Source organism: Maniola jurtina, chromosome 14, assembly GCF_905333055.1.
Source record: "Maniola jurtina chromosome 14, ilManJurt1.1, whole genome shotgun sequence".
NCBI classification, from domain to species: domain Eukaryota; kingdom Metazoa; phylum Arthropoda; class Insecta; order Lepidoptera; family Nymphalidae; genus Maniola; species Maniola jurtina.
This window is the reverse complement of record NC_060042.1, coordinates 13,328,353-13,472,531: the sequence shown is the minus strand read 5'-3', so window position 1 is coordinate 13,472,531 and position 144,179 is coordinate 13,328,353. Positions and strand designations below refer to the sequence as shown.

General features: G+C 36.5%; 1 protein-coding gene and 6 long non-coding RNA genes across 7 annotated transcripts; 5 read left to right on the top strand and 2 right to left on the bottom strand.

Moving 5' to 3' along the window:
- The first annotated feature begins 40,365 nt into the window (after positions 1-40,365).
- LOC123872219 lies at positions 40,366-83,144 on the top strand. Its single transcript, XM_045916405.1, has 6 exons — positions 40,366-40,617; positions 74,596-74,768; positions 79,943-80,129; positions 80,903-81,042; positions 81,954-82,173; positions 82,936-83,144. Exons 1-6 carry the CDS (start codon positions 40,584-40,586, stop codon positions 83,022-83,024), a joined length of 843 nt encoding a protein of 280 aa, XP_045772361.1. The 5' UTR covers positions 40,366-40,583; the 3' UTR covers positions 83,025-83,144.
- A 14,067-nt stretch (positions 83,145-97,211) lies between these two features.
- Positions 97,212-104,603, top strand: LOC123872220. The gene is made up of 2 exons (XR_006797429.1): positions 97,212-97,549; positions 104,445-104,603. It is a non-coding gene; the product is annotated as an uncharacterized LOC123872220 (long non-coding RNA).
- On the bottom strand, positions 98,825-103,090 carry LOC123872224. The gene is made up of 2 exons (XR_006797433.1): positions 102,573-103,090; positions 98,825-101,595 (listed from the first exon to the last, which is right to left on the bottom strand). It is a non-coding gene; the product is annotated as an uncharacterized LOC123872224 (long non-coding RNA).
- A 614-nt stretch (positions 104,604-105,217) lies between the features above and the next one.
- LOC123872221 lies at positions 105,218-108,712 on the top strand. Its single transcript, XR_006797430.1, has 2 exons — positions 105,218-105,301; positions 108,513-108,712. It is a non-coding gene; the product is annotated as an uncharacterized LOC123872221 (long non-coding RNA).
- Positions 108,713-108,966: 254 nt separating this feature from the next.
- LOC123872223 lies at positions 108,967-110,919 on the top strand. Its single transcript, XR_006797432.1, has 2 exons — positions 108,967-109,243; positions 110,733-110,919. It is a non-coding gene; the product is annotated as an uncharacterized LOC123872223 (long non-coding RNA).
- A 6,701-nt stretch (positions 110,920-117,620) lies between these two features.
- On the top strand, positions 117,621-119,893 carry LOC123872222. Its single transcript, XR_006797431.1, has 2 exons — positions 117,621-118,195; positions 119,701-119,893. It is a non-coding gene; the product is annotated as an uncharacterized LOC123872222 (long non-coding RNA).
- A 10,015-nt stretch (positions 119,894-129,908) lies between these two features.
- Positions 129,909-130,623, bottom strand: LOC123871648. Its single transcript, XR_006797309.1, has 2 exons — positions 130,538-130,623; positions 129,909-130,021 (listed from the first exon to the last, which is right to left on the bottom strand). It is a non-coding gene; the product is annotated as an uncharacterized LOC123871648 (long non-coding RNA).
- Between the last annotated feature and the right edge of the window lie 13,556 nt (positions 130,624-144,179).

Here is a 144,179-nt window from a genome sequence, read left to right as displayed (position 1 = left end):
CTATATATATTGCTTCACCACTTAGTTTAGGTACAATCTTATAGTTTGACACTTCGTAGGCTTCCAGAACGCCCTGTTCCAGCAGATGTGGATGCAGGAGTTCGTGCCACCTATGAAGGTTGGTAGGTTTCCGGAACGCCCCGTCCCAGCAGATGTGGATGCAGGGGTTCGTGCCACCTATGTCGTTGGTACTACTGAAACTAGCGTTTAACTCTGTCCCAACAGATGTGGATGCAGAGTTCGTAACTCGTTTGAGTACCGAGCGAAGGAATCCGGAACTGACTCGGAATTCATTAGGAATTGATTGGAATGATTTGATTAGAATTGCTTTTGAATTGATTGGATTGATTTTACAAACATATGCTAGCCGATATATACAACTGACCCGCGGCTCACGGTAACGCGAAGTACCGGGTAACTAGCGCCATCTAGTTCTCGGGTCGAGTACTAAAATCGGTGTTACAATTTTAAATTAAATTATTTTTTAATTTACTCACTGTTGTGACTGTGGCGTCACCCGGGTCACAGCTGAAAATCAGCGTCCTGCATATGATGCAGGACATAATGCTGAGCTGTACACCCATTTGGGGTGGTGTCACAGATGAAAATGTATATTTGTATACTTTGTTTTTATCTGTGACACCAACAACAAATAAATACATTTTCTTTCTTTCTTTCTTTCTATAACAATGTGTATGTGTGCACTCACATAAACATAGCCAAATAGAATACATCTACCGCTAAAGTAAAATAGTCCTTCATCATTATCATCATCAATAGATGGATGCCAATAGCTGAGCATAGGTGTTCCGTACGCCTCGGTCTAGCGCCGCCTAAATCCAACGGCTCCTCTTCCAACGCTGTACATTCCATATTCCATACAAGTTTGTCCAATCTACAGCCAGCGCTCTAAATGCAAACGTTGTAAAATTAAAATTTGTGATGCTGAATTATTGACTGTACAAGTGTAAATTAAAAATTTATAACACCCCCGACGATCCAAAGTATTTGAGTTTTCCAAAACATCATTTTGAAATAAATAATTATGTATTTAGGCAACGTCCATCTTGACAGCTTGACATTTGTCTATTGACATAATATTATGAACCTAACGGTTATCCAACCTCCTTTTCTACAAGAAAACTAGAAAAGAGCTGATAACTCTTAAACGGCTGAACCAATTTTTTTAGATTATAGCTAAGAACACTCTCGATCAAGCCACCTTTCAAACAAAAAAACTAAATTAAAATCGGTTCATTCGTTTAGGCGCTACGATGCCTCAGACAGATACACAGATACACAGATACACAGATACACACGTCAAACTTATAACACCCCTCTTTTTGGGTCGGGGGTTAAAAATAAGAATTTTAATGTATTCATTTTACTTTGACGTTATATTTCGATTTTATGAACGTTAGCGAGATGTAAAATCTCATACTAAGCATACTGATCTGAGTTTAATATGAAACGCCATTTATAGCCAGCTCCGTGTGAAATTAGATTGCCTTACTTTAATTGAAATCTTCACTCGAATGAAACTGAATTTCACTAATTTTATTTATCGACGACCCCTTGTCTTTTATGTCGCCCTTGCGTCCAGTTTTTTTTACAAAAAAAATTGATTAGACATAATGAAGAAAACTAAAATAAATACTAAAAAAAATTAAACACGACCGCCCGGACAAAAAAACGAACTAAATAGTAAAAATTTCACGGTTGAAATTGAAAATCCCAAGGACTAAGACAATTTAAATTCCCACAGAATAAAAACACAATAGAAATTCTATTGTTGACGGTGCCCCAAATTAATTTTACAATTTAATATTTGTTTTCTTTTTAAATTATTGTTCTATTTTTACTAAAATTTCGGACAAAGGCGCAATTGTTACCGAAAATTTGAATATTGTTACGCATTTTTCGAAATTCACAGCTCTACGATACGCTCTAAACGATTGGCTAGGTTTTTTTTAAAAAACGTTTGCTACTCGCCGCACTAGCAAAACACTGTTCATTGTTCTGTTTTTTTTTACAATTTTTTGCTTTTATACTTTTATATAGTAAAATTGCAACCGGCCGAAATTAATCCGTAATCAGTCGATACGCTACTGGACGAATCGGACTGTTTGGCATGCAGATAGCAATTGAGACCTAGACATCCGCAAAGAAAGGATTTTTGAAAATTTCAACCCTAAGGGGGTAAAATAGAGAGTAGTAAATTGTGTAGTCCACGCGGACGAAGTCGTGGTCATAAGCTAGGCAAAGATATTATAAAACTCAAAACTCATACAAATCAATCAACGTATTTATAAAAGTGAAAACAAATTCTTACGCTAGGGTGTATAATACATAAACACACATTCGATATAGATTACATACCTAACAAGTGGAAATTATAAAATAACACCCCCGACAAGTGAAGGTTACAGTAACTAGAAAAGAGCTGATAACTTTCAAACGGCTGAACCGATTTTCTTGGATTATAGCTAAAAACACTCTCGATCAAGCCACCTTACAAACAAGAAAATTAGATTAAAATCGGTTCATTAGTTTAGGAGCTACGATGACACAAACACACGTCAAACTTATAACACCTCTCTTTTTGGGTCGGGGGTTAAAAATGGTGGCGCGTTACCGTAGTTGCTAATAATAAACAAACGAATAACTTTGTATTATATTTGTTTGGCCTTTATATAATAGTCTAAGAGCTAAGACAATGACAGTCCCGTAGGAAAAATTGGGAACAGTAGCTTTTAAGTTGCCTCTAACGTCTCGACTTCTATTTTAAGTGTCCGAAAGTGCAATCTTTTTGGCATGCTCCTTCTGGTACCCGTTTTTTAAAAATCTGTATGTTTAAAAGGAAAAGCGGACTGACTGACTGACTGATCTATCAACGCACATCTCAAACTACTACACTGATCGGGCTGAAATTTGGAATACAGATAGCTAATATGACATAAACATCTGCTAAGAAGGGATTTTTGAAAATTTAATCCCTAAAAGGGTAAAACAGGGGTTTGAAATTTATGTAGTCCACGTATACGAAGTCGCGGGCATAAGCTAGGCTATATAAAACACTTGTCGTAACTGACTGACTGATCTATAAATGCACAGCCTAGACAGAAACTAGAAAATAACACGAGTAATATCAGAGTATTCCATGAGCATTCCTTAATTAATTTTAGACTTGCCTAACGTAAGCTTAAAAATCTATTAAAAGTATGTACTTAAAAAGCGCTTTATAAATTTTCACTTCTCATATTATACTCATAATGAATTCACTCGCTTTACTGGTGGTGGTTCAAACGTCACCCGCTTAGTTGGAGGGCAAAGGGGGAGTATTTCAAAGTCAAAGTCAAAATCATTTATTCAAAGTAGGTACAATTGTACTCCTTGTGATGGTCGAAATTGTTAAATTTGTACTATGGAGTGGTGATAATTAATTACGTAACTTAAAACCAAAGCTACGAGGGTTCCAAACGCGCTCAAGCTGAGAAGAGAGAGAGAGAGAGTATTAATCATGATTAACATGGCTATATTCTTTAAATCAAAATTCTACTGCAGAGGTTTAGTAAAACACCATTGTAAAAACCGTGTTCTACTAATAGACTACAGGCCCATGTTCAAAAATGGATGGGTCATATGAACCACCAGGTGACGTATACAGGACGATATAAGAGCATAAAATAATAAGATTCAGCACTATGCCGTCACTTGTAAGCTGTCCAACAGAGTGCTGGTGAGAATTCAAAAGTGCAGGTAGAGTGAGTACATTTTGGTCATATATTTTTGTACGGCATTTTTACCATCGATAGATCCATGAAAAATAATAAGGAAGCGCGCAGTGCCGTAAAAAAATGGTGCGCCACAAAGTCAGTAAATTTTTTGATTTTCTGACCTTTTCCGGGGTAAATTTGGTCATTTAATTCTGTACGGCACTAGTTTCATACTGTTTCAATACAGCCTCTAATCCATTATTCCGCAACGCCGTACAAAAATCATGTGACAAGGGGAAAAAATTGAGGGTAGCAACCCCCTCTCTTTCCGTGGTCCGGGGGGTGATTTGAAAAAGTACGGCTTTGGTTCCAAAACATTATCTAGCACTCAAAAGTACTATTAAAAATAATGCCGTCAAAAAATTAGTGTTCATTTGAATGTGTATCAATAATTATCTTAATTTCATGGTATACTTGATTTTTAAAGCTGTAAAATCATTTGACTCTGTACGGCAACTTTTTTTTTAACATGATAGTGTAAAATACTATTGTTGTATAGTATTGCCGTTCAAAAGAAACTGTTCTAAAAAAAATTATAGAGAAATACAAAAACTGAAATTTTTCAAATTATTGCAAAAGTTTAAATATTCATAGATTAATAAAATATAGCAATTTTCTACGCTTTTCCCTTGTTTTAAATAGTATTAAGATAAATAAATTAGGAAAAAAATATGCCGTACATTTTAATGCAGACCATATCTTTTAGGCTGATGAAAATGACGCTACCATTTTAAGGGTGTAGTACTTTATGGCCATCTGATACTGTACGGCATTAACATATTTTTGAAGAGAACAATTGATAATATGATAAAATCACTATGCCGTCTAACTGAAGTGAACGGGTGTGTATATAATATCCACATCCCCTACAAACCTTTGGACCAACGAAAATGTACGGCATGTAAAAAAATATTATCTATGCATAAAACACTTTCAAAATAAATTAATTTTATGTTGTTTCAAATCATCCCCCGGACCACGGAAAGAGAGGGGGTTGCTACCCTCAATTTTTTCCCCTTGTCACATGATTTTTGTACGGCGTTGCGGAATAATGGATTAGAGGCTGTATTGAAACAGTATGAAACTAGTGCCGTACAGAATTAAATGACCAAATTTACCCCGGAAATTGTCGGAAAATCAAAAAATTTACTGACTTTGTGGCGCACCATTTTTTTACGGCACTGCGCGCTTTCTTATTATTTTTCATGGATCTATCGATGGTAAAAATGCCGTACAAAAATATATGACCAAAATGTACTCACTCTACCTGCACTTTTGAATTCTCACCAGCACTCTGTTGGACAGTTTACAAGTGACGGCATAGTGCTGAATCTTATTATTTTATGCTCTTATATCGTCCTGTATACGTCACCTGGTGGTTCATATGACCCATCCATTTTTGAACATGGGCCTGTAGTCTATAAACCCATGTAAGAAATTTCAATGAGCGAGTCTTGTGTCAAAGTTACATGGACGTCCGGCGACCGAAACTCAAATAAATTCACAAGACAAAACTTTGTGGTGGTCCCTGAATTCTTTATACAAGAACTCATAAAGAATTCACTCGCTTGACCGTCCACGCGGACGTCCCGGCTCCTGAATATTCAGTGAACGGTGTATTGAAGTTTTATTTGTCGTACACGGGTATTGGTTTTCCGTTACCTTATCATTTATGCTGTAAAGTGTACATTTTTACTATTAAGTTAGTAAAACATAAGGACTTATAAATAGGTATGTTATTTTTTTCGAATGGAATGCAAGATCCATTTGCAGCTAGCCCTAGCTAGCCGTGCTCCTCGTAGCAAAAATACATTCTGTACCTATATAAATAAGATTGTAGGTACTTTAATTCGTTATATACCTACCAGATGCACAATTTTTCTGGGTTATGTTACAGTAAAGACTGTTTATAGAGTATCCGGGACTTTAATTTGCTTTTCACAATAATATTAAATACTAGATGATACTCACGACTTCGTCCGCATGGGTTTATCTGCTTGATTTCCCATTACAAAATGTAGCTTATGTCACCTTCAATTTACTATATCCATAATAAAATTATATCAATTCAATCCATGAATAAAATCAAGTCAATCCGTTTCTCCGTTGTGGCGTTATTGTAATTTAGACCGACAAACAAACACTTTTGCATTTACAATATGAGTACTGGTGGTATATGAATAATATGTAGATACAGTCAGAGTAAACTAGAGTGAGTAAGCTTTTAATTTGATCCTGAATCGACATCTGTCAAATATTAGGCACTACAAGATGCCCGCGACTTCGTCCGCGTTGATTTAGGTTTTTAAAGAACCGGTGGGGCTGTTTGATTTTCCGGGATAAAAAGTTATTTATGTCAATTACAGGGATGCAAGCTTTTTCGGTACCAACTCAAATACAAATCGATTAAGCGGATGGGTTTTTGGGAATCCCGTGGGAACGATTTTCCGCGATAAAAAGTAGCCATGTCCGTCCCCGGAGTATAAGCTGACCCTGTACCCAATTTCATCAGAATCGGTTAAACTGTTGGGCCGTGAAAAGGTAGCAGACAGACTGACAGACAGACACACTTTCGAATTTACAATATTAAGTATGGATTTAAGCACTAGGACCGATGTGAGATCAAAGATTTAAATACTCTTTGTCACGCTGCAGCTGGCTTGATAGCCCACGTCACATACCTAGTCGTTTTATAGCCCACATTTGACACCTGCCAGTGCAAACGAAGCTTTAAGATTTTGTTGTAAGTTTCATATTTGTCGTAGACTGTGGTACAGTGTGGAGTAAATCTAAAGTGATTTTACCGATTCCTCTGTTCAGAACACTTTGCAGTCGCTCGGGCACAATTACAAAATGGGTCCTTTCTTTTACTTATTTAAAAGAGTCCCGAAGAAAAGCTTGCTCAGCTCTGAGAGAAAAATTGAGATTGAAAGATCTCTGTGATGTCTAAAATAAGGCTACTGGTTCTGAGTTGTAGTTAGGAAAACTACAAATGGATTTTCACGCGATTTCAAGAAGGAATAGCATTTTTTTAGGGTTCCGTACCTCAAAAGGAAAAACGGAACCCTTATAGGATCACTTTGTTGTCTGTCTGTTTGTCCGTCAGTCTGTCAATTAAAATGTGTTTCAGTTTTCAAAGTAAGATAACTATACCAAGTGGGGTATCATATTATGAAAGGGCTTTACCTGTATATTCTAAAACAGTTTTTTTTTTTTTGTTTAAAAGTTTTTGATTTATCGTGCAAAATGTCGGAAAAAATACCCGAGGAACCCTCAGCGCGTGAGTCTGACTCGCACTTGGCCAGTTTTTTTGTTATAGAGCAAGATTTCAGGACCGTCTGAGAAACATTTTGTTTCTCAGGATTTTTTAAGAAACAAAATGTGTAGTAGAGTAGTATTAGTCCTAACCACTTTCCTTATCACGGCTCTTTCTTGTAAGTACCTACTAGGTTATCACGGCTTTTATATAGACTAGACTACGATGGAGCGCGGGATGGATGGATTTCTTTGTGTATTATAAATTATAATATTAGTAGAAGTTTCTTTGTTCTTTTAATAAATATAATGAAATAATGTTTTGTTTATTTATGGCTTATCAATTACTAATTACATTATTTACAAAACGAAAATGTCATCGAAACCACTGTAACGAGGCAGGGTGCCCAGAACGCTGGCTGCGTAACCTCGTTGAATGGCCAGACTAATATGCTGACCGTGGTAACTGCAAGACCTCCGGTCACCCGTGGACTCTACGAGATGGGATAACAGGTCCTTAAACAAAGGATCTGGCATACTCGCTCTATTAGTAGAATAGATTCAGAAATAATAGTTTGAATTTTTAGTAAAGTAAAAAAGCTGCGCCATCTAATCGATCTGTGTGTCGGCGAAGCAATTCCAACATTTCTTCATTACACACAATTGTAGCAAGGAGTAGAAAACAATAGTAGCAGATAAAAGTAGCATTTTACTCCCATTGTTGAGCGTTCAGTTGGTTGTTATCGCGAGTGTCCGCATTGTTGTTGCTGAGAACCACTTTGCTGAATAAGGGGGGATGGGCAGGGCACGCGTAAGGACTTTTATACATTTTAACTCGGAAATGTTTCATTGTATTTTGTTTGGACACTTGTATTGTGTGTGATTGTAGTTATTTATGATCAAAGAGTAACATAATATTATGCGATATTGTAAAAACCGGGATATTATTTTGATTGTAATATTATGGCGATTATAATTTTACCAAGTGATATTACAATCGCGTGGATTTTAGCCAAATCGTTTCCATTTCATACAATATCAAGGATCAAATTATCGTCTGTTTCGGTGTGGTATTTTAAATGGGCTACGCAAGAAGGCTCACTCAGTCTCGCCCCTTCATTCAGTTTCACTTACTCGATTTTCGTTTTAATTATAATTATTTAGCCCTTGATTGCAATCTTACCTGGTGTCTATGATGGAAGCGGGTTAACTTGGAATTGGAATGGTAGTTTTTCTTAAAACTGGCAAATTATAGGTAAGTATATGTTTTCAAAATTCAAAAAAATCCAAAGTATTTTTATTCTATTAGACTTTTACAAGTTCTTTCGAATCGTCAAAAGCATCTACCACTGGTTCGGAATGCCTTTCCTACCGAGAAGAACTAACAAGAAACTCGGTGGTTGCTCTTTTCAAAGATTTAATATACAATATTATGCCATGTATAAAATCAATTGAACTCCCGCGCATTGCTGGAGCGAATTGCAGGTCAAATCCACGCTTTTTTATCGTTTCATCATCTCGTTTGGAATCGGACCCCGGATCTTTCAAATAGGAAGCCAAAGTCTTCAACCACTAATATCACAGCTATGATACTATACATATTATACTATACCTATGATATTAGGTACACTGAATATTTGCGTTAACGTCTAATACTTGTATGCTGCATGCGCCTGTTTCACATTTTTCAGTTTTGTTTATTTCTGCCAGGTCGACGTTCGCTGCACGCGTCCTGAATAGATTACCGTAGTAAATCTTCAAGGTAACAACTATCTAGAATACCTAAGTTCACCGTGTAAAGGTTTCTGCATTTTTCTTTTATCTACGAACATTTTAGATGCAGAATTTTTAAGAGCCGTCAGAATATTATGAAAGTAACGTAAAATAACTATTGCATTTTGTCAAAAATAAGTATCATCGTTGTAAAAATCGGTCAAAAGCGATCGAACTTACACACAAAGGGTTTCATACACCATCGTACAATTAATAATTTTTAAACCTTTTTTGTGATGTAACAACAAATTCACAGTAGGATTTTTCCCTATGGCGATCTAAACCAAATTTTATTATTCTAGAATCTAGGTCAATGAGAAGTCCCCTATAAGTATATTACAGACTTACTGATGCCTGCGACTTTGCACGTGGATTACGGTTCTTAAAATCCCGTGGCAGCTCTTTGATTTTCCAGGATAAAAAGAAGCCTATGTCACTCACAGGTCTTTAACTATACCAATGCAAAAATCACATCGATCCGTTTACGACGCGATTTACGGACAAACCGATACAATTTCGCATTTATAATATGGGTAGTGATTGGTTTTTCGATGGGACGCTCTGAAAAAACTCGCTCTGTCGTCCCTTCATTCAGTTTTACCTACTCAACCTATTCCTTCAGCCCGTTGGCATCAAATGGTGGGTCCTAGGCCTAAAATGTTAATTTGACGTATAGTTCGTAACAAGACGTACTAGATAAGTAGCTAATGAGAACAATTGAAAACAATCACACTCTCTGCTAAGCACACAGTAGTGGGTGCAGCCAATTATAGCGCTGGGGGATGTGCGAAAGGAAACAATGGTTTGCTTCGAGTTTATACACAACACGTGTTGATTGCGATTGTGAGCAATGCAAATGGGAAAGACGTGTAGGAAAACGGCGGGATTATAATAAAAAGTTGAGCAACTCTACAAGGAATAGGTACCTTATAACATATTAGTTAGCTTACTTCCCGGGGACGGACATAGACTACTTTTTATCCCGGATAAGCAAAGAGTTCCTACGGGACTCTTAAGGGTCTATCCGTTAAACTGACTTCGCGACCCGGAGTCGCGGGCATCATCTAGTTAGTTATAAATACTGTGAAATTAATTCTAGTTCAAATTCAAATTCAAATTCAAAATGTTTTTATTCAATTAGACTTTTACAAGTTCTTTCGAATCGTCAAAAGCATCTACCACTGGTTCGGAATGCCTTTCCTACCGAGAAGAACCAGCAAGAAACTCGGCGGTTGCTCTTTTCAAAGATTTGATATACAATATTATGCCATGTATAAAAGCAATTGAAGTCCTGCGCATTGCTGGAGCGAATCGAAGTTTAAATCCACGCTTTTTTATCATTTACATAATCTTCGATAGTATAATATGCTTTTCTCAAGAGCATATTTTTAATAGATTTTTTGAACCTGTGTAAAGGCAAGTCCAAAATTGACTGAGGAATTTTGTTATAGAAGATTATACCCATTCCCACAAATGACTTTTGGACCTTCCTGAGTAGTATCTAAATAAAGCTAAGACAAAGAGGAACAATGGCTGCTAAGTTGTAAAGCCGGCACGTGTTGATTGCGATTATGAGCGATGCAAATGAGACAACGTCGCGGGACATGAATATTCACACGCATTACCGCGCCAGTGTGAACGCGGCTTTGGTAACTGATTAACTTGTGAATACAGACACTAGCTACTTACTTGTATTGTGTGGAACTACCTTTATGATGAAGCTACGAGTATATAATGATATTCTGGATTCCGTACTGCAAGTCTGAGACGTGAGAGCGTGAGGCGTAATAACTTGTAACGATGTTACCAGATGGCGCCACAAGTCTCTTCGACATCTTACTATGAAGCCTAAATCACGCTAACGAAGCGTTCATTTTGAACACCTTGGAAAACACGAATATTCACACGCATTACCGCGCCAGTGTGAGACGTGGTTTTGGTAGCTGCTGTTTTCTTAAATAAAATCAACGAATTAGGATTTTTAAATAAACTGAAGCCTACGCTAACAAAGTCGCAAGCAAAGTGCCAAAAATAAAGAAACATGATTAATTTCAATTTTTAATATTATTTTTTCTCTGTAGTAAATGCACTATACAGCATAAGCTAAAAGGTGTTCATTTACAATACGTGATACTGTATTCTACAATTTTCTCAGTCCAGCCTCGTATTTATACAGAGATATAAACTTGTTTTATTAGTGACAGATAGGACATAATGCTAGATATTTATAACTCAAGAACAATGAGCTATTCTGGCTACTTCTCGCTCTAGTGTGAAAATAATGGAAAAAATACCAAAGAGCTATATTTATATACTCGCTGATCCATCTGGCTTTGTTTGGATGGAATATCTGAAAATCAAAGTGTAAAAATCAGTATGAAAGGCATACCTATATATGATAATAACTTAGTTAAGAGGAAATTATTATTAGTACTTACACTACCACCAAACATTTATTACACTATCTTTTACCTTTGAAAGTCGAAAAGAAAAAGCGAGTCAAAAAATTTAAAAAGTCACAAATCAAAAACCATTAGTACCGAATACTTAATAGTTCTTTCCAGGCATTACTCTGCAAATACGTTTGATAAATAGCAACTTTCGTAATGACGCTATAAAGTGCAATTCAATTTGTATAGCACTGCGTCTCTAAAATTTAAATTAACCTCCAAAATGCCTCTCTTTCTATCGCATCACTCTTATCTCTCTCTTTATCTCTCTCAGAAAAGATAAGGGTTTCTCGAATGATTTCGAAAGGGTGTGTTCTCTGGTCACATGACCAAATTAGCAGGGTCTGCCATTAGCCGCTCTAACTTTCGTGTAAAATATCTACGTATTTATACATAACTGCAGATCGTTGCAATGGGCTTGTACGTGCCGAACGACTGCGGTGAATGGACACGTTCTACCCCCTGTACATACATATAACATACCACCCTACCAAACAAATATACACCTTATTACACAAACCATAAAGTATTATGTCCATTGGTAGTGCTAAAAATTTACGATGTAAATCTTTAGGTTGCGGATATCAAATTTACAATTAAAGTATCAATGTATTTTAGACTCAAGTACTTGGTTATAAAGTTCAAGATCAAATTACAGTTATTTGTATATAAGGCTTTATTTTACGAGTTTAAGTAGAAAACGCGGCTGCATCTGTCACCAACGTGCATGCAATAATAAACGGTATTGCGCTCTGTATAGTGGCGATTATTGTGTATATTTTATTTGTTGTTAAAGATATTAATTAAATATAAATAAATACTTTTTTATGAATGGGTTTAATTAAAATTTTCTGCAGCACACGGTCTTTTCCGAACGATTTGTTTTATTTGTTTTGTTTTTCAACTATAATATAGAAAGAAATTTATTAAGTAACTTATTTAGTAGTAAGTAATTTGAAATATTATGTTTCTTTTGCTTTCTCGTGCTACGCTCGTGGTGTTAGGTACAAAAAAAATATATGATGGGAAACATTTTGACTACATAAATACCAGCAAAAAATACAGTGGCTTATACCTACGGACCGACTGACGAGCTGGAACAAACTATAAGGGTTCCATGTTTAATCCATTAAGGAACCCCAAAAAAAGTAACGTAAAATTACTAAGTCAGGAGTTTAGTTAAGGATGGAACCAGTTTATTTGTGAAATTCGAACTGTTGAAACGGTCAAGCGTAAAATATTTTAGTAAAGCTGTAAAAGCAAAACTGTAAACCCAACAAAATTTCAACAACTTTTATTAAATACACTGTGATATATCATAGCCCAGCAATCATGCAGTTCAGAAAATAACTTCCATGTTCCAAGACAAATAGCATGAATAGTTTTTTCCGAACTATATGGTAGTTTCAGGGGCTTTTATAAGTTACTTATATAGTTACAGGCCCCGTTACAAACAACCGTTATTAAATCTAAAACTAAAAAAAACCTGTCACAATTTGAGAAAAACACTAAGGAACCTATACCATTTACTTCATTGCCAATGATCAAATGATCAATGATTTGCTAAAAATACAGTGGAAAATACCAACATTCACAAAGTTTAAATTTAGTTCACTCATTAGTATTTCTCTCAACTGTATGATTGTCAAGCGGTGTTCTACACACGATAAATTTTCAGCAGGGTCCAATTAAACTTCGGCGAAGCGCCACGCGAATAAAAGCGGCGGTAAAAAATGACCGGAGTCGACATACTCTATGGTTGTGACGTCATATCCGCACGCGACGCAGCACAAATAATATTCTTCATCATTATAATCAACTCATCACTGGCCTACTACTGAGCACGGAATCCTCTCAGAATCAGAAGGGCCATAGTCCACCACGCGAGTCAAGTGCGTATTGGTAGACTTCACATACCTTTGAGAACATAGTGGACAACTATCAGACATGCAGGTTTCCTCGCGATGTTTTCCTTCACCGTTAAAGAAAGTGATATTTAAATACATAAAACACTACGAAATGTTAGAGGTGCGTGTCCGGGATCGAACCCCCGACCTTCCGAATAGTACGCCGATGTCCTAATCACTAGGCTATCACTGCTTATCAAGGATAATAACTAATAATAAATCAGTGAGATAAGACGGAGTGGTGTACATAAACAGGGGACTGTCTCGGCCGCTCTCATTTCCTGTGTGGTCCGGCTTGAATCTCCGCCTGTATTTAGACAACATTTACACAACAAATAAGTTTGCTTAAATTGTTACCAACCCATCGCCTGAATATGAGTCTCCTCTTCGAATAAGAATAGTTTGGGCTATAGACTATCACGCTGACCCAATGCTCTGAAAAATTAGAGGTGCGTTTAGAAGTGAACCCCAGACCCCAACAGGAGGCCGAAGTCTTAACTACTACGCTATAAATCAGTGAGATAAGTCAGAATGGTGTACATAAACAGGGGACTGTCTCGGCCGCCCTCATTTCCTGAGCGGTCCGGCTTGAATCTCCGCTTGTGTTTAGACAACATTTCCACAACAAATAAGTTTGCCTAAGTTATTACGCCAAAATGAACCGCCTCGAATTCCCACGGGTGGGCTTAGCTATTCCATAGGTAGTTGAGGATATTACATTATATTACAATACATGTAAACCTTGTAAAGAGTTCTAAATGACAATGAAAGCCGTATAGAACTGCACTGAGACGTTTGAAGGACCTGTGATAGGTCTAATGATTAAACTATTAGGCCTCCTCTAATTTAATCTAACTACCACCGCCTCTAAACTAACCACCACCTCTAAACATTTTGCAGTTTTTAAGCAATTAATATTTTATTGCTTAAAATGCACACAACTCCGAAAAGCCGATTCACACTAAGCACGTACACGTGACACTTCCTTGTGGCGCGCGTGAATCTGTAGACATAACTGCACGCATAACGTCTACGCGAACGTTCACGTCACGCAAGTGGTATGCCATGTCTCATACAGTTCCATACATTACAACGCAATGGTACGCGCTACATCTACGCTTACGCAACCTGTGTGGCCGGCGCTTTAACGGTGAAGGAAACAAAGTGAGGAAAATTGCAGGCCTGAGAATGCTATACAATGTTTTCAGAAGGTGTGTGAAGTCTTTCAATCCGTACTTGATTCTGAGAGGAGATTCGTGGTTAGTGAGGGCGGAGAGGGCCAGCGAACATACACACATACATAGCTGCACACACACACACAGCTACGTCATAACCAACCAGCGAAATAATAAATTCTACATCAATTTTGTCAACCGATATAGACAGGTCTATTTCTTAAAGGTACTTCCAGATAGTGCGCATACAAACAAACAGACAAACTATTATTTATGATAGAGGTGTTTCACTCTTGTTTCGTGTAACAATCAGAGTCATACGGCTGTAATTACCGCAACGTAGCGCCAGGCGTAACGAAGCGCTACGTTCCGTAGCTCTTCGTAGCATGGCTACGATGCCGTAGTCAGCTGCTATTATGAGAATCGCATGACTGTGGATAATTGAAAACAACTGGGAGATTAAATTTCGCGTTGCATTTAATTCGAACAAATAAAGCCTTTTTTATATTGTTACAGTTTACAAGTTTTCATCCGAATATGGAATGCTTATGATTGTTGTGTTTTCTTTTGTTTGTACCTAAGTCTTATATTATGTTACATAGTAACTTTTCAACTTTTTATTAGTACTTAGTAAACGAAGCTGTTTATGAAAACATAATATGGCGAGTGTGAAAAAATATAATTCATAAAGAAAGAAGAAAAAAAATGATTGCAAGAAAATAATTCTTTTATCGTATTAGATAGTAAGATATCATTTAGTTATACCTACTTAAAAGATTGTCTGTTTTACCTAAACTTTTTCTTATATCTAATTTATTCTTCAGAATAGCCACAATTATCATGGCTAAGTAATACCTGGCACCAGAAGTCAAAGTCAAAGGTTTGAAAGTGTTACATTAAAATAAGTTTGTCTGTATTTTTCATATTACATTGGTAAGAAAAAGATGCAAATGTATTTTAAAAATTCATTTTCCATCTGATTTGGTACCATTTTTGGTACATTAAAGTTTTAAAAATAATAATAACCGATACGATCTGACCGAACCGAATTCTACATTTGTCAGTACAATAAATAATCGCTTTTAAATATTATGTCATAAACACACAATACATCCCACTGGCGATTATTATTATTTAATATTTAATTCATACCAAAATAATTGCACAATTGTACTTTACCTCCTATAAAACCGTTTTAAAACCTTTCCGCCTATTAATCTGATACATCGTAGCCAATTAATTACACGGCCAAATTGAAAATCCGCCGTGATCGGTTAAAATGCGGTTTTATTTAATTGCTTATTATATTAATCAATATCGTATTATCCTCCTTCCGCCAATTAATGACGTACTCAAACTCAAATATGAGTTTGAGTAGCTTATTTAAGTTAGAATTAAACTCAAAGTCGTAATATGTGAATTTGTGTATTGAATATACATCAACAAAAACCGGTCAAGTGCGAGTTGGATTCGCATACTTAGGTTCTTCTACTTTTTAAATTATTTTCTTAATTTAAAAATTATCATAAAGTCATAAAATTCTCCATCTTGATTTTTTTATTATTTGTTGTTTTAACTGCAATAGAAACACACTGAAAATTTAAACACTCTATCTATTATGGTTCATGAGATAGAGCAAGCTGATAGACAGCGGAGGATTAGTAATAGGGTCCCGTTGGTACTCTGCGGGTACGGAACCCTAAAGATGATCCCTTTAGTAAACAGAATAATTTTCGTAGGCCTCTGCCTTTTTAACCCCCGACCCAAAAAGAGGGGTGTTATAAGTTTGACCTGTCTGTGGCATCGGGCATACGGGTTTTGTGTTTTACTGGTGTTTTTGCTTTTTATTTTCCGTCATAAAAAATAGGCTTTATTCGTATCCAATAATTTGAATTAAATTAAGAATTTAAAATAAATTAAACGAAGAAGGTGAAACCATAGTAAGCCCTTACCTGTTCATTTCACAATTTTGTTTAGCGCAACCTATAAATCAGTGATATTAACAAAAGCCGTCGCGACGGGACAAAAGCTCGCGACTGCGACACGACAGCGCGACGGGGACAGATGGTGTGACGTCACGCAGCGCGCCCGACGACCGATCAATCACTCTCCGAATTAGGGCCAGGCGTCGGCTGAAATTGGACGGTTTATTAGATTACTCCTCCGTAAAGATCAGCTTTGTCGGACATTTGATCCGAAACATATTATTGGAACTGTTGAATTGGTACAAATCTAAAAAGTTTTCGTACACACGATTTTTGTAACAATCACAACTGCTAGAAAGTGTTTTTTTACATCATCAAATCAGAAATGATTTTGATCAGAAGAAGAACCACAGTAACTGACATAGTATAACGGTTTGTAAACTTGAAGTAACAATGTTTCGTAGAACCGATAATAATTGTTGAGGTCCTAAGGTGCTGGAATGTTGACCTTGCACCGAAAAGCGTAATGTTAGCGAATCCCTCTTTCTTTCTTTTCCTCGGGCTGGTTTCCGCACTTAAATGTTTCCGTCTGTTGTCCGCGTTGCCCCTCCTAGCCGAAGTTTTCACTCCAGTCATCCAAGCTCGCTCCAGAAGTCGAGTAGACCAGCCAGGTTGCCGAAGGCTTTATAGAGTGAGGTTAGGGATCCCAAATGGCACTCTCGTTGTTCTGCTACACCCACTCACTCCAGGAGCACGTGCGTCGGTGTTTCATCGACCTCCATGCAGGCCCTACACAGACTGTCGGTGACACCTACAACGAAAAGGTGTTTGTTTAGTGGTGCCCTATTTTGAGTTGCCCTGTTTTGAGTCCCACCACCTTCCTAAGTTTACCTTTGTCCAGGCGGAGTAGTTAGTTTGTCATTGGTCTTTGTTAGGGAAAACCTCTTTGGCTTGCCTGCAGTCAGTTGTGTTTGCCCATAATTTTGAATGCGTTTTAAGTGTTAGTTCATGCAACCAAGTTTTATGGGTATGCTACTCTCTGAAGGGTATGGGTACGAAAGGTTCTGGTCCTGTAGCAACTCCCCCATTAAGTCCTACCTACGATTCGTTACATGTCATCTGTCAAATCCCCCATTAGGTGGACAGATGACATACAACGAATCGTAGGAAGTCGTTGGATTCAGGTGCAAGACAGTGAAAAGAAAATCTCTACTAGGGACATGCCAATTGCCCACTGGGCAATGCCCAGCAGTGGACGTCTATTAATTGATGACGAAAACGACGACGATAAATGTGTCAAGAAAGTGTTATACTAATAACATTAACTCCTTTATCACCCTTCTTTACTAAAGTTTTAAACGCCATTTATTTACAGCGTAGCCTCTTGTCTTTTCTTCATTAATGTTTAAAGTGTTGAATAATAAGCTTCTTTGTGGCATAAATGTCAGACATAAATGAAATGGAAGTTAAAATTAGATATTTTGGGATTGAAAGATATCGCGTTATTTATTTAACTAAAATATCCTTTCTGATGAAAAAATTAAAGTCATTTATATAGACTAGGCACGCAATTGCAGGCAATGCAATTTCTACATTTTAGGTCTGGTCTGGTGGAGGCTTCGGCCATGGCCCTACCGGCAAAGCCGTGCCGCCAAACAATTTAGCGTTCCTATGCGATAAAGTGTATGGGTTTATTGATAACCGCCATACCCATTCTTGGTTAGCCAGCTTCCATCTAAGACTGCATCATCACTTACCGCCAGGTGAGATTGCAATCAATGGCTAACTTGTATCTCAATAAAAAAAACTTCTAACTTTTCGGAGTTATGTGCGTTTTAGCAATTTAATATCACTTGCTTTAACGGTGAAGGCAAACACCGTGAGGAAACCTGCATCTCTGAGATAGAACAGACCTCGTATAATACATGTATGAGAATAGACCCGTGCAGTAGTGGGCCGGCAACGGGTGATCATGAGATGTGTGGTGGCTTGACGTTCGTCGGTTTTCTCAGCAAATGACAAAAGATATACCTAGTAGCTCGTTCATTATCTAGACGGCAAACTAAATGTTTCATGTCTTGGTCTGGGCTGAAAAATAACGACTTAATGGCTTTGCACTGAAATATACAAGAAACAACGATATAAATGTACCACTAGATCGGGCGCTTCATAGCAACAACATGTTCCAACGAACATCGGTGTCCGCACTCCTGTTAATCGAAACACGATTCAGACGCAGTCTGCTTCTACAAACTAAATAAGTTAGAACAGACTATAGGTACTAAGGCTACACAAATAAAAAGAAAAGGTGAGATTGCGTGACTGATTTATCACCGCACAGGTCAAACTACTGGGCGCAAATTATTTGCCATGCAGATAGCTATTATGTCGTAGGCATGCGCTAAGAAAGGGATTTAGAAATTCACCTTGGTCACGCGGACAAAGTTGCGGGCATAAGCTAGTAACAAGATAACGTGAATAATAATTTTGAGTTACCACGCAAGTTTAATTTTTACAAACGGACTCCGTCTAAAGCCGTTTACGAATGACAGAAGTGCGAACACCGGTGTTCAATGGAAAGTGTTGTTACTTAGTATCAAGTGCCGCATCCAGTGAATTATTTATATCGCTGACAAGAAGTAATGTTACTAGAAGAATGCTGAGTAAAGTTTTGAGAAAACGAAGCTGTATTACGCGACAGAATTCGTAATTTGTTTTGCTTGCTTTAAGAGCATGTTTTGTTTTAATATGAATGTCTGAATACCATAGAAGTAGGTAAGCTACGTGGTTACATTGCAATTAATATGAATAAAAGGTTCTGGATTCAATTCTCGGTTAGATTCATTCATACTAGTATTATAAATGCATAAGTGTGTCCCTCCTTGCCGATGTGTGTGTGTTGTCCTTCAATCATGTCGCAACAGAGCAACAGAACGACCCGGTGCTCAATTGCGGTGGAATGACAGCTACAATGTCACGATCACCATCACCTCTGATTGGTTGGCGCTCGCTCACTATTGGCTACAATGCACTGTTGCAACAAAAATACCATAATTCAGCTAATGACACAATAGCGATGGTATTAATGATTGATGCAGGTTTTCGGGAATCGACCAGCTGGAAATGTGGAGTGACATATATTTTTTATTCTGGAAAATTATTGAGTTCCCAAGAGATTTTTAAAAACCTAAATGCACGCGGACGAATTCGCGGGCAACATCTAGTAACACTATAAATACTAAAATGCATCCATTTGTCGGTCTGTCTGCTAGCTTTTCACAGTCCATCTGTTTAATCTGTTCTGATCTTTGACAAAATGGCTTGCATTCCTAAGATGGACATAGGCAAATTTTTTATCCGGAAATTATCGGAAAATCGGAAAATTCCCTTAGGATTAAAAGAAAAACTATGACGAAGTCGCGGGCATTATCTAGTAATAGTATTTAAAAATAAAGATTAATTAATTAATCTTTTTTTTTTAAATTAATCAATTGAACGATTCATTAACCAGTTGGTTGAAGCTCTGGCTCTGGGCGCTTGGAAGTGAATCCCACAGAAACATTGCACTGGTGAAACACCAACTCATTGAACTGTTGCATAACAAATAAACGTTTCGTGAAATGAACACCCGCCACAGCCTTAGTACCACTTTACACATTATCTCGATATCGTTGATACAGGTTACTTTAGTACTACAGCTCCAATACTGTGTCTAAATCAGTTCGCTTGTATGTACAATACAATCGAATTAATTTAGATACGGTACACAACTTTTCTGGCGCATGGGGAGCGCTGCGATATTATTAACTAGCTGATGCCCGCATGGATTTAGGTTTTTGAAATCCCGTGAAACTCTTTGATTTTCCGGGATAAAAAGTAGCATATGTGCTAATCTAGGATATTATCTATCTCCATTCTGAATTTCAGCCAAATCCGTCCAGTGGTTTTTGCGTGAAGGAGTAACAAACATACGCACACACATACACACAAACTTTCGCCTTTATAACATTAGTGGGAAGTGTGATTATCAATTAGTAAAAAGAGATCATTATTTTTGGGCCTTTTCTGAAAGTGCCGGCCAACGAAAAAAAATGGTACGGATCGTTAGAACTAGCCATTTGGAGTAATAGTTATTATATTTCGTCGCTTCATTCTTCAGATATAATTAACAAAATGGTAGTACCTTTACCTTGCAGGCAACACTTCGCACTTTTAGAAAAGAGAAAGTCAATTTATTTTATCTCTTGTGGGTAGGCTCTGTGACGGTTCGTCATTCTTTTTCCGTGCGAGGCAACAAGCGCACGCTTCAAATTAAAAGAATAAATTAAATATCATAGTGAAAAAATGAAGAATAAATTAAATATCATAGTGAAAAAATTAAGTGGAAAAGTGAGAGAAAACATAGGCGATTAATTGTGTACTCATAGGCGATTATTTGTGTACTCATCGTCGGATTCCGAGGACAAATGTAAGTACTTTAACAATGCGTTACAGTGTGTAATTCCCTGGCGTGCGTAAAGTGTCAGGTAGGCTTTCCTGGCGGTTAACTGAGGGTTAACACGAAGGACAAGCATGACACTAAAAATCAACCCAAGGGTTTAGCGCCGGTCGACTTAACCGGACAAGTGAAGGTATCTGTAGGCTGACCTGGCGGTTAACTGCGGGTTAACACGATGGTTCAGCGGATGCCAATAACACCCTTTGTTCCCGAATGTTTAATTCGGTAGATTCATTGCTAAAATATTATTTCAAACTACCCTAAAAATTTTAACTTTTAATACCGATTTCTCGTTTTTCGTTCCCGAATGTTTAATTCGGTAGATTTATTGCTAAAATATTATTTCAAACTACCGTCAAAATTTTAACTTTTAACACCGTTCTCTCGTTTTAAAAAAAACGGAACACAAGGGTCAAATAAAAACAATAACGCACCGCCCCTGTTATCTTGTTCGCCAACGCCATCGCCGCTGTCACCACAACAGCCAAAGGCTCCGCCTCCGTCAGCTTGCGTAGCTGTGGATGAAATTGTTCCGTCGTCGTCACAAGACGCATGCAGCGAGCCGGTCGGTGCCGGAACTCGAGCCGGAATTATTACATGCTTTGGGGGACGCAGCGGACGATATACCGATTTATAGTCCCAGCATTCATGGTAAATTGGCGCAGCGATGGCTCCCAATTTTAAAGTACGTGACTCCAAAAAATTGCAAACTGTTAAAAGCTCCGAATTTAAATCCAGATATATCTGCCACTGTCGCGGATATTGTAAGGGCCCGAGACAGAAAGCTTCAGTCGAGGCAGGATCAGTTGGGCCTAGGTATAACGGCCATAAATAAAGCGATGACCTTGTTATTGACCGATGGTGACAAGGTACAAGCGTTTAAAATTTTTATCGGATAGCTGCCGAATACTTACCGATCTTCACTTTACTGAGACACAAGTAAGATCGAAACTGATCACCCCGGGACTAGATAAATCCTTTTTATCTGTAATTCGGGACCAATATCTGTAACTCCTTTCGGAAATACACTTAAGTACCTGGAAAAAATAAAAGCCTGAAAGGCCATTGAGAAACAGGGACTCCAAATCAAAAAAGGGAAAACTTCGACATCGAAGTCCGAACCCAGTACCGCCGCGCACGACCGATGACGCCGCCGCCACCGTCAACGCGGAACTCATCTTTATCTCCAAGCGCGACGAACGTCACTAACAGGCACGCCCCAACGCGGCGCTAACACAGGTACACGCTGGCAAACTGCAGCATTACAATAATTGTTGGCTTAGGATTACTAAAAATTCTGTAGTTTTAGATTGGGTTCGCAACGGTTACGGTATACCTACCTACCATTCACTCATAAAGTAGTGCAATATAATATCCCTCATAATACCTTCTCAGTTGGAGAAAAACGGGAAATGGCATTGGCCATTATGAAATTATTAGAATTAGGAGCTATTAGAAAGTGTAAACCTCAAAAAGATCAGTTTATTTCTAACACCTTTTTAGCTTGAAAAATCTAACGGCGGCCATAGGTTTATTCTCAATCTTTGACAGTTAAATTAATACGTTTCCAATTCTCATTTTAAGATGGAAGATCATAGAACGGCATCAAAATGATACCAAAAAACGGCTTCATGGCCACCATAGATCTTAAAGAGTCCTACTTACTGGTCCCAGTAACGTGTGCCCAACATAAATATTTACGATTTCAATTCGAAAACGGAAATGCGCAAATAATACCTAACTTACGAGTTAAATGTGATGCCTTACGTCGTGTCTCCACTGCACAGTGCACACCGCACGGCACGACATAATACTGTGACGACTGCGAGTGCCATACATTTCTATGGACCGTTTACCCACTGAACGACACCGCACCACACGACAAACGAGAACAAAAATGACATTGACACCAGGTCACAAGCAGACGGGAAAAATGTGGTGCCGTGTCTAGTGGGAAAACGGCCTTATGGGTCTATGTTCCGCCCGACGGACGTTTACAAAATTAATAATGAAGGAGGTACTTAGTTATCTAACTAAGGTATGCGGATATATCGCATTTCAATCAGTCGTGTATTTAGACGACATTTTGTGCATCGTGGACAGCTTTGACAAATGTCTTAGAAACGTAACGAAACTGTAAGGTTACTAAATTGTTTAGGTTTCGTAATTAATTACGATAAAAGTAATTTACACCCTCAACAGGTTTTTAGGGTTTATGTACAACACAGTTGATAGGACAATATCGCTTCCCTCAGATAAGCGAAACAATATTTTGAACCTAGTTAAGGGTAAGCTTCCACTAAAACCAAGAAATCTAAGATTTCAAGCTACAAATTTACCATCATAGAAAAGACTTTCACGTAATTGAATACATGTTTAAAATAAATCAATCTTTCGTCTCAACATTTAATGTATCATGTTTACAAAAACTATTTTATTTATTATGTAGTGATCAATCTCCCGTACCTAGTTTTACGAATCATATTAATAACACGATTTGTTGTATTGAATAAAGCATAAGTTCAATCAAAAATTTTTGTGAAAATAAACTAGGTTCTATAACAAATCTATTTGTACAGTTTTGGTAAAAATCCATTTAATAATAAAAAAAAAAAAAAAAAAAAAACAAAAAAAAAAAAAAAAAAAAAAAACATAATAATAAACATCACTTTATATTACAATAAATAGCCACGAAATGCCTTTGTTTGTTTAGTTTGTATGGGATGTTTGTTAAAGTGCAAGCTGGACCTTAACAAATTTTATACCTACCGAATGGTACTATTAGGGATTTCGCTCACCTAATAGGTGTTCTCACCTCAGTCTGCCCAGCTGCAAGATATGGCTGGTTATATACGAAGAAATTAGAAAGACTGAAATGCCTGGTTCTTAATAAGCACAAAAGTTACGATGTAAGATTTAAAATCCAACGTGGATATCTTGCCAGATTTGATGTGGCGGTCGAATAACATTCCTACCACATCAAATACACTTATGAGTCCTAATTTTGACTTGGAAATTTTCAGAGACGCATCCGGGGCAGGCTAGGGAGCTTATTGCGAAAACAGGCACTTGACTTAATCATGGCATCCTTATCTAAAAATACTTTAGATCAATACAGCGGGACCTATAAATTATGGTGGCAGTTCTGTCTCGGTAATAAACTCGACCCCTACAAGTGTTCACTTTCGTCTATAATGATATTTTTAACTAAACAATTTAATAAAGGTGCCGCATACTGCTCCCTGCACCCACCGTTCCGCACGGTCTTTACTTTAGGTACCTAGTGATTTAACTACCAGCGACGGGGAAACGATTACTTAAAGGTGCCTATAAGTTAAGACCAGCCACATCGAAGTATTCATCCACTTGAGACCCACAGTTAGTATTAAATATCGCCAATTGGATACCCAATCTTTCGTTAGAAAAAATCACCGAAAAATTGATATTTGCTCTGTGCACAGCACATCGAGGACAAACTCTTTCGCTAATAAAATTGGATAATATATTGATAAGTACTTAGGTCTCACGGGCGTTAATCGTAATTAATCGTAATTGGGATATCAGACGTAATTAAAACTTCCGCAGCTGGACGTGAGCAGCCGGTATTGTTTTTACCTTATTTTAATGAGAATAGGTCATTTGTCCCGCTACCGTCATAGAGGACTATTTATTCCTCACCAAGAAGATTAGATCAGTAACTTCGAATAACCTGGTATTAACATTCAAACGACCGTTCAGGCCCGCGACCGCCCAAACCATCAGCAGGTGGATTAAACAAGTGTTGGACGAAAGTGGCGTGGATGTGTCGGTGGTCAGCGCGCACAGCATGCGCCACGCTGCCACATCCGCGCCGCGCGCCTCCAGTATTTCGGTGGATACCATTATGAAACCTGTCAGTTGGACAAGCAGCTCCTGTCCTTTGCCAAATTTTACCATCGCAGAGTATTAGATGACGGTATCTTGGCCAAGTCTATTTTATTACCTAGGGAAAGGTAATTAGGTTTTCCTAGTGACAGGAATTGACTACAATATAGAATATGTAATCCCACCAAAAACATTTCATGTAAAAATGTAGCCAAGACTCACAAGTTCATAATGTTTTCACTGTTAAAAAGTTATGAGATCTCTAGTAGAGCCAAGCCCCTAGCTGAGCTTAGATTTGTGCTGGCCATGGGACCTATCCCAAGTCCAAAGTAATATAGCTCTTAAATGTTCTTGACTGTATCAAATTTATAACAATAAATAACAAATCACTCTACTTACAAGCTCTGATTCTACAAACCCTACATCTTGGTAAAAAAAGGACGGCTTGGCCGTTTAGGGTTTGTAGAATCAGAGCTTGTAAGTAGAGTGATTTGTTATTTATTGTTATAAATTTGATACAGTCAAGAACATTTAAGAGCTATATTACTTTGGACTTGGGATAGGTCCCATGGCCAGCACAAATCTAAGCTCAGCTAGGGGCTTGGCTCTACTAGAGATCTCATAACTTTTTAACAGTGAAAACATTATGAACTTGTGAGTCTTGGCTACATTTTTACATGAAATGTTTTTGGTGGGATTTCATTTCTTTTTGGCAGGTGCCCTAGATTTTTTTGGATCTATTTTTTGTAGGTACATCATTTTCATGGCCCACTCCCTAATAAATCTGCCAAGGACATCTTATCCTGAAAATATCAGCATTCTAGCGACAGAATTTACAGATTTGCTTTTCTCATAAGAGGCGTAGAGGGGGGAAATTTCCAAAGTCTTAATTTTCCTGTTGTTTGTATGCAATTTATAGTCTACATACCAAATTTCAGTCTTCTAGGACTTCGGGAAGTGCCCTAGAATTACAGACTAGAAGTTTGACTGTCAATAAATCTGAAACTATAAAAGCTAGGCAATTGATACTCAGTGCGTTTAATAAATCTGCCAAGGACATCTTATCCTGAAAATATCAGCATTCTAGCGACAGAATTTACAGATTTGCTTTTCTCATAAGAGGCGTAGAGGGGGGAAATTTCCAAAGTCTTAATTTTTCTGTAGTTTGTATGCAATTTATAGTCTACATACCAAATTTCAGTCTTCTAGGACTTCGGGAAGTGCCCTAGAATTACAGACTAGAAATTTGACTGTCAATAAATCTGAAACTATAAAAGCTAGGCAATTGATACTCAGTGCGTTTAATGAATCTGCCAAGGACATCTTATCCTGAAAATATCAGCATTCTAGCGACAGAATTTACAGACTTGCTTTTCTCATAAGAGGCGTAGAGGGGGGGAATTTCCAAAGTCTTAATTTTCCTGTAGTTTGTATACAATTTCTAGTCTACATATCAAATTTCAGTCTTCTAGGACTTCGGGAAGTGCTCTAGAATTACAGACTAGAAGTTTGACTGTCAATAAATCTGAAACTATAAAAGCTAGACAATTGATACTCAGTGCGTTTAATAAGTCTGCCAAGGACATCTTATCCTGAAAATCTCAGCATTCTAGCGACAGAATTTACAGATTTGCTTTTCTCATAAGAGGCGTAGAGGGGGGGCATTTCCAAAGTCTTAATTTTCCTGTAGTTTGTATGCAATTTCTAGTCTACATACCAAATTTCAGTCTTCTAGGACTTCGGGAAGTACCTTAGAGGTTTTGAGTAGAGGTTTTGATGATCATCAGTGAGGGACGAAATCGGCGTATTTTAGGTATCAATAAATCTGTAACCATAAAAGCTAGATATTTGATATTTGGTATATTTGGTAAATTTGCTGAGGACACCTTATACTGAAAATTTCAGCTTTCTAGCGTCATCCAGACCGAAGTTATGACGGGTCGAAAATACGGCGAAACACTTCGAGAAAAAGGTACGTAGCGCCCCGGCCGCCGCGTTTGGCTCGTCTTGGCGGGGGCACTGCCGTGCCCCCTGATAAGTAATGACTTATTTACCTAGTTGGTTTAAAAACTTACCTTTCTTTGTATACCTATCAAATAAATGTGTAAGATTTATTTTGTTACCTAATATAAAATGTGATTTGTTTGGCTAAACACTGTTTACTGTTTGGCTGTTTATTTTTCACTTTTAAGTATGCAAAATTTTCCTCTCTAAACATCTACCATTTTGTTAATTATATCTGAAGAATGAAGCGACGAAATATAATATATGATCAAACGAACTTGCAAAGTGAAGTTCGATCGATATTATATGAGTACGCTTCATTCGAAGATATATACACCCTCCCGAACCCAAACCCTTATCAGGAAAATTTTGTTCCTGGTAGTTATTTACTTACTCTAAAAAGAATGACGAACCGTCACAGAGCCTACCCACAAGAGATAAAATAAATTGACTTTCTCTTTTCTAAAAGTGCGAAGTGTTGCCTGCAAGGTAAAGGTACTACCATTTTGTTAATTATATCTTCGAATGAAGCGTACTCATATAATATCGATCGAACTTCACTTTGCAAGTTCGTTTGATCATATAATATAGCAGAAAAGTTGTAGGATTGCTCTGAACCGAGTTATACAAGGTCGAAGATTCGTCATTTTCATACATTTTATTGATTTCTAAAAGTGCTGGGAAACATAAAATAATGTTAGATATTGCTAGAACTAATGATTTGAAGCAATTGTCATTATGACCCGAAGGCTGTGGGGCCATTATATGTCGTGTTATACAAGTTATACAAAAAATTAATATACTTTGTATAATTAATTGCAACCGATTTTATGATTTTGTTACTGTTCTGATTGTTTTATACGAATTTGAATACACGTACAATTATTTTGACTCCCACGAAGTGCTGGATCAGCTGCAATGTGGACAAAATTCGTTTATACATACCTGGATTGTATGCGGCCTTGTAATACTAGGTGATCTCATCCAGCCATCTCCCAAACTTCTGCCACTGGGAATTGGGATATCTCCGGCGAGCTCTGTGATGAATGCACCATTTGGTTATAAGTACTGTTCATCATAGTAACTACGGGCTTGCTTCAGTCGATAGCTGCCCAAAACAACCTGCGTCGATTCTTCTGTGAATCTAGGAAACTCATTGAACGGAGGATGTCGGCTTCCATAGCCTGGAAATGAGCTCTTCTTCTATTATAATTATTGTGTGTGATAACAAGTTCTGCTAAACTGTTTTGCTCACTGGCCGTTCATGGATTACGTCAAGAAAATCACGTGCATGCACGTTGTTGTCTATCAGAACATGATAGCCGTTCAGCAATGCTGACAAAATCCTGAAATAATCGATCATGTTACTTAATGTCCGGTCACTCTGATCAATCCTGAGCAAACGAAAATCTCTTTTAAAGCAATTGTTCATCACTTCCACCATCCAGCGGCAAATGGTAACAAGCTTAGATTTATTGGTTTGGTCAGTAATTAGCTGGGTTTCATTTAAATGTTTTGTTTCTAGCATTTGTGTCACATAACCGCATGCCTCAAGAAAGAAAGGCTATCTATAAAAGGCATGTACAGACACATAAAGGCATGTACATATATCTTCAGAAAAGCACTAATTACTTTTTTCAGTGAAAATCATACCCTAACCACAAGTTCCGAAACCACTAAAAGCCTTTATATTTGTAGCGATGGAACAATAATCTACACGCTGCAGCAACTTACAATGCCTAGATTTTAAATGATACCTTAAATGATATAGAAGATTTTTACTGGATTTTTATCTTAGTCCATGGTTTTAGAGATACCATAAACAATCTCGAGGTAATCTTTCTTTCTTGAGGTGTGAGGTTATGTGGCACAAATGCCAGTAACAAAACATCAGTAAAAACCCAGCTAACTATTGACGAAGCCAATAAATCTAGACTTTTTACCATTTGTTGCTGAATGAATTTGAATGTAAATGATTAACGACCGCTTTGGAAGAGATTTTTGTTTACTCAGGGTTATTCAGGATTTGTAACCGGACATTAAGTAACATGATCGATTATTTCAGGATTTTGTCAGCATTGCTGAACGGCTATCATGTTCTGATAGACAACAACGTGCATGCACGTGATTTTCTTGACGTAATCCATGAACGGCCAGTGAGCAAAACAGTTCAGCAGAACTTGTTATCACAAACAATATGTAATTATAATAGAAGAAGAGCTCATTTCCAAGCTATGGAAGTCAACATCCTCCGTTCAATGACTTTCCTAGATTCCCAAGGTTGCTTTGGGCAGCTATCGACTGAAGCAAGCCCGTAGTTACTATGGTGAACAGTACTTATAACCAAATGGTGCATTCATCACAGAGCTCGCCGGAGATATCCCAATTCCCAGTGGCAGAAGTTTGGGAGATGGCTGGATGAGATCACCTAGTATTACAAGGCCGCATACAATCCAGGTATGTATAAACGAATTTTGTCCACATTGCAGCTGATCCAGCACTTCGTGGGAGTCAAAATAATTGTACGTGTATTCAAATTCGTATAAAACAATCAGAACAGTAACAAAATCATAAAATCGGTTGCAATTAATTATACAAAGTATATTAATTTTTTGTATAACTTGTATAACACGACATATAATGGCCCCACAGCCTTCGGGTCATAATGACAATTGCTTCAAATCATTAGTTCTAGCAATATCTAACATTATTTTATGTTTCCCAGCACTTTTAGAAATCAATAAAATGTATGAAAATGACGAATCTTCGACCTTGTATAACTTGGTTCAGAACAATCCTACAACTTTTCTGCCTTATTAACTACTAGCCGATGCCCGCGACTTCGCCCGCGTGGATTTAGGTTTTTTGAGATCCCGTGGGAACTCTTTGATTTTCCGGGATAAAAAGTAGCCTATGTGCTAATCCAGGATATTATCTATCTCCATTCCAAATTTCAGCCAAATCTGTCCAGTAGTTTTTGCGTGAAGGAGTAACAAACATACACACACACACACACACACACACACACATACAAACTTTCGCCTTTATAATATTAGTGTGATTACTCCAAATGGCTAGTTCTAACGATCCGTACCATTTTTTTTCGTTGGCCGGCACTTTCAGAAAAGGCCCAAAAATGTATGGAGCTAGAATGATCTCTTTTCTCTTGTCGAGTCTGCTGGGAGTCACCCTACCGGCAAAGACATACAGCCCAGCGATTTAGTATTCCGGTACGATGCCGCGTAGAAACCAAAGGTTACCAAAGGGTTTAATAAAACTTCCACACTCCTTCCTTCAAGTCGGCCCGCGTTCATCTTAGATTACATCATCAGTCATCACTTACCACCAGGTGAGATCGCAGTCAAGAGCTAAACTAAAATCGAAGACAGAACCTATTACCAGTTTCTCTTAACGAGTAAACTCTTATTTCTCTCATAAGCAATGGCGACATCGACGCACTTTCGATGCTCGAAATATATCAACGTTTGAGAGATATGCAAACTTGTACTAAGCCTCCGGTGCAGTCGAGTGGTCAATTCCGTTAAACAGGTTTCCCGGAAAGCGGGCGTTTTGCACAAATAATCGCAATAAGCATTTTATAGAGTTTCATTGGTATTGAATGCACTCGACTGTACGCTAACTAGTACCTATATCTTGGTATTAGAAACTTAAAAGTATCTGGGATAAAAGTAACGAGTTTTTCTCACCCTTATTTAATATTTGACTAGCTTATGCCTGCAACTTCATCTGCGTGGATTAAATCAACAAACCCTTATTTAACCCCCTTAGAGGTTGAACTTTCAAAAATCCTTTCTTAGTCGATGTCTACATCATAATAGCTGTCTGCAAGCCTTTCAGCCCGATCTGTATAGTAGTTTGAGCTGTGAGTTGATAGATCAGTCAGTCAGTCAGTTTTTCCTTTTATATATTTAGACTAGACTGACTGATATACTTACTCTCACCGGCTTTGCTCGGGTGGAATTTGGAAATATTTTCTAACGTTCTCATCATCATCAACCAGTCATCAACCTATCGCCAACTTACTACTACCGAAGTGCGAATTGGCAGACTTTACACACTTTCAGAACATGATTGAAAACTTTCAGGCATGCAGATTTTCTCACGACATTTTCCTTCACCGTTGAAGTTAGTGATATTTTTTTCTGCCTAAAACACACATAACTCCCAAAAGTTAAAGGTGTATGACCGGAATCGAATCCTAAACCCCCGAATAGGAGGCCGACATCTTAACCTTTTAGGACTACTGCGATAGCTTAGTGTAAGCTATCGCAATAGTCCTAAAAGGTTAGTGAAACATAATTGGTGCATGTAACAAACAGCTGCTAAACTACAACCACTTTATTATTTTTACTTTTCAAAACAAACTACCCATTTATTTATTCAAAACCAAAAAGCCTTTGAAAGTTTATAAAACACAAATTTCAATTCACCAGACATTTTCATTCGCACTTTAACGAAAAATAAAAAAGGCAAAAAAGAGGCTATTCTGTAAATAAATGACGCGGAAAAAGCGTATTAGGAAAAGGGATTTAAATTTTTATGCGCGGACTGATAGTAGGTACTTTTGCAATGAACGGAATTTGCATGGTTCGGAGTATAAAGTAAGGGCTTATTTTCTTGTCTCCTTTTCGTATGACTCTACGATGTAGATTTAAAAATTCACAAAAATCTCAAAGTATTTATTTTCAAAATACATACATAGATACCTAAGACAGCTAAACTCACGTTTTTTTTTTCAAAAGTAAAAAGTTTAAATTATCGTGAGTGATATTCAGTATAAAGACACGTTTTTAGGAATTCGGACCTCAAAAGGAAAAATGAAACCCTTATAACCTCTGTCTGTCTGTTTGTGGCGTCTGTTAGTTCAAATTGAAACCTATAGGGTTATTTCTGTTGATTTAGATTCTAGAATCATATAATTTGGCGGGTAACAATGTTTTATAGTACAAGTAAAGGAAACCGAAAACAGGGAATTTATGATTCCGTCACAAAAATAAATAAAGATTTGTGTTCCTGAAATATAGTAATAATAATTAGACATGAAGAATGGCACTATCAACACATGAGCACTGCCGGGTTGGGCCAGCTAGTCTCAAAATCTAGATATCAGACACTAACTCAATGGAAAGGTTTATCGTAGATATAACATTCGTCTCATAGCGCTGACTGGATCCTAGAGTACATTGACCTTATATCTACGACTGCAGTCAAATCTTGTAAGCGATTATATTTGCAGTTGAGCTTCTGAGATCTAACAAAAATAGTCAATATCTATAGACTATCAACTGAAATTTGTAACACTAATATATACTATTAATGCAAATGTGTGTCTGTCTGTCTGCTTGCTTTTCACGGTCCATTTATTTACAACCAATTTTGATATTTCCTACTTTGCGCTGACTTTTCTGAGAATATTTATTTCTCTAGCTACTTTCTCTATTTAAAATCTAAATAACTAGTCCATTAAGCGGGGAATAGTCATATATATAAAGTCTAGTCCCGTAGGCCCAAAGTAGAAATTAGTAGGGCACTAAACAATCTAGGTTTAAATGCAATTCGGGACAGTCATTGGAGCTTGACAGTCCCATTGCAGCCGTATTCAGAGATAGCGGTGCGCCGACTACCGTATATTGTTCGCAGTAACACGGTCATTGCACTTTATATACCCAATCCTAACTATATGTAAGTAAATTGTTTAGAACTGCCTCTCTTCATCACAATCGATAGACTTCGTCAACGTTTATTTTATTTTATTAGAATCACCAACAGAATTATACACATAAATATTTTACATATTTTAAGTCTTAGATGTAATTTAAAAACATATGAGCTGGATATATTCAGTTACTTGCAAGAATCATTATTTTTTGCCAATTCCCGTCGACCTTACAAAATATCAACGCCAACCGGCTACAAAATAAATTCATTAACAAAACCGCAAGTCAGAAATAGACGGTACGGGGCAGATCTTACAGGCACAGCGTATTATTTCATGTGTTGATTTACGTTATCCAAGATATGCAGTTAAAGTCAAAAAATTATGCGTGCGTAGCATTTATCGAGACTCCGTAGAGGAAGAAATACCTTCTATCGTCTATCCTTAGTAGAGTCATCTTTTTGGTAAAACAACTTTATTCATGCAGAAAGATAGTCATGCGAGTTAAAATACAGAATTGCTCACGGTAGAGCACGTCGCAGCTTCGCTAAGTACGTTCGCTGTGTGCAGAGTACTTGCAAGGTGGAGTGATTGTTGGTTGGTGTAAGTGATAGGCAGCGCCGCTGGTGTTGATGCCACCACTCGCTTCTCCATGAACTTTTTGGTGACCTCCCTGGCGCAGTGGTAAGCTCTGTGGTCTTATTAGTTGGAGGTCCCAGTTTCGATTCCCGGCAGGGGTTTGGGGTCTAAATCTCAGGTCTGGTCTAGTGGGGGCCTTCGGCTGTGGCTAGTTACCGCCCTATAGGCAAAGCTGTGCCGCCAAGCGATTTTGCGTTCCGGTACGTTCCGTTTAGAAACTGAAGGGGTAAGGGTTTTCATAAAAACTGCCATACTTCTTCCAGGTTAGTTCAATTCCATCTTAGACTGATGATCATTTACCACCAGATGAGATTGCGGTCAAGGGCTAACTTGTATCTGTATATCTAAAGAAAAACAGAATAGCTGCAAAACGCGCCACCCCATGCAATGGACAACGCCTCAAGTCTCCCTGAATCGTGGTCGTGGAATGGTCTTAATAAGGAACCGTGCATCTTTGGTTTTTTTATATCAACGATTCAATGCTAATTAATACTAGCCGGGCCTTAGTCCTGCTGAATAGGCAACCTATTCATGGCATGCCTTTTTCGTTTTCAAATTGAGCGAAAAAGATATACAAGCTATTTTTAGCTAGCTATGAACTTCTTGCCCCAAGGCGATAAGTTAACAGAAGATAAACAAGATAAACTCAAACAGCACAAAAATCCAACTACTACCCGCGAACTGCCGATAAATAGCGATAAAAATAGTATAGCAAAATTGTTTTTCAGTCTATTGCGCTATATTTATTAATCCCCGACCCAAAAAGAGGGGTGTTATATATAAGTTTGACGTGTGTATCTGTCTGTGGTACCGTAGCTCCTAAACTAATGAACCGATTTAAATTTAGTCTGTTTTTGTTTGAAAGGTGGCTTGATCGAGAGTGTTCTTAGCTATAATCCAAAAAAATCGGTTCAATCGTTTGAAAGTAATCAGCTCTTTTTTAGTTAATGTAACCTTCACTTGTCGGGGCTGTTATAATTTTAATTTACACTTGTTTATGACCTCAATTTTTTTCCTCTTTCATTTGATATCCCACTCGATACAATAGCCAAAAAAAAGTTTTGAAGACCCCCACTTTTTTGACTGTAACATCCGTCAGATCATTTTTTTCGTATAAAATATAGCCTATGATATCAGCGGACCATGATAACGAATCGATTGACACCTCATTCATCACAATCGGCTCTGTAGTTTAGGCGCTACGGTGGAACACACATAAATACAATCTTACATACATACATAGACTGCTAAAATCAACCCTTCCTTTTGGCTTTGCCCTAGTCGGGTAAAAATCTGACTACTGTGTCTCTCTTCATTCTGTGTTTATACGCCGTATTTATTTTGTATGTAATATTAATATGTATTTGCTCGTCATATTGGCCGGGTAAGTCAGAGCAAACATAGTGTTTGTGGATCGAGGAGTAGCGTCTTCATTTCCGTCTGTCTGTCCCGCGCGCTGACAGCCCGATATTAATATTATCTTATGAGATTTTATTTCCTCTATATGCCTTCTTATCTACGACAGGTTACCGAAGATGCTTCTAAGATGAGATCTTAAACTTACGCATATTATCACTGCCCATATTATGCATTATTATGAATGCGAAAGTGTATTTGTTTGTTGGTTAGTTAACTTGTTGGTTTGTCCTCCAATCACGTCACAACGGAGCAACGGATCGATGCGATTTTTCGCAAGGGTATAGTTAAAGACCTGGAAAGTAACATTGCGTTAGGTTTTTAACCTCAAACTAAGGCGTAATGTATAAAAGCAAACTGATCACTGAGGTGCGGCATCTTTCTTGATCACAAATTAAACTAAACTTTATTTACCTTGACATAATACCAGAGGCACGGTCATCTTCTTCTCCCTCACTTACTTCTACATCTGTTTGCATTGTCTCTTACTCAGGGCTCAGGCGAGATCGTATTTGACACCAATACACAAAAGTTTCAGGATCTATAAAAAAAATCCCCATTTCGCGCATAGTATTTTCATTTATCAGATTCGTGATATAATTTATCATATAACTAAATCACAGAACACTGGCTTAACAAGGAGACATCAGTTTTCATAAATATATAATCCAATTTATTGCCCCCTTAAGTGGTTTTTTATGATAATCCCCATCGCTGCGTGAGATAATTTCTCATTCATGGTCCAAATCGAGATTTAGCCGAGAAAATACATTGATATAAAACACTAACGATACACATATCCCTTAAAGAACTCTTCTAGTGCCATCTCCTATCGGAGGTAGGCAATCATTAGGGCTAACTTGATTTTGCTCACCGCTGCCCGAAAGAGTGACCTTGTACTCATATTGAACCACTGGCGAAGGTGCTTAAGTTAGGATGTTCGTCTACGGTCTAGTCTACGTTTTTTTATCTTGCCCTGTATTATAAGCTGTTGCAGGTCATATTTTTAATAAAAGAATAATCATACGCAACTTGAAAGAACGATGAATATTGCGGTTCTTAGGACCTCTTACTTAAATAAGACCACAGCGTTCACTAATCCACCAGGGAGGTTGGCAAAAATATTGGTAGACCTCAATTCAGTGATTAGACGACATCAAATAATGAAACCCATGGCGCTTCCAGCCAAAGCGGAACAAGACCATTTAGTGTGGGAATCCATGTCCAGCCGTGGACTTATCGGTAGTGACGACAGCTATCAAAAATATTGGCTTTTCAACAAGATAGAATACATTATTTCGTATTTTCGCTTCAGGCGCTTATTTTTGAACATTTCTTGTCCTATTAGAAGTATATCAATGGGGTAATCAATAAATCTGTACATTTTATGTCTTTACTTTATTTTGTTGTTCTTTCGGCCCTATCAACTGTTTGGATTGTCTGCCAAAAATGTAATTATTTTTACCCCTTCTAATGAAAACTCACCAAAGCTTATTATTATAACAAAAGTAACAGATTTGAGTCTTGGTCAACTCACTAAAATACGTATGAACAAAACTTATTTCACTTTTAAACTTCGAGTAAGTACCTCAATCAGGGTCAACCTCAATGAGCTTCTAGATGTCTTCTCGTCCGAAATTCCTTAGTGCTTGAAGACCAAAGTCTTTAAACAGTGCCTGTTGTCAGTGATGACATAATCACACTAATATTATAAAGGTGAAAGTTTGTGTGTATGTGTATGTTTGTTACTCTTTCATGCAAAAACCACTGGACGGATTTGGAATTTGAAATTCAGAATGGAGATAGATAATATCCTGAATTAGCACATAGGCTACTTTTTATCCCGGAAAATCAAAGAGTTCCCCCGGGATTTTGAAAAACCTAAATCCACGCGGATGAAGTCGTGGGCGTCAGCTAGTGAATCATAAGAAAGCTCAGAACCACTGGGTGGAACCACAGGTGCTGGAGAGAACTACGCTTGGAATTTCTCGATGTGTTCAAATCAGAAATGACGATAATTAAGTATAAGTAGAAGAACCAGGGTAACCAACATACCACAGCGGGTTGCTAAGATGTAGTGGTAATATCCAGCATCACTAAATGAAAGATTATTTTTATTTATCCATTATACATAATATAAAATAAAACACCTAATCAAAAATGTATGCCTAATTTTGAAATTACTAAAGTTAACGCGTAATTGCACCAAAAATATCAATTTCACACAACAATCCCTTTTGATTTACGACTCACTGTATTATTTGGAGGCAAAATATAACCTAGTTTCGTTCATTGTCCCATAAAACCGAGAATTGTGTCGGAATTCTGACTAAAATAGCCATAATTCGAGGCATGGAATTCATAATCGAATTCTATCCCAATATCGGAGCGAACTGTGCATGATTATAAATATGACGCGTTTTTAAAATAAATTACTTATCGTCCTTTTGTAAGTTATGCTATCCTATACAAGAGATACTAAGCTTCCAAGCAATCCAATCCAATCCATCCTACTTCAACCTATAATATGGTCCAGTGCTGGATATAACGCCTTTTTTAGAGCGCGCCACCACACACGGTCCTATCTGCCTTCCACATCCACTTCCTTCCCGCCACCTTCTTCAGATCATCGGTTCAAGAGGCTGGTGGTTTTAGTATTTAAGGTTAATTTTCCATTCCAAATATTAGTTTATTATTAGTTTTTTTTTAATTCAGATACAAACAACCCCCTTGACTGCAATTTCACCTGGTGGTAATTGATGATTCAGTCTAAGATGGCAGCGGACTATGCTCGATGGGTATCGCAGTTTTTGTTAAACCCATACCCCTTTGGTTTCTACACGGCATCGTACCGGAACGCTAAAACGCTTGGCGGTACCCGCTTTGCGGGTAGGGTGGTAACTAGCCACGGACGAAGCCTCCCACCAGACCAGACCAGAAATTTAGAATTCCAAACCCCTGCCAGGAATCGAACCCGGGACCTCCCTCTAATAAGACCACAACACCAGGGAGATCGTCAAATGACGTGACCTTCGCTTCGTAGTGACTGGTCGCGCAGGCTTGGATGATGCTTCGATGCTAAGCCTCATAGCATATGCTAGGCATGCACTGTCTCCACACAATGCCTCCTCTGACAATTGCCTTTGATTACGCATTGACTGATCCAATCGAGCCATGCATTTGAAACTGTCTGAATGAAGACGTGTCAAATGTTTAAAACAGTCAACCTTATGTTTCATCATCGCTGGCTCACTAATGAGCACGGGTCTCCTCAGAATGAGAAGAGTTTGGCACTAGACCATCACCCAAATGTAATAAAAACAAAATAAAAGCTGCGTTCACACTAGTTAAAATTTGCATATGGAGCCTAGCCTACCTACATGGCCGCCATTTTCTTTTTTCAAAACAACGGCCATGCATAAAACCTGCATTAATCAATAGCTGGCATCAATACAAACGTGTATTGTATGAGACAAAATCTTCCAAAGTGTTCTCAAAAGTCTACACAAAGTAAGAAACAAAGTAACACGTTGAACATCAGGCGTACTTTAATTGCGGCGAATCGAGCCCCCTGTATAATGAATGGCGGCAGATAGCAGGAGCTGGCGTGAAATTTGAAATATGGCAATTTCACGTGGATTCACATTTCAAATGGATGGGTACTGCTTTTGAGTAGTTTTTTTTAAATCTACAAACTAGCACTGGGCTGCAATCCGACCTGCTGGCAAGTCATGATGCAGCCTAAGATGGTGCACGCTTGTCTGGAAAATGCCCTAGACTTGAAGGTAGCCATATATTAAAATTGGAGGTGAAAACTGATGAACATTACAATATTTCCATAGTGTGCAAAATTAAAAGAAAATTAAAGCTGCGTTCACATTAATGAGAATTTGTGTTCGACGTTCGCGTTGCGTTGCGAACGAGTCACTCAGACAGACTTCGTAAAGTCTACGCAAAAAAGTAATATAAAGTAAGAAACAAAGTGACACGTTGAACATCAGGCGTACTTTAATTGCGGCGAATCGAGCAGCCTGTATAACGAATGGCGGCAGATAGCAGGAGCTGGCGTGAAATTTGAAATATGGCTAATTCACGTGCAAGTGCGAAAGCCCGGTAACAATGTGACATCTAGTTATTTATGCATTATAAACGTTTTCTAGTACTAAAATTTATCCATCTAACGTCGATCACTGAGACCAAAAGTGTTTTTGGCTAACAAATTATTCTGTAATGATGCATTTATAAGTCGACCTCTTTCATTCAGATAAAACTTAGCCCTATGACGGCAATCTTACCTGGTGGTAAGTTATGATGCAGTCTAAGACGGTAGCGGGCTAATCTAGAAGGGGTATGGCAGTTTTTTAGGGTTTCGTACTTTGAAAGGGCTTTACATGTACATTATAAAACAGATTTTTATTTATTTTTATGTTTTTCATTCATCGTGCAAAATGTTGGAAAAATACCCGAGTACGGAACCCTCCGTGTGCGAGTCTCACTCGCTCTTGGCCGGTTTTTATTAAACCCATACCCCTTGTTGGTTTCTACACGGCATCGTACCGGAACGGTATACCACTTGGCGGTACGGATTTTGCCGGTAGGATGGTAACTAGCCACGATCAAAGCCTCCCACCAAACCAAACCAGAGAAAATTTTGAAATTATAAAATCCCTAATTTCCCCTGCCGGGAAGCGATCGCGGGACCTTCCCCTAATGAGACCACAGCGCTAACCACTGCGCCAGGGAGATTATTAAAAAGGATTTTTATACATTAACTAAATTTTTCTACGGAAAAGATAGGCTCCCCGTCCGAAGTCGCGACGGATCAACAAGTGAGAAATAAGTTTATAAAGAAGCCACATCCAATTTTTTCTTCGCCATCAGAACAGATTCGTATGAACACAATGAAGTGGGCATTGTATCCACAGTTATCGCTTTTTGGCATCCTATTTGGTTTGAGCTTTTTTTGACTGAAAATAAAACAAAATATGGCTTATACAGTTGTGCTGTTTTAAAATATTATACATCGACTCTGCTTTCAGGTAAAATACCCAAATTTATTGTTGCAATTTATACAATTTCAACAAATCAGTTGGCCGGCTAAAGCTGTTTTTATTGCAAAAGCGAAAAATTTAAAATTGTGTTTAGTCAGATAACGGAATATAAAATTAAAATACGAGTAGAAACAATGTTTTGAAATAAACAAGTTATAAGTGCACTTTGTGAAGGATAACTTCAATAAAAACCTTGGAAAGGATTTGTTATAAAGTTTTGATGCCGCAACTTCGTTCGCGTGCATTGAGTTTTTGAAAATCCCACGGAACTCTTTAATTTTTGATATAAAGTATCACTTTCCTTTGAAATCCATCTAAAAATCACATCAATCCATTGCCCCGTTGCGAAGTCATTGAAATACAAACCGACAAACCATTTAACTACCAAACAAAACGCACTTTCCTCTTTATAATATAGCTGGTGATTTATGTGTAGAGACTAGAGATAGTGGCATTGTGGAAGAGAATTAATTTGTTAAGTACTTTTTCTAAGAATAGGGCGCGATTGTTCTTCCTTCTGGGTCCATCCTTCTCTGAAGATATAGAACCCTAAAAATCGAGTAGAATACCAAATACTCGAGTAGAATATAACTCGCTTATAAAAACTGCTAAAGCGAAACAATTACAAAACAAAAACAAACACCCGATTAAAAATGGCGGAAAAGACAGCATCCTGAAAACAAGAGATAATCTCGTAAACCACCAGTTCCGCCGATATTTTTTCTTTCCGGGACCCCTAACACGCACTCGGGGTCGATTATACCCGCACGGGGCAAATAAACAGTCACAAATGACTCCACTAAGGTCTATTACGACGAACGAAAACTCCGTGGAAAAGCAAAAAACACAGACAACAGCAATGACATTTATCTAATTACGGGATCGTGATAAGGGGTGGAAAGGGGATAGAGGAAAGGGAGGGGGTAAGGATGCTGTCCCGCAGTCGGGAAGCAGCATCTGCGCGAGACAGACGTGTGTTCCACTGCGTTACATCGCGCTAAAACAATTTTTTTCGAAACTTCGTAAAGGATCTCCGTTGAAGTAGATGGCTTAGTGTATGAATGGAGTTTTTTTGGTGAATCATACGAGTGATGGGTGGCGATCTATGAATTTATAATGTGAAATGATAAGTGACCGTTGTCAAGTGTTTGAGATAATTTAGTTTCTTCCAAGATGACTGTACTTCTGGTTTTCGGACTCTTTATCGGTGAGTGTTTTTTTGGTGCACTAATGATGCAAAAAAAACTAAAAGCTTGGATTTTACTTCAGTTCTGTTTAATCTTTGTTCTAGTAGTATGAAGACGTATTTTTTAATATTAGTTTTTGCGTATCTACCTACATTTTTAAGATATAAAAATTGACGCAAATGATTATCTTTTATGTTATTCACGTACTAGTAAATACTGGTAAGGTAAGAATATTTGCAAAAATGTTGCAATATTGCGCAAGTTAAGCCACTTTAACTTTAGTCAGTAATTGGATGGATGATCGCAATTTGCTGATCTTTGTCACACATCAAAGGATGAAAAATGGACCTGAACAGTTGCTTTTTTTCAGTGGGTGGGTTGCAATTCACCTTAGAAAATGTCTAAGGAAATGAAGATATTGTAAAAGGATCTTCGGACTATTTGGACAGACTCATTTCTACAAGAACTGAAGCATATTTTCAAAAACATAACATAACCTACTTGCATTTCGTATTAATTGCAAATCCTTTGTTTGTAGCACAAAGGAAGTGCAATATTAAAATTCTAACAGGAGCAAAAGTTTTTTAGAATTGTCTATGAAAAACCGGCCAAGCGTGAGTCGGACTCACACACGAAGGGTTTCGTACCATCGTACAAGCAATACCACTTTTTTTTGTAATGTTACCACAACTGCACGGTTTTCGGATTCGGATTTTGTATTTACTTTTGCCAGGGTGAACTAGAGTGAGGGAACTCTCGATTTGATCCTGAATCAATATGTCACATATTAGGCTTGGTGACGTGAAATCATACAAAAGTAGGACTACCTTAGGGCTGCCTGCGTCAAATGTACTAACGTTTGACGCCTGCCAGTGAATATTGGATAGAATCAGGCGTTACTTTGCGGAAGTTCATGTTTAGCAAGAAACAGTTAAAAATTATTTTGCTATAATCCGCCAACAGAAAAAATCTGTATGGTCAAACATGCAGTTATAAGCTAAGCACCGCTTACCTCCCCAACCAAGCAATAAAGCCAAGCTCATTGTAAAGTCGAAATCTCCTGAGGATGCTCCGGTGTCGGGGCGAAACGTGCGTCGAGAGTAGTGGAAAAGTCTTGTGTGGTGTTGCATGTGAATGGTGGTGGCAGTGCTTGCTTGGGAACTTGGCTTTATTGCTTGGTTGGGGAGGTAAGCGGTGCTTAGCTTGTAACTGCATGTTTGACCATACAGATTTTTTCTGTTGGCGGATTATAGCAAAATAATTTTTAACTGTTTCTTGCCTGCCAGTGACTTCAAAGCCTCGACGTTTTGTTAGAGTTCCCTAACTGTCGTGAACTGTACTTTTGCTATAAGACATGCTACCTGTCTTTCATGATTCCAGTTCAACGGAAAGAAGGGTTTTGATCGGAGAGTTTTGATTGGATCGGGGTGGGGCAGACAACGAAGTGATCTTATAAGGATTCCTGTTTTTCTCTTGAGATAGGTAACCCTAAAAATGCTTGAATCTTCCGCTTTACAGATCCTTGAAAGTTCAAAAGTAAAAGAGGGTAACTGAATTGTTCGAAGATTCGAACTTTGTCTGTAGACTATACCTTCCTATTCGAACTTAACTTAAGCAAGTTTAACGGTTAGTTTGAGGGGAAGTGGGGGTAGTTATTGGTTAAAACATTCTTTTAACTATCTTAGAAGGAACATGTACTATGTTATATTAAACTTAGGTATATACTATTATTTTACGCCATCTTGTGATACGGTAAGTTAGGTAATATCCATCACTAGAATCACTGCATTGTCTATAGAGATATAGACCATTTCACAGATACCTAGCATATGAAAAATCATATGAAAGCCATTTCATAATTCTAGGTCAACGAAACCCTATAGGTTTTTTTGACAGACACGACAGACAGACGGAGATACGGACAGACAGACAAATAACAAAGTGATCCTATAAGGGGTTCGTTTTTTCCTTTTGAGTTACAGAACCCTAAAAATATAAATTATCTCAGTTATTGATATAAAATCAATACAGAATTTCTTATTAAACGAGATACCTACCTACACGCATAGGGAGTTCTCGCGATATTACATTCGTTCAGTAATGAACGCCTGATGAATTGTAAACATTAATTAACTCTGTAACTGATGAATACGTAGAATCATGTCTTTTTCAATAACCTATATTTATCAAAGGAAAATCTGACTGATTGATAATTTCAATACGTTTATATATTATACAAACGTGCAGCTCAAACTACTGGGACAAAAATTTAATACTTAGTGTCCTAATTAAAGACTCTTTTTTGCAACCACAGTCAAAAATTCAACCGGAGTTTTCCGAAAATTTTCAGTGTTCCCGCAAAAAGGCCTTTGCTTATCGGTAAACGACCCAACCATTGCTCGGTATTTTATGCTTTTTGCCAACCAGGCATTCTTATCTAAAGTATGGAGGCAAAAATTCTGGAGCGTTTAGACAGAATAGTTTTCGAAAGATTTGAAAGGGGTATATAAATCTATACATATAATAAAATTGTAGAAAAGTGGTGTCTGTACAATGGAAATATATAAAAAAAATGTAGCAGGGGTTGTTATTATATCGATGCCGAACCCGAAATTGTAATTAATTTTTTTTGTCTGTTTGTCTGTTTGTCTGTTTGTCTGTTTGTCTGTGTGTTAGTGCACGCTAATCTCAGAAACGGCTTATTCGATTTAGATACGGTTTTCACTAATATATTGTAGTAAGCTTCACTTAGGATTTAGTGTTTATTTCATGTCAATCGGTTCATAAATAAAAAAGTTATGTCAATTTAAAGAATCACGGCGCCTCGCGCCTGAGCGTCCGTGGTTATATAAAGCGCGAAAAGTCACTATTCCACGCGAACGAAGTCGCGGGCACAGCTAGTAACTAATAAGTATAAGTAGGTAACCAATGTGAACTTCATTTTTTTAATCGTTCATGTATTATATTTATTATGTGGTTCGGTATAAGAATAGTATGTGGTTTATGTATTTGCGAATTTCTGATCAACAAACTAAAAAAACGAAAAATCGCAGTGAAAGCTACATTTCGTAGACAATTGGAGCGCTCAGTCGAAAATCAATCGTCAATGTCAAAACGCAGCCTTTGTTCCAGGAAAGGATTGGAACTTTCGTCTGTGTGGAAGGTTTTGCTACTAGGAGTTATTGAAGAATGTAGCTGAAAAAAATATTTATCTCATTTCAGTTTTATTTTTGTTGAAAATGATACATTGACTCGTAATCACACACGTTTATTTTCTCGTAAAAACACTATTTATAATTCACGTATTATTTGTACAAGTATTTCGTTTCACATCTCGTTTGACTATTGTTGTATTTGTAACTATTTTTATATACACATATCGCTTTAAACACTAAGACACTGTAATATTAATTTGGAAAACATGTTACTTAAGTGATCTTGTTAGTAAGAACAAAGGAATTGTACTGTGACAGAACTATCTAATATTTTTAGGCTCGGTAGGCGGTACCCGCTTTCTTAATTTAATGAATCGCGCGAAGTAAACTTAAATCAACGACATCTATCTTACGGTAGGGAAACTACATTTTCCCTGAGATGCTGAACTATTTTTAACATTCCGCCCATCAAGAACTTCGTTCTTCAACGTAATCACAAAAAATAGTTCAAGGTACTAAAAAGTAATAAACAATACAAGTAATTATTATATCATCCAATGTACAATGTAAAACATTGAGCCGCCCACCGTGATATAACGACAGTTACAATCCACGTAAAAAGTAAGGTAAAACACAAAGTTATTGTAAAAGTAAATCCAAAAAATTCTAGTAAGTTACACACTGCTAAGCTAAATCAAAGTTCATGTAAATGGTAACTCAAAGCAAAAGTTTAGAAGTAACTATAAAATGAAACGTTTTTTTTTTCTAGTATTCCGTAGTAATGTAAAAGTAAGATAATTACATTCTCGTAAACCACATCAAAATTAAAGAAACTGTATACTTAATTAACTCAAAAATCGTTTGGCACAACCGCCCACCGTGATAATGTGTATCGAGCTACTAAGACTCAGTTAATAAAGACAAAGTTTAGTAACTAAACGTTTGTTAAAAAAAAACTTCTTTTAGATGTAAATTCTCGCATCACATCATCAGGTGAAGCACTATTGTCTACAACTTTGCATAAAATCCATTTTACAAGTAAAATATTGGTTTCTATTAATACCACATTTCGTATTCAAATTCTAAGACACCGTTTAGTCATGTGAATTAAGTTGTTCAAAACTCTGTAAACAATTAAAAACAAAAACAATTAAATAATTGATCAGTTTCTCTCTATCTAAACTTACGTTTTGATCCAAGTAGTTTGTATCAGTAATATCTAATAACAATTCACTTATACTAAAATGACCAGGTGTTAATGGGAGAGGGTCATCTGGGTTGTGTTTGAACTACTAAAAGTATCGCGTAAATAAATGCATGCCCTAATTCGTGTACAATCCCCGACGACTCTTCTCACCTGAACGTTACCTCTTCGAACACCTGCTTCTTTCTTACGTACTCTCAATATCTTGTATTTGTATCTCGTAGAACTCGTTACTTTTCGAGGACCATAATTTAGAATGTTCGTGTGAGTGCCAATAATTAGCTGACTAAGATTACCCTTAACTGACTCAGACATTTACCAACTCTTGAAATTCCATTTTCTTTGAACAAGGGACGAAGAATGCGTATAGCGCTCTGTTTGACACGATAATAATAGTATGTCCTCGTTGTAATTGTGTTTTTGATCTTGATTAGCGTAAAGCTGTAAGGGTTGATTCAACTCGTCTGGTGGGGATTTTCACTCTTTCTTCTTTGTGTATAATCTTCTTTAAATTAATCTCTCGTTTAAATTGAAAATCAGGTCCACTCTTCCAAAGTTCATAATTCTCCAACGTGGTATGTTCGTCAGCGAGTGTAGTATTATTTCTCAGGTTTCTCTCTAACGAATATACTTTTCTCGTATCAATGTCACATGATTTACCATCTTGACATTGCAGCTCAGTAGTTTTAAACGGTAAACTCATTATTGGGTTTCCATCTTCTCGTATTGTATTTTTCTTGTGTTTCTCTTCTCTAAGTTTCTCTTCTCTAGTTGTTTTTCTCTCAGTAGTGTTAATCTCGTTATCTATTTCCCAATTTCTTCGTAACTTGTCTTCCTTTATTTGTACATGTAAACTAGTAATGGTTTCACTATGGAAATCTTTCGACATTTTTCCAGATACAATCCATCCAAATATAGTGTTCTGCGCTATAAGATTTCCATACGGGCTCTTCTTAAATCCTTTCTGTAATATTTCTCCATACACGTCTGCACCGAGTAGTAGATCAACTTTTCCAGGCGATGCGAATCCAGGATCAGCGAGAGGTAAGTTTTTCAGCTCCAGCCAATCGGGGATATGTACTTCGTGTGACGGTAATAAAGAGGTAAGTGATTTTATAACGTAAGCATTAACAGTCATATTCTTTCCAGGTTCGTAACGTGACTCAACTTTAATACTAACCGCATGTTTGATACTTAACTGACCGTCTCCCAAACTTGACACCTTTTCATTAACATTAGTACGCTTAAGACCTAGTAATTGTACAGTATCTTCACTAACAAAAGAGGCTTGAGAGCCTTGATCTATCAACGCTCTAAGAGCATGCGATCCGGTTGTGGGTGTAGTTTTTACAATAGCAGTAGGTAACAACACATTGTAAGTCCTCAAATCGCCTCTAGAAAAATTAGCAACCACAGTTGTCTCATCGTTGGTAGGTTGTTCTGCCTGTTTCTCGTTTAGTTTCGATGTACTGTGCTCTTGCTTATCCTCTTTCTCGAAATGGAGCACCGTGTGGTGCTTTCGACGGCATCGGCGACAAGAAGTTCTCTGGTGACACCTAACTACAGGATGCGTAGGCGCCATGCAATTGAAACATAGCTTCTTCGTTTCTGCTATCTTCTGTCTCTCAATTACAGGTAACTTCTTAAATTCAGCACAGTAATAAATGAAGTGTGAACCATCACACATCGCGCAGGTCGGTTCAGTAGTGCTCACTTTCTCTTCTATTGCAGAATGAAATGCCTTAGTTTTTACCTCTTGATGTATGTTCTTCTTTTGTGTTGGTTTAGTGCTGCTCGTCTGTTTACTATCAATCATTTCCAAGCTTCTAAATCTTGTTTCTAAAAATGTTTCCAATTGTGACCAAGTAGGTAGCTCTTCTGAAGTCTTACTTACTTCTTGTTCCCACTGTCGATGAGACTGATGATCCAACTTTGAAACTACTAAGTGAATGATTATAGCGTTCCACTGATCAGTCTTGATGCTAAGATTATTGAGTGCTTTCAAACAAGAAGTTGTAGTGTCTAGCAAAAGTCTGATGGCACTGGCAGATTCATTCTGTATAGTTTTCTGTCCAAATAAAGTCTTCATGATTGAATTACAGTTATACCTCTTGTTGTTGTAGCGTTTAGTTAATTGTTCCCAGGCTTCAATGTAATTAGCAGCTGTTGTAGGAAAGTTTCTCAATAACATTTCTGGTTCTCCTGATAAGTTTGATTTTAAGTAGTGTAATTTTTGTACTGGCGCAAGTGTGGTATTCTCGTGTATAAGTGAGACAAACATGTCAAAAAAGGATTGCCACTCGGTATATTTCCCAGAAAATTTAGGAAGCTCAATCCTAGGTAGTTTAACCTCTAAGCTGTTCACATTTGTCACTGTACTCGTGCTACTCGTAGCCGTCTTTGTAGTCATGGTGGTTGGATTTGTAAGTGTTATATATTCCTTTAGAAGAGCTTTATATTGTAAGTAAAATTCCTGAAAGTTGTCCTGCATATCATCTTTAAAATATGGTAACTGTAGTGTCTGCTCTGTTGAGGCTTTTGCAACAATCTCCAAGTGATTTTGACTAAAAGCATCTTCTAACTTATCCAACGCTTCCATTCTAGCAGTCAAATAACTATATTTTGACCGCATCTCTTGGTTGGCTTTCCTAAGATTACGCTCAGCTTTTCTTAACTGCTCAAACAACTCTTGTTGACCTTTTATTAGGCTTGTTAACTCCATGGTTAATTTCAAAAAGTATAATTGTATGCGTTAAAAAGTAAAGGTATCTTCCAAAAAAGTTCACTAAATGTTTGTAAAATCTTCCCGTAAAATAGCAAAAAGTTAAGCTTCAAAGTCCAAAAAACACATCCAATAAACTTCCAAACTTGTTTAAAAAGTTCACAAAAAAGTGCAAAAGGATAATCTTTAAAGTTCAAAATCACTATCGAAAAGGGTTCCAAAGTTGTTTTTTTTGAAAGTTCACAAAAAATGTAAAAGTCAATTTTGAATGCCTAATTTGACCGGACTATTTTTATTAATCTTCACATTTGAACGTCTACTTTGGCCGGACTATATGTAATAATCTTCACAAAATATTCATGTTAAAATGCATATGGTATTTTTCTAGGTTCACTATAATTTATGTCCAAAAAAAGTTCCCAAGTTTAAAAGTTCACTTTTCAAGTTTCAAAATGTTAGGTGTCATAGGTTATAAAAATGTTCGATTATTACTCACTGTTTTTAAAGTTCATCAAACCTTGTGAAATTGTTTGTCTTCTAGTTTCCTTAACACTGTATTTCTGTCTAACCTAACATTTGAATAATATTCTCCGTAACACATTAATATTCTTCATAACATATACAATAATTTCCCGGGTTTCGGCACCATGTTGAAAATGATACATTGACTCGTAATCACACACGTTTATTTTCTCGTAAAAACACTATTTATAATTCACGTATTATTTGTACAAGTATTTCGTTTCACATCTCGTTTGACTATTGTTGTATTTGTAACTATTTTTATATACACATATCGCTTTAAACACTAAGACACTGTAATATTAATTTGGAAAACATGTTACTTAAGTGATCTTGTTAGTAAGAACAAAGGAATTGTACTGTGACAGAACTATCTAATATTTTTAGGCTCGGTAGGCGGTACCCGCTTTCTTAATTTAATGAATCGCGCGAAGTAAACTTAAATCAACGACATCTATCTTACGGTAGGGAAACTACATTTTCCCTGAGATGCTGAACTATTTTTAACAATTTTATTTATTTGATACGGCAGCGATAAATTGTGACAACATTAATATTGAGTTAAAATAAGCTTAAGTTTGGTTCTATTACATTTACCAATTGGCATACCAATTTTATTATTGGCAGTATTGTAAAGGCGTCTCTGGTAATAATAAGAAGAAAACATTACGTCTAGTCTATAAACTACCTACAGCTAAGTCAGCTCAAGTCTGTCTGATGTGGTATGTGTATTTGCGAACTTCTGATCTACAAACTAAAAAAATAAAATAAAAATCGCAGTGAATCCAAGCGAATTTACGTAGACAATCGGAGCGCTCAGACGGAAATCAATCGTCAATGTCAAAACGGAGCCTTTGTTCCAGGAAACTGTTGGAACTCTCGTCTTTGTGGAAGTTTTTGCGTCTAGGAGTTTTGCTGACGGTATTGTCTAAACGTCGAAAGGGATAATTGCTTTTTTTGTTGTCGGTGAAATTTGCGGGCGCTTTGATAGGCTTATAACTTCTCAAGAACGATTTATTGTGTTTTTATTAAATTTGAACCCTTGTGAAAACCTAGTTCGTAACCTCTAAGTTACCGTCGCAGTTTCAAATATAAAACACAAGCAATGTCCGTGACTTCGTCTGCGTGGATTTAGGTTTTTAAATATCCGTGGGAAGCTCTTTAATTTTCTGGGATGGAAAATATGTCCTTCCCAGGGATGCAAGCTATCTTTGTACCAAAATTTGTCAAAATCAATTAAACAGATGGGTCGTGAAAAGCTCGCAGACAGATAGACAGACAGACACACTTTTGCATTTGTAATATTGATTAAAGCCAATTTCCTTAACAGGGCTCTCTCCGTCACTTACTCCATACAATCGTAGTCCCAATTTTATTTGAATATTAAGCAACCAAAGTCCATGAAATTTTGCAGACAATTCTAGAAACTAATATCTGTGCCTGTGGTGTTTTCGATTTTTCTAAAAATATGTAGTTTATGAATTTTTAAGATCGGCGTAACTTTGAAACCGAATATTTTATCGGAAATCTGGAAAACCACAGGCATAGGTATTAGTTCCCGGAACGTTTCTACAAAATTCCATTGAATATAGTTAGTGGTTAGTATAGTAGTGGTTAGTATTCCAATGAGAGACGAACTACGTTTGTATGGAGCGTGTGACGGAGAAACCCCTCTTAAGAACAGTTGCCAATACATAAACACCGCAATATGGCACTTCCTAACCCAATATTATTTATTTCGGTGTCAATTTCCCGGTAAAATTAGAAACGGCAACCTGCGCACGTCCGTGCCACGAATACCGGTAAATTGTGGCGTGTGTGCCACCATTACACGTACGTGAGATAATATATCCCTGGCTTTGGTTCAGTCACTCCCAGTCTCGTACTACAGGGATACATTAACTCGCTGCAATGTATATTCATTGCTTGATGGGATTTACAGCTAACGTTCAAAACGTCTTCCATGAATATCTAATCCATACTAATATCATAAATGCGAAAGTGTCTCTCTCTCAATCTGTTAGTTTTCACGACTCATCCGTTTAACCCAATTGGACGAAATTGGATTCGGATATAGCTTGCGTCTTGCAGAAGGATATAGGCTACTTTTTATCCTGACTAATGAAAGAGTTCCCACGGAATTTCAAAAAACCCTAATCCACGCGGATGAAGTTGTGAGCCTAGTAGGTATTATATAAAAAAGTCAAACTATGCATCATTAGTGTCGTAGATACCGGTAAATTATGGCGTGTGTGCCAACATTACATGTTCGTGAGATAATATATCCCTAGCTTTAAATTGACCTACTCGCAGTCTTATAGGTACTACAGGGGTTTATAAACTCGCCGCAATGGTTTGCTTGATGGGATTTCCTCAAATTAACGTTAACCTACGGATAATGTTCCAAATATCTTCCGTTTGGATCTAATCTATATTTATTTATTTTATTTATTTATTAATAATCTTGTAGAATGTACATGGCATTATTTTTGTTATTCAAAAAACCGACAAAATATGTTATATATTATATATTACTTATTCAACTAATCAAGAATCTCATTAATATTATACATCCAATAGTAGTAATCAAATAGATACGTACCCAACCCAGTTTCTGCCAAGCCCATATCAAGTCATACCAATTTCCAAGATGGCTCCATCTCTCTGGCTCGGATTCAAGGAAATTTTCTTACATAATTTATTTAACAAGAAAATGATTAAATGGCGTATTCCGATCGAGATATCAAATATCAGCGCTAATACAGTTTTATTAAACTTTTCTCCTCGCTATATTTGGAATATTGTGACCTATTAAAATCAAAGCAATAAAGGGGTTTATGACTTACTAGCCGATGCCCGCGACTTCGTTCGCGTGGATGTAGGTTTTTTAAAATTCCCGTGGGAACTCTTTGATTTTCCGGGATAAAAAGTAGCCTATGTGCTAATCCAGGGTATAATCTATCTCCATTCTAAATTTCAGCCCAATCCGTCCATTAGTTTTTGCGTGAAGGAGTAACAAACATACACACACACACACACACACATACAAACTTTCGCCTTTATAATATTAGTGTGAAGTGTGATGTTTTACTAGCTTTTACCCTCAACTCTGTCCGCGTGCTATATATTATAGTTTATACTTTATAGTCATCGTTATCAATATTGATGTACGAGGGACCTACCCTCTACGATTACCATTATCATTTCAGCTTGTGCACGTCCACTGCTCTTTGTAGGCCTCTTTCCCAGAGCGCTACTACACCCGTTCCTCCGCCTTCCTCATTCGACCACTTCCCGCCACCTTCTTTAATCAATTCTTGTACCGGTAACAGATTTTTATAATTTCAGCTCTGTTGCAGCTCTTACGATCTTACCACGAAAATTTAAAATGATCTTTAAACGCGTGTTTATTTTACAGATACCCCCTGTATAAACTGTCAAAACATCACTTTATGTTGGTCATCAATAAATACTTCCTATTCCTACTGCTAAGCCCATTATAGCGTATTTTTAAAATGGCCGTGACAGATAGACAAAAAAACTGGGCGAATCTATAAGGGCTTCTGGTTTTTCTGCGAACTCAAAACATTGTGACTTCAGATAAAGTTAAAAAGTCCTATTAGCAATTATGCAAGATACCCATTGAATAGTTTACCTAGAATTTATACCTGCTATGAATTTACTAGAGCCATACTAGAATTGGTAGGCAAAAGTACCCAATTTACTCTGTATAGAGTAACGAAATTTCACAATACAAAGTGAGATTGCTTCTTAACTGTGTAGCTGGAACGCATCTCTAATACTTTGCGGTTGAATTCGGCAAGACGTTGGAAGCTGGCCAGGTGCTTTCCTCATCGAATCCTGAACAACTTATTGTGTCAATGCTTGTCATTTCTTCGTAAATGGGAGCGATAATAATTGCTGTTTTCTTCTTCGTCACACTCTTGGCAGGGTTTCCGTGCTCAGCACGAAGTGAGGTCTTTGAGGCAGATGTTATACACCTCAGTAGCATTTGCCATTTCTCCCTAAGTAGTGACCACTGGGTGACTCGTGCAAGGGACCGCATTTTGGTCTGTTCATCGCATGTGCGACCTTCTTGCCTCTCGTAAAGCATGACAAGGCACTCGATAGAGTCACTCTCGTGACGTACTCAGTTTCAAACAACTTTAATATACGACTCTGTATAATACACACCAAAATTGGCCTTAGTCTATGTCAGTAGTGACATAAGGATCTGAAAAATTTGGAGCCTCATAAGAAAGCCCTGAGTCACTCAGCGGGTGATAAAGAGAGTATGCTTGGAGTTTCTCTACGTGATCAAATCAGAAATGAGGAGATCTGTAGTAGAACCAGAATAACTGACATAACTCAACGGGTTGCGAAGTTGAAGTGCTGGGCAGGGCATATAGTTCGAAAAACCGATAAACGTTGAGGTCCCAAGATACTAGAATGGCAGTCTCACGCAGAGCATTGGAATACCCTCACCCTGGACAGATGGCACCAAACGAGTCACAGCGAGCCGCTGGATTCAGGCGGCGCAAAACCGTAGCGTGTGGGAAGTCCCTACAGACCTATCGTCGAATGATGATGAGTTTCGATTTTAGTGACGCGTTTTCATAATTTAATTGGTTCGAGAGTACCAGGGCAGCATAACTAAAGAGGTACATTAACCACAATACTCCACAATCGTTACGAACAAACCGCTGCCTGTTACACTTGACTTGCTCGGCGTTAATCAAACGGTCGCCGCTAATCCAGGCTTATTCCAGATGTATTCTGAGAGCACGCCCCCGCCTTAAGCGGGCTTTGCATAACAAATATACCTGCAAGTTTAAGTAATAAGACACGCTTGATACTGTTTTAAGATGTTCGGAATTAAGTTTTGCTGCACGATGTTTAAATGAAAAGTGCTCAGCGCTTTAGGTAAGTAGATTGTATATAAAAATCGCTTTTGCCCTAAATATTGCGAAGAAATAAAAATCGGTGAATTCTCACTGAGATAGATTACACTTGCTAGCTTTTAACGGTTATGATTTGAGTTATGAAGCGATGTAGTCTTGTGGTTAAGACCTCCTCGTCTCCTCTTGCCTTCTCTTCCTCTCTGTGTGCCCCATTATTCTGGGAAAGGTGGTCTCTTATTCTGGAAACTGGAGTTTAAACCCGGGAACGAAACCAACTTATCGCAGTAATGTGCGTACTAAGCAACTGAACATAACTTGCTTGCACGGTAAAGGAACATCGTGAGGAACCCTGCATGCCTGAAAGTTCTCCATAATGTTCTCAAAGGTGCACTTGACCAGCTTGGTGGACTAAAGTAATTAAACCCTTCTCATTCTGAGAGGAGGTGCATCATCAGATTAGCTTTATTTAGTTAATAATTACTTTTCCATATCTACAAGTCAGAGCACTTTATTTTAAAGTTCAAATTAATTAGGTACATATTTTTATTTCAATAAAATTTTAGGCAAATTGTTGATTAATTTTAAATGTTTTCGCCATATAATAGGCAATATAATAGGGACTCGACCTCGACGCGACATTGAATGTCGTTTTAAATCTAAACTAAACTCATACTACAAATTATGTTTATGATTAGTGTAAATCCAAAGAAAACCGTTTAGGGAATTCGCTTTGAAGATCACGAATTAATTTGGAGTTTTGTGTTCGCCGGCTAAAATATGTTTTCCTTTTATTTTTCTCGGACTTCTAAACTTTAGCTTTCATCTTGAGAAGACGAAGCGTTTTGCAGAAATATGATTTATATTTCACGGGGAATTACTTACCCTTATAATTAGAACTTTATTTAAATTAATAGGAAATGTATTATAAATAATAATATTATTATTACAGTACAGTGAGCCGGTGGTGATGAGTTGATGATGATGATAATGATATGAGTACAATACAAGACGTGTCAATTTTGACGTTCAATTTTGTATGATGAGTTGAGACGGCTATTTGACCAGTCGGTCATTTAACCGCCCACCCGTAAGTATAGCCTTATAATGCTGGAGAATTTCTTTTAAAAATACTTTTAACTAGATACTCAAACACAACTCTGTGTATAGGCGTCGATAAACGAAAAAAACTGGAAAATCACTTTAATATACGGCCATAGCAAAATACTCAGGTTCGGTTCAGGAATCCGATACGAGTGACCTTTCACAGAAATTGGCTTTTAGCTCCGCTCGTGAGAGGAATACTAAGGTATCTGCTTCTAATGATACTTGTTCTTACTTCTTAGCGAAGATTGCTATTTTGATCTTATTTTATTTCTTCTAACGCTTTTCTTTCCCACCTCAAGAGAGTACATAGTCTCTTGAGGTACGGGGGGTGTAATATTGCAAACTTTTTAATTTGGCTTTGAAAATTTTTCGACTCTCGTCTCGGTTTTAGGACACAAACCTGGGACCTCATTATTTGGACACCAATGTGACGAATTCAGGTAATGACGGCTACAACAATAGCCAGTGAATAATAGCGAATATGATCGAATTATTCGTCCGAATCCATTGGCAATCATCAAATAATATTAAATTTACTGATTACCAAGCAATCAACGCTGATCGATTTATTTTGATTATAATAATTTAAACGATTTTAATAGCATAAATAATCAACACCAATTTACATCAATAGGTACTTCTACATATTATAAAGAGGTAAATAAGTAAGTATGGATGTAGGGTAATCTCCGGGGCTAGTGATACGATTCTGAAATCTTTCGGATAGATTATTATACCTACAATGAATTATATCACGTGGATGAAGTTTATTAATTGAGCTTTTGATTGGAAATTCCTTCCAAGCGAAGCCGGGGGCATGTCAGTTAATTATGATACAAATGCAGGATAGAAACAATATAACTTTTAAGAGTAGAAGATGTTGATGAATTTTCCATTCACTTCTATTCCGAGGCTAATAGGCAATACCAAAATTGCAAATAAAGGGTTCGCAAAAACAACTCAAACGTTTTATTTTATGTATTTATTTATTTATTTAAACACTTTTTTGCTTAAAACTATGACAAATAATAAAATACAGGAAAGATTTGCAAACAAAGGGTGGCCTTATCACTGTAGTGATCTCTTCCAGGCAACCCATACATAACTAAAAATATGAAACTAAAGTTTTAATCTAAAAATATTTTAAATTTAAAGAAAATAGAGGTGCCATAGTTTGCAGTTTTTCCATCTACCCTTGATACCGCGGCGCGAACCGAACGAACCGCAACAAACTCGCTGTCAGACAAAAAGAGCCAAAAAATTCCGTTAAAACAAATCCACTGCAGTACATTTCGAGTAAGTTTAAGAATAATACAAATTTATTCTACTATAAATGCAAAAAAGGTCAGCACATACAGATGGAGTGGAGTTTAGAGTCGTCTTTTTGATGACATTTTGAGGTTTGAGACGTTAACCAGCGTTGCCAGATATTTGTTTAAAAGCGTAAAAAAGCAGGATTCTTTCGTCGAAAGCGAGAAATATTAAAACGTATGTATTCAGTACTTTTCTTCAATTACTTAGCCTTTTATTTCTCACATTATTAGGTTTATTTATACTAGAGCCCCAAAATATTTGCCAAAACAACCACAGAAAATGTGTTTTAATGAAAATAAGTTACTTTACTAAACTAATTACAATGAATAACTAACTTTCTGGTCCCTGAAATTACGCAGAATGAGTCTTCAGAGGAATAAAATAATTATAAATCATGCTATAATATAATTAAGTAAGAATTACTTATTCATATTTCGCCTGTAACTTGACAGGATTTTTTTTTGATTAAAATGAGTTCCTAATTATTCCTCTTTCATTAATTTTCTCTTAAATTATCATGCCGATGAATAGGCCTGATTTCTGCCAAAGTTACACAATGAGGCCATTTTGTTCGGCAAAGTTGAGACATTTCGAGATGAGACAAAAACTGCGGGACGGTCGATCTAAAGACGAATTTATTTGGATCGGTTATATTCTTGTTAAGATTATTGCACATTCAAGACAGGGACAAGGTCTCTCTGGTCTGGTCTGGTGAGAGGCTTCGGCCGTGGCTAGTTACCACCCCTAGATTGCATCATCACTTACCACCAGGTGATATTACATACAAGGGCTTACTTGTATTTGAATAAAATAATATGAACATTTCAACTCTCTACCTTGTATCTGTTACGGTAAACGAGATACAGCCCGCTGACGGACGCACGAAAACGGACGGACGGACGGAAAACGGTGGCTCAGTAATACCGTAGTATAGTAGTAGTAGGTCCCGTTCACACCCTTCGTCTCAGGAACCCCTAAAAATACATTTTCGTTTATAATTAAAAATCAGAATTAGGTACTTGTCAGAAATGTGCGCAAAGATTTTATTCAGCGATAAAAATAAATTGAAGCATCAAAACCTCTGTAAGGGTCGAAAGATATAATATACCTATTGTACAATTGTACATAGTAACAAATGACCCTGCGAATGATGTACTTGACTTTATATCACTATGTTCTGAGGACTACGCTTTTGGAAAAAATATCTTAGATACTAGATATTTATGTTATTTCTATGACCTATGACTTTCCCAATACATTTATTTGGAACACTTCTTTTTATCGAACTTTGAACTTCTGTTTTCTAATTTCAAAGTTATTATAACTTTACAAATGTCAGAGGGTAGTCGGGAACCGTGAAGCAGGAAGTAAGTTTGAACAAAACCGACCAAGTGCGAGTCAAACTCGCGCACCGAGGGTTCCGTACTCGGGTATTTTTTCTACATTTTGCACGAAAAATAAAAACCATTATGTATAAGAATAAACAAAAATCTGTTTCAGAATGTACAGGTAAAGCCCTTTCATATTATGATAGGCACCCCACTCGGTAAGTACAGTTATCTTACTTTGAAAATTGAAAATACTAATTAGTTGTTCATAAACCCTTTTTTTTGTGATGTTACTTACATCCAAAAATTCACGGATTTTGGTTTTATAATTACTTGTGCTTCCAAATTTCATGATTCTAGGTCAACCGAAAGTACCCTATAGGTTTTCTTGACAGACACGACAGACGGACTGACAGACAGACAACGAAGTGACCCTATAAGGATTTCTTTTTCCTTTTGAGTTACGGAACCCTAAAACCTGTAACTCACATACTATCTCTCTCTCATCTCACACACAAAATTAGTTGTTTACGAGTGGTTACCTCAAACTATTGAATAAACCATGGCACGAGTTAAGGTGTACTCTACATTCAGCTTTTCCGAATTTGCAGACTTACTGAAATTTACCAAAACACTTAAAATTTTGCGTCCAAATTCAAATTTCGTACCGAGTTTCAACAGTTTTGCCAAACTACGTGTGAAACTTTTTGTTTTTTTTTTTAAACTTTAACGTCAAAAAAGCGTTGTAAGCTTAATGAATTTACGTATGTGTGTGGCAAGTTTTTGATTCAATTATTTGGTGATTCATACTTTTAAAAAAACTGTAAATTTTATTTAAGACGAGTTTATTAGTACTCCAAGCAAACGTAATTTGGCTTTCATTATTTTTTATTTTTATTTTATTTAATAGGAAGCCAACGGTATACAAAGAAAAGTAATTATGACGACTTATATAAACTTCAATGTATACTCACTTACAGGCTAACTCAACATGCTTAATCTAAAACTTCTAAATAGAAAAACTTAACCAAGACATTCCTTGCATAAAATCTATAATAATTAAATTAATTACTCAATAAGCCAAAAGTACAATAATTCTTAAAACTAACAATAAAAACTACAATTAAGACTAACAATAGTACCCTTCAATTTCAAAATGAATCTTTAAGTATTTTATAGTAGACTTACTACTTACTTTACAATAGAATACTAACTAATCAAACTCAATGATTGTTAATACGTAGTAGGAACTAATATATTATGTCTGTGGTTTCCAGATTTCCGTTAAAATATTCAGTTTTAAAGTCACACGGTCTCCAGAAACCTTTAAACCCGTGTAACTTTAAAACTAGTAATTTTTACGAAAATCTGGCAAATCACAGACATAGACATTACTTTCTAGAACGTGTCTAGAAAATTAGATCGAGTTTGATTGGTTAATATACAAATGAGAACTAAACTACATGTCTGTGGAGCTAGTGACGGATAGACTGCCGTAAAAGCCTTTTAAGCGTCCATTATATGAACTTTCGTTAGACAAACTTCTGTGCAGAAGTCTGCATATGTGTTTTTGATTGGTCAGTAGTGAAAAATCTTCCATATCAATTCGCGATTTGTGCAATTTGTTTCAGAGAAGCTCCGTGGCAAAAAATTAAGGCGGTAATTTTAAGCCCGGGCCGTAGGCGTGTAATGTTACACGCAAATAAATTAAGTAAAATTCTTAGGAGCAAAATTCCTAATACATATTGAAGAAATATTACCAAATAGATGATAGCCCACGTCAATTTAAGTTTTTCGTCAAAAGATCGGTTTTATTAAGGTCGTGGAAATATAATGATTATATAAATGCGAAAGTGTGTTTGTTTGTTGGTTTATTGGTTTGTTTATTGATTTGAACTTCAATCACGCCATAACGAGCAACAAATCGGCGTGAATTTTTGCATGGATATAATAGGTGAGTGGAGAGTGACATATGCTACTTTTTATCTCGGATTATAATAAAAGATTTTAGTTAGTCAGTATTTAGTTCACTATAGAAATAGTATACGTAAGATGATTAAATCCATACTAATATTATAAATGCGAAAGTGTGTCTGTTTGTCTGTCTGTCTGCTACCTTTTTATGGCCCAACAGTTTAACCGATTCTGACGAAATTTGGTACAGGGTTAGCTTATATCCCGGGGACGGACATAGATATTTTTTATCCCGGAAAATCAAAGAGTTCCCACGGGATTCCTAAAAACCCATCCGCTTAACCGATGAAATTTGTTACCGAGGTAGCTTGCGTCCCTGTAATTGACATAGGCATTTTATCCCGGAAAATCAAACAGTTCCCACGGGATCTTTAAAAACCTAAATCCACGCAGACGAAGTCGTGGGCATCCTCTATCGGTTTATAAAAAGTAAATAAACTATAACTAAAACTAACTCAAAATATTGAAGATAAGTGAGACCAAACAATCCCAAATATTTTATTCACGTTAAATATACGAAAAATACTAAAAAAGAAATCATAATACACGAATTCTTTATTAAGAATGCAGGATACGTAGGAGTGAAACGTCAAATACGGGGAAAGCAAGGCGGGACAACGGCCCCGACAAAACGCGATATGAGAAAGCAAAATCATTTTGCATTTTTCCAGTTTTTTTTACGGACTTCCACGAATTTGAATATAGCTACGAGTAAATATAGAGATATCGTATTGTTACATACAGTTTTATGTGCTTTATTTTGTTTTTTCTTTTCATGTTATTTAAAATTTTTCGAACACAAGCTGCATCCATTTTAAATTTAAGATAGTAGGTGCCTAGAAGCTGATAGGCTCACATAATATGAGCAAGTGGAGGGATGAAAATGATGGATGGGTTGCGTGAAAGAGGATATTATGTACCAATGTAAAAGGGGTGGGTAATGCGTTGACGGATGACAGAAGTGAGTGGAAGAGGAAGACATATTGTGCCGACCCTTCAAACTACGGAAAGTGAACAGTGACATTTAAAAGTAGGGTGAGCGATATTTATATATTATATTCCGTAGTTTGAAATCAGCTTTAGCGTGGGATAAGGACAAGAATAAGAAGAAGATACCTAGTAGGGACTACGTCTGTGTTGGCGGGCGTGCTCTGCCTTTTTGGAGTGTTTTTTTTTTTTTTGTTAACACTGTTTGGAAAACACTCTAAAAGGGGTGCCGTGCGTCTGTCGGCGAGCGCCGACACCACGCCGACACAGACGAAGTCCATACTTGTATAGTTTCCCTAACTTGTTACAAATAACTACAAACTTGACATTGGCCAATCTTTGAAAAGCCAGACGAGAGAGAAAAAAAAGATACCTAGTAGATGATGCCCACGACTTTTTTTTCTTAATTTGATTTTTAAAATACTCTTTGATGATAATATTTTTGTATTGCGATGTTTCTAAGGATATTTTTTTAAACGTAAATAATTTCTCAAGAATTTTTTCTTGATACACGCTTTATTTTTGGTAAAACGGAATATTTAGGCGGTTCTACTCGCGCAGGCTTTTAACGTATTTTGTGCGTAAAGAATTCATAAAGCATCATGGGCACTCATTTCTCGTAAAATTGCGATATTTGGACGAGTTATGAAATTTGTTCGCCAGTTCGTTACTAAGAATGAATTTTGTAAAAATGAAGTAAGAAATACGTCTTGATTTAGGAATTTTTTCCGCCGTATACTAATGAACTAGCTGACGCCCGTGACTTCGTTCGCGTGGATACAAGTTTCTGAAATCCTGTGGGAACTCTTTAATTTTCCGAGATAAAGAGTAGTCTATGCATTCTCGTTTTCTCTAACTACATAATATAGGTATTCATGCAAAAATCACGCCGATCTGTTGCTTCGTTGAGGCATGATTGAAGGATATTCTAAAACAGGATTTTATTTATTTGTATGCAAAATAGTTTTTAATTTATCGTACACAATGTCGGGAAAAAATACTCGAGTACGGAACCCTTTGTGCGTGAGTCAATCTCGCACTTGGCCGGTTTTTTCAAATCGGCACCACGATTCTTTAGAACCAACTCTTCCATCTCTAATTACAATAAATTACAACTTGTTTATTCCTGGACATTAAAACAGAGACATAAAAAGAACAGGTCCTATTCAATTGAATGAAAGGGACATTTACATTGTACAATGCTCGCCTTTTTGTCATCTGTCAGTGCGCATTTAATCGTCATTGCTCGTGTTAAACGATGTAATCCCGGCGGCATTCCGAGTGCTAACCGGACTTGTTAGGTAATTACCTACTGGGCAAGGCTTTATTAGGCTTTACTGTGATCGCGACAACCACGCCACTTGCCCATATCCCAGATTAAGAGTACGCTTCTTACGCGCTTCTCCATACAAACGTATTATGTCTACTATTCTATTTTTTATTCTCAGATCTATAATTAAGCTACATATCGATTTATCTCTCCATGATGTATCCATCCATCCATCAGCCTGTAAGCGTCCACTGCTGGACATAGGCCTGTCCAAGAGCGTGCCACCAAACACCGTCCTCCACCATCCTCATCCACCTGCTCCCCTCCATTATCTATACCCTTAACAATATTACTGCACCTCTCTCGGGGTGAGGTGCAGTTAGAGGGAAAGGGTGATATGCACAAATAACGTCGTTTCCGTCATCCGTGGAAACCATCCACCAACGAGTTACCGAAGAAGCGGGCTCTCAAGGATAGATAAATACGGAGGTTCCGTCTGGTGACAGCAGTTCAGAATACAGTCGTCCACCCCCCTCCTCTTCCCACGGGTGTCGTACGAGGCGACTTAAGGGACTAATGGATAACGGGCTACAGCGTTCTCTGTGCTACTACCATATACTATACCATATACTACGATCACCAACCGGTCCGCCCAGCGTGGTTATTATGGGCAAATCCTCCCGTTCGGAGAGACTTTTAGTGCAGCTGAGGACTGTTAAAGGCTCTTGATAATACAGAGGTTTGATGAAGCCATCTAGACCCGAACTGGCCTTTTTTTACGTCGGGAAATCCTCATAGTTACCATCGAGATCGGGGAGGCGCGGTGGTTATGTCGGACTCTTGCCGACTAAAACCTCACGGCTTTCCGTCTCATTCGTTGTTGCTGGGCACAAGACACTAACGTATTCAACTGCAACCCAGCCAACGGCACCCGCCAAAGCAGGTCTAGCTCTGGGACAGCGCACACTTTAGACCTGAACTGACCTAACCTAATCTCATCAACCGATAGACATAGGTTACTTGCACGGACATCCACACGCCACGGTCTTGCGCCTGAATCCAACTTTCTTCGACTATTACTTTCATGTCTTCAGTTGTGTACCTTTGACTTAGGGGTCTACCAATGCTGCGCTTTCTGGTGCTAGGTCGTCATTCTAGCACCTTGGGCCCCCAACTAGTATAAAGCGTAATCTGAGCGTACTCGGCCCGTTAGATAGATAATAACGGCGAAGCTTTAATTCCGACTGAATTATTATAATTCAGTTTCCAATTTATTTTGAATATAATATTTCTAGGTCAGTGATTTAGATTTGTGATTAATTTCAATTTAAATATAATTTCAAACAGTCAAATTTTAATAACAAATTTAAATTATATAATATAATAATTATTTATTAATTTACCACTACCCACTACACTTACCATTACCCACAGTCGACATCAAACGAGTCGCAGGGAGCCGCTGGATTGAGGCGGCGCAAAACCGTGGTGTGTGGAAGTCCCTTCAAGAGACCTATGTCCAGCAGTGGACGATTATCGGTTGATAATGATGATGATGATGAATTTACCACGTAGGTACCTAATCTAACACGTTTATACCGTCATCGCCATCATTATCCTAAAGCCGGCTCACTACTAAGCACATGTCTCCTCTCAGAATGAGAAGGGCTTAGGCCATAGTCTGCCACGCTGGCCAAGTGCGGAATGGTAAACTTCACATGCCTTTGAAAATTTTATGGAAAACCCTCAGGCGTGCAGGTTTCCTCATGATCCTTTAAAAAAAATATTGGTTAAAAGCTCCAGCCTTAAAGAAATCATGGAGTCTTAAAATGTATATTTAAAATATTCATTAACAAATTACGACAAGAATATACCTACCTACAAATAAATAAATTAAGAAAAAATGCTCGAGGAATAATCCTTATGAATATCAACTACAGTATTTTCAATGTAATAATCTAAAAAGCTTTTATCCAAATGTTCAAAGTGAAATTGTAATTAGCGAAATTCACAGACTGTTGAAAAATGAAAATAGAGGAAAAAAATAATACTCATGCAGGGCATTATACAAAATGTTAACAAAATTGCTTTACACAAAAGTAATGCACGTCCTTTATACGCGAGCTGAAAATTCTGGGAGTAAAACATCAACTTACTTGGTAGAAAAAAAAGCAAGGCGAATGATATTGATTTAGGGACACCAAAGATACACACCATCATCAAAATTATTAACCGATAGATGCTCGCTGTTGGACATGGTTTCTTGTAGAAACTTCCACAATCCACACGCCACGGACTTGCCCCGCCGCGCTGTCATACAGTGGAGATAAAAATTTGAAAGTTAAGTAAAAGTTGCATACCTACCTAGAAAGTGTCTAGACGGCCACAAAATAGTCGTACCCACTTTCCACAGAAAGTCAGGGTGTTTCCTACTTCTTCATTTTTTGTAGCTGATCCTGCGATTTCGTTTAATCGATTTTTTTAATCCCGTCACATTTTTAAAAAATCGCAGAGCGAGAGATTTATAAAATTCAAAATTCAATTCAAAATTCAAATTATTTTTATTCAATTAAACTTTTACAAGTGCTTTTGAATCGTCAAAATAATCTACCACTGGTTCGGAATGCTGTTCCTACCGAGAAGAACCAGCAAGAAACTCGGCGGTTGCTCTTTTCAAATGTACAATTTACAATAATATGCCATACTGTATACAAGCAATTGCAGCGCCGTGTATTGCTGGAGCGCATCAAATCCAAGCTTTTTTGTCATTTACATAATCTTCGATTGTATAATAAGCTTTTTTCAGGAGCATACTTTTAATAGATTTTTTAAACTTGTGTAAAGGCAAGTCCAAAATTGATTGTGGAATTTTATTATAAAATATTACACTCATTCCCACAAACGATTTTCCAACTTTCCTGAGGCGGAGCGTAGGATATGCGAGCCTATCACGGTTTCTAGTTTGCCGGTCGTGGAAATCACCGATTTTTTTGTGACCGATATTTTGTGATGTGTCACCGATTTATAAAATCTATATCCACGCGCATGAAATCCCAGTCATCATCATAGCTTAGGTCTTTAAATATGTATATTGTATACCCATGCGAAAAATCATGTCAATAAGTTCTTCCGTTACGACGTAATTGAAGAACAAACCAACAAAGCAAATATACCAGTATACACATTCACATATACACATTCGCTTTTAAAAATTATGAGTTGAGTGGTGATTTTAGGGATTTCTAAATAACTGTGTATCTTTGGGTTATGTATATCAGTGACTTACAACGACAAAATCCGATATGAGAAAACGAAACCATTCAGAGTTTCTCCCGTTTCCAGTTTTTACGAACTTTTCTCAGGGATGTAAAGTAGGTACGGGGACATTTCAAGGGTATTGTTATGCTAATTCATGAATACGTATTCAATTTTATATGCAGATTAAAGTTTCTTTTTTGTTTTTCTTTACTTTTGTTTTTTATTATAAGTATCTACGTAATACTGAAAACTTTTATATTTATCTTTTGAATCTATTAAAAGTCCTGACTCCCACTCACTGGCTGACTCAATAACGTCCAGCCCAAACCTTTGGACCTAGAAAGCTGAAATTTCCCTGAAGTTTCCCTTCATAATGCAGACAAGAAATGTTTCTTCGTGTTCATGCTAGCGAACCAATGTTATAGTCAATTTTTAAAATAAAACGGTTAAAATGTATTCTTTATATGAATGTATGAAAAAATACAAAATCACTAAGTATTTTCCTAAATTTTTGGTTGTTCTAAACAGAATAACGAATAAAATGTACAAAGATATTGTTACAAATAGATTCCTGGGGAAATACATTCAAATCCTTTGTTAAAATCTTCCTATAGAAAATATTTTTTTTGTGGTTTACAATGTACGACTTCGTTCTTTCATTTTATCTTTTTAGACGTTCGTAAAATTTCCTTTGTTTTTCATTTGATAGGATATATTATTTTCTGAAACGAATTCAACTGTTAGTACATAATTATAGCACAGGGACTTTTCGATCTTGTCCCCCTCCTTCACCATTTTACCACCAAACCACAATTCCAGCCTTATGTCGTCGACATTCTATCTACACCCACGAAACGTTTTGCGTCATCATTCCTCATAATATGCATGGCTACGATTTGAACTTTGGAGTATTCTTCCGCGATCTGTGTTTCCTACCAATTACAATCCGGGTATCTTTAAAACAAGAGTGGATACTGAACCTTCTAAGTCGTCCCATCTTAGGCCACATCATCACTTTCCATCAGGTGGGATTGTGGTCAAGCGCTTGGCTATAATGAATAAAAAAATAGCATATTTTTGGTGTGGCGACAGCCTATGGGGCCTACTTAGGTGCTCTTCTATTCGGGAGTTCGGGGGTTCAAACCTGGAGCACTCACCTCTAACTTTTCGGAGCTATGTGTGTTTTAATCAATGAATATATTACTTACCTTTACGACGAAGGGAAACATCACGATGAAACTTCTATGCCTGATGGTTCTTCATAATGTCCTTAAAAATTGGGCTTGACGTGATTTTTCTAATGGATATATCTAATTAAATATATAGGGACTGATATAGGCTACTTTTTATCGCGGGAAATCACAATTCCTCACTAAATCCACGTGGACGAAGTCGCGGGAATTATCTTGTAGGTAAATGGATAAATTGTAGATTTTATTCGCAAAGTAAAATTAAAGCACTAGTCAGAAACAGCAATTTCACACGGCATGCCTTTGACAGAAAACTTTATTTGAATATAAAAGTTTCTATTTTATTTTATTTTTAACGGATTTAAAACAGGAGATTCTCAATTTGCTGCGTATTTTTTAGCTTTCATTTAACTTGTTAGTTTCGAATGTTGTGTTTCGGTTGAAATTGGTAACTAATTTTTTAAGCCATTTCCTAGTTTTCGTAGTTTGATGATAATTGTAACAATATAACAGATATAACGATATATTTTTAGTATACAGTATGCATTGTATTTCCTAGGCCTGTAGGTTTTCCAAAATGTGTTAAATTGCTTCGTTTAAAACAACGAGCACAAAGTTGGGCCTTTTTTGATAGAAAAATACAAATCTTTGAGCCCGTGTAATTTTAAAACTATATATTTTTAGAGAAATCTAGGAAATCACTGGTACAGATATTAGGTTCTAGAATGTGTTTGCAAAATTTCATAGTCTATGGTTGCTTAATATTCAACTGAGAAACAAACATTGAATGACGAGCGATAATAAAATGTAATATCATTTAGCCCAGCCAGGGTATAATCCAAACTATTTTAGGCAAGAGACCAAAATTAACTGATACCTCAGACCACCATAACCAAATTAGTTTGAAAATTCTATCCTTATTTTTTTCCCTGTATCGTCATCATCATTAGCCCATCGCTGGTTGACACTTTCGCTCAGAGGAGAGGGGTTTGGCCATATGGCCAAACTCCACCACCACCACGCTCCTTCGACCACGCTGACCAAGTGTGAATTGGCAGACTGTTATAGTTGATATGTTGCAGCCTGGTGGTGATTCCAATTTTGTTTTTTTTTCATGGAAATTGTATTTTTTGTAATGTTAATAAGATTTTTAAACAGCGTTACGTATCTTGGGTTCGTATATCAACGGAGGCGCTTTATGAATTCTTTATGTACAAATGAGCGTTAAAAGCCTCGGCCCGAAGAAATAGCCCGCGGCCTCCTGAATATTACATCAAGTAAAACATAAGGTCTTCTTCAAGGAAATTTCGCAAGAAACAGGTTAACTTCAGGTAAAATTTTATGCGGAATTTTAAATTTTATGAAAATTTTTCCTATATAAACGCGCTAAATAGGTGAAAACAGAAAAATTAAATGGAGTATACGCATCAATATTACTTATTCATCAACAAGTGTAAATTAAAAATTTATAACACCCCCGACGATCCAAAGTATTTGAGTTTTCCAAAACATCATTTTCAAATAAATAATTATGTATTTAGGCAACGTCCATCTTGACAGCTTGACATTTGTCAATTGACATAATATTATGAACCTAACGGTTATCTAACCTTATTTTCTACAAGAAAACTAGAAATGAGCTGATAACTCTTAAACGGCTGAACCAATTTTTTTAGATTATAGCTAAGAACACTCTCGATCAAGCCACCTTTCAAACAAAAAAAACTAAATTAAAATCGGTTTATTCGTTTGGGCGCTACGATGCCACAGACAGATACACAGATACACAGACACACAGATACACACGTCAAACTTATAACACCCCTCTTTTTGGGTCGGGGGTTAAAAATATGGAAGTTTTAGCAAAGTGGAGATAAATTTTTTGAACTGATTAGGGACTAGGGAGCCATGTAAGGCTCGTCCTTACCCTAAACCGACGAACTCGCCCTTAAAACCCTAAAGAATCATCTAAAGTTATTATTTTTGCAGTCTTTTTTTTTATTCGATGATATTTAGCTATAATTTAGCTTTTGACTGGGATCTCACCGGATTATGATTAGCTATGACGTTGGAGTCTATGAACAAAAGAAATATTGCGGAATTAAATTATAACGGAGTATTGAGTTATGGTCTTGAGTATAATAGGCGCTATAATATTTAATAAATAATAAAAAACCAAGATGGCAACCATTCAAACTTAAACATTAAAAAGTAAGTGCATAATGTTATACGATGATGGTACCTACATAGTGTAGGTACGGTGGTACGGAACCGTTTGTATGCGAGTGTGCTTCGCACTTGACCATTTTTTATGCATAACCATTCCATACAATATTGTAAATGCGAAAGTGTGTCTGTCTATCTGTCTGCTAGTTTTTTTAGGGTTCAACAGTTTAACCGATTTGTATGAAATTTGGTATAGAGGTAGTTTTGCATCCTGGAAATTGTCAAGCAACTTTTTATCTCGGAAAATCAAAGTTCCCACGGGATATTTATTAAACCTAAATCTACGCGGATGAAGTCGCGGGCATCATCTAATATATATTCCATCAACTTGCAACCCCATAAACATAAACTTCGACCCACATAATATCGCTTCGTCTCGGCTTTTAACAAATTTCTTATCTGGGTTAAGCCCGGGCTTACACTGGTAATTACTTTCGCATGCACCCGAGCGAAACTTAAACTCCTTCTGTACGCGGCTTAATTTCTCGGCTTTAGAATCTGTGTACAGTCAGTCAAGTTGATAATATTTAAATATTATCATAATTATGTTTTGCTTCGTCGACTTCGTCTGCGTGGATTTAGTTTTAATAAATATCTCGTGGGAACTTTGATTTTCCGAGATAAAAAGTTGCTTATGTCAATTTCCGGGACGCAAGCTACCTCTGTACAAACATATAAATGGGTTAAACGGATGGACCTTTAAGAATACCGTGGGAACTCTTTGATTTTCCGGGATAAAAAGTAGCTTGTGTCCTCCCCGGGATGTAAGCTAACTATGTACCTTTCATCAAATTCGGTTAAATGGTTGGGCCGGGTAAAGCTAGCAGACAGACAGACATACACTCTTGCGCATTTTTATTATGGTGGATAGTATGGATGAATGGAAAACCCTTTCATATTATTACAAAGCAATTAGTACATTTTCCGTCCTCAAAAGAGCGATCTACCAAACAACTACAAAACTAAAATTATAAACACGCACACAAACAGATACTTAATTGACGCGGTAAAGGAAATTTGTGAAAAGCAAAAATAATATTTTATGTACTAAAACATTATGAAAAGCTTTCAGTGAAATTCGTTACACGTGCGACAGTATATTAATGTGTCAACTTTAACTTCAATGTTTTTGCTTGTTATGTTCGCATGTTGGTAAAACAAGTAGTAACTTGTTTGAAACAAATTTCATTAATGATTCAGTTCTCAACAAAAATGTTTGCTAAATTTTGATAGTTTTAATACATTTTGGTTGTTCAATAGATATTTGTGTCACAAGGGGCCTTTTGATCCTCGGGACGTTAAATTGTATTCAGAGCGAAGCGAAGGATTCTAAAGTAGAATTCCTGAGTTCTAGGAATTCAAATTACACACTATTTTTATCACTACCGTATGGATAGACATTATATTGAAAGTTTAAATAAAACACAAATAATTATGAAAAAATTACACATTTATATTGTATGGGATACATTTCGAGAATTCGTGAACTAGAGCAGAAGAGAAAGCTCTTACTCTCTTAAGAACAAAGTTAAATTTTGTTCTCGCCTAGTTTTCACTATTTCCTATTGCCAATTTGCATTTTTTGAATAGATACGAGTATGGCGAAAAAAATTGACAGGCAGTAAAGATTGCCAACTGACGCGGACTTAAAAACTATATCATTGTATTATAGTATCTACTAATAAAAATTAAAATTTCATAATTTGTAAACTAAACACATTATGTAGTTTAGTTTTTTAACCCCCGACCCAAAAAGAGGGGTGTTATAAGTTTGACGTGTGTATCTGTGTATCTGTGTATCTGTGTATCTGTGTATCTGTGTATCTGTGTATCTGTGTATCTGTGTATCTGTGTATCTGTGTATCTGTGTATCTGTGTATCTGTCTGTGGCCTCGTAGCGCCTAAACGAATGGACCGATTTTAATTTAGTTTTTTTTGTTTGAAAGGTGGCTTGATCGAGAGTGTTCTTAGCTATAATCCAAAAAAATTGGTTCAGCCGTTTGGAAGTTATCAGCTCTTTTCTGGTTTTCTTATTACTTTTATCCCAGGACCACCAGAGATTACGTATTTTTTGACACAGGAAATATATACGATTGAGTACTGTTAGTAAGTACTAAGAAAGCATGCCTAGCCTACGTGCTAGCTTGCTTAGACGGCCAATTTTCAGGTATCTGATAATCAAGGCACATAAAAACATTACTTACCTCACGTAAATTCGCCAAACTGATTTTTACGTATATTTTAGGCAATATCCTTAAAAATATGTCGCCAATACTCCCAGACACTTCCCGCGTCGGCCGTATTGCTTTGCAGACGCTTTAAAGCTCCCAAAATAAGTAATTACTTAACTGCACGTAAATTCTGATGCTCCATTTTTATATATGTCCACCAGACAACTATTTTAAAACCTTTTACAAGAAGACAGACCGATCCAGAGGGCCAATCATCCCCTAAATTCAATTTTAATGCCTCTGTGGGTTTGAGCGCGAGGGCATCATTATCTACGCGCATGAGAATGAGTAAGACATGTATTAGGATATATTGACGTCTCTCACTCTCTTATAGTTTATTTATGTCAATTAATTATTAATATTAAAAAAAAACTGCTAAAAATTAAAAAAATTGGGGAATTTACGTGAGGTAAGTAATGTTTTTATGTACCTTGATTACCTGATACCTGAAAATTGGCCGTCTAAGCAAGCTAGCAGGTCTGTAGGCATGCGTTCTTAGTACATAGTAACACTACTCAATCGTCCACATTTCGTTCGTCAGAAAATACGTGACGGCTGGTGGCCCTGGGATCTTTCACTATTGTAACAGAGGTTCCAATTGGCAAATGTCAAGTTGTCAAGATGGACGTTGCCTAGATACATAATTATTTATTTGAAAATAATGTTTTGGAAAACTCCGATACTTTGGATCGTAGGCGCGGAGTTTCTAATTTATAAAATATTATAATCACAGTTAAACGAGAAAACATCAATTCAATTATAATATCCAACAGTCAACCAAAGGCCACGAACAATCAACCCAAACCCAAACCATAGTCAAATTATTTTTAGGGTTCAGTAGGTATCTGTAGAAAAAAAAAAGATGTTGTAGGTAGCCTCGACTGTTGTAGTCGCGTAGGTGTGCATGACACCATTAAATATCGTAGGAGGCGATGACCCTCCGCGCGGCTGAGGTTCCCGCATCGTAGTCGCTTTGTCGCGCAGGTTTGGATGATGCATTAGGCGCACCTTCTTTTTATTTTATCTGCTTGAACTCAGCTTATTTACTTTGACAAAATACGTTTAAAATTCATCATCATCAGGATCAACCCATCGCCGGCTCACTACTGAGCACAAGTCTCCTCTCAGAATGAGAAGCTACCACACTGGCCAAGCACGTATTGGCACACCTCACGCACCTTTGAGTTGAGAGATGCTTGAGAGTTGGCATTATGGCCAACTCTCAAGCATGCAGGTTTCCTGACGGTGTTTTCCTTCACCACTTCGTTGTCTGTCTGTGTGTCATCTTTCAAGAGAATCAAAACTTATAAATTGGGTACTTCCCGTTTACGTAGAATCATGAAAGGCAGGTAGCAATATCTTATAGCCCAAGCACTCTACTCCTGTGGCCCAAGTAAAGAGAAAAATCCGACAACTGAATTGTCAATACATAAAAAAAAACTTGTACGGAACTCTTCATGTGTGAGGCAGACTCGCACTTGACCGGTTTTTGAAAGTTATGTCAAATAAAAATTTGACATGCAATAACAAACAAAATGAAATACAAGCCACTTTTTTCCTTATTTCATCGGGTGAAAGTCGATTTCAATTTAATCGTAGGTATATCTTGAAAAGCGAACTATTATACGACTACGTAAAATGGGTACATTTTTAAAGCAACGACATGTTAGAAACAGATATTTCGTTTTGGTCATGTTAAACTATGTGAGTCATTCAGATAATTCTTGATTTAGTGATGTTCGGTCAAAAATATTTCATGGAACGTATAATTAACATAACATTGATGTTACTTTTGAAGAGATATTAGCTGCCTTATTGGATTTATATTATTATAGAAATTGGGTTTTAGAATGGCACAAATAAACGGTAATTTATGAATAAAGTTTAAAAAGCGTGAAATAAAAATTAAATTAAAAATTTAAAAAACCCCCGACACATAAACCTCTAAAAAGTAAAAAAATAATAGGTAAATATGTATGGGCCCTTTAAGAATAGTATAAATAGTAAAGTTTTATCCAAGCTTTCGTTGCGTCGGGGGACCGCTAAAGACTATTCTTTCTACAACAGATGACTTTCATAGTTTATCATAGGTAGCGGTCCCCTGGCGCAACGAGCGCTTGGATAAAACTTTACTATTTATACTATTCTTAAAGGGCCCATACATATTTACCTATTATTTTTTTACTTTTTAGAGGTTTATGTGTCGGGGGTTTTTTAAATTTTTAATTTAATTTTTATTTCACGCTTTTTAAACTTTATTCATAAATTACCGTTTATTTGTGCCATTCTAAAACCCAATTTCTATAATAATATAAATCCAATAAGGCAGCTAATATCTCTTCAAAAGTAACATCAATGTTATGTTAATTATACGTTCCATGAAATATTTTTGACCGAACATCACTAAATCAAGAATTATCTGAATGACTCACATAGTTTAACATGACCAAAACGAAATATCTGTTTCTAACATGTCGTTGCTTTAAAAATGTACCCATTTTACGTAGTCGTATAATAGTTCGCTTTTCAAGATATACCTACGATTAAATTGAAATCGACTTTCACCCGATGAAATAAGGAAAAAAGTGGCTTGTATTTCATTTTGTTTGTTATTGCATGTCAAATTTTTATTTGACATAACTTTCAAAAACCGGTCAAGTGCGAGTCTGCCTCACACATGAAGAGTTCCGTACAAGTTTTTTTTTATGTATTGACAATTCAGTTGTCGGATTTTTCTCTTTACTTGGGCCACAGGAGTAGAGTGCTTGGGCTATAAGATATTGCTACCTGCCTTTCATGATTCTACGTAAACGGGAAGTACCCAATTTATAAGTTTTGATTCTCTTGAAAGATGACACACAGACAGACAACGAAGTGGTGAAGGAAAACACCGTCAGGAAACCTGCATGCTTGAGAGTTGGCCATAATGCCAACTCTCAAGCATCTCTCAACTCAAAGGTGCGTGAGGTGTGCCAATACGTGCTTGGCCAGTGTGGTAGCTTCTCATTCTGAGAGGAGACTTGTGCTCAGTAGTGAGCCGGCGATGGGTTGATCCTGATGATGATGAATTTTAAACGTATTTTGTCAAAGTAAATAAGCTGAGTTCAAGCAGATAAAATAAAAAGAAGGTGCGCCTAATGCATCATCCAAACCTGCGCGACAAAGCGACTACGATGCGGGAACCTCAGCCGCGCGGAGGGTCATCGCCTCCTACGATATTTAATGGTGTCATGCACACCTACGCGACTACAACAGTCGAGGCTACCTACAACATCTTTTTTTTTTCTACAGATACCTACTGAACCCTAAAAATAATTTGACTATGGTTTGGGTTTGGGTTGATTGTTCGTGGCCTTTGGTTGACTGTTGGATATTATAATTGAATTGATGTTTTCTCGTTTAACTGTGATTATAATATTTTATAAATTAGAAACTCCGCGCCTACGATCCAAAGTATCGGAGTTTTCCAAAACATTATTTTCAAATAAATAATTATGTATCTAGGCAACGTCCATCTTGACAACTTGACATTTGCCAATTGGAACCTCTGTTACAATAGTGAAAGATCCCAGGGCCACCAGCCGTCACGTATTTTCTGACGAACGAAATGTGGACGATTGAGTAGTGTTACTATGTACTAAGAACGCATGCCTACAGACCTGCTAGCTTGCTTAGACGGCCAATTTTCAGGTATCAGGTAATCAAGGTACATAAAAACATTACTTACCTCACGTAAATTCCCCAATTTTTTTAATTTTTAGCAGTTTTTTTTTAATATTAATAATTAATTGACATAAATAAACTATAAGAGAGTGAGAGACGTCAATATATCCTAATACATGTCTTACTCATTCTCATGCGCGTAGATAATGATGCCCTCGCGCTCAAACCCACAGAGGCATTAAAATTGAATTTAGGGGATGATTGGCCCTCTGGATCGGTCTGTCTTCTTGTAAAAGGTTTTAAAATAGTTGTCTGGTGGACATATATAAAAATGGAGCATCAGAATTTACGTGCAGTTAAGTAATTACTTATTTTGGGAGCTTTAAAATATATTGGTTATAAAACTAAAATATAAAAATATATCGCTTGGATAAAACTTTACTATTTATACTATTCTTAAAGGGCCCATACATATTTACCTATTATTTTTTTACTTTTTAGAGGTTTATGTGTCGGGGGTTTTTTAAATTTTTAATTTAATTTTTATACATCTATCGGTACTCCGACCTCAATTAACATTATCATGTCGGATTACAAATCAAAATAATCATGTAAACCACTATAATGACTAATGAGGCTTACACTGGCTACGTTAACCTCGTTGATTGGCCAGACTAAAGGTCGCTGCATATTGTAAGGTTAATAAAAGGTGTAATAATATGTAACGTGTTTTTTCACGTCCCGGACGGGACGGGAGGATTTCTCGAACTACTATGATGGATAACTTGAAAAAAGACGGGGCGGGACGTTCCAGTTGTCCATTAGTAGTTCAAGAAATTCTCCCGTCCCGTCCGGGACGTGAAAGAACACGTTACGTATGCAGCGACCTTAATTTGCTGACCGAGGTATGGATGAATCATAATAAAATTGTTTATTTTTCTTTGTCCAGTGATAGTGACAGCGCACAACATCACGTACCTAGAGGTGCCGCAGTATGGCGACCCGCGGCGCGACGGCGACCTCGTCTGCCACTACGTGAGCGAGAAGGGCGACCCGCCGCTCCACTCCGTCAAGTGGTACCGCGACAACAACGAGATCTTCCGGTTCACGCCTGGACAACAGGTAAACTAACCGACCAATCCCCTATGTTTCTTCTTCAAGCTACTCGACATTGGCGAAGTGCATTGTGCTGGGTAGGCGCTATAGCCACTAATCAAGGAAATCGTCAACAGGTAAGGTAGTCTTCCTAGAAGTTCTACTTTCTAATCCCATCAATCACACAATCAGATTGTTTGCGTCCACTGCTGGACCATAGGTCGTCCCGAGAGTGTGGGACGACCTCCGACCCGTTGGACTGACGACCTTAAGAGGATACCGCGAAGTGGATGAGGAAGGCGGAGGATCGTGTGTGGTGGGCGGTGGCGCGCTCTCGGGAAGGCCTAATTCCTATGGAAGAGGCATATAGACATTTTTGTCATACATTTGAAGTGCATATCATGCATGCATGAAGTGAATCATGTGTGTGTATTTTTTATTAGTAGGGTCAGCCATAGCACGAACTTTTCAAGCAAAGTACGTGACAGGTCAAGATGGCAATCGGCACACCCGCACAGGCCCCTCCCGCCCTCGCTAACCACGTGCGGGATAGCGCGTTGATTTCCCTATTCTATAAAAGTCTTCTTTGATCCAATGAATTCGTTCTGACATGACACAACGGATGTAACATAAACTTATTACCGTGGATGTAACAATATATTTTCCATTTTCCCTGAAATCATTAATTAAACCACAGATGCTTCACCTCAAAATTCATATCCAAACAAACATTTATAGCTCTCCCTATCGATATAATTTATTATATTATTTGTGGTGCACACACAATAAATCAAAATGTCGAATAAATTAATTGTTATTCATATATTCTTAAACAAATCGCCCACCTGTTGTGCCGGGGCGCATGAAATGGCGTGAAGCGTTATGTTTAACGTGTATCTTAACTTTTAACGACCCATTGGGGAAAATATTTATGTTTTATGCCCATTGTTGGCTATAATATAAGTGAGCGAGATAGTACACGATTTTATAATATTGTAAATAAGAAGCTTTCGCTTTTAACGGATATTGCATGCACCTCTCAGCTTTTCTTGTTTAGATATTGCATATAGGTTCTCTCGGTGTATTCCTCTACTAAGAAAGGATAGGTCCAGAACTAAGCATAAAACGTGAGAGAGATAGATTTATTCAATTTAAGAGGGCTCTCTCCGTCACTCGTTTCATACAATCGTAGTTCCAATTTCATTTGAATATTAAGCAACCAAAGTCCATGAAATTTTGCAGACATATTCTAGAAACTAATATCTATGTCTATGGTTTTCCAGATTTCTGTTAAAATATTCGGTTTCAAAGTTACGCGGTCTTAAAAAATTTCATACAAATCTTTGAGCCCCTGTAATTTTAAAACTACATATTTTTAGAAAAATCTAAAACACCACAGACAGTTTCTAGAATAGGTCTGCATTTCATGGACTTTGGTTGCTTAATATTCAAATGAAATTGGAACTACGATTGAATGAAACGAGTGACGGAGAGAGCCCTGTTAATGCGCCGAAAAAGAAAGAAAGAAACAAAATAATTTTTATTCTCTTTACAAAGTGAATATAATTATTTTGTTTCTTTCTCATTACATCATGTACAACATGAGATAGGTAAGTATATACATCAGGATCAGTCGTTTTAAAAATAAACTGTTTAGCCAAAACCAATTAGGTATATACTAAATATTTTTGAAAATTGTAATGATATAAGTACGTAATAAAAAACTACAGAAAAATTAATTACCGCTTCCAGTTAAAACTAAAAAATCTAATTTCGAGCAGTTTTCGGTTTTTTTTGCTATCGAGGAAATGGATCCAATGAGTTTAGATTAAATACCCAAAAACTCATATTGAAACGTTAAAGCTATTTGAATTTATAGTTTTGAAATGAAAAGCTTTCAAAAGTCGCAAAATTTTGTATATGGACCGGACCAATAGCAGAGTGAACTAGAGTGAGACAACTCTCGGTTTGATCCTAAATCGACGATATGTCAAAAATATTTGGCTATGGGTGACGTGAAATCCAAGAAAAATAGGCGATTCACAGGCTACCTAGCGTCAACTGTAGGAACATTTGACGCCTGCCACTGACGTCCAACCCTCGATGTTTTGTTACTAGTTCTCTAAGCCCTAATTCATACGAGCGTTATAAAAGCGTTGCGTTAAAACCCGGTGTTGGCGGGTATTAACGTTCCTCGTATGAATGAGGCGTAACTGTCCTAAGCTGCGCTAAAGGGCCGTTAAAAATCCATCTGAGTGAAGGCGGACGTATAAGTTATACTCTATCCGCGGAAAGAAGTTAGTATAGCGCTCTCTCTGTTACGTAATTCCATACAAATGATAGAGAGAAAAATCTCAGTGGGCGCCAACCATTTTGTGTCAGCAACCAATCACAAATCTCTATGTTTTCTAATTGAATTTCGAATGTTTTTTGAAAACATGTTTGTGATAATGTGTGACTCAAAATGGTTACATCCAACTGAGATTTTTCTCTCTATCATTTGTATGGGATTACATAACAAAGAGAGCGCTATACTAACTTCTTACTGCTGGTAGAGTATAGTTATAGTTATTATATAAAAGCACTGAAATCCCTGTATTTATAATGTTCTTTTGAACATGTCCGAGTAACTACTACAAATACCTCCATAATGTAAAGTAAACTTTGCCTGAGGCCTGAGGGTAGAAATCATAAAAACTACGAATAAGTACAGAAACCAAAAAATATGTATGGAGGAGAGAAAATAAGTGAAAATATGCTACTGAAACATATTCTCGAGTGAGTGTTGGTTTTTCTACAAGCGGGCAAAAGCCTTTGGTAATTTTTAATTTTAAAATTGCTCCCCTCTCAATTTATAATAGTTGAAGAGACGTTGGCAAATTCTTAAAAGATGCTTAATAAAAAAATATTTTGTAAATTCCAAGTTTGTGGTAAGAATGATGTTTTAGAGTATTTAATAGCATAGTGGTTAAGATGTTAGCCTACTATTCGAGGAGCCGGGGGTTCAATACCGGGCACGCTACTCTAACTTTTCGGAGCTAAGTACATTTTAAGCAATTAAATATCGTGAGAAAACTGCAGACAGCATCATCACTTATCACCCGGTGAAATCGTAGTCAAGGGCTAATTTGTAATGGAATAAAAAGACAGAGAAGGACGAGATTCTGGCCATTCTAGTTTTCCAAGGTCAGAGGAAGAAGGAGGAAACGATACTTAAATCTTATATCAAGCACCTACTTAAAAGTTTCACCATCTCTTGGGCATTAGCTATTTACACTCGCCAGGGTATTTCTCGATGTTTTCAGAAAACTGTGTTCACTCACTGGCCGATTGAAAGCGATAATTAATTGGAAGACTTTGCTTGATTAATTGTATGGATCTGAAGCGAAGGAAATGTTTGATTTACTAAAATATTGCAGCTTTTACAAATTTATTTTTTGGCTTTAAAAAAACGGAGTGGATCGTTATGTAGCAATTTTATTATAACATGATTTGTTAAATATTTAAACCTTCTAATTGAAATGTATTTTTCATGATAAAACTGCATTAATAATTTACTTTTTATTTGAATCCTATTTATTATTGGTTATCAGCATAACTGAAATCTAGGGTGTAGGGATACGAGTTAAAAAGTAGGCAGGAGCCAGAAACAACATCGTAATTCATAGTAAAAACAACAAAGGTCAAACTTTGTAAAAATTAAGTTAATTACTTTACATAAGTAACGAAGTTATTCGGGGCCCTGTCCCTTCATAAATTATTACTTAAACAATTTGGGTAATGCCGCGACGGGTATTTCATAAACTAAGGAGAATATTTTGAGGAAGATAAATTATTAAAGCACTACCTCTTCTTATCCGATTCGCCCAGCCTATGAGGTGAAGCGTAAAGCTACGGGTACACCTGCGCATCATGAACGCGGGATGTGGGACGGGATTTTGGTATCAGGATTACATGACCTATTTGAAGAATCCGCAATATGGCGGCGCGCGACCTCATCTAAATCTGCGTCACCCGCCACTCCACTCCGTCAAGCAGATAACAATGAGATGCGGGATACAGTCGCGAAGTGACGACAGGATTCTATATGTGCACACGTCCACGAGTGTTGTAGTCGCGTAGGCATGGCACGAAACACCTGCCCTGTCATATTGTTTTTTTTTTTTTTTTTTTTTTTTTTAATTAAGTATAGCTAGTGTCACTCGGGACAATGTAAGGATTTTAACAACATCTCATACAAGCAAATATGTTCAGGCATATTACGTTAGAAGTTATGGTAGAATAAAGACTTTTTCGGGCGGTTGTGTAATTTTTAAACTGAACATGAAGCTGCAAGCTAAAATGAGTTCCAGCTTGCAATTTTTTTGTTCGGAATGACTTGTCTACAATAATATTTACAGTAATCATATTATATAAACAATTATACAATTATAATATTTACACAGTGGTGTCCTCCACACACAGTTCCACAGTTGGTTTTATATCCCAAAAAAAAAACATTTACGAAAAATTGCTCTTGAGTGAAACCAGGGTGGATCAATTAGTATTCTCATACATCAACGTCAGCGTTCCATCAACAAAAACACATAAGCTTTTTTAGAGCTTTTTTATGCAGATAACAACCACAGAGCGAAGCGAAATATTTTATCAGCCGGCAGTTCTAAAAACGCTACGCTCGGGTGATAAAAAAGAAGTAATCCTCTTGTTATTTATAGAAATAGGACATGCAGACGATTTTTCGCCCGTTTTCAACGTATATTCATAATTATTCAGATACCTCCCTGGCGCAATAAATATAGAAAGATTTTTGTTGGATTTTTCTAAGATGGAAGCGGGCTAACCTGGAAGGGTTATGACAGTTTTCATTAAATCCATACTCCTTTGGTTTCTACACGGCATTGTACTGGAACGATAAAGCGCTTGACGGCACGGGTTTGCCAGTAAGGTGGTATCTAGCCACGGCCGAAGCCTTCCACCAGACCAGACCAGAAATTTAGAAATTATAAAATTCCTAACCCCTACCGGGAATCGAACCCGGGACTCCCACTGAGAAGACTACAGCGCTTACCACTGCGCCAGGGAGGCCGTTATTTTAGATCTTTATCTTTTTAACCGACTCCGAAAAAAGGGGGAGGTTCTCAATTCGTCGGAATCTTTTTTTGTTTAATATCTGCCATGTTTGAATTGTACTTTTTGTACAGCCTCCAACAAGGACCTTCAACACCACAGCCGGCGGGGTCTCTCGCGGCGCCTGCAACATGCACAGCTGCTCCATCAGCGTAGTTCTGCCCAAGAAGTACAACACCAGGATCTCGTTCACGTGTGAGGTGTCCACTGAAGGGCCGCGGTTCGCTGTCGTCAACCAGACCAAGTACTTGACTGTTGCTGGTAAGTTCGAAGTTATTTAATTTAGTTTCACAAACCCCAATACTTAAACTATCTACACTATTATACAAAGAGGTAAAGTTTGTAAGTTTGATTGTAGGGGTAATCTCTGGAACTACTAAACCAATTTTGAAAATTCTTTCACAAGTAAAAAGCTACATTATTCTTGAGTAAAATGAGCTATATTTTATTTTTCAAAAATTTGAGATCCCTACGAAAATTTTGATAAGCTACCTGTTCGAAAACGGAGCTAGTCAATAGTTTTAAATAATTTAATACTAAAAGAAGTATGATGATAGCATAGCGGTTAAAGCTACGGCCACACCTGCGCGTCATGAATGCGTGATGCGGGAGCGTTCACGATGCGAATCTATACGTGCACTTATACGTGACTTTTATAGTCGCATAGGTAAGCATGGCACCACACAGCATTAAAATCGTAGAAAGTGACCGCCGCGCGGCTGGCGCTCCCACTTCTCGCTTTGGCGCGCAGGTTTGGATGATGCTTATGACTTTAGTCTCCTGTTTGGGAGTCTACGGTTCAATTCGATCCCGCATCTCTAACTTTTCGGAAATCACTTGCTTTAAAGGTGAAAGAAAACACCGAGAGGAAACCTGCATACCTGTGAGTTCTCCAAAGCATTTTCAAACATGTTTGAAGTCTACTAATCCGTACTTAACAAGCATGGTTTCAATGGACAAGCCCTTCTCATTCTAAGAGGAGACCTGATATTAAGATGATGATGATCAAAAACAGTTTATTTCTCTTCAAACAGTAACGCTGAAAGAAGACCCAGTGATAACAGGAGCATCAGGCACCGTGCAGCTTGGAGAGGACGTGCTCCTCAACTGCTCCACCAAGCCAGCCATGCCGCCTGCCAACATCGTGTGGTACGTCGATGGGAAACCAGAGAGGGTAATTATCTTTAAACCCTATCTGTGTACCGTCGTCGTCTTTAAGGTCCCGTGCCCGAAGGTTGCCAATGGGACCCATGTATATACGTATATAATCTTCTTGAAGTAAAACCTCCTTCACGGCCCGACTTGTACCCTATTAATATAGAAACTACTTGTTGAAACCTCCACGGTACTGGCGCCTCTTGCATCAAGCATCTAGCGTTTTCCTCGCTGTAGTGAAATGAAAAGTTGTGTGTTTCGCACGGCTGCTTTATTTGCGCTCGAGCCTTTGAATAATTCCGCGCTACGCTCAGGATTCTATTTTTGACTTGCTTCACTCGTGGTTCAACCTTAGAATCCTTCGTTGGCTGGAAATTCAACAAAACTCTCGACAAAATAACAACTTTGCAGGCATGCACTACAAATAACTATTACTAGCTTTAAAGACAGGAATTTAATGTTTGGGGTGGTTAAAAAGCGGAAGCTATTCAAACAATGAGGGGGTTTTATGACTCAAGAGTCACAGTTTATCTCACCTTGAAAAAGTGCGTAACCTTTTTTATCTTCGCACTAAAACCTTTAGGCCTCTAAAACTTTTCGGTTCTCCTTTAGAGGCATCGGAATCTATTAAGAACAGACCAAAGTGAATTTCTTATCCTATACCTGGTCAGTTATATTGTAATTATTTATGTATAACTTTTTCTTCTAAAAATTTCAAGAAACTTCATTCGTAGTTGTAATCTCCTTAGGTAAATTATTTGATAAAGTACTGGTGAATACCCCGCGCGGGCTAAAACCCTACTCTAAGACCATCTTCGCATTATTGCCTTTCTAATGAAACTGGTTTGGAGAGGCTCTTTGAGAAGAGAGAACTTTGTGTTCTATTGCAATGCTCAAACAGGTTTATTTTGATCGTCTTTTTTCTCATAGACGGAACCCTGGTTGAACGACAACACAGAAGTATCACAAGCAGACGAATACGGACTCCGTTCTAGTTGGCGCCCACTCCGAGTTAGAGTAGCTACCGGTCGAGGGTTCATGGCCATCCGGTGTGAGGCTACGCAACCCAGCAGGCCACCTTACACCAGGTCTACAAACGCCAGCCTCGTGGTCGCCCGGTCACCTAACTTGTCTATGTACACTGCGTCTGGTATGTACCACATTTCCTCAATGATATTGCTAATGATTTGTTGCCGTCTCGGCAAGTCGCCTGACTTGACAACGGTAGAGAATGCATGGCACGCAAACCAGTAAATCACATTACACCAGATATACAAACGCCAGCATGATCGCTCGGTTATATCATTGTCTATGTACCTACTACATTGCGTCTGGAATGTAGGTACCAATTTAATCCATGAGCTAAGTAGGCGTCTCCTGCTGGACATAGGCTTAATGAGAGCGCGCCTCCAAACTCCTTCATTAGTTCAGCGAGTTGGAGATCGTCCTACACTGTGCTTACCTCCAGTGCGCAGTCTCCACTTCAGGAGTACTTGCTCCATAAATCGTCGGTTCTGCAACAAACATGACCTACTGGTTGTTACCCTATATTGCCGAAATATAGCTCTTGGTAAAATAGCTCTTATTTTTACTTTATCCGCTGTTCCTGTTTTGCCCTTTATGTAAGAACTGCATCCCTTTCTTTAAGGGAATAAACTATAAACGGAGATTCGAACGTTCTGAGAAGAAATGAGACTGTATTTTTGCCTATCTTTACTAAGAACTTTCTATTTGTTTGATAGCCACAATTTGGCAAAATAAACATGATTTGATTTGATTTATTTCCGATTTTTACCGAAAGTATGTTTTGTCTTGTGCATGTGAGCTATTGTCAGGATTTTTTTGAAATCTAACCGAAATTTTGTAGTGATTTTAACTTACTTTGATTTTTACATCTATTCCTTGTCCACAGGCTCAAGTTCCACTAAAACGGCGGTGGTGTTGGCGACGTGTTTTGCAGTACATATATTTTCTAAATACAGTGCCTTGAGTAAACTCTAAGCGTGGGCGGATAGAGTTTGATAATTGTATAAACGATAGTACATAGGTAGTTAAAACTTTCCACCCACCTTTCTCTAATTGTAGCACTATTTTAAGTTATTTATGAGAAGCAGCGATAGCCTAGTGTTGAAACTATCGTGAGTGATTTCAATTACGAGAATAGGATGGGTTGTTACGGCTATACTCACATAATATTTAGTCGATAACTGAACCGCGAGGCGCAGCGAGCTGAGTCCGTATGAAAAAGGACCCCGGCTGAGTTCGAAACTAGTCGGGCTTACATCGACTAAATACGCGAGTAAAGCCGCAACAACCTATACAATAGGCTATTATAAGTATGCTTAAGATGACGGCCTCCTATATTCAGGGGGTCCAGGTTTTGATTTCGGTCATGCACTAACTTTTCGGAATTACATGCGTTTTAAGCACTTCAATATCACCATGAGGAAACTTGCATGTCTGAGAGTTCTCAAAGGTGTGTGAAGTCTGCCATTCCACACTTGGCCAGCGTGGTGGACTAAGGCCAAAACCTTTCTATTCTGAGTGAAGACCCGTGCACATATAATATGTCAGCAAATATTTGCATTAATTCGATTGATAAGTCCATCTCTAAACTAGAATGATTGACTGACAAGTGTAAATTAAAAATTTATAACACCCCCGACAAGTGAAGGTTACAGTAACTAGAAAAGAGCCGATAACTTCCAAACGGCTGAACCGATTTTCTTGAATTATAGCTAAGAACACTCTCGATCAAGCCACTTTTCAAACAAAAAAAAAACTAAATTAAAATCGGTTCATTAGTTTAGGAGCTACGATGCCACAGACAGATACACACGTCAAACTTATAACACCCCTCTCTTTGGGTCGGAGGTTAATAAGTCAAGAGCAATGCCACAATCTATCTCTACACAGTATATTGTCAAAGGAATTGTAGGTATATTTTTTAAATCCCGTCAGTTAGATTGGATTGAAAATATGTAAATTCATAAAGCTAACAAAAATTAATGTTTTTAAATAGCTTTAAAAATATTCAGTTTCTTGAATGAATCACAAAAATTTTCATTTTATCTAGTGCTTTTAGTTGAAAGCATTCTTCGAAAAAAAAATAACAACTAGGCACTTTTAACAGAAGCATCTGGTTATTCAAAACGTAATTAAATGGCAGTCTTGGACTCCCTCTTTGTTATTATTTTGCTACTTTTATTAACTTGAAAGGCTTTCCCGGAAGCCTACCGCTGTTTAAGACAAAGAAATACGGTATTAACTCGTTTCGAATTATATACTTTTCGGCAGCCATCTTTAGATGCTTCTCAAATAACAAAGGCCGTTTTTGCCAAATTACGGAGATTATTATAATGACTTAGGGACTCGCCCTGGCTTGCCTCGTGTTGAATTTCTAAAAGTGTCCTTTCTCAGTGGGGGTCTTCAAAAATCTAGACACTATACTCATAATCATTATCATCAACCGATAGACGTCCACTATCAAAGAGCCACAGCTGGACATAGGTCTTTTACTGAAGATCTAAACGCCACGGTCTTGCGCCGCCGCCATTCAGCGGCTGCATGCGACTCGTTTGATGTCATCTGTCAGGTGGACAGTTGGGGGCTTCCAACGCTGTGCTTTCGCCGCGTGCGAGGTCGTCATTCCAGCACCGCGGGACCTCAACGTCTATTCCTTTTTCAAACTATGTGCCCTGTCCATTGTCATTTCAGCTTCACAACCCATTGAGCTCTGTCGGTTACTCTGGTTCTTTAACGGATCTCCTCATTTCTGATTTAATTACGTAGAGAAACTCCAAGCATGCACTACACTTCAGTTACACAACATATTTTTTAACCCCCGACCCAAAAAGAGGGGTGTTATAAGTTTGACGTGTGTATCTGTGTATCTGTTTGTGGCATCGTAGCTCCTAAACGAATCAATCAATTATAATTTAGATTATTTTTGTTTGAAAGGTGGCTTGATCGAGAGTGTTCTTAGCTATATCTAATCGAAGAAAATCGGTTCAGCTGTTTGAAAGTTAAGCTCTTTTCTAGTTTTCTTAAAGAGGTTTTTGTGTCGGGGGTTTTTAAAATTTTGAGTTATATGTTTCTACTATATCCAGTGGCCTAAGCTGTATATATTGATATGTCAATCAGTCAGTTTATAATAGTTAGTCCGACAAAAGTTGGCAGAACACAACATGTCAATTTAGTTGACAGAATAGTGTACTTCCAAACATTTTAGCAAACAAAAAATTGGACGTGAAATCAGACAATGTTTTTCAATCGAAAATCGGCTGTGGTTTTATGGTTAAAAATGGTTTTATTATTGTACCTTAGCTTATTGTTGTACTTAAATATTTTTCTCGACTTTTAATCATTTCTTTTCGTTTGTTTTTGTAAATAACAGCTATTGTTTTTCATTATTAATTTTGCTTATGTTTCGTAGATAGTTCTATTAATACTGGTAAAAAGTGATAAGCGTGGGTGGAAATATAAAAGTCGTATAAAATATTAATATATTATATTATGTAATTGAGGAAATAAATTCTATAAATATAGCCAGCACTGAATTTCGATGTTTTCTTACACGTAAAATTTGTAATTATATTTACATGTGTTGTGAAGGGAGCCAGAGTTGACAAAATTAAATAATATCTGTAAAATAAATTATTACCCGTAAATATGAATGTTGTTTAATATAAAGGAGATCATTATTTTTGGGCCTTTTCTGAAAGTGCCGGCCAACGAAAAAAAATGGTACGGATCGTTAGAACTAGCCATTTGGAGTAATAGTTAATATGGCAGAAAAGTTGTAGGATTGCTCTGAACCAAGTTATACAAGGTCGAAGATTCGTCATTTTCATACATTTTATTGATTTCTAAAAGTGCTGGGAAACATAAAATAATGTTAGATATTGCTAGAACTAATGATTTGAAGCAATTGTCATTATGACCCAAAGGCTGTGGGGCCATTATATGTCGTGTTATACAAGTTATACAAAAAATTAATATACTTTGTATAATTAATTGTAACCGATTTTATGATTTTGTTACTGTTCTGATTGTTTTATACGAATTTGAATACACGTACAATTATTTTGACTCCCACGAAGAGCTGGATCAGCTGCAATGTGGACAAAATTCGTTTATCCAGATAGGATTGTATGCGGCCTTGGTGAATTCATCCAGCCATCTCCCAAACTTCTGCCACTGGGATATCTCCGGCGAGCTCTGTGATGAATGCACCATTTGGTTATAAGTACTGTTCACCATAGTAACTACGGGCTTGCTTCAGTCGATAGCTGCCCAAAGCAACCTGCGTCGATTCTTCTGTGAATCTAGGAAAGTCATTGAACGGAGGATGTCGGCTTCCATAGCCTGGAAATGAGCTCTTCTTCTATTATAATTATTGTGTGTGATAACAAGTTCTGCTTAACTGTTTTGCGCATTGACCAGTTCATGGATTTTGTCAAGGAAATCACGTCTGTAGTACACGTTATTGTCTATCAGAACATGATAGCTGTTTAGCGATGTTACCGCGATCCTGAAATAATCGATCACGTTACTTAATGCCCGGTCACTCTGATCAATTCTGAGCAAACGAAAATCTCTTTTAAAGCAATTGTTCATCACTTCCACCATCCAGTGGCAAATGGTAACAAGCTTAGATTTATTGGTTTGGTCAGTAATTAACTGGGTTTCATTTAAATGTTTTGTTTCTAGCATTTGTGTCACATAACCGCATGCCTCAAGAAAGAAAGGCTATCTATATAGGGCATGTACAGACAGATACAGGCATGTACATATATCTTCAGAAAAGCACTAATTACTTTTTTCAGTGAAAATCATACCCTAACCACAAGTTCTGAAACCACTAAAAGCCTTTATATTTGTTGCGATGGAACAATAATGTACACGCTGCAGCAACTTACAATGCCTAGATTTTAAATGATACCTTAAATGATATAGAAGATTTTTACTGGATTTTTATCTTAGTCCATGGTTTTAGAGATACCATAAACAATCTTGAGGTAATCTTTCTTTCTTGAGGTGTGCGGTTATGTGGCACAAATGCTAGTAACAAAACATCAGTAAAAACCCAGCTAACTACTGACGAAGCCAATAAATCTAGACTTTTTACTATTTGCTGCTGGATAATGTAAATGGTTATCGACCGCTTTGGAAGAGATTTTTGTTTACTCAGGGTTATTCAGGATTTGTAACCGGACATTAAGTAACATGATCGATTATTTCAGGATTTTGTCAGCATTGCTGAACGGCTATCATGTTCTGATAGACGTGCATGCACGTGATTTTCTTGACGTAATCCATGAACGGCCAGTGAGAAAAACAGTTCAGCAGAACTTGTTATCACAAACAATATGTAATTATAATAGAAAGAGGGCTCATTTCCAGGCTATGGAAGCCAACATCCTCCGTTCAATGACTTTCCTAGATTCACAGAAGAATTGACGCAGGTTGCTTTGGGCAGCATTCGACTGAAGCAAGCCCGTAGTTACTATGGTGAACAGTACGTATAACCAAATGGTGTATTCATCACAGACCTCGCCGGAGATATTCCAATTCGCAGTGGCAGAAGTTTGGGAGATGGCTGGATGAGATCACCAAAGCCGCATACAATCCAGGTATGTATAACGAATTTTGTCCACATTGCAGCTGATCCAGCTCTTCGTGGGAGTCAAAATGATTGTACTTGTATTCAAATTCGTATAAAACAATCAGAACAGTAACAAAATCATAAAATCGGTTGCCATTAATTATACAAAGTATATTAATTTTTTGTATAACTTGTATAACACGACATATAATGGCCCCACAGCCTTCGGGACATAACGACAATTGCTTCAAATCATTAGTTCTAGCAATATCTAACATTATTTTATGTTTCCCAGCACTTTTAGAAATCAATAAAATGTATGAAAATGACGAATCTTCGACCTTGTATAACTTGGTTCAGAGTAATCCTACAACTTTTCTGCCATATTAACTATTACTCCAAATGGCTAGTTCTAACGATCCGTACCATTTTTTTTCGTTGGCCGGCACTTTCAGAAAAGGCCCAAAAATGTATGGAGCTAGAATGATCTCCTTTAATATGTTAACGTGTATTGTCACTTACACTTTAATGTATTACTAAAGCAAATATCGGCTATACACACGTCATGTCCAATTTTTGTCGGTGTATGCCCGACTGATATCGGATACGTCCGGGTCTTTAGCCGCTTTCACAGTGCACTCAGCGGTCAGTTGCTGCAGTTTACCTGGTGCCGTACGGATGCAAAACCTGTTGGACGTACACCGACCAAAACTAGAGCATAATAACTAGCCGATTTCTTATTCAAACTCACATAAAAATATAAAACAAGTCTAAGAATTACTTGTGACAATTCACCTTAATTCTTTAATTAAATTTTTACTTTGCAACGAAACGTAAATCGATTTTCATGGCCTCTACTTGTAGGTAATAAATGTATTTCGTAGCTTATTTAATTTATTTTTAATCTGTCTTGAATCATATGAGTTTATGTTGAATTTGGAGTTAAGCTGTTAATAAATAAATAATTTGTATGAATGTCGTAGTCAATAAACGAAGCTTCGGCGTTCCTTGGTTTAACCAGTTAAACAACAATTTTCTTGTAAATATGTAACCGAGTAACGTAAATCGACCAAAATTCAAAAACTCAACTCAATCGGTCCCTCTATCAGTCGCTCTATACAAACGTAGTTTGGTTCTCGTTTGAATATCCAATCAAACTCTATGTACTTTTATAGGCACGTTCTAGAAACGAATACCTATAGTATGCGACAGGTCGAGATGGCAATCGGTGTGGGGCTGTGGGGACTCCCGCATACCTGCACAATGCGGGATAGCGTGGGTGGCGGGTGTACGGGGCATCCCCCCGCCTCATTAATTGCCATCTCGACCTGTCGTGTACTATATGTCTGTGGTTTGCCTCGTAAAAATAACTAGTTTTAAAGTTACACGTTAACAATGGATGTAAATTTTTGAATCAATGTAACTTTGAAACTGGATATTTTAAGTACAAACCCCCTTCTTAATGCCAGATTTAACCCCCTCTTAATGGCCCGGGTAAAATAACTCGAAATCAAAGACTGATGTCTGACAAACCGCAAGAGGTCTTAGTGAAAGGCTAAACCTTCGAGCTTTGTGTAACTAGTTTTCAGTTAACCCTAGGAGATATCGAGTAATCAAAGGGTGAAAATCGATATTTGATACTCAATACAAGCCCTGAAAGCTTTTAGGCTGGGCGCAAATTGGCTTAACAACTTTATCAACTTTTTTTCAGCACTGTGTAAACTAAACTGATTGTTCTCGATGGTTGCTTCAAGTCGAGCGCAAGAGCATGCTATTGCAATCAACTTTGACGGGCTGTACTTATTCACGAGTGAGATGAGTGTTGTATGTGACAACGCGAATTAATGTTTAGTATCACGTATTTTTTTCTTTAAATTTAAAATTAATTAGTGTTTTGTAACAAACCAAAGGCATTTGAAATTATTATTTACTAAAGTTTGCCATATAGCGAATAGTTTAGTAATTTTGTAGTTTATAAAATATGCACGGAATTGTCTCAAAATGTGGCTCAAAGTAGACATATTTCAAGGGTCATTATTTTAAAATAAATATGACTCTACCAGAGAGAGAAGTGGTGTCGATGATAGAATGGTAGTCAATGTGCGCCCAGCCTTAGAAAAATCTAAATTGATGATTATATTATGTTAGCCAAGATTATGTTTAGCCAATTAAGACCTCTAAGTCTGAAAATGATCTAGTTAAACCAAGGATCAGTAGAAATGTTTTGACTATAAGAGCCACTACATACTAGTGTTTTATCAGCGTAGGCGTTCGTAGAAGATATGCGCAGCGCTGATACCGTAACTGTGTTAAAATAAAACCTGAACCGTGCGTTAGCGTCATAATAATATATAATCATGAACTTTTGAGATCGGTTTTCACTAGCTGATGTCGGCGACTTCGTTCGCTTAGATTTAGGATTTTAAAAATCACGGGGAATTTAGTGGATAAAAAGTAGCTTATTTTATTTCTCTGGGTTTTTAATTATATCCATACAAAAATTCACGTCGATCCTTCGATGCGGAGTGATTGAAAATAAACCAATAAACAAATCCATATGGGTAGTGATATTAGACATAAAAGTTAATTTCAAAATTTATGTTCGCGATTGTACATGATACGTGTGATTTGCAAACGTTTTACGAACGCCTACGCTGTAAAAACGCTAGTGTGTAAGAGCTCTTACTTAGATATAACACAATTAATCTTATTCGGCCAACGAATATTAAGCTAAATTAAATTGAAGCTAATTTTAGTCTTATAACAAAGGATCTCTGGGTATCATTTCGCATAAGTACTGCCAATTATTTTAAGTGTCGTACAATTACTATCTTGACTATTTTATTATTCTAACCTATAAAATCTTCATCTTAGAATTAAAATTTGGTATGCTCGGTCCATGTTTTACGGCTCTCGAACATTTTAATATACACTTTATTATATTATTCATACATTAATCTCGATTTTTCCGTCCGCAACTTTTTTTTGCACAGTGAATGGATTTTTTATGGTAAAAGTTTGGGTTTGAATTTTTTGAGTTTGAAACAGCAATCTTGTTTGATTAATGTGGTGTTTATGTAATTTTATGATGCCTAAAATGCAGATCATGAAATAATGCTTCTTGTTATTAAAATATATTTTAGCATTAAATAAAAAAGAAACCCGAATACGTAACTTAGTGCGCGAAAGGTCGAGATAGGAATCGGGAGTAAATGAGCATCTTCTAGGCAAACCGCCTTAGGCTACCATCATTTCCCTTAGTGTGATAATGGCCAAGCGTGTGTCTATCCATATAATATAATATTAATAATGCGTAAGTGTGTCCATCTGTCTGTCTGCTACCTTATCACGGCCCAACAGTTAAACCGATTTTGATGAAAGGTACAGAGTTAGCTTACATCCCGGGGAAGAACATAGGCTACTTTTTATCCCGGGAAAATCAAAGAGTTCCGGGGAATCCGTTTAACCAATTTACATGAAATTTGATACAGAGGTAGCTTGCGTTCCGGAAATTAACGTAGGCAACTTTTCTTCCGGAAATCCGGAAGAGTTCCCACGGAATTAAAAAAAAAACCAAAATCATGGATGAAGAAGCGGGCATCATTTAGTAGTGAATAAAAAAATCAAAGAGCGACCATGACGTTACGATTACTTACTACAAAAATAATTCAACCCAAAATACGAAACATAACATACGGCTATCGGTTTACTTGATACAGTGAGCATTTTCTTTATGGTATAACGATTTTAAACTAAGTCGATTCGGTTCGGTTCGTGAGTTTGTACGTTTGTTATTTCACAGTTGGTACGTGGAAGCGAATTCTGTGTGACATTTCTGACAACAAAATAACTAGGAGCCGTGTTCGTATACGGTTTATTCAAAGCGTCACTGTTTTTGAAGTCCACCCTGTATGTACACTGCGGTGGGCATGTATTAGCAAACAAAGTTTGGGACATGATTTTTATTTGATTATAATAATCTGATCATTATTTATGGATATTTATTCATCGCTATCATTTATTTCAATATTGTTTTTTTGGAAATAATTTAGATAGGCACCTCCTACAACTAATTTGTATAATGATTTTAACACTATTAAACAAAAAAAATTGCAACAGATTTTTCAGCTACTTCCACTTGTCCGATACGTCAGAGTTGGTATTAGCTTTTAATTGTTGGATTATTTTAAAATTTGTAAATATTTTTATGTAGGTACATGAGTATCTTATTTTATTTATTTATTTATTTATTTATTTATTTATTATGAGGTACGCCCACAGCATGTTCACAAAACACTTAAAAAATACAATAGTATAGTCTTATTCAGTGTGACACACCACTTACGGGCACACACAACTTATGCGGGTAACACAATGTAATATACATGACCGATCGCAAAATATTAGTATATAATAAATATGGAAAAATTATATAGCTCCGAAGGATAATATTTCTAAATATTTATTATCAGTTTTTAATTACCTAAAATGAAGGCACATTTGTTACATTTTTTAAATTTCGTTTTGTACATGCATTGATATCAGTCATATTGCTAACATCAGATGATATTTGTTAATCATATAGTTCAGAAAAGTAGTCTCCAATCAAATAGCATATTAGATAAGAAAACTGGTAAAATATAATAGCTGGTTAGTCTTTTGTTAGCATGATGAAGAAATTTTTAATCTCTTCTAATTCTATTTATTAGGATCGTCCGGGAAACAAGGGAAGAGTTGGCGTTATTATTCAAAACTGTACCAAGTAATTGCTTACTCAGAAGAAAATCTGCTGTAAACGCTTTGTACAGCATGTTGCAGTTATTGTCCGCGTATAGAACAATGGTTTTTGAATATTTTTAGTTTTAAAATGTGTTTTGGCGTATTTGTGGTTATCGTATAGTTCACATTGGACTCTGCAAAGCGTGAGTTTAGTTTTAATCAATCTATACCCATCACTAAAACGTGAAATTTCACGATAATAACTAACATGATTTAGACGGTAGAAAATTTGGATTTTTTAAGTTACTGTACACTTAGCTGTTACAAGAAGTTTATCTAGAGTCCTCTCAGTTCTATTCATATAAATGAAGTTTGGTTCTCTTCTAAATATTAAACAATCAAACTCTTTTGTAGGTCCACGTTCTAGAAACAAATAAGAATGTGACTGTATTTTCCATAATTCTGTTAAAATGTGTTTTAAAATTACCTATACTTGCTCAAAAATTTACATATGTAGGTACCTAAATGTTTTCGTGGCGTAACTTTGAAAGTATACATTTTTACGGAAATCTGAAAAACCACAGACAGATATTATATGTTTTTAACCCCCGACCCAAAAAGAGGGGTGTTATAAGTTTGACGTGTGTATCTGTGTATCTGTGTATCTGTGTATCTGTCTGTGGCATCGTAGCGCCTAAACGAATGAACCGATTTTAATTTAGTTTTTTTTGTTTGAAAGGTGGCTTGATCGAGAGTGTTCTTAGCTATAATCTAAAAAAATTGGTTCAGCCGTTTAAGAGTTATCAGCTCTTTTCTAGTTTTCTTGTAGAAAAGAAGGTTAGATAACCGTTAGGTTCATAATATTATGTCAATAGACAATAATGTCAAGCTGTCAAGATGGACGTTGCCTAAATACATAATTATTTATTTGAAAATGATGTTTTGGAAAACTCAAATACTTTGGATCGTCGGGGGTGTTATAAATTTTTAATTTACACTTGTTAAATGTGACTACAAAATTTCATTAAGTTTGATTGGTTAGTATTCAAAAGAGAACGCAACTACGTGTGTATCGAGTAAGCGCGCTAGGGTTATTATTCTTATATATTTTTTAAAACATGGGCCGAGCTACTCAATAAATTGTGCCAAAATCTACAAGTAAAAAAATGTCACGCTAATGTAATTTATAACCGACCGTGTAAATATATTATGTAAACTTAATAAAAAATATAGTAACTAATTTTAAGGATAAAATCTATAGTCTGTTTGTTTAATTTAGTTTTATGCAAAATGGAGATAAATTACTAAAACCTTATATAAATTAAATAAAGATAAATCACTTATAACTATAACTCAATAATAATTTCACGTTGGCTTTCGTATATTGTGGAAATATGATATTATACGTTTGAACGTTTTAATTATGGAAGAAATGCTATTCATAGTTTGAACGCATTATACCTCTTTTGCGGCAAATCGCGGCGTTTTAAATTAAATTTTAATTGTGTTATTTATTTTTAATATAAAAAGATCATTATAACTCTCATTTATTTATTTTGCACATTTTACCCTATTTTTAAAAATTGTTCAAAAATAACAGAAATAACAAAAAATTAAATAACAGAAACAACAGAAAACTAAAGTAATGGAAGAAAGAAAAAAAAAAAGATTATTATTGGTGTTCCGGCACGGTGCCGCGTAAAAACCGAATAATCGATAACATCACACCAGGTGAGATTGCAGTGAAGGTTGTAATGAAATATTAAAATTAGGTTAAAATATTAACAGATAAGCAAATCTGATGGCAGATTATTTATTTGAACTGACCCTGGTTTGACTGACAAAGGTATAGTTTAGAGGTCAGCACATGCACTGAGAAAAGCACTATAGAGATGAAGAAGTGACAACACTCGATGCTACATAATATTGTACAGCATAAGTTTTCCTAGGAAACCCTGGCTTTATACAGCTAGAACTTGATTTGAGATTTCAAGAATAATTTCTATTGTCGCTATTCCTGAGGCAATATTTCTGTAGCTAAGCAATATTTAACAATATTAAATATTGGTGAGAATATAATACGGAATATGTCGTGATAATATTGACAGTTTGCTCTGAGGTTGTTTTAGGACTTGACCCGCCAGGGTAAATGTTTGCCCGAGTACACAAATATTTGTTTTGGCCTCGTATAGGTACGCCCTGGGCGACATTGCATTCTTATCCTAGATCTTTTAATGGAATGATATTTTAATGGTCCAGTCACTAGGGAGTTCACCTCGGTATGAAACGGAAGGTGCTGAATATTTGTATGAGCATTTATCATAGAATTCTGAATTAATCTCAAAAATGAAATATCACGTTTCCTTTGCTTCAAATCGTATTACAGTGGACCTATGTCCACTGCTGGGGATAGGCTTGTAGTAACTGCCACATACCACAGTCTTAAGCCGCTATCATATAAGTAGCGGTTACCTGCGAATATCGATGCCTGCGACTCGTTTGATGTCGTCTTTGCACCTAGTGGAGTATCTTCCAGAGGTCTCCATTTTAACACCTTGGGCTAGGGTCCCAAGGTGCTAAAATGGTGACCTCGTACACATCTTTTAGTAATTTATCTCCACCATAAATGTGTTGATGTTGAATATGTTTTTGTGTACTGTCTCATTTCTTTTTCAAAATATTGTGATCGTCCACCTTTTGAAGAGTATGGTCAATTTCTAGCACTATCAAATTGTTCTGTGATACATGTGTTTATTAGTTTGTATATTATAATTATGTGCATTGAACAGACGACCCAATTTAGTTGGCACCAAACATGTCCAAAAATATATTTCTGTCGTATTGTTGTTGGTAACAACATTGGTACAACCATTGTTGGTAATTCAATAGTCGGCACCAACCATCCATCCTATTCCTGTCAAACTAAATAAATGTTGGATAAGGTAGAGCAGATAAATTTAAGGTAGCGGTTATTTGGTGCATATAAAAACGCAAACATAAGTAGTACAGTGGTCAAAACATAAAGTTGCAACATGGCTGACTACAGACTAGGACACAAAGTCTGGGCTGATATTTGTATACTTCGTAGTTATACGCGTCGTATTTAGGTTATTTTTCGATTACTTTGACGTTACATAGTGCATTTCTGGGCACTTATAACCCGGCATGCGCAAATCCACTCGAATTTTCCATTTGTAAGTTGCGTGCAAGCGCTGCGTGCATGCTCATGCACCAAGCAACCCCAACCTTCAGACCGGTGATTGGCACCAACTAAGTTGGCCCGTCTGTTGATAGCGTTAACGATTATGTATTATATTATAACATTGTCATTGGGTGTCACGTTCTTAATGGCGGCAAATAAACGTAAATACAAAAAATGGTTTTTTATTTCAAACGAAAATTTTCTTTCCATACCTAAAAAATTTAATTTCAATTTTTTCCACGAAATCCATGAAAATATTAAATGAATTAAATGTAACACATATTTTGTTTGTTGGTTTGTTGGTTTATTGGTCTCTTGCTTTGTCCTTCAATGACGTTACAACGGAGCAACGGATCGACATAATTTTTTGCATGGGTATAGTTAAAGTTCTGGAGAATGACATAGGTTGGTAGGTGATTTTCCGGCATAAGACGTAGTAATATCCGTTTCCAGGATGCAAGCTATCACTGTGGCAGCTTTGGCCAAGATAGTTCAGTGATTGGCCGCGAAACGATAAGAGACAGACACATTTTTCGCATTAATAATATATTAATTACTACCTGATGTCCGCGACTTTGTCCGATTGAATTTAGGTTTCTAAAAATCCAGTGGGAACTATTTGATTTTCCGGAATAAAATTGCCTATGTCATTCTCCTGGCCTTTAATTACGTACGTACATCCATCACCATCAAAAATCAGATAGATAGATGTTGCAGCGTGATTGAAGGACAAACCATCAAACAAGCATACTTTCGCATTTATTACGATGACCACCTTAGTGCAGTGGTGAGCGCTGTGGTCCTATAAGTGGGAGGTCCATAGTTCGCTTCTCGGCAGGGGAAACTTGGGAATTCTTAATTTCTAAATTGTCTCTGGTAAGTATGGTGTGGTAGGAGGTGGCTGGTTACCATCCTACCGGCGATTAAGCGTTCTGGTACGTTGCCGTGTAGGAACCGACAAGGATTTGATATTACTTCCATACCTCTGCCAAGTTCCGCTTCCATCTTAGACTGGATCATCACTTATCAATCGAAAATAACAGAGTAAGTGATAATTATGTACAATATAGTATTAATTAAGTTTGCCAGCTATTTCGTGTGTTATTTTTTAATAATTTATAGACTAGCACTGGGCTGCATTCAGACCTGCTGGCAAGAGGCAGACGCGCTTGCCTAGAAGTTGCCTATTCACTCTTCACTTGAAGGTACCCATATTATAGGTGGAAGGGAAAACTGATACTGGAAGGGCGTTCCACATCCTGGCGGTTCGGATTAGAAAAGAGGAAGTGAATCGCATTGTACGTGTTCGAGGAATTTTGACTACGTCTGCGTCGCATGTGTCTGCGCCGCAGCGCACGTAGTTCAATGACGGTCCATGCTTTACAAAATCTGCTCTGCTCTGCCCTGCGTGGACCTGCGTCGCCTGCGTCTCAGCATACGCCTAGACTTATGACGTCACATCTGTGAACTCCACCCAAGCTCCTTTACTAAGCGAGCGTTTTGATCTTTGATAAAAGTCACTGATTTAACTAGTAGTCATCATCCCTATTTATAGTAGATGTATCGCGTAAGTCTGCCCAACCCTGATGTAGACTCTAGTAATGCATTATCTATGCATATGGTATTTGTTAGCTAATTCGTGTGCCTTCACACTGGAGTATAACTAATAAAAACATTTTTTTACTAATCAACTCCTATGAAGTTGGATAATATAAAAAATAATGAGCATATAATTAAATTTTCTACATTAAGTTAATCAATATACTTACAACTATAAAAATAACCATTTCCTGCTGCACTTTATTGTTGACTCCAAACCATAACAGTGTGAGGTTCCAAAAACAGTTCCATCTAGAAACCTACCTACTCATAATGTTGGTAGTACTATTGCTAGTATCCCTCCTGGGATTCGTCGCGCAAGAAGCAACAGGCACGCCAGTAGTTCACCCAATCTGGATAGGAGATAGAGAAGCTCCTTATGAAGTACGCATTAGTCCGGTATGTAAATACTTATAAAAAACTGTAACTGAATGATTTATGTGCATCTAGACATTAAATATAATTATTTTGAAAATTTTAATTTGAGGAAACATAATTTAATAAGAGCCCAAAACTGATTTTTTAAAATACTAACATCCATACTAATATAATGAATGCGAAAGTCTGTCTGTCTGTCTATCTGCTAGCTTTTCACGGCCCAACAGTTTAACCGATTTTGATGAAATTTGGTACAGAGTTAGTTATATCCCAGGGACATAGGCTACTCTTTATCCTGGAAAATCAAAGAATTCCCATAGGATTCTTAAAGATCCATCCGTTTAACCGATTTAAAATATGTGGTTCAGAGGTAGCTTGCGTCCCGGAAATTGACATAGACAAATTTTAATTCCGGAAAATTGAAGAGTTTCCACGGTATTTCAAAAAAAAAAAAACCTAAATTAACGCGGACGGACGTAGTTAGGCGCGTGCACCATCTAGTAAATTTATAATAATGGTTATGGTCAACTCATCAATAGCTGTTTGGTAGTGACCAAAGACTGGTCTCCTCTCACAATAACAACGGTTTAGTCCATAGTCATCTTTGAGAACATGGACAAATCTCAGGCATAGTACAGGTTTCCTCGCGATGTTTTCCTTCATCGTTAAAGCAAGTGATATCTAATTGCTTACACATATAAGTTTGAAAAGCGAGAGGTGCATGGGACCGAACCTCTGACCTCCCGAACAGGAGGCGGGCATCCTAACCAATAGGCTATAACGTCTATAGCATTCTTTTTAAAGATTCCAATATATCTCACCAACGTCAGTTTATTTTAAAACTAGCTGATGCCCGCAGCTTCGCCCGCGTGGATTGGTCAGATCCCCTGCAGCATCAGGATTAAGGAGTTAGACTCCAAATTTTTTATGAAACAATGTCGCAAAGTTCCTCTATCGATTAAAAAAGAAATGACGCAAATCGGTTCAGAAATCTCGGAGATTTCGGTGTACATAGGTTGAAAAACACAACTCCCTTTTTGAAAGTCGATTAAAAAAGTAGCTTATGTTACTCCCTGGTCAATTCTCTACTTGTCTGTGAAAATCCCGTCAAAATCGGTTCAGCCGTTCCCAAGATTAGCCTTTTCAAACAGACAGACAGACAGACAGACAGACAAAAATTTTAAAAACGTGTGATTCAGTTATAGTATCGTTCAAATAACCATATGAGCTTAATATGCGGTTGTTATTTCGAAATTACAGACAGACACTCCAATTTTATTTATTAGTATAGATAGTATAGATAAAAATAGCGAGCAAACAAGTAGGCAGGTCACATGATGTTAAGTGATTACCGCTGCTCATGAACATTTGAAGCACCAGAGTAACCAGCGATGCGTTGCGGGCCTATCAGAAATTTGTTGGTCCATCCCTTGAATAACCCCCTATTGTAATCTAGTGGGAACACCGCCGATGGGAGTTGATTCTACAATTTGTATTGCGTGGAAAAACGGATTAAACCAATTTGGCCAAGGCAGAACAAGTTTGACCTAAAATTGGGTAAATCTGGCCCAAATTGAGTAATTCCATTAACTCCATTTCTAAATTTTTAACAGTAATGTTTTAAAACAGCGTCATATAGTTGTAGTTTTAATCGTAATTTCAATATTATAGAGATTTTTTCCGCAAACGACAGCCACTGGCCATATATTGCCTAGGAATAAATAAATTATCAGTTAGCCGGTAACATAGACGGAACGATGTTTGTAATACTTAAATATAAAATCAATAACAACATTATCAATCCAGTTACATAAGGACGACTGTCCAGAGCTGGTAGAGAAAGTAGAAATCCTTTTGGTGGTGAAAATGGTTTAATTAATCGGTTTACATGAAATTGTACATAATAAGTATAATTAAAATAAGTGTGTACGTCCGTTTCGCACCGATGCTAGGTAACGAAGGCTTCGAGTGTAGTCTGCATTCTGTATATGGTGTTATTTGACTCTCTCGGCACGTTTTGCTGATGAAGGAAGTCGTCCAGCGTAACACCTCCCCCATTGGATGCGCAATTATTCGGTGATGCTGAAAGTGAAGCCGAATATTGCGGCATACTGGTAGTATTAAAGAAGTTCTTGATTCATGGAGTAATGGTTGAGTTGCTCTCTCTGAGGGTTTCATCTATCTGCTGTAACGGCATGATTTTAGTAGATGTGTTCTCCGGATGAGTTGGTTCTTCAGTCAGTGATATCTTCTGCTCGCATAATTTTGAAGAATTGACCTTCGGGCATTCAGCCTCTATGTAAATGAAAGCCTTAGAATTGGTTGATATAAGAATGTGCAGGTGGTACTATAGTATTACGTTACTTGAAATAAGCTAAACTGATAAAAATGCTAAATGTAACCAGATACCTTAGGACTACGTTGGCTCAGTTCTGTAATTGATGCGTTGCGCTAAATTTCTAATTAAAAAGCATTAATTGGATAAAATAATATTATACTTATAGTGTAGTCCTATCAGTAGGATGAAATTCGATCGTGGGAATGTCGCGAGGGCTTGGAAGTTAGATTAGATACCTAACGGCTTAAAACGTAATATGAAAATACATTTTATTTGACCTGTTTAAATCGGGATTTTGGAAAGGGTTTTTTGCGGTTTTTTCTCGAAGTATATATGTGTATAGCTTGGTTGTGAATAATTGAACTTTGGATAGGGATTTCGGAATTTTTGGGTAAGTTAGTGCAAGTGGTGTCAGCATGAAATGAATTTTTGACTGTTGATTTTGAAAATTTAACAGATTTTGATATTTTAGAGCGATTAATTTTTACTGGTATAGTTTCTTTCAACTGATCGTCTGCAGTATGCTTTACTTTCTTAACAATCCTAAAATTGTATTCTGCTAATTTTAAATTCCAACGCGTAATACGAGGACTTAGGTCTTTTAAATTCGATAAATCAGGAAAATCGGAAATGATTTTGAACTTTCTGCTGAAAAGATATGGCCTAAAGTACTTAGTAGCCCAGACTACTGCGAGAAAGTCTTTTTCTGTCTTGGAATATTTAATCTCGCTATCATTTAAGGTTCGGGATGCATATGCAATAGGTACATCGGTGCTAATAGAGCCTTGGGACCATATTGCATTTAAACTCATATCAGAGGCAAAGGTTGTCAAGTTAAATTCCTGTTTAAAATCGGGATGAGCTAAAACTGGGATACTTATAAGTATATACTTACAAGGATTTTACAATTTTCGAAAGAATTAATGAAATCTGAATCATGATTAAGTTTTGCTCCTTTTTTCAAGCAACATGCTAAATAAAGGCTTAGTCGTTTTTGCAAAATCTGGTATAAATCTTCTGTAAAAGCCAAGGATACTTAAAAATTCTTTAATTTCTTTGCGACTGTTAGGTAATGGAAAATTTAAAACATGTGAAATATAATCTGGGCTTGCTTGTATGCCATGCGGAGAATAGATATGGCACAGAGGCGTTTCGTGTTTAAAGAATTCCGATTTATCAATTTTAATTTTAAAATTCGAACTCCTTAATCTTTCTAAAATAGCACGTAAATTCATTATATGTTCCTGTAACGATGTAGAGAAAACTAAAATTTTGCCTAAGTAAGCTATGGAATTTGGCAGGCCTTGAAGATAATTGTCAGTAAAATTTTGAAAAGTCTCATTATTTAAATTAAGACCTAGGGTAGTAAAGTACAAGCACCTTCCTAATTTGTCTAAAACGTCGGTTAAATTTGAAATCGGATACGAATTTTCCATCGTACAGAAGTTGACTTGTCGAAATTCTTGAGTTAAATTTTCATTTTTTAAATAAAATACATCGGAATATTCTTTGGCTAAATTAATTAAATTAGTAGCCTCTTCTTCATTTAACTGATCTATGGGCAAACGTGATAATAAGAACTCGTAATTCTGCTTATATCGTCAGCAGCGGTGTCAATTTCATTTTCGCACCGGGTCGACATGTTTTCTTGGGAGTTATAATATTGGTCAGATTTATAATAATTTACAGGAATTTTGGTTTCTGGAACTTCCAGTAGATTTAATTCCACCTGTGGGCAATTTTGTGGAACAGGGTAAGCTTAACATGGGATATAAGTACTTGATGGGTATTGAGGTTCTGAAGGAACGTGTTTTTGGGACATTGAATATCTTCGTGATCTAGAAGGGAATTTTGTGTCACTGAAATAATTTCGCTGTGAATAAAAAGAATAAGGTCTACGAGCATGCTTATAATGATTTTGGAAAAACTTAGTTCTATTCTGCAGATGTATTATATTTAATTCTTCTTTGGCAAATGCGAGAGCAGTTTGTAATGTGGGGGGTCTCATAAACCTTACTCTTGACCCTAAAGGTTCTCTTAAACCTTTTAAGAAGGTTTTGAGGGCTAATTTTTGGTAAAGCGTTCTTTTTACATCGACAGTAGTTTTGACACTTTCGTGTAGCTCTACGTACGTAATAAGTGTGCAGAGTAAATTTTGAACCTTTTCGTAAAAGATTTGAACTGTATCAGGACCTTGAATTAAATATGATAAGTCTGTAAGTAAAGCTATTTCGTCTCGGTAATCGGAAAAACTGTTCATTAATGTTGCTTTAATTTTATTCCAATCATCGGAAATTCCGTTGGCTGATATGGTTCTTGCTGCAGATCCAGTAATTTTATTAAGAATACCACTAATCAAGGAAAGGTTTGAAAGGTCATATTCTTGAGCGGGATTTAAAAATGAGCGCACTAATTGGTCGGCTAAATTTATAAATCTAGTTAGTGTGTGAGAATTTCCATCAAAATTCGGTAAAAACTTAAGAGACTTATATATTCTATCTAACAATTCTACTTGACTAAGTTCCGGCATTTTTTTTTTTGATAACAAAGTAAAAACTATCTATCGAATAATTAATTAACAAAAACTTATTAAATTAAAATAGTATCTGTAATTAAACTACGCGGGTGAGCAAAAATCGTAATATATTATAGTACCCTGCGCAAAAGTTAATATAACAACCAATAAAAAGGATTTCATCTACTTACAAAACCAAAGTCGCTGGCGAGCTTCGATCCATCGATTTCCAGTATGACTCGAAGTCTTCAACGGCAGCTCCTATGACAGTAGCTCCTGGTAGGTTCTCTAGTCCTGACAAGGAAGTTGAAGGCGTTGACCTGATTTTTAGGGGATGCACCACGACGACCTTGAACATCCAGGACTATCCTTTAAGACTGCGCCAGTTACATAAGGACGGCTGTCCAGAGCTGGTAGAGAAAGTAGAAATCCTTTTGGTGGTGAAAATGGTTTAATTAATCGGTTTACATGAAATTGTACATAATAAGTATAATTAAAATAAGTGTGTACGTCCGTTTCGCACCGATGCTAGGTAACGAAGGCTTCGAGTGTAGTCTGCATTCTGAATATGGTGTTATTTGACTCTCTCGGCACGTTTTGCTGATGAAGGAAGTCATCCAGCGTAACAATCCTTGAAAACTTTTGCCATTTCTCTGCACATGCATGCTGGTCACCTAGCTACTTATATGATAACTGTGTTTTGAATATTACTTTCAGGTAAATTCATTATCTTTTAGACAAGAATGGAATCCAAATATCACCTGTGAGCCTGTGTGACTAGCGCTGAGTCGATCACCCTACCACTATTATCCGTTCACCTATATATTCAGCATAGAGATAGGCAAAAAACTGAAATAAATTTTTGTCAAAGTACATTTTTTTCCTTTATATACGTCTCCTATGATCTACACTAATATTATACAAGATAAAGTGAAACAGCACTATAGAACCCGACTACTACCCGCTGACTGCCGGGAGGACTTGCCGATAGATAGCGATAGATATCGCAAAATTGTTTTTCGGTCGCTCGCTGTATTTTAAGATGTACTTACAATATTTATATTTATGAACTGAGAATTTTTTCTCTTTCATTTGATATCCCACTCGATACAATAGCAAAAAAATTTTTTAGAGACCCTTACTTTTTTGGTCGATTTCTATCGTATAAAATGTAGCCTATGTCACGCGGGCCATGATAACGAATGATTGACACCTCATTCATCAAAATCGGCCCAACAATTTAGGCACTATGGTGGAACACACAGAATTTGATACAAACATACATAAATATACGTACATAGACTGCTAAATCATAACTCTTCCTCTTGGCTTTACCGTAGATGGGTAATTTATACCACGTTATGAAACGTTCAGAAACGCGGTTTATCCTCATAGTATTTACTTATACAGCATAGGTTTTAGAGCCCGTAGGAATACTTAACATTTTTTTTAACTATTTAATTACTCCATTTCAGCTTTATTTAATAAACCATATAGTAAAGTTCATTAAATCATAAAAATACAAAAATCATATAATTACATTAAAATAAACAAATCTAAATCTAAATCATAGATTCCAATCTAAATCTAACATTAATTTATTAATCGTATTTATTTATTATTTATAAAATATACAACAAGAATAAATTAATTTTAATTTAAGCGACAAAGTTACTAAATTGTATACTTTGTCATATCTTCTGCTTCTTTTTTTTTACTTGACTGCGGCAAAGCCGCAATCAAAAGCCGGAAGGGTTATGATTTTATTTCACTCAGCTATACAAGTTAGCCCTTGACTGCAATCTCACCTGGTGATAAGTGGTGATGCAGTCTTACTCTTGGGAAGCGGGCTAACCTGGAAGGGGTATGGCTGTTTTTTTTAATTAAACCCTTGCCCTTTTGGTTTCTACACGGCATCGGAACGCCAAATCACTTGGCGGCACTGCGTTGCCGGTAGGGTAGGAACTAGCCACGGCAGAAGCCTCCACCAGACATATTTCTGTTATCTATACTGATTTATGTGGTGTACAATAAACGTTTATTCATTCATTCTTTCATTTCAGATTGGCAGACAAGGATACCCTGATGGTATCGACAAAAATCCCAATAACGTTTTGCCCTTTTAATACCCTTCTGACTGCTCTGAATACTGATAGACTTCTTAAAACTTGTAACATACAAGTTTTAAAAATATAGTAATAAAGTTGAAAACTAAAACCCGACTTCGATCGTCCTAATAAACGCTGAAATAATGGAATAAAATTGTTTTTCTGTTGTTTTGTATATTTTAAGAGAAAAAAAAAGATTTTATTCATTTAAAAAAAAGTGTTGTGTGTGTGTGTGTGTGTTGACCCCCACTTTTGTTGATGAAACATCCGTTAGGTCAATTTTTGTTCGTATACTTTACTTTTATAGTTTATATCACCCGGACCTTTACAACGAATCGATTGACACCTCATTCATCAAAATCGGCCAAGTAGTTTAGGCATTACGGTGAAAAACAGAGAATTTGGATTCAAACATACATACATACATAGACTGCTAAAATCATAACCCTTCCTTTTGGATTTGCCGTAGTCAAATATTCAGATATTTAATTTACAATGAGTATAATCATTTTGCCATGTATAAGTTAACTGCTTATAACATAAAATACCGGAGCATAAAACTTAATTTTATGCGCATTTGTTTTATCAAGCAAGCAAATAGTATATAAGTTGAGACAATTCCATTTACTACATTTCTAAATTAAACCTAACAGTGAATGTTTAAAACAGCTCCGTATAGTTAGCTTTTGCTTATGATGTTGGTAGCATTATTGATGATTTCCCTGTTAGGGAGTTTTGCTTCGGAAGTAACAGTTACTGGTCGTCTAATTCCCTCTCCTCAACTGCCATATAATAGACAACTCAATAATGATGTAAGTGTTCGACTTGATGTAATATTTTTTCGCGCAAAAATGATAATGCTTACTTATTTTATATTATAATTAACTTATGAAGAAAAGAAAACTGTAGAAAAACTGTTTATTTGGTGCCACAAAAATAAGATGTCATATACAGGGTGTTTGGTAATTAGTATATAATGACGACACGTACCCATGCTACTTTGATCTGATAAACACAATGCTGAAGTATAATGACGAAATAAAATTATAAAAAATTCCATACAAAACTAAAAAAAAATTATGTCAAAGTTTTCATGACCCTAACGTGCCGTAACTCACTGAGATCGTTGGCCATCTTTAGATAGGCCGAGGCCAACATTAGGGCCATGATAACTTGGTCAAAAAAAAATTTAAAATTTGTATGGAAATTTTTATAATTTTATTTCGTCATTTTACTTCAGCATTGTATTTATTAGATCAAAGTAGCATGGTTACGTGTCGTCATTATATATACTAATAACCAAACACCCTGTATAAACTCGAAATAAGACGAGATGCGTGGTGTCTGGTTCCAAAATGGACTCCACTCACGATTTTCTGCGCCTGTGTCGGGAACGCAGGCACAGCGCTGGTCTTCCGTGAAGCCAGATATTTCCGACAATATAAAATATAAAATAAATATAACTAAGTACAACGAATGTGGTTAATTATGGGATAGTATAACAATTTTAATAATAAAGTCGGTAAAAATGGAGTAGAATAAAGAAGATAAGGGAGGACGTGAACACTGGCGTGAGTTACACGCCTTGGTCACCCTTTTGCTGACGCAACAATAATTTTTTTGTTTTAAACCAAGTTTAGATATTATGCCATATTTGCGATATTTGCTTATATTATGCGACCAAGTGACCAATATTGTATTTCTAAATCAATATCTATATAATCCGACTAATATTATAAACGCGAAAGTATGTACATAATTATGTATGGACGGATGTTTGTTACTCTTTCACGCAAAACTACTGGACGGATTTGGCTGAAATTTGGAATGGAGATAGATTATACCAAATATTAACACATGCTTCTTTTTATCCCGGAAAATTAATGAGTTCCCACGGGATTTTTAAAAACCTATATCCACGGGAACGAAGTCACGGGCATCAGCTAGTTCACTTATAATGTTGTGAGAATTATTACTGGTAGTTTCCGTATTAAGTAGAGTTGTAAATGTAGTATAGAAGCAGGCGTTATTTTGCGGAAGTGCATGATACATCACCACCATGGAAGTGCACCATACAGATTTCTTTGTTTTGGCGGATTATAGCAAATTAAGCTTTTGGTTCCTTGTAAGTAGAGTTTTTCTCCGGAAGTAAAGTAGGTAGGTACTAGCCATTGTTTTTTAGTGGCATATAAGGATCATATTTTTTGATAAAGAGCAAAAAACCGTATTTTTTCAATATTGACATCCATACTAATATTATAAATGCAAAAGTGTGTGTGAAAAAAGGATTAACCAATTTGGCCAAGGCAGAACAGGTTTGGCCTAAAATTGGGTACATCTGGCCTAAATTGAGTAATTCCATTTACTCCATTTCTAAATTTTTAACAGTAAAGGTTTAAAGCAACTTCACATAGTTGTAGTTTTACTGGTAAATTCAATATTAGGGAGTTTTTCTCCGTAAATGACAGCCTTTGGCCATGTATTTCCTAGGAATAAATTTATCAGTTAGCCGGTAACGTAGAAAGACGAAACGATAAAAACATTATCAATCCTTGAAACTTTTGCCATTTTTCTGCACATGCATACTGGTCACCTAGCTACTTATAAAATAACTGTGTTTTGAATATTACTTTCAGGTAAATTCATTATCTTTTAGACAAATGCAAACGGAATGCCCACCTGGACAACGATGGATTCCAAATATCGGCTGTGTGCCTTGGTAGTACTAGCGCTGAGTCGATCACCCTACCACTATTATCCGTTCACCTATATATTCAGCATAGGGATAGGCAAAAAACTGAAATAAATTTTTGTCAAAGTGCATTTTTTTCCTTTATATACGTCTCCTATGATCTACACTAATATTATACAAGATAAAGTGAAACACTAAAACAGCACTATAGAACCCGACTACTACCCGCCGACTGCCGCGCCGGAAGGAATTGCCGACAGATAGCGATAGATATCTCAAAATTGTTTTTCAGTCGTTCGCTGTATTTTAAGATGTACTTACAATATTTATATTTATGAACTCAGAATTTTTTCTCTTTCATTTGATATCCCACTCGATACAATAGCAAAAAAACAATTTTTAGAGATCGTCACTTTTTTGGTCAATTTCTATCGTATAAAATGTAGCCTATGTCACCCGGACCATAATAACGAATTGATTGACACCTCATTCATCAAAATCGGCCCAGCAATTTAGGCACTATGGTGGAACACACAGAATTTGATACAAGTATACATAAATATACGTACATAGACTGCTAAATCATAACTCTTCCTCTTGGCTTTACCGTAGATGGGTAATTTATACCACGTAATGAAACGTTCAGAAACGCGGTTTATCCTCATAGTATTTACTTATACAGCATAGGTTTTAGAGCCCGTAGGAATACTTAACATTTTTTTTAACTATTTAATTACTCCATTTCAGCTTTATTTAATAAACCATATAGTAAAGTTCATTAAATCATAAAAATACAAAAATCATATAATTACATTAAAATAAACAAATCTAAATCTAAATCATAGATTCCAATCTAAATCTAACATTAATTTATTAATCGTATTTATTTATTATTTATAAAATATACAACAAGAATAAATTAATTTTAATTTAAGCGACAAGGTTACTAAATTGTATACTTTGTTATATCTTCTGCTTCTTTTTTTTTACTTGACTGCGGCAAAGCCGCAATCAAAAGCCGGAAGGGTTATGATTTTATTTTACTCAGATACAAGTTAGCCCTTGACTGCAATCTCACCTGGTGATAAGTGGTGATGCAGTCTTAGTTGGAAGTGGGCTAACCTGGAAGGGGTATGGCAGTTTTTTTTTTATTAAACCCTTGCCCTTTTGGTTTCTACACGGCATCGGAACGCCAAATCACTTGGCGGCACTGCGTTGCCGGTAGGGTAGGAACTAGCCACGGCAGAAGCCTCCACCAGACATATTTCTGTTATCTATACTGATTTAAGTGGTGTACAATAAACGTTTACTCATTCATTCTTTCATTTCAGATAAAAACAGTGTTTGGCAGACAAGGATACCCTGATGGCATCGACAAAAATCCCAATAACGTTTTGCCCTTTCAATACCCTTCTGACTGCTCTGAATACTGATAGACTTCTTAAAACTTGTAACATACAAATTATAAAAAAGTTGAAAACTAAAACCCGACTACGATCATCCTAATAAACGCTGAAATAATGGAATAAAATTGTTTTTCTGTTGTTTTGTATATTTTAAGAGAAAAAAAAAGATTTTATTCATTTAAAAAAAAGTGTTGTTTGTGTGTGTGTGTGTTGACCCCCACTTTTTTTGATGTAACATCCGTTAGGTAAATTTTTGTTCGTATACTTACTTAAAATGTAGCCTATATCACCCGGACCTTTACAACGAATCGATTGACACCTCAATCATCAAAATTGGCCAAGTAGTTTAGGCATTACGGTGGAACACAGAGAATTTGGATACAAACAAACATACATACATAGACTGCTAAAATCATAACCCTTCCTTTTGGATTTGCCGTAGTCAAATATTCAGATATTTAATTTACAATGAGTATAATCATTTTGCCATGTATAAGTCAACTGCTTATAACATAAAATACCGGAGCATAAAACTTAATTTGATGCGCATTTGTTTTATCAAGCAAGCAAATAGTATATAAGTTGAGACATTACTCCATTAACTCTAACTAATTCCCTCTCTTCAACTGCCATATAATAGACAACTCAATAATAATGTAAGTGCTCTTGATGTTATATTTTTTCGCGCAAAAATGATAATGCTTTCGTGAACTTATGAAGAAAAGAAAACTGAAGAAAAACTGTTCATTTGGTGCCACAAAAATAAGATGTCATATATAAACTCGAAATAAGACGAAATGCGTGGTGTCTGGTACCAAAATGGACCCCACTCACGATTTGCTGCGCCTGTGTCGGGAACGCAGGCACAGCGCTGGTCTTCCGTGAAGCCAGATATTTCCGACAGTATAAAAGATAAGATAAATATAAGTAAATACATACAAAGAATGTGGTTAATTATGGGATAGTATAACTATAGTAATTTTAATAATAAAGTAAGTAAAAATGGAGTAGAATAAAGAAGATATGGGAGGACGTGACCTCTGGCGTGAGTTACACGCCTTGGTCACCCTTTTGCTGACGCAACAATAAAATTCTTAAATTTGTTTTAAACCAAGTATAGATATTATGCCATATTTGCGATATTTGTTTATATTATGCAGCCAAGGTGACCAATATTGTATTTCTAAATCTATATCTATATATTCCTACTAATATTATAAACGCGAAAGTTTGTACACAATATGTATGGACGGATGTTTGTTACTCTTTCACGCAAAAATACTGGACGGATTTGGCTGAAATTTGCAATGGAGATAGGTAGGAAATATTAACACATGCTACTTTTTATCCGGGAAAATTAATGAGTTCCCACGGGATTTTTAAAAACCTATATCCACGGGAACGAAGTCACGGGCATCAGCTAGTTCACTTATAATGTTGTGAGAATTATTACTGGTAATTTCCGTATTAAGTAGAGTTGTAAATGTAGTATAGAAGCAGGCGTTATTTTGTGGAAGTGCATGATACACCACCACCATGGAAGTGCACCATACAGATTTCTTTGGTTTGGTGGATTATAGCAAATTAAGTTTTTGGTTCCTTGTAAGTAGAGTTTTTCTCCGGAAGTAAAGTAGGTAGGTACTAGCCATTGTTTTTTAGTGGCATATAAGGATCATATTTTTTGATAAAGAGCCCAAGACCGTATTTTTTCAATATTGACATCCATACTAATATTATAAATGCAAAAGTGTCTGTGAAAAAAGGATTAACCAATTTGGCCAAGGCAGAATAGGTTTGGCCTAAAATTGGGTAGGTACATCTGGCCCAAATTGAGTAATTCCATTTATTCCATTTCTAAATTTTTAACAGTAAAGGTTTAAAGCAACTACACATAGTTGTAGTTTTACTGGTAAATTCAATGTTAGGGAGTTTTTCTCCGCAAATGATAGCCTTTGGCCATATATTTCCTAGGAATAAATTTATCAGTTAGCCGGTAACGTAGAAAGACGAAACGATGTTTTTAATACTTAAATATAAAATCAATAAAAACACTATCAATCCTTGAAACTTTTGCCATTTTTCTGCACATGCATACTGGTCACCTAGCTACTTATATAATAACTGTGTTTTGAATATTGCTTTCAGGTAAATTCCTTATCTTTTAGACAAATGCAAACGGAATGCCCACCTGGACAACGATGGATTCCAAATATCGGCTGTGAGCCTTGGTAGTACCAGCGCTGAGTCGATCACCCTAGCACTATTATCCGTTCACCTATATATTCAGCATAGGGATAGGCAAAAAACTGAAATAAATTTTTGTCAAAGTGCATTTTTTTCTTTTATATACGTCTCCTATGATCTACACTAATATTATACAAGATAAAGTGAAACACTAAACACAAAAAATATTATACAAGATAAAGTGAAACACTAAAACAGCACTATAGAACCCGACTACTACCCGCCGACTGCCGCGCCGGAAGGAATTGCCGACGGATAGCGATAGATATCTCAAAATTGTTTTTCAGTCGTTCGCTGTATTTTAAGATGTACTTACAATATTTATATTTATGAACTCAGAATTTTTTCTCTTTCATTTAATATCCCACTCGATACAATAGCAAAAAAACAATTTTTAGAGATCGTCACTTTTTTGGTCAATTTCTATCGTATAAAATGTAGCCTATGTCACGCGGGCCATGATAACGAATGATTGACACCTCATTCATCAAAATCGGCCCAACAATTTAGGCACTATGGTGGAACACACAGAATTTGATACAAACATACATAAATATACGTACATAGACTGCTAAATCATAACTCTTCCTCTTGGCTTTACCGTAGATGGGTAATTTATACCACGTTATGAAACGTTCAGAAACGCGGTTTATCCTCATAGTATTTACTTATACAGCATAGGTTTTAGAGCCCGTAGGAATACTTAACATTTTTTTTAACTATTTAATTACTCCATTTCAGCTTTATTTAATAAACCATATAGTAAAGTTCATTAAATCATAAAAATACAAAAATCATATAATTACATTAAAATAAACAAATCTAAATCTAAATCATAGATTCCAATCTAAATCTAACATTAATTTATTAATCGTATTTATTTATTATTTATAAAATATACAACAAGAATAAATTAATTTTAATTTAAGCGACAAAGTTACTAAATTGTATACTTTGTCATATCTTCTGCTTCTTTTTTTTTACTTGACTGCGGCAAAGCCGCAATCAAAAGCCGGAAGGGTTATGATTTTATTTCACTCAGCTATACAAGTTAGCCCTTGACTGCAATCTCACCTGGTGATAAGTGGTGATGCAGTCTTACTCTTGGGAAGCGGGCTAACCTGGAAGGGGTATGGCAGTTTTTTTTAAATAAACCCTTGCCCTTTTGGTTTCTACACGGCATCGGAACGCCAAATCACTTGGCGGCACTGCGTTGCCGGTAGGGTAGGAACTAGCCACGGCAGAAGCCTCCACCAGACATATTTCTGTTATCTATACTGATTTAAGTGGTGTACAATAAACGTTTATTCATTCATTCTTTCATTTCAGATTGGCAGACAAGGATACCCTGATGGCATCGACAAAAATCCCAATAGCGTTTTGCCCTTTTAATACCCTTCTGACTGCTCTGAATACTGATAGACTTCTTAACAGGGCTCTCTCCGTCACTCGTTTCATACAATCGTAGTTCCAATTTCATTTGAATATTAAGCAACCAAAGTCCATGAAATTTTGCAGACATATTCTAGAAACTAATATTTGTGTCTGTGGTGTTTTAGATTTTTCTAAAAATATGTAGTTTTAAAAATACAGGGCTCAAAGATTTGTATGAATATTTTTAAGACCGCGTAACTTTGAAACCGAATATTTTAACAGAAATCTGGAAAACCACGAACATAGATATTAGTTTCTAGAATATTTCTGCAAAATTTCATGGACTTTGGTTGCTTAATATTCAAATGAAATTGGAACTACGATTGTATGAAACGAGTGACGGAGAGAGCCCTCTTAAATCCATCGATCGGAGAGAGCCATCTTAAATTTTAAAAATATAGTAAAAAAGTTGAAAACTAAAACCCGACTACGATCGTCCTAATAAACGCTGAAATAATGGAATAAAATTGTTTTTCTGTTGTTTTGTATATTTTAAGAGAAAAAAAAAGATTTTATTCATTTAAAAAAAAGTGTTGTTTGTGTGTGTGTGTTGACCCCCACTTTTTTTGATGTAACATCCGTTAGGTCAATTTTTGTTCGTATACTTACTTAAAATATAGCCTATGTCACCCGGACCTTTACAACGAATCGATTGACACCTCATTCATCAAAATCGGCCAAGTAGTTTAGGCATTACGGTGGAACACAGAGAATTTGGATACAAACATACATACATACATACATACATACATAGACTGCTAAAATCATAACCCTTCCTTTTGGATTTGCCGCAGTCAAATATTCAGATATTTAATTTACAATGAGTATAATTATTTTGCCATGTATAAGTTAACATAAAATACCGGAGCATAAAACTTAATTTGATGCGCATTTGTTTTATCAAGCAAGCAAATAGTATATAAGTTGAGACAATTCCATTTACTACATTTCTAAACTAAACCTAACAGTGAATGTTTAAAACAGCTTTTGCTTATGATGTTGGTAGCATTATTGGTGGTTTCCCTGTTAGGGAGTTTTGCTTCGGAAGTAACAGTTACTGGTCGTCTAATTCCCTCTCTTCAACTGCCATATAATAGACAACTCAATAATAATGTAAGTGCTCTTGATGTTATATTTTTTCGCGCAAAAATGATAATGCTTTCGTGAACTTATGAAGAAAAGAAAACTGAAGAAAAACTGTTCATTTGGTGCCACAAAAATAAGATGTCATATATAAACTCGAAATAAGACGAAATGCGTGGTGTCTGGTACCAAAATGGACTCCACTCACGATTTTCTGCGCCTGTGTCGGGAACGCAGGCACAGCGCTGGTCTTCCGTGAAGCCAGATATTCCCGAGAATATAAAAGATAAGATAAATATAAGTAAGTACAAAGAATGTGGTTCATTATGGGATAGTATAACAATTTTAATAACAAGTGTAAATTAAAAATTTTCAACACCCCCGACAAATCATTTTCAAATAAATAATTAGGTATATCTAGGCAACGTCCATCTTGACAGCTTGACATTTGTCAATCGACACTTGAATATTATGAACCTGAGGGTTATCTAACCTTCTTTTCTACAAGAAATCTAGAAAATAGCTGATAACTTTCAAACGGCTGAACCAATTTTTTTGGATTATAGCTAAGAACACTCTCGATCAAGCCACCTTTCAAACAAAAAAAAGTAAATTAAAATCGGTTCATTCGTTTAGGCGCTACGATGCCACAGACAGATACACAGATACACAGATACACAGATACACAGATGCACAGATACACAGACACACAGATACACAGATACACACGTCAAACTTATAACACCCCTCTTTTTGGGTGGGGGGTTAATAAAGTAGGTAAAAATGGAGTAGAATAAAGAAGATATGGGAGAACGTGAACTCTGGCGTGAGTTACACGCCTTGGTCACCCTTTTGCTGACGCAACAATAAATTTTTTAAATTTGTTTTAAATCAAGTATAGATATTATGCCATATTTGCGATATTTGTTTATATTATGCGGCCCAGGCGACCGATATTGTATTTCTAAATCTATATCTATATAATCGACTTATGTAGTGTACAATAACCGTTTATTCAACTATTCATTCATTTCAGGTATATCGAGTGCGACGCCAAGAATGCCCTCCTGGGATGGCCTGGAATGCAGAGCTTTATAAGTGTACGCGCTAAGCCGTTTAAATATCAACCCCCTGCCTTTAAAGTTTTAAACTTTAAGAGCGGCTGGCAGGGGGTTGCCACGACACTAAGGCTGAAATCTATAAAGCGCACTTTGATTTTGCTCTGACTTAAGATTGAGTTAAAACGAGACAGATTTATGTGAGAGATATAGCTCTGTCTCGTTTTAACTCTGTCTTAAGTCTAAGCAAAGGCAGAGCGCGCTCTACAGATCTCACCCTATGTGTCTGGCAATGCGTGACGTGATTTCTAATACTATTCTGAAGAAAATATAAAAAAATAGACTTTATACCTACTAATAGACGAAGTTTATTTATTAACCGGGCTTAATAAATTATATGCCTTCATTAAGATTACGATGATTTTTAATATGATCCTCAAATATCCTCCCATCCTCCTCCCATCTTTAAATTTATTGGGAGAAATGAGATTAATAACAATAAGTGTAAATTAAAAATGTATAACACCCCCGACAAGTGAAGGTTACAGTAACTAGAAAAGAGCTGATAACTTTCAAACGGCTGAACCGATTTTTTTTTGGATTATAGCTAAGAACATTCTCGATCAAGCAGCCAACTTTCAAACAAAAAAAAAACTAAGTTAAAATCGGCTCATTAGTCTAGGAGCTACGATGTCACAGACAGATACACAGATACACACGTCAAACTTATAACACCCCTCTTTTTGGATCGGGGGTTAATTAATAGATTAATTAGATGGTTAATCATAATTATATTAATAGTAGCCTCGTTTTAACGTAAGACTTTTTTATGACGTAAGACGTAAGATTTTTTATGGTGTGCTATGGATGGGAGTTGCGAACGGGTGCTACAATGGGCGAGTGGAGTAGATATTATGTGTCGCCGCACCCTATGCTCTTCTTACCATCAATGCATCGCTTAGCTCGAGTCGCGTGTATACCTCGCACAGCTACCTCACGCAGGCGCGGATCCAGACCACAAGAAAGGCTGTGGGCGCAGCCACCCGAAAATCGGAATTGTTTTTATAAAAAATTGGATTCTAACTCCTCAATCATAATGCTGCAGGGGACCTGACCACAAAGATGATAGGACTTTGTCGTTGACCACGAGGACCCAAGTTGTCAACCCTGATATTGTAAGGCATTGCACTCCTAAATCCTGGTGATCCCACAATATTTTTAAAGGATCATCCCAGGGACGGGCTATTACGGATAGGCTACTTCTGTCCTGGAAAATCAAGAGTTCCCATGGGATTTTTAAAAACCTAAGTCCATAAATCCACACGGTGAAGCTGCGGGCATCATCTAGTCTACCATAATATATTCAGAATGCCTTACCTACTGAGAAGAACTGAGGCTTTCATCATACTTAGTTGATAGATATTCATATGTAGTTGTTAAAGGTCATTCTTCCCAACTATACAGAGTGACGTCGGGTGTTCCCCAGGGATCCATCCTGGGACCACTCTTATTCAACATCTTTATAAACGACATCACTAACTGTATTTTTAATTCCAAGTGTTCAATTTTCGCGGATGATTTAAAACTTGCTAAGGAAATACTGACAGATGACGACGCTTTAGCCTTACAAGGTGACATAGATAGAATTGCCGATTGGTGCAAATTAAATGGCATGGATTTAAATCCAACTAAAATATGTTCCTACATTAGCTTTATGCGTCGTCGTACTTTAATTGAAGGCAAATATACGATTAACAATTGCTTACTTCAAAAACTTGAAGCCGTTCGCGATCTGGGGATTACCATTGACGCCAAATTACGGTTCAATGTGCATATCGAAAACATTTGTAGATCGGCTCGTAAAATGTTGGGCTTTTTGTTTAGAAATGCTAAGCCATTTAAAAGTCTTAAAACTAAAAAAATACATTTTAATACAGTTGCTCAAAAAGTGGCGTATTGCAGGGACGTATAGCGTTCGGGATGTGGGCTATTACATACTCGTGCTTTTTTTTACCTTTCCCGCACTCGTGCTTTTTCTTTCCCAGCTGTCAAAATAATGTCTATTAAAAAGAAAAACAAACCATGAAGTTTTTACTAAAAAAAATTTTATGATTCATGCAAATACGTATATTTCTAAAAAGAAGCTACTAATTTGTTTCAATATCAGATTTAATGATTTGATTGAATGAGTTTGGTTAGGTTTCATTTCATTTCATCTCATTAAATTTCATTTTCATTTCATATCAATAAAAAACTTCTACTGAAGACTTGGCTGTATGGCATAGTTCCCTTTGCCTACCAGAATGGGTGAAGAAAAAAAAAACTCTGCTTATATTCTACGGTTGGCGCCATTTTTCAGAAATTTTCTTTGCGAGTTTAGTTGTTGGTTGCACAAAATGAGTGATTTCGACCCTAGTTTTTTATATCTATTAACAATAAAGTTGTTTTAAATTAAATTAAGTTAGTAGAGTTTATTGTGTTCTTATTATTATATTAAACTGCTTCATTGTTTCGCAACTGTATTAAAAATAGTCGTTCAGTACACGTGCGGAACCGTCATTGCAACTCGTTCCGACTGTCAACCCTCGCCTTCAGCTACGCCTCGGCTCGGGTAGACATTTGTCGGAACTCTTTGCAATGACAGCCTTTCCGCACTTGTAATGAAATATACTATTTCGCTACACTTGTCAGTAGCAAACTAAAATATGGCTCGGTAATATGGAACCCTAGCTACCAAGTATATAAGGATCGTCTAGAAAGCATACAGAGACGATTCACCAAGTTTTATTCTATTGGACAAGACAAAAGATTATCATATACCTTAAACTTTTCAAATTAAATTCATTATCGGACAGACGCAAAGTTCATAACATGGTATTTTTCCACAAACTTGAAAACGGAACCATGGATAACTCGGAACTGTTGAGCCAAATATCCTTCAAAGTTCCCTCCCGTACATCGCGGTATCCTATTCCTCTGTTAACTCACCGAAGCAGTAGAACTAATCTAGGTCGTCATTCGCTAATACCAAGGTTTAGTGGTACATACAAGGAATTTTTAGTCAAGGACAAGGCTAAATTTAAACTCAAGTTGCTCAAATCACTTGATCCTTCAGTAGGATAATGATAATAGTATTAGACTCTGGTTGTAAATATATTTATTTTAATCTTTATTTTTAGATAATTTAACTTAAGTAGGTATTCATTTTATTGTAATTACTTTAAGATCTATAAGCTTCGGTATTTTTTATATTCTTTAGGTTTATTGTATCTTATTATTGTACGACTATTGTTATCAGTGCACGCTGTAACTGCCGGTAAATTGAGTTACGCGAGAGCTGTGAAATTTAAAGAATAACTTTTATAATTTGATTGTGTAATTCTGTGGGTGGTACTTGTAATAATTAATAAAATAAAATAAAGAACCGCAAGAAACTCAGCTGTTGCTCTTTTCAGATATTTAATTTACTATGAGTATAATTATTTTGCCATGTATAAGTTAATTGCTGGAAATTCTAACATAAAATACCGGACCATAAAACTTAATTTTATGCTCATTTGTTTTATCAAGCAAGCAAATAGTATATAAGTTGACTCAATTCCATTTACTACATTTCTAAATTAAACCTAACAGTGAATGTTTAAAACAGCTCCGTATAGTTAGCTTTTGCTTATGATGTTGATAGCATTATTGATGATTTCCCTGTTAGGGAGTTTTGCTTCGGAAGTAACAGTTACTGGTCATCTAATTCCCGGTGTTCATGTGCCATATCGACGACTCAATAATGATGTAAGTGCTCTTGATGTATTGTTTTTAAGAGGTCTCTCTCCGTCACTCGTTTCATACAATCGTAGTTCCAATTTCATTTGAATATTAAGCGACCAAAGTCCATGAAATTTTGCAGACATATTCTAGAATCTAATATCTATGTCTGTGGTTTTCCAGATTTCTGTTAAAATATTCGGTTTCAAAGTTACGCGGTCTTAAAAATTTCCATACAAATCTTTGAGCCCCTGTAATTTTATAACTACATATTTTAAAAAAAATCTAAAACACCACAGACACAGATATTAGTTTCTAGAATATGTCTGCGAAATTTCATGGACTTTGGTTGCTTAATATTGAATTGCATATGAATTGGAACTACGATTGTATGAAACGAGTGACGGAGAGAGCCCTGTTAAATATTTATTGTTCAAAAATGATAATGCTTTCGTCAATTTATCAAATCTAGCAGTGACAGCTATACGGCTTTGTCTATATAATCCTACTAATATTATAAACGTGAAAGTATATAAGTATGGATGGATGGATGTTTGTTACTCGTTCACGCAAAGACTACTGGACGGATTTGGCTGTTTGGAATGTTCGTACATCAATATTGAAACCTAAGTTTCGAAATGCGTTGTCATTTGGAGGCCGATTCGCTATACTTATCCAGCTAGATCCATTGTAAGTGCTCTTGATGTATTATTTATTTTAGGGTTAATATTATATTTTGATCCTAATAATATACTAATTGGTCTAAATTGTAAATGAGCACTTCTTAAAAATAAAATATGATCTTTTTTATGACCTGACGAGCCATTTGTCCAGCCAAAATCTTAGGTTAGGTTAGGTCAGAACACAACTATACATAATAATGCCCGGCCGCAAGTTGTTCACTTAAGCGGAATTCACATTACGAAATTAGTGGCATGAAATTAATTTCATTATCAAGTGCATTTGTAAAGGTCTAATTTCACAATGCGTGCATTATAACACACACAAAATTTACACATGCAATTGATAATGAAACAAATGTCGTGAAACTAGTTTAGCGAATAGTGAATTCCGTTTTAGGTGCTGTTGGGTTAATAGAACATGATTTACGGCCATTAATTCACGCCCAAAATCTTAGGTTAGATTAGGTTAGAACATAAACAGGGCCGGGCACTAAGGTTCTTTTGGGTACTAATATACCTATACAAAAAAAAACATGTAAAAATACATTTTAAAAAATTCAAAAAAAGGGGCTCAATCATTGAAAAAGAGCATCAATCATTAAAAAGCTGATCGTTTTGCAAAAATAAAAAGATCATTCTTTATTTGATCGTGTGAAAATAATAAAGTGTTCCTGAACTATGCGGCCATGGTGAAACAGAATTCCCATTTTTGAATTAAAAACCATTTTATTCCTTATTTTATTCTACCTATATTAAATCTAAACTTTTGTTATGCTTTCTGTGTTTCTGCCAGCAACTTATATTGATTTATGTACAAAAACCGTTTATTCAACTTTTCATTCATTTCAGGTTTATCCAGTACTACCACGCCAAGGAGAATGCCCTGGTGGGACGTGGAATCCAGTGCTTCACGAGTGTGGTCGTTAAGCCGTTTAAATACCAAGCCCCTGCCAGACGCCTTTAAACTTTTAAACTTTAAGAGCGTCTGGCATGTGGTTGCCATAATACTAAGTGTCTGCCAATGCATGATGTGATTTCTAATACCATTCAGAGGAAAATATTAATTAAAATATTTTTGAGGATGATATCAATAACATAGTTTAATATTTTGTCACTTTGTTTTGTCTCTTTCTATTGTAATATCTATAATTAATGAAAATTGAAATAATGCACTTGACTCCTAATTCTGTTTGACATTAATTTAAATTTATTTTCATATCTTAAATATTTGCACACTAATAATTTAGTAGAAAGTTAAGGACTCTAATCATGAATTTCCATCTTATTGTACCAACTTTCTCGCAAATAAATTATCTTATCTTATCTTATCTTATCTTAAAAAACCAGCCAAGTGCTAGTCAGACTCGCGCACCGAGGGTTCCGTATTTTCCCAACATTTTGCATGATGAACCAAAATCTATTATGCATAAAAAGAAATAAAAATCTGTTTTAGAATGTACAGGTAATTCCGTCATAATATGATACCCCACCCACCCACTTGGTATAGTTATCTTACTTTGAAAATTGAAAATACTAATTTTTTGTTCTTGATCACATTTTTTTTATGATATAACCACAAATTCACATTTTTCGGATTTATTCCTTTACTTGTGCTATAAGACCTACCTACCTGCCAGATTTCATGATTCTAGGTCAACGGTAAGTACCGTAAAGGTTTTCAAGACAGACACGACAGACAGACAGACAACAAAGTGATCCTATAAGGGTCCCATTTTTCATTTTGAGGTACGGAACTCTTAAAAAAATTAGGCTTTATACCTACTTTGACGTAAATTTTTTTATGGCGTGCTATGGATGGGAGCTGCGAATGGGTGCTCAGTGCACGAGTGGAGTAGGTATTATGTGTCGCCGCACCCTATACCGTACCTCGCACAGCTACCTCACGCAGGCGCGGATCCAGACCTCAACAAGATTGAAGTTGAAAACTGAAACCCGTAAACTCTGAAATATTATAGTAAAAGTGATTTTCTTTGCTTGGTATTATTTTAATGTTGTAGTATGTTCATGAACTCAGAATCTTCTCCTCTTTCATTTGACACCCCACATACAATAGGGAAAAATAAATTTTTTGGACACCCCCGCTTTTTTTGATGTAACATCCTTTAGGTCAATTTTTTCGTATAAAACCTAGCCTGTCACCTGGACCTTTACAACTGACACCTTATTTATTTATTTATTTATTTATTTATTTATTCAAAGGTACACACAACAGGTGTCTTATTCATCAAAATCGGCCCCGTAGTTTAGGCGCTACGGTGGAACACATAGAATCTGGATACAAACCTACATACATACATAGACTGCTATAAACATAACCCTTCCTTTTGGCTTTGCCATAGTCGGGTAAAAAAGGTTGTAGGCGCAGCCACCCGAAAATCGGCCAAGTGCCAGTCGGAGTATGAACTAACAGTCGGAATGTGGGTAGCACGCGGTCATCAACCCGTGCTAAGAGCGCGCGAGCGAGATAGGTAGTATTATTAGTTATATATTTTGTGTTCTTGGACTTATATTGTTATAAGGTATTTTTAAGGATCAGCCAATTAAAACAATCATGTGTTGCTCTGAATTAAGAGAAACGACATTAAAGTTTTTATTTTCACTAAGTTAATTGCTTATTAAAGAATTTTTACTGTTTCAATTTAATCTTTTCACGTCAGTCCTCTCATGTTGTCACCACAGAATACTTCTATTCGTTCTAACCTCCAATCTTGTCAAATGCTTTCTAACTTCCAAAACACAGACAAGATACAACTCGCTGACAAATGACAGTCTTATTTTGGAGCGCGGTAAAATTTAAATTCAAAGATTACTAAGAAAATGGGAATGTATTTTCTTTACATCTCCCCTCCCGGTGGAGAAAATTTAAAATTTTCTCTCAAATACAGCAATTCCTTAAACATCTAACGTAGGGACTGGTATTAATTTTGTAATATGGAAAAGGTTCGATTCTGTTTTTCTGTGCCCTGTATCAATTTTGTAAATTGAGTTTGATAATTTTTGTATTATTTCATAAGGTCCAATTTTTAGTTCATCTAATTTCTTCCTGTTTAGCTTGTTTCCATTTTCCACATAAACCATGTCTCCCACATTAAATTCATGGTGTATCCGATTCCTATCAAATAGTGTTTTGTTGTAGTTGTGTGACTTTATTGTGTTTTCTAGTGCTGTTTTTCTGTCCTCTATCCAATCACTATTGGATATCTCTTGCTTTAATTCGTTTGGTAAAATATTGACATCTGTTCCATATAAAAGATATCTTGGTGAAAAGCCAGTGACTGAATGTATAGTATTGTTGTATATATTTACACATTCTTGGGCTATTGTTGTCCATGCTCTCTTTTTCCCTTCTTCATTTATTTTACATCTGATTTTGTTCACTAGTGTTTGATTGAGCCTTTCATTTAAGCCATTTGAGAATGGGGCATTTACTGCAGTGAAGACCATTGGGATTCTCTTGTCATTTAAGAATTTCTTGAATTCTTTCGAATTAATTCCTGGGTACTGGTCGGTGAGAAGCATGCCAATATCCTCCACCTCTGATATGTTCATGACTAATTTTACAAAATCGTCTGCTGTCTGCGTTTTCAATGTTACAATAAATGCATATCTTGTAAAGTGATCTACTAAGAGATGAAGATATTTCTTTGTTGATCTTGAGCCCCCAAAGCCACCAATTGTGTCTATAGAGATTATTTCGAAAGGCTTTTTGGCCGGGCCCAGATGAGACATAAGTCCAAATTTGTCATGTCCTCTTGATTTATTTTTAATACAAATTTCACAATTACTACAAACTTTTTTAATGTTTTTCATCAAATTTTTGGCAGCATAGTGTGGACTAATTGTTTTCTGCATTTGTCCAATTCCAATATGGCACAGGTTTTTATGTATATTTTCCAATAATTTAATGCTGAATTGTTCTGATAGAATTATTTTTTCTTTTTTCCCCCTCTTTTTTAAGTAGACCATGTTTTTTTCAATCAACTTGCTTTTTTGGTTTTGTATTTCTTCATTGTTTTTCTGATCTGTTAAAATATCTTCAAGTTTAACCAAGTTAACAACTTTCAATTGTTCATCTGTATTTTCTTCAGACTCTAACACTGGGTTCCTACTTAAGCAGTCTGCTTCCAAATTTTGTTTTCCTGGAGCGTATTTTATTTTAAAATCGTATTGGGAAACATAATACATTAAATCGCCCAGCTCTTCATCCGTTCTAGATTTCAAATTCATGTTTTCTAGTGGTTTGTGATCTGAATAAACTGTAAATGATTTACCTATTAGCCAGTACTGCCAGTATCTCAGTGCTTCCTTGATAGCTAAACATTCTAAGTATATTGCCTTCTTTTTCTTCTGGGCTTCATTTAGTTTTTTTGAAAAGTATGCAACTGGTTTCTCTTTTCCATTAGGCTGGGTTTGCTTTAAAATTGCTCCAATACCTTCTATAGAAGCATCAGTGTAAATGTTGATTGGCAAATGTTGGTCAAATATTTCTAGAACTGGTTGTGAGCAAAGCAAGCTTTTTATCTTGTCAAATGCTTTCTGGCATTTGTCTGACCAAAAAAATTTTTGATTTTTCCTGAGTAAATTATGCAATGGTTCGAGTATTATTGCCCTATTTTGTATATACTCATGGTAAAAGTTTATTTTGCCCAGAAATTGTCTTACATTTTTTTGTGTTCGTGGAACTGGAAAATCCTTTATAGAAATCAGGTTATCTTTTAATGGTTTTACAGAATTATTCTGTATGATGTGGCCCAGGTATTTGACAGAGTTCGATGCGAATGTGCATTTGGTAAATTTTAACCTGAAACCTTCTGTTTTGATTGCCTCTAACAACATTGTTAAATGATTAATATGCTCATCGAATGTTTCAGAATAAATGAGTATATCATCAATGAAATTAACTGTAAAATCCGTAAGTTTATATTTTCTCAATATGTTACTTAATATTCTCTGAAAAATTGCTGGCGATGTTTTCAGTCCGAATGGTAGGCATGTCCACTGAAAGTGGCCATCTTGTGTTACGAATCCCGTCTTTTTTCTATCTTCGATTCGTAAAGGAATGGACCAAAATGCTGAGTTTATATCTAATGTAGAAAAAAATTTGCAATTTCTAGTTTTTATTACCAGGTCTTCAATTAACGGAAATGGTTGAGCTTGAGGCACTACTATCTTGTTCAAGTCTCTGAAGTCTATGCATAGCCTGGATTTTCTGTTATCCTCTTTTTTAAATGCCAATGTAACAGGTGCCGCAAATGGACTGTATGATTCTTCTATAAGTTTATGATCCAGTAATTTTGCTATTTGGTTCTCTATTTCTTTTTTATCTTCTATAGTGCATCTATAGGGCCTCTTACTGCAATATTTGTCTACCAATAAATCTATTCTCGCTTCATATCCCTTAACAGTACCAACATCATACTTATCTTTTGCAAAAACTGATTTATATTTGCAAATCAGTGTATCTATTTTGTTTTGTTGATACTGATTTAAGTGATCTATCTTTATTTCAAAATCTTCTTCTTTAACATGTTCATTGAAATTTATTTTGTATTCTCTTGAAATGTTATTATTGTATTGTATATTTACCAATCCAATATCTGTTTGCGTATTTTTTAAAACTTCTTCCATTTTTTTTGTTTCACTCAAACATTGTTTCTGTGTTATTGTCAAGTCTTCATTTTGAATAAGTTTAAACATTTTTATCATGTCTAATCCAATCAAAAAATCATACTTAAAGTTTTGTTCATCAATTATGTATACATCCACATTTTTTTCTAATTCAAAAATTTTTATTTTCAAATTTGTCAAACCAGTTGTCTTTTTAACACCATTAATTGTTACTAAATTAGCTTTATTCAAATTGTTTCCTTTTCCTTTAAGTTTCAGCAATCTTGAATTAATCAAAGAAACATTTGAACCCGAATCGTAAACTCCAAAAATTTGTAATTTATCATTTATTAGTAGTTTGACATTTATTAATGGTGTTACTAATCGTTTTTTTGATCAGTTTCATTTAATTCAGCTTCGATCACTGAATTGTTTACATGTTTGATTACATTTTTCTTTAACTTATCATCCTCTTTTGTTCTAAACCAACAAGAAGTTTCAGCGTGGTACCGAGTGCCTTTATTTAATTGTTCACAAATCTTGCATGGGTATTTATCTTCATTTTTAGCATTAATTTTGGAATTTCCATATCTTTTCTTATTCAAAAAAACCCTTTTATTTACCATATGTTCATACTTGCTTACTTCATTGAACAGATCAACTGTGTCTTGCAATACTTCCCTATCAATCTTATTAAGAATAAATTCTGGTAAACCAGCTGCAATAAGATCCACCAAAGTACCTGTATCGATTGTTCTTCTCATTTCTAGTAAAAGTTTCTCTTTCCTCATAGCGTAATCCAATAATGAACCTTCTTTGTATTTAAATAATAATGCGTATGTGACTGGGTTCCATCCCTTGTTTGCGAATGTCTCACAGAATTTGTTTTTCCACGTCAACCATTCAGAGTTCATGGTTAATTTTATGATCATTGAACTATACCAATCTACGCAACTTTTATCCAAAAACAATCGGAGTATTTCTATTTTTTTTTCATCTGTTGTTATATCAAACCGCATGCATTCTTTTTCAAATAATTCCATCCATTGGTTCGCATTGGAATGTTTGCTTGTGAATTTATCGATCACAAACTTTTCTGCTATATGTTTTAGGCTTTTACTCGCCTGTGAACTTTCTACTAGTTTTTCAAACAATCTTTCTAACGTACCTGTTTCTGTTTTCTGAGTAGCAAGTTTTTCTTGGTTGATTTCTTCAAGAAATTGATCCCCAAATTGTAAATTACCATCCTCATCCATGTAGGTCTTTTCAAGGTCTTTTGTCAATGTTATCCATATTCTTCTTACCTGGTACCTTTTTTTTAAACTGTTTTTTACTTTAGTATAAGCAGGTGTTTTCACAATTTCCTTATGAAGACTGGCTGACTGTAAATCTTCCGGTATTGCATACACTTTACTATCACTCGTAGCTATTGAGGTTATAGAAGTAATGTTTGATTTTCCATCACTTCCAGGCAATAGTGTAAATTCAAAACGTAGTTTCTCCATTTTCAATTGACTTTTACAAACAAAAATGTCGTTTTATAAGGTATTTTTAAGGATCAGCCAATTAAAACAATCATGTGTTGCTCTGAATTAAGAGAAACGACATTAAAGTTTTTATTTTCACTAAGTTAATTGCTTATTAAAGAATTTTTACTGTTTCAATTTAATCTTTTCACGTCAGTCCTCTCATGTTGTCACCACAGAATACTTCTATTCGTTCTAACCTCCAATCTTGTCAAATGCTTTCTAACTTCCAAAACACAGACAAGATACAACTCGCTGACAAATGACAGTCTTATTTTGGAGCGCGGTAAAATTTAAATTCAAAGATTACTAAGAAAATGGGAATGTATTTTCTTTACATTGTGATCAATAATAGTAGTTAGTAATTTCCATCTTACAAAAATAAAGTCATACTTCCTAGTATCTAAATATTTTCATTGCATTTTTATTTCGAACATAATATTATTATATCTATCTGGATAGATACGTCTTGGTGGTTCACAAGCAAAGGTATAAAAATAAAATCAAACTTTATTCTGGGCATCACTCTATTTCAATCTCTATGGATATATTATATCAGGTACACCAGTTGGATGAACCCACTTATAACATTCGTCACAGTTGCCGCCGAGTACGCAATCATAACACTGTAAAATTAAATAAGTAGGTAAGTAAGTATACAAGTTATACAAAAAATCTAAATTCAAATTATTTTTATTGATTTAAGTTTTACAAAGTACTTTTGAATCGTCAAGTCCATCTACCACTGGTTTGGAATGCCTTTCCTACTGAGAAGAACCAGCAAGATACTCGGCGTACATATCGAAAACATTTGTAGATCGGATGCTCAAATCATTTGATTCTGCAGTAGGATAATGATAATAGTATTAGACTCTGGTTGTAAATATATTTATTTTAATCTTTCTTTTTAGATAATTTAACTTAAGTAGGTATTCATTTTATTGTAATTACTTTAAGATCTATAAACTTAGGTATTTTTTATATTCTTTAGGTTTATTGTATCTTATTATTGTACGACTATTGTTATCGGTGCACGCTGTAACTGCCCGTAAATTGAGTTACGCGAGAGCTGTGAAATTTAAAGAATAACTTTTATAATTTGATTCTGTAATTCTGTGGGTGGTTCTTGTAATTAATAAAATAAAGAACCGCAAGAAACTCAGCTGTTGCTCTTTTCAGATATTTAATTTACTATGAGTATAATTATTTTGCTATGTATAAGTTAATTGCTGGAAATTCTAACATAAAATACCGGACCATAAAACTTAATTTTATGCTCATTTGTTTTATCAAGCAAGCAAATAGTATATAAGTTGACACAATTCCATTTACTACATTTCCAAATTAAACCTAACAGTGAATGTTTAAAACAGCTTTTTCTTATGATGTTGGTAGCATTATTGGTGATTTCCCTGTTAGGGAGTTTTGCTTCGGAAGTAACAGTTACTGGTCATCTAATTCCCGGTGTTCAACTGCCATATCGACAACTCAATAATGATGTAAGTGCTCTTGATGTATTGTTTTTTTCGCGCAAAACTGATAATGCTTTCGTGTATCAAACCTAGCAGTGACAGCTTAATACGGCTTTATCTATATAATCCTACTAATATTATAAACGTGAAAGTATATAAGTATGTATGGATGGATGTTTGTTACTCTTTCACGCAAAAACTACTGGACGGATTTGCCTGGGAATGTTCGTACATCAATATTGAAACCTAAGTTTCGAAATGCGTTGTCATTTGGGGGCCCAATCGCTATACTTATCCGGCTAGATCCATTGTAAGTGCTCTTGATGTATTATTTATTTTAGGGTTAATATTATATTTTGATCCTAATAATATACTAATTGGTCTAAATTGTAAATGAGCACTTCTTAAAAATAAAATATGATCTTTTTTATGACCTGACGAGCCATTTGTCCAGCCAAAATCTTAGGTTAGGTTAGGTTAGAACACAACTATACATAATAATGCCCGGCCGCAAGTTGTTCACTTAAGCGGAATTCACATTACGAAATTAGTGGCACGAAATTAATTTCATTATCAAGTGCGTAAAGGTCGAACTTCGCAATGCGTGCATTATAACACACACAACATTTACACATGCAATTGATAATGAAATAAATGTCGTGAAACTAGTTTAGCGAATAGTGAATTCCGTTTTAGGTGCTGTTGGGTTAATAGAACATGATTTACGGCCATTAATTTACGCCCAAAATCTTAGGTTAGATTAGGTTAGAACATAAACAGGGCCGGGCACTAAGGTTCTTTTGGGTACTAATATACCTATACAAAAAAAATAACATGTAAAAATACATTTTAAAAAATTCAAAAAAAGGGGCTCAATCATTGAAAAAGAGCATCAATCATTAAAAAGTTGATCGTTTTGCAAAAATAAAAAGATCATTCTTTATTTGATCGTGTGAAAATAATAAAGTGTTCCTGAACTATGCGGCCATGGTGAAACAGAATTCCCATTTTTGAATTAAAAACCATTTTATTCCTTATTTTATTCTACCTATATTAAATCTAAACTTTTGTTATGCTTTCTGTGTTTCTGCCAGCTACTTATATTTATTTATGTACAATAACCGTTTATTCAACTTTTCATTCATTTCAGATTTATCCAGTACTACTACGCCAAGGAGAATGCCCTGATGGGACGTTCTGGAATCCAGTGCTTCATGAGTGTGACCGTTAAGCCATTTAAATACCAAGCGCCTGCCAGACGCCTTTAAATTTTTAAACTTTAAGAGCGTCTGGCACGTGGTTGCCATAACACTAAGTGTCTGCCAATGCATGATGTGATTTCTAATACCATTCAGAGGAAAATATTAAAAAAACCGGCCAAGTGCTAGTCAGACTCGCGCACCGAGGGTTCCGTATTTACCCAACATCTTGCATAATGAATCAAAATCTATTTTCCATAAAAAGAAATAAAAATCTGTTTTAGAATGTACAGGTAATTCCGTCATAATATGATACCCCACCCAGCCACTTGGTATAGTTATCTTACTTTGAAAATTGAAAATACTAATTATTTGTTCATGATCACATTTTTTTTAATGATATAACTACAAATTTACATTTTTCGGATTTATTCCTTTACTTGTGCTATAAGACCTACCTACCTGCCAGATTTCATGATTCTAGGTCAACGGGAAGTACCCTAAAGGTTTTCAAGACAGGCACGACAGATGGACAGATGGACTGACAAACAGACATACAGACAGACAACAAAGTGATCCTATAAGGGTCCCATTTTTGCTTTTGAGGTACGGAACTCTTAAAAAAATTTGGCTTTATACCTACTTTGACGTAAATTTTTTTATGGCGTGCTATGGATGGGAGCTGCGAATGGGTGCTCAGTGCACGAGTGGAGTAGGTATTATGTGTCGCCGCACCCTATACCGTACCTCGCACAGCTACCTCACGCAGGCGAGGCAGTTGAAAACTGTAGTTTAGGCGCTACGGTGGAACACATAGAATCTGGATACAAACCTACATACATACATAGACTGCTATAATCATAACCCTTCCTTTTGGCTTTGCCATAGTCGGGTAAAAAAAGTTGTAGGCGCAGCCACCCGAAAATCGGCCAAGTGCCAATTGGAGTATGAACTAACAGTCGGAATGTGGGTAGCACGCGGTCATCAACCCGTGCTAAGAGCGCGCGAGCGAGATAGGTAGTATTATTAGTTATATATTTTGTGTTCTTGGACTTATATTGTGATCAATAATAGTAGTTAGTAGTTTCCATCTTACAAAAATAAAGTCATACTTCCTAGTATCTAAATATTTTCATTGCATTTTTATTTTAAACATAATATTATTACATCTATCTGGATAGATACGTCTTGGTGGTTCACAAGCAAAGGTATAAAAATAAAATCAAGCTTTATTCTGGGCATCACTCTATTTCAATCTCTATGGATACATTATATCAGGTACACCAGTTGGATGAACCCACTTATAACATTCGTCACAGTTGCCGCCGAGTACGCAATCATAACACTGTAAAATTAAATAAGTAGGTAAGTAAGTACTAAGTATACAAGTTATACAAAAATTCTAAATTCAAATTATTTTTATTGATTTAAGTTTTACAAGTACTTTTGAATCGTCAAGTCCATCTACCACTGGTTTGGGATGCCTTTCCTACTGAGAAGAACCAGCAAGATACTCGACAGTTGCTCTTTTCAAAAATTTGATAATACGATGTTACCTTGTATAAAAGTAATTGAAGTAGGTATAGGTATATTAACAAAACCTTTGGCAAATAAAAACCTAACTTTTAAAGACAAACAATAGGAATGATACATTCATACATAAATACCTTTCATATGTGCTGTGGTCTTTTATGTGGGAGATCCCGAGTTCGATTCCAAGCTGGGGCAATTTGAGAGTTTCTAAATGTCAACTCTGGTCCTTACCAGAAATCGAACCCAGTGTCCTTTACGCATGTAGAATCTTCGAGCTCACCAATATGCGAAAGGGGCACCTAGTTACTTAAAAAATTAAACTGCTTACCGGTTCAAACCGCCTGCCAACAGGAAGGTCTGCAGATTGTGTGGAGGGTTCTGTCGGTAGTATCATACTATTATCCCAGGGATAGGCCCCACGGGGCGCCAGCCAGGTAACCTCCCAGTGTGCCTGGATGCTGCTGGTCCCTTTTGGATGCGTCCGAGGGGAAGAGCAGTGTACGGGGCGGTGCGCCCCGGTGACATAGCTAATAATTTATCTTCGGAGATATTGTTGGCTATGGCTAATGACCTGGCAGGGGGGGAGGTTTCTCCGCGTGTCCCTCTGACTAGCAGAGTAGCAGAGGGCACAGTGGACGAAGCGTAGGATGGGACGCGGGCGACGTGCGCGTCCCAGGGTCAGGGGACGCACTTCGTTGGTGCGTCCCGGAGGTGCGGTGGTGGGGACCAAGCAGGTCCCCGGTGGAGGGTCTGCCTCGGCAGACGTCGCTGGCTGGGTCGCGGTTGTTTGCTTCGGCGTTCCCGTGACCCAGTCGCCAGGCGACGCGCAGTAGCGCCGCTGAGGTTTAGTGGGTATTCCGGTCGCCTCTCGGCCGGCGAGTCCCACATACCCTCCCTCAGCTGGCTGGCTGCCTCACACGGCTGGCTGGCTAGCTTCCGGGGGGATGCGTAAATGCATTCCCCAGCGTGAAAAAAAAAAAGGGATAGGCCCACACGCCCCTAATAGGGAAACTAACAACACCATACACATCAACATAATAAAATTATTATGTTACTATCCAAAAACACTTTCTGTAAACCTCCAAGTTATAGATTTGCGTCTAGCGAAAAGCCTTTATATTTATATTATTTACTTGATTGAATTATCAAGCATAAAATGTGATTTCATGTTGCAATTTTTTTTATATTAGGGACACAATTGCATGGGAATTGATTATGGAATTATTCTGTACACATATTTTAGGTAGGTCTCACAAGCAGTGGCGTGCTTGAAGCCAGGATAGACATTAGTTAGACAGGTACAGGTACCTGTCTACCCTGGCTTGTTTTATTTACTTTATTTTTATTTTATTTATTAGGTTCACTTACAGATACTTAGACTTATACCTACATTAACAAGTGTAAATTAAAAATTTATAACACCCCCGACAAGTGAAGGTTACAGTAACTAGAAAAGAGCTGATAACTTTCAAACGGCTGAACCGATTTTTTTGGATTATTTTTATTTTTTTACTAACTGACGCCCGCGACTTCGTCCGCGTGGATTTAGGTTTTTCGAAATCCCGTGGGAACTCTTTGATTTTCCGGGATAAAAAGTAGCCTATGTGCTAATCCAGGGTATAATCTATCTGCATTCTAAATTTCAGCCCAATCCGTCCAGTAGTTTATGCGTGAAGGAGTAACAAACATACACACACACACACACACACACACATACAAACTTTCGCCTTTATAATATTAAGTGTGATTTTATTTAATAGGAAGCCAACGGTATACAAAGAAAAGTAATTATGACGACTTATATAAACTTAGGACTATCAATGTATACTCACTTACAGGCTTACTCAACATGCTTAATCTAAAACTTCTAAATAGTAAAACTTAACCTAAGACATTCTTTGCATAAGATCTATAATAATTAAATTAAAGCCAAAAGTACAACAATTTTTAAAACTAACAATAAAAACTACAAAAAGACTAAAAATAGCACCCTACAATTTCAAAATGAATCTTTAAATATTTTATATTAGACTTACTATGGAATATTTAAAGACTCATTAGGTGGTTTTTAATTTTGTTTTTAAATAACGAAGCGGAGTGTTGAAAAATATCTAGGTTAGCTTTTCTGAACACATTATTATAGGATATCACAATTCTATTCAGAGGAGCAGCACTACCAAGGGTTACTTTTACATATTCTGGCCCTAAATGTTTGCTTGCTCTTTATAAGTGACAGTCGTATTCTATTTAATAAATTTGGACAATCAATATCCCCATTTATAATCTTATGTAAGAAACAAAGATCCATCATTTCTCTGCGATTGTAGCTAAGAACACTCTCGATCAAGCGACCTTTCAAATAAATAAAATCGGTTCATTAGTTTAGGCGCTACGATGCCACCGACAGATACACAGATACGCACGTCAAACCTGTAACACCCCTCTTTTTGGGTCGGGGGTTAAAAATAGTAATAAGTCTAAACATTCCATTCCATCAGCCTGTATGCGTCCGCTGCTGGACAAGAGCGCGCCACCAAACGCGGTCCTCCGCCTTCCTCATCCACCCGCTCCCCGCCACCTTCTTCAGGTCATCGCTGCATCGGACCAGCGGGCTGGAGGTCGTCCCACACTGCGCTTACCGGCACGCGGTCTGCACTCCAGAACACGTCTGCCCCATCGCCCGTCACTTCTGCGACAGACATGACATTTTTAGGGTTCCGTAAACGCATTTTAATTTTTTTTAATGATGTAACCACAAATTCACAGTTTTCAGATTTATTCCTTTACTTGTGCTATAAGACTTACCTACCTGCCACATTTCATGATTCTAGGTCAACAGGAAGTACCCTATAGGTTTTTTTAACAGACACGACGGACGGACGGACAGACAGACAACAAAGTCATCCTATAAGGGTTCCGTTTTTCCTTTTGAGGTATTGAACCCTAAAAAACCCTGTGTTTTAACGTTATTCAATGTAATACAGCCTTAAAGGTTTGAGAAACTCTGCATATATAGTTAAAGGATCTATTTATTAACAATTCAGCGATTTTAAATAGAATCGAAAACGTGCCAAGTCGGCCGTAGCCGCCGCGACTTGCGCGGTGTCATATTATATTAATGCGGCGGGGTTACTCTGAGGCCGATTCGTGATAGAGCAGGTTCGCAGTCTCTCAAGAAGCTGAGAAGTTTTGTTGTGTTGTTTCCTTTATTATTATGAGCTGCCGCCCGCTGGACTACTAGTGGCAACCACCTTTTTTTCAACATGGGGAAATCCTCATGGATACCGGAGAGGCACGGAGGTTAGGTATGTCGGACACTTACCGACTAAATTCAATTCAATTCAATTCAATAATCTTTATTGCGAATTTGGGTTAGTTTACAGATCTTAAAACTATTATTGTTAGATGCTCCAAATTCTACCTTTCGGTATGCAATAATACAATAACATAACTAGTCATGAATACAATCTTGTCATACCATTATAAATATATAATATTCTAATTATTATTATTACAATTCATTCAACATTAATAGATTCAAAATTATTTTTAATATGTACCTATTCTAATCAACTTTAATTCTACATACAGTATATATTATTATTTGATGTCAATATTTTTAGTGTAATAGGAATTACTATTTTACAGATCAATTATAGTTATAATTAAATAGTCTAATCTAATGTGCCAACATTTCATTTATCGAGTAAAAACATTTATCTATTAGCCATGTAAAAAGATTCTTTTTAAATTGTTGGAGGGGTAATATCCGTAAGCCGGGAGGGAGCTTATCAAATATTTTTATACACATGACATAGCTGCATTTTCCGTAAGATGCATTAAAAAACCTATGTGCAATGACCAATAAAGCCCCATGGTGTTCCATTCATCGCCTGGTGGCTGGGCTACAGGGCCAAACACGTTCGCGCACCCAACCAGCGGCGCCTGCTGAGGACCCTGAGCCAATATAGTCCACCACCACCACACCGTCTGAGCCACACCACGATCACAAAGGTGCGCCTCCCGACTCGAGGACTAGTTTCTTTTCGGACGATAGACTTCCCGTGTCTATCGCCCGAGATCCCTTCTCAAGGGGGTAGGCGGCGGTCATGGACGACTCGCCTACGTACCTGCCTATATTTTTGTTTTGCTTTATAATATTTATAGTATTAATTTTGTGGTGTACAGTAAAAGTATATTCATTTATTAATTCATTCGTACAATTTGATCTTTGAAACCTGTATGTATTATTGTTTTTAAGATAGAGCTGAAACAAATAAAAAGTTAAAGTGGCGTGCGGGATCAACGCTCCGACCTCTTGCCAGACGAGTCGTCTTAACCACAAGGCTATCACGCTTATAGTACACAGATTCTGTGTACCTAAATTTCAACTGTGTACCTATGACGGCTAAAGCTGTAAGCTGTGTGACAGACAGACAGACACCAGCTTAGAAATACGGTTCCGTAACCAATAGATACCATCTGGATACGAAAACCTAAAAATGTAAAAATATCACTGTTAACAGAGTATACCCCTAACTTCCCCCATATGAAGGCCAAGACGTGCCTCTACCAGTTAGACATAAATTTAAAAATGCATGCAGTAACGTGCTAGATACTAGAATGGTTTTATTGCATACAATCTTGCTTGCTCGTTTGTTAACGTTTTATGTTCCCATGCCACTATAAGATTAGGGTAACAATTTGTAAAATTTAACTCATACGACACATGGTTATTCGATGGAAAAATCGCCCAGGAATGAACCACGCCAGAGCGCTAGTCCAAGCCTTCAACAAGAAGGCTGCTTCGGAAGAACTAGCGATAAGTAGGAATTTATGCATTCTAGTGCGGGCACTAACGGGGCATTGCAGACTGAAGAGATATAATATGTTCAATTGTTCAACTTCAAGCTCCAAGACACGAGTATGCGTAGGATCTGTAAAGAGGATGCGGAAACGTACCTTACACATCATCTGTCAATGTCAGACATTAATGCATAAACATAGTCTTCACCTAGGGCAACATACACTGCACCCGGAGGAGGCGAAAAACATGTTGGCGAAGAAGCTGCTGCTGTTCCTGGCGGCAATTAGTAGATATTGGACGAGAATTGTAAAACGGTGGCGATCACGATAGATTGGCAACGGTCAAAGTGATACTAGGTCTGAAATGCCCTGCATAGCCGCCAAACCAACAAGAAGAATCTGAGGCTCTTTTTATGTGTAGAAATCCTATAAGTAGTAGGTATCTTCTTTTGATAGAAATAAAAAAGTAAGATAGGTATGCCACCCATAGACCATAGATCGCCACGTTCGAATTTCAAACCACTATTCCAATATACAAATTCAAATTCAAATTCAAAATGTTTTTATTCAATTAGACTTTTACAAGTTCTTTCGAATCGTCAAAAGCATCTACCACTGGTTCGGAATGCCTTTCCTACCGAGAAGAACCAGCAAGAAACTCGGCGGTTGCTCTTTTCAAAGATTTGATATACAATATTATGCCATGTATAAAAGCAATTGAAGTCCTGCGCATTGCTGGAGCGAATCGAAGTTCAAATCCACGCTTTTTTATCATTTACATAATCTTCGATAGTATAATATGCTTTTCTCAAGAGCATATTTTTAATAGATTTTTTGAACCTGTGTAAAGGCAAGTCCAAAATTGACTGAGGAATTTTGTTATAGAAGATTATACCCATTCCCACAAATGACTTTTGGACCTTCCTGAGACGGAGCGTAGGAGTCGCAAGCCTGTTACGGTGTCTAGTCAGCCTGTTGTGTAGATCGCCAACCTTCTTGTAACTAAGAATATTTTGTCTTACAAAAATTATGTTGTTGTAAATATATTGAGAGGCTACGGTAAGGATACCTATTTCCTTAAATTTTTCTCGAAGTGAATCGCGTGGTTTTAAGTTATAAATTGCGCGTATTGCCCTTTTTTGTAATACAAAAATTCTCCCAATATCTGCCGCTCTACCCCATATTAAGATTCCATAAGACATAATACTATGAAAATAAGCAAAATATACTATCTTTGCGGTCTCCACGTCAGTTAATTGTCAAATCTTTCTAACCGCGTAAGCAGCAGAGCTTAGTTTGCCAGCAAGAGTTGATATATGGGTGCCCCATTGCAGCTTCGCATCTAAGGTTATCCCCAAAAATGTAGTAGTCTCTTCCATTTTCAAAATATCATTATTTAACATTAAATTAATGTTACTTGTGTTCTTGGTATTGGGCAGTGCGAATTCAATACACTTAGTTTTTTTTGCATTTAAAAGTAGATTATTTACAGTAAACCAGTGAGTTACCTGAGATATGGCACCATTTATATCGTCAAAATTGTCCCTATTTCTATCGACTTTAAAAATCAAAGACGTATCGTCAGCAAATAGTACGATATCGCAAATATTTTGGACTACATATGGTAAATCGTTTATGTATACTAAGAACATGAAAGGACCTAGAATAGAGCCTTGAGGAACACCCATTAGTGAGGCTGATCCGGATGACTTCACATCATTCACACATACTGTTTGAATACGATCACTAAGATAGGACGCAATGAGACCAAGCGCAGTGTCTTTGATTCCATAGTGGCTCAATTTAACTAAAAGAGTCTCGTGCTCAACGCAATCAAATGCCTTGGATAAATCACAGAAAATACCAATGGCATTCTGTGACCCCTCCCACGCATTGAATATATGCTTTAACAGCATTGCGGCCGCGTCGGTTGTTGATCGACCTTTAGTGAAGCCATACTGTTCAGAATGGAGTAGCTTATTTAAATTGAAATGCTGAAGCAGTTGGTTGAGCATGATTTTCTCAAATATCTTGCTCAGTGTTGGCAAAATTGAAATTGGCCTGTAATTGTTTGGGTCACTTTTGCTACCCGATTTAAAAAGAGGTATCAATTTACTACATTTCATGAGATCTGGAAAAGCGCCTGTATCCACAGACTCATTAAAAATTAAGGCTAGATATGGCGCAATAATATCAATAATATTGTTAATTATTTTTACTGATATTCCCCACAGATCTCCGGGTTTTTTGCTTTGTAAAGATTTGAACACTTTAACAATGTCATATGGAGTAACGTATTCAAACCTAAACAACACACCGCATTCAGTGACATTGGCCCTGAGAAGATCATAGGCTTCTGTTGGTGAAGAGCTAAGGGAACTAGTAGTGATGACTGGAATGTTCTGGAAAAAATTCTCAAATGTATTTGCAATTTCAATATTGGAGTCAATAATACGGTTATTAATTTTTAGCTCCAATTTATTGTTATGCACTTTTTGTTTCCCAGTTTCATCCGTGATGATATCCCAAGCTGCTTTAATTTTATTATCAGAATTAATAATTTTTTGCTTTATGCAGAGTGACTTTGCTTGTATGCAAACCTTTTTGAATAATTTTGAATAATTTTTTACATATTCAACAAATGTGGGAGTGTAGTTATATTGTTTTTCTGCATACAAGTCGAACAACTTATTTCTACTTTTATAGATGCCAACAGTAGCCCAGTCACTAAATTTAAGATTTTTAAACAGTTTTTTTTCTACAATTTTAAAGGTAGAATTAAATTGAGAGTTTATGAGATCAAAAAAAGCATTATAGTGTTCATCCGGACCACCCTGAGTAAAGTCAAGTTTAGGTAAAGCAGTTAAAACCTTTAGTTTGAACTGCTTTACCTTTTTAGTGGTTACTGGCCTATACTTTATTAACTTTGTTATGTCTTGATTATCACTGGGAACAGATATCATTTGTCCACAGTGATCGGATCTTAGATTCGTCATGATCGATTTTGCGACAATCTTACAGTCACAGAAAATGTTATCTATACAAGTGGCTGAATTTGCAGTTATCCGTGTTGGTTCATTGAAAATTTTCTGTAAATTAAAGCTTTTAAATAAATTGAGTAATCTGTCGGTAAAAGAAGTGTGAAGCAAAATATCAATATTGAAGTCTCCACAAACTAATATCTTTTTTGATGACCTACATATCCGCCTCAAGGCCTCTTCCATAACGTCCTCAAACAGAACAAAGTCACCTGAGGGGGGTCGGTACACGCAGACGACAATATAGCGCTCCAGCTCAACACAGGACAGCTCAATAGTGCGTTCCAATGAAAGATTAACAATGTCTTTCCGTTCTTTATAATTGATATTGTTGCGGGTTAATATTAAAGACCCTCCGCGTATAGCTTTCTTTCTAGAGAACGCACTTGACAATTGATAATGTTTTAAATTTACTATTAATTGATAACTATTGAGCCAATGCTCAGTGAGGCATAAGATGTCAATATCAAATTTTTTAATAAATAGTTCTATCTCATGTTCCTTGCCAGATAAGCCCTGAATATTTTGGTGTACAAGATTGATTTTACATAGCTTATCTGTTGTCGCACTACTTAGTTTAAAATCTTATTACTGTTTACAGTAGTGTCCATGCAACTATTTGTATCCAAACTATTATAATAGTTTGTATCCAACGTAAAAAAACTGGAATTAGTAGTATTACTAATTAGGTCTATATTATTAGTACAACATGTACCGTTTTCAAAAGAACTCAAGCTAAAAATAGCTGTGTCTTGTATATTACAAGCTACCAAGGTAGCTATTTGTTTCTTATAACTAAGGGGCAAGTAAGTAAGTACTTGGCCAATCTATTGAAATCAAAATCTAATCTAACGTATTTCAATGGACGTTAATTACAGACTTTAGAGTTACTACACCAAGGCGTATTAGCGTGGTCACTACATCTTTCTTGTCACTACATATTGTATAGAAATGAAATAGAAGCTATGCTGATCTAGATAAGTTATAAAAGGAAAAACTGACTGAAAAACTGACTGACTGACTGATCTTTCAACGCACAGCTCAAACTACTGAATTGATATTGCTGTAGTTTAGCATGCAGATAATTATTATGACGTAAAAGAAAGAAAGGGTTTTTAAAATTTCAATCCCTAAGGGGACGGTAACGAGTGGTAGGGACAATGGAGAGAAGACATTGAAATGAGGGGTCAAAGACTTTCCACGCCGCCGCAATAGCCGATCGCTCGCGAGCATCACGTGGGTTCAACAGCAGACCCGACACCACGACCAGTGGTCCAACCTCGTGCCCCGTCTGCAGTCGCAAGCGGCGTAGCCACCACTGTAGAGGGCCATCGCCCTGATCAGTTACCCCGGGACCCGCCGGGGGCCGCGTGGACGACTCGAACACATTACGTGTTGTGTTTTGAGAGAGTCAAGTTATGGAAGATTCTGAGTCAGTTACTGTGAAAATGATTTTGAGTCACTGTTTTAAGGCGCACTTTATTAACCTACTTTCAAAAATGGTGGAGTCGTGTTTTTATACCTATGTAGATTGTAGGTACACTGAAATCTCCTAGATTTCTGAACCGATTTGCGATTTTTTCGTTAGTATAATATTATAGTATTAACTTGAAATAAAAACATGAAGTTATTATAAAAATAGTCGGTTAGCTTAATATCTAAGAGCGGGGCAATTTCTAGTCCATCTACAATAATACCGCCAGAGACGATCAGCATCGGTAATCTCTCGTTAATCCCCTTGCTAATTGAATCTACTGACATTACATGCCACAGTGTAAATATATCAGCTATCTAGGTTTTAATCCGCGCACAACACGAGAGCTAACGACGGCGGTCGAACCAACCCGAAGTCGCTTTCGATTCCAACTGCATTCAACAACATAATTAAGGCATATTTTTTATCAGCTTCTGTTTTTAATTCTCGTTTTTTACCATTAAAACATCTTTTTGTATCAGTGCAGTTGTTCAAAGACCTAATAATGATTGTGAAAGTGCAATAAAAACATTTACATCAAGTTCCATCTAAGTTTAAATTAACTACAGAACATAATTCACATTTAAATGTGAAAAATAAAGCGTTCTATATTCAAAGTTTGATGATAAAAACATTTGTTTTAACCAGTAAGCCTCTTCTCAGACCAGGATGCATTTAGAACCTGATTGAACCTGATGAACTGATTAAATTTTGATTAATAGAAAGTGAATTTACACAATTAATAAAAATAAAATGAGTTTGTGAGAATCAACGTTAGTCAAAAAAGAATTAAGAGACTTTTTTACGGAGCAAGAGAATAAAATCACACTAATATTATAAAGGCGAAAGTTTGTATGTGTGTGTGTGTGTGTGTGTGTGTGTGTGTGTGTGTGTGTGTGTGTGTGTGTGTTTGTTTGTTACTCCTTCACGCAAAAACTACTGGACGGATTTGGCTGAAATTTAGAATGGAGATAGATAATATCCTGGATTAGCACATAGGCCACTTTTTATCCCGGAAAATCAAAGAGTTCCCACGGGATTTCAAAAAACCTAAATCCACGCGGGCGAAGTCGCGGGCATCGGCTAGTATAAACATAAAGTACTTGTGGATAAAGTATCTTTCTAATAGTGAAAAGAATTATTCACATCTGTTCAATAATTTCAGAGTTTATCGATTACAAACAAATAAGTAAATCAAATACATAACAAGTCAAACACACATACTTAAATATAGCATTATAATCTTTTCATTTTAAAATATTTTTAGGATTTGAATAATTGAGATCGCTAATCAATTATATTATCTACTGATTATACCTACACTGTGTCCCTGTAAGCATAAGTTTGCTTTGATGCTGCCAATGCCAGCTCAATCAGTGTGGATGGCTTCTCTATCAGCTATCTAGAGGTCTAGACTCTAAACCAACCAATTGCAATTATCTTTGCTGTATGACTGATTGTTTTAAGAATGGTTTTAATACGTTCAATCATTAATTTAATTAACACTTCATTTCCTATTTTTAACCCCCGACCCAGAAAGAAGGGTGTTATAACTTTGACGTGTGTATCTGTCTGTGGCATCGTAGCTCCTAAACTAATGAACCGATTTTAATTTAGTTTTTGTTTGAAAGGTGGCTTGATCGAGCGTGTTCTTAGCTATAATCCAAGAAAATTGGTTCAGCCGTTTGAAAGTTATCAGCTCTTTTCTAGTTACTGTAACCTTCACTTGTCGGGGGTATTATAAGTTTTTAATTTACACTCGTAATAGATGCAACCAGAGGTAGCTTGCGTCCGCGTCCTGGAAAATGACATAGGCAACTTTTTACCGCGGAAAATCAAAGAGTTCCCACGGGATGTTAAAAACCTAAATCCACGCGGCGAAGTCACGGGCATTATCTAATCACACTAATATTATAAAGGAGAAAGTTTGTATGTGTGTGTGTGTGTGTGTGTGTGTATGTTTGTTACTCTTTCACGCAAAAACTACTGGTCGGATTGGGCTGAAATTTAGAATGGAGATAGATTATACCCTGGATTAGCACATAGGCTACTTTTTATCCCGGAAAATCAAAGAGTTCCCACGGGAATTTTAAAAAACCTATATCCACGCGAACGAAGTCGCGGGTATCATTTAGTATAGAATAATTGAGTACGATTAGAATACCATTTCCAGTTTGCTGCACCAATGACCTTGGTGGAAAGTAAGTGGATGATAATGGCAAGGACCGTCTTCCGAATAAACAGGGGCGCTTCTAAAATCAATGAATGGGGCGTTCTCCTTAATGCTGATGGATAGATGCATGGTGTAGGTATGTCAGACTAGCGCGTCGAGGGTTCCGTAGGTACTCGTTTATTTTTTCCGAAATTTTATACGATAAATCAAAAACTATTATGCATAAAAATAAATAAAAATCTGTTATAGAATGTACAGGTACCTATCATAATTGAAAGGGTTTCCTTTCAATTATGATACCCCACTTGGATTAGTTATCTAACTTTGACAATTGAAAATACTAATTAATTATTTGTTCATGAACATTGTGATGTAACCACGAATTCACGGTTTTCGGATTTATTCCTTTACTTGTGCTATAAGGCCTACCTACCTGCCGAATTTCATGATTCTAGGTCAACCGGAGGTACCCTAAAAGTTTTCTTGACATACTCGACATACGGACAGACAGACAGATAGCAAAGTGATCCTATAAGGGTTACTTATTTCCTTTTGAGATACAGAACCATAAAAAAGATGCTAGCTCAAAATATTACTATCCGTAAAGATAAAATTCCCCGAAAAACAGAAAAAAGCTCTCGAACTGTGCTCGTTTCGTATTTTAATAAATCGTATTTTTTTTATTCATATATACAGCGAAAATAAAATTTCTCTTTTGTATATTCGCGTATGTCGCAAAATGTTATTTTAAGTCAACCCTGTTTTCTATTGTGAACAACTTCGAATAAAGTTTTGCTATTCTAGGTTTTTGCGAAAGCTCCAATTAAAGTACAAAAATAGCCACCGGCTTAAGAACTAAGAACTCTTACGAACTAAATATAAAGCGAAGAGATTAAAAAAGGTTTAGCTGTTTCAACAATGGAAAACATTACTATGGTAAGTAGTTTTGCTTAATCCTTTTAGCACAAAACCAAAATTAAACTACTACAATATTGTAAATGCGAAAGTGTGTCTATACTTAGGTCTGTTAGCTTTTCACGGCTCCTTCGTTATTTAATTTTTATGAAATTTGATACAGACATAGTTTGTATCCTGGGGAGGGCATAGGCTACTTTTGGTCCCAGAAAATCAAAGAGTAGCCAATTTTTCTATATATACGAAGTTGCAGACCTCACCTATTAATACTCGGTACAGCTGTCTTACACATCTTGGTACTTTTTGCAGATTGCGACGTAATACAGCGTGTAACCAAAACGCAAGCTTCAACTTAGCGTTATTATTATACTTCCTTTACACAATAACCATTTTTGCCTTATCATGTAGTTTTAGTAATTTAGTATTTTTCAAACCCGCAATGTATAGTGTGCAAAACTCGGGTCAAGCCCCACCTATGATGCGGCATTGACTTCGAGTGACCTATTTTGGGAACGTTCGTTGACCTCTAGCGTCATTCAGATGTTTTATTGGCAATATATTGTGGACTTTTAAAAATACAGGATTAAAAAAATCGTAGTTTTTTATGGTATCTCAATTAGTAATCATCAGTACTTGTCTTCGTCTTTGCTAGCGTTCTGGCTACACCCTGTATAGTATAAAAGTATGGATTATGTAAGAAGAATAGAGATAATAATCACACTAATATTATAAAGGAGACAGTTTGTATGCGTGTGTGTATGTTTGTTACTCCTTCACGCAAAAACTACTGGACGGATTGGGCTGAAATTTAGAATGGAGATAGATAATACCCTGGATTAGCACATAGGCTACTTTTTATCCCGGAAAATCAAAGAGTTCCCACGGGAATTTTAAAAACCTACATCCACGCGAACGAAGTCGCGGGCATCATGATAATTTGGCGCCCTATCAAAGATAAAAATAATTTATCATATTTTTGTAACCTTTGCAACTTTTCCCAAAGCGCCAATTAAAAACTATGAAAACGGTTAGTCGTCGATTTAATACCACTAATGAACTCTGGTAAAGCGCAAACTTTCTGCCTCGGATTTTGCTGAGTGCTCATTTAAAGTCAGTCAGTTTTTAGGGTTCCGTACCTCAAAAGGAAAAACGGAACCCTTAAAGGGTCATTTTGTTGACCTGTCCATCTGTATACAATAGTCATTAAAAACTATTTGTATGGTAGCTTACGCACTAGCTTCGACCTCCGTCATCCGAGTTCTCTCCTAAGTGCGTAAGCAATATTCCAGTTCGGTCCGAGTTTTTATATCCGTATTTTCACCGACTCGGATCGGATGAGTGCGTAACCGTTACAAAATTTGCAGACAATAAGAACCACTTCAAACAAGAATAATTATTATTTACAGACTTCTAAATTAAGAGGGGTCTCTCCGTCACTCGCTCTATAAAAACGTATTTCCAATTTCATTTGAATATTAAGCAACCAAAGTCCACGAAATTTTGCAGACATATTCAAGAAACTAATATATATGCCTGTGGTTTTTCAGATTTCTGTTAAAATATT

Bases quoted from the DNA above. Each gene is read 5' to 3' on its own strand.
- LOC123872219 (XM_045916405.1), top strand. From the start codon at position 40,584: ATGACTGTACTTCTGGTTTTCGGACTCTTTATCG. The intron at 74,769-79,942 runs GTAAACTAACCG...CTTTTTGTACAG, and splicing joins GGTTCACGCCTGGACAACAG to CCTCCAACAAGGACCTTCAA. The intron at 80,130-80,902 runs GTAAGTTCGAAG...CTCTTCAAACAG, and splicing joins CAAGTACTTGACTGTTGCTG to TAACGCTGAAAGAAGACCCA.